The sequence below is a fragment of the Trichomycterus rosablanca genome, chromosome 17 (assembly GCF_030014385.1).
Source record: "Trichomycterus rosablanca isolate fTriRos1 chromosome 17, fTriRos1.hap1, whole genome shotgun sequence".
Lineage (NCBI taxonomy): Eukaryota > Metazoa > Chordata > Actinopteri > Siluriformes > Trichomycteridae > Trichomycterus > Trichomycterus rosablanca.
Window position 1 is genome coordinate 15,525,439 of NC_086004.1, and position 144,179 is coordinate 15,669,617.

The following is a 144,179-nucleotide window of genomic DNA, read 5'->3' on the forward strand; positions in this document are numbered from 1 at the left end:
AGTAGGATATACTCTGTCTATGTCACAATAACAATGACATACTATGTTTTACAATAACAGCCTATATGTACAACAATATTTGCAATGTGTTGCACTGTCAATATAACTTGGTATGTATTAAATTGACTTGCTCTTAGACGTTTTAAAGTCATGTACTATAAAACACTGGCATTTAATTAAATGCTAATTACTTAATTACTTAAGTAATACTTGTCTCTCTCTCGCTTAGATTTCATATACCTGGATTTCAGCTTGTAAATCTACGTGATTTAGTATTCAGCTGGGCAGCTATAGCACGGATGCTTTGTGTAAATGTGCGCGCATTATTTAATCACAGAAGAGAGTTGGGTCTCTTGGATTATGGCAGTCATACCTCAATATCAAACACAGATCTGGACAATCTCATTCTTGAAGTTCTTGCATTGACACCAAGTGCTGGTGAGACGTATATTGCAGGGAGTTTAAGAAGTCAACATCTAAGAGTGCAAAGGTGGCGAGTTCACGAAAGATTACGAATTTTAGATCCTGTTGGAAGAGCAGTGAGGAGGAGACAAGTGATTCGAAGGTATTTTTTATTGCTGTGCTTTTGATAAATAGTTCTAGATGACAATCTTTCAAATAACTAAACATACATGAGTTTACAAACCATAGCAGATTAGGAAGATGGACATTATAGACCCTTCTTCGAATCACCCATCTCCTCCTCACTGCTCTTCCAATAGCATCCGTGCTATAACTGCCCAGCTGAATCCTAAATCACGTAGATTTACAAGCTGAAATCCAGGTATATGAAATCTAAGTGAGATAGAGACAAGTATTACTTAAGTAATTAAGTAATTAGCATTTAATTGCCAGTGTTTTATAGTACATTACTTTAAAACGTCTAAGAGCAAGTCAATTTAATACATACTAAGTTATATTGACAGTGCAACACATAAATATTGTTGTACATTTAGGCTGTTATTGTAAAACATAGTATGTCATTGGTATAGACAGAGTATATCCTATTGTAAATACAGCAATACTCCCTATGCACAATAAAACTTTTTGTTGCTGTAAATACACAATATAAATACAATTATAAATACAATATAAATTACTGCTCTGTGTAATACATCTTATTGTTGTAAATACAGTAGTATGTTAATTTGATGTAAATAAATAGTCAGTTTGATTTTGACAATTTGATTTAATGTGTTGCTTGCCTTGGTCTTCCAGGGTACACTGAGGCTTGCGTTGTAGCTGCCATGCAGCTTTGTTGGGGTTGTCTATTCCACTCAAAAAATTCAAGTTGATTTGTGACATCATTTTGTCTTTTAGAATTCCACAAATGTTACTTAATAGATACATAACATTAACAAATGTTACATTCATGGGAGAAAAACTGTTCAAAGCTACCAAGAAGGCCATTAGCATTGTGACATGGTCTTCAAGATATCTTGACCTTTGTTCCAAAATATTCAAATCCATAGTCTGCTGTCCAGCTCGAACAAGAAAGTTATGCAGTTCCAAGAATTACTGCTCAATATGACCAGTCCATGTTTATTAAAGAAGAAATATGGTGCAGAAAAGTGGGTGGCTGTAAACAGTAACAGGAAATAACTTGAAAAGGCACAGGAAGTAGAATAATCTTCACAATGCTCTTTCTATATATCAAGTTGAATTTTATATACAGTGTATCACAAAAGTGAGTACACCCCTCACATTTCTGCAGATATTTAAGTATATCTTTTCATGGGACAACACTGACAACATGACACTTTGACACAATGAAAAGTAGTCTGTGTGCAGCTTATATAACAGTGTAAATTTATTCTTCCCTCAAAATAACTCAATATACAGCCATTAATGTCTAAACCACCGGCAACAAAAGTGAGTACACCCCTTAGTAAAAGTTCCTGAAGTGTCAATATTTTGTGTGGCCACCATTATTTCCCAGAACTGCCTTAACTCTCCTGGGCATGGAGTTTACCAGAGCTTCACAGGTTGCCACTGGAATGCTTTTCCACTCCTCCATGACGATATCACGGAGCTGGCGGATATTCGAGACTTTGCGCTCCTCCACCTTCCGCTTGAGGATGCCCCAAAGATGTTCTATTGGGTTTAGGTCTGGAGACATGTTTGGCCAGTCCATCACCTTTACCCTCAGCCTCTTCAATAAAGCAGTGGTCGTCTTAGAGGTGTGTTTGGAGTCATTATCATGCTGGAACACTGCCCTGCGACCCAGTTTCCGGAGGGAGGGGATCATGCTCTGCTTCAGTATTTCACAGTACATATTGGAGTTCATGTGTCCCTCAATGAAATGTAACTCCCCAACACCTGCTGCACTCATGCAGCCCCAGACCATGGCATTCCCACCACCATGCTTGACTGTAGGCATGACACACTTATCTTTGTACTCCTCACCTGATTGCCGCCACATATGCTTGAGACCATCTGAACCAAACAAATTAATCTTGGTCTCATCAGACCATAGGACATGGTTCCAGTAATCCATGTCCTTTGTTGACATGTCTTCAGCAAACTGTTTGCGGGCTTTCTTGTGTAGAGACTTCAGAAGAGGCTTCCTTCTGGGGTGACAGCCATGCAGATCAATTTGATGTAGTGTGCGGCGTATGGTCTGAGCACTGACAGGCTGACCCCCCACCTTTTCAATCTCTGCAGCAATGCTGACAGCACTCCTGCGCCTATCTTTCAAAGACAGCAGTTGGATGTGACGCTGAGCACGTGCACTCAGCTTCTTTGGACGACCAACGCGAGGTCTGTTCTGAGTGGACCCTGCTCTTTTAAAACGCTGGATGATCTTGGCCACTGTGCTGCAGCTCAGTTTCAGGGTGTTGGCAATCTTCTTGTAGCCTTGGCCATCTTCATGTAGCGCAACAATTCGTCTTTTAAGATCCTCAGAGAGTTCTTTGCCATGAGGTGCCATGTTGGAACTTTCAGTGACCAGTATGAGAGAGTGTGAGAGCTGTACTACTAAATTGAACACACCTGCTCCCTATGCACACCTGAGACCTAGTAACACTAACAAATCACATGACATTTTGGAGGGAAAATGACAAGCAGTGCTCAATTTGGACATTTAGGGGTGTAGTCTCTTAGGGGTGTACTCACTTTTGTTGCCGGTGGTTTAGACATTAATGGCTGTATATTGAGTTATTTTGAGGGAAGAATAAATTTACACTGTTATATAAGCTGCACACAGACTACTTTTCATTGTGTCCAAGTGTCATTTTGTCAGTGTTGTCCCATGAAAAGATATACCTAAATATCTGCAGAAATGTGAGGGGTGTACTCACTTTTGTGATACACTGTATATAGAGAGTTTCAATTTATATATATCAGGTTTCAATTTATATATATCCAGTTTCAATTTATATATATCAGGTTTCAATTTAAATATATCAGGTTTCAATTTATATATATATATCATGTTTCAATTTATATATGTATATCAAGTTGCAATTTATATATATCAGCGTTTGCTATATATTTCCTGTTTGGCTTGCCATAATATATATATATATATATACTGTATATATATATATATATATATACGTATATATATATATATATATATATATATATATATATATATATATATATATATTAGGGCTGTCGAAGTTAACGCGATAATAACGCGTTAACGCAATCTCAATTTAACGCGATTTTAAAAAATAGTGCCGTTAACGCAAATTCTATTTGGCCCTGCGAGTCATCCGTAGTTCATGTTGAGACTTGACCGTGCACCAACGTTTTAACGTCGGACTTGCCACCGTTTGTTTCATTTGCGGTTTGTTAACATAATGTAACCGAGCATTGTAGTGATGCACTTGCTTAATAAAGAAATAAATACACGGTATATTCACAAGTTGTCGGGAGCAGAACATTTTTACTTTATTACTTCTTCTGTTACGGTACTGAACAGCTAGAGTCATACTGTTAGCCAAGCATGCTATTCCATGCACTATGGAAGCCCCAAAGGGTCAAAACACACTCACAATGTTTGCTGATGGAGAAATTTTAACCTACAATCTGACATTTATACGAAGTCAAGGGTCTCTGCTGGATAGTATTACTGCCTAGTATGTGAGTGAATAAAACTCCCTTACAGTTTTCTCTTGTCCCAGCAGTTTTTAACATAAGTACATTTAGCATAAAATGTGTTCACCATTTTAATTGTAACATTTCACTTAAAAATCCTTGTTTTCTATAACATTTACACAGATTTTTTAAAAATGTGATTAATCGCGATTAACTATATGAAATTCTGAGATTAATCACGATTAAAATTTTTAATCGTTTGACAGCCCTAATATATACAGTATATGTATATATATATGAAATATATGAAATTTGTTGAGGGGGCCCCAAATTTCTTTTTGTACTGGGGCCCATGAGCTCCTAGTTACGCCACTGACCAGAAACAACAACTCATATTTCTCTATTATTTCCTTCTTTATTTCAACAGTGTTGTATTTTGTAGGTGTAATTGCATGAAAGAAAGAATACTTTATGAGTTCCTTCTTCTCTCACTCACTGTCCCCTCTGTCTGATACACAGTGACAGCTACTGGTAGGAGTAGTTATACAACAACAAATTTTAAAAGATTTTTTCATTTTCTCAACACTGCGCTTTCTTTGCACCTTCTTTGGGGACATTTTAGTATTGAATTTTACGGTTACGGTTCATAACTCAAGGGTCTACTGTATTTGTACATTTTCTCTTAGTGTCAGCTACCTGTCCATTGCAGCAATACAGTTTAGCCATTTGCTTGTGTCAGCTCCAAAACCTTTAGAAAAGGGACTCATACTTGATTTTGGTAATAAAGGGATTCACATATGTAGTTGCTTGTAGTATTTGAACTGGTCTCTTGATTCCGAACAGTTTCTTTGCCAGGTAGTTGGGTTTGGGCCAGGGTCTACTATTTTAAGTGATTATTTTAAGCTACCATTAATTCTTTATTTAACTGCATTAAGTCCCAATAATATACTTATGTAAGTAAATATATTGGCAAGTAAGAGTTTTTAAATCTTTGAATCTATGTTTCAATTAATGAATGAATTAATTATAAATTATTTTATAACTACAATAAAAGTTCTGTAGTTATGTGTCATGCTACCTCCAGTGTCTCTAACCAACCTGCATACTCCAACCCCCATGATTCAGCAGGGTCTGACCTCTTACATCATCTTCCACCAATCCCGACCCGTTTCCCCAGTGGTGTGCTTCAGTGGTTTTGACCTCTGTCTGTTCAACAGCTACTCTTCTGGTTTTCCTTTAGCCAAGACTTGCATTATAAAATGGGAACAACTTTAGGGCTTAGGAGGTCAAAATATGCTTAGTGACATTGTATTAAATATTTTCCTGATATGACTTGTATATTGGTGTTCAATTTTAAATGTTCTAAAAAATATAAACAGGTTGTATAAAGATATATGTGGTGTGGTTGTGAGGTTTTTTTTTTTTGCCTTTTTTTGTCAGATCTGATAGAGCAACAGTTTGTTGTTAGCAGGTAGCACAAAAGGAACATGTGATGTATTTTTCAGCCTTGATTCTGTGTAATCTCAGTATATTTACCTCATCTATTTCTAGTTCTTAAGTGTAGGTTGGCTTAAAGTAACAGAATAACCATGAGTACGTAAAATGCAGTAAGCCATCCTTGTAGAAAGTTTATTGAAAAGCAACAGCATGCAAGAAGACATACAAAAGAAGAAGCCCTTTCTCTGTGGGAGCAAGCATATTTATAGGTTTCTATATGTAAGATTAATACCAACTATGGTCTGTTCAGTAGCAGTAGTAGCCTGTTCTCAAAAATGGTTCCTTTTAACGTGTAAACATCTGCTAGACATAGGTTTTGCAGTTTGCAGCATACATGTGGGTGTTTTTATTAATAAGCATAGTTCATTGTGAGGACAAAAGGTCAAACGATAAAGAACAGCAAAAATGAATAAAAGATAAAATGTAATACAAAATCCCTTCACAGTTTACAATAAAAAAAAAACCCTGATGTCATTACCCTATGTGAGATTTAAAAGCACATTATGTAACTGCATATTGTGCTTGGCCATTTAAAGACATAACAGAAAAAAACTGAGTTGAAACAGGTGAATTAGTATTTTATAGCACTAATAACTTCATAATTTCAACAACTACTTTGTTGGTTTGGGCTAATAAACCTTTTTTTTAATTGGGTGATTTGTTAAGTATAATACATAATGCTGAAAGAGTTGGACACCTACAATTAGGATTATATAAAAACTAGAAAATTGCCAAGAATTGACATTACCATTTCATTACCCACTTAATAGCGGTCTATAATTTAAAGTGCTACCAATCTTGCAATGTTAATGATGATGATAAAAAATAAAAAAAAAATAAAGAAGAAGAAGAAACAGTACAAAACATTTTATTCCATCATGTAAGTTTTAATCGTTTAAATATCAGTTCAATGGTACTTTCAGAACAGTAAGATACATGTATCTTAATTGCTCTGGTCATTTTGGGTCATTCTGAGGATTTGTAGCAAAAGCATCTGTACCTCCTCATCCATGCGACCCTGTAAGAAATAGCGCAAATAGTTACATTTTATACACAAGCAGAACATGGACATTGGACTAAAGCTTTGTGAAAAACTTTGTGCAAATTACCCTTATATACTGCGTATTTCCTACCTGAGCTGCAGCAAGAAGATGAGACCGATATACAGCCACCACTGATTTGTGCTTGAGCTCCCAGTCCTTTTAAAAAAATGAAAGAGACTTTCATATAGTACTACAAAAATGAAAAAAAAAACCTGTTCTGCCATTTTCCAACCAAGTGTACTTTAAGAGTACTTGAAGATGAAAATAGATAATATTTCTTGCACAGAATCAGAATCAGAATCACTTTATTTTGCCAGGTATGTTGCACATACAATGAATTTGCTTTGGTGATACACACAATAATACACACAATAGTCCACATAGTAGTACAAACAATACACATAATAGTACAGATAATTACACATGTATGACATGTAACATATAACATATTTAACAGACCCGACTGCACACGGACTGTTAACCAGTATTTACCAACATTTGCCCAAGAGAACAACTTTGGTTAGAAAGTGTTACAGCTCTGGGGAAAAAGCTGTTAGCGTGTCTGGATGTGTTTGTTTTTATTGTCCTGAGTCTTCTGCCAGATGGAAGAGTTTGAAAAAGGTGATGTCCAGGATGAGAGGGGTCTGCTGTAATTTTGCCGGCACGCTTCAGCACTCAGCGCTGTTGTAAATGTCCTGAAGCGTTGGCAGACTACATCCAATGATCCTATCCGCTGTCTTGATTATATGCTGGAGTTTGGCTTGTTCATGTGATGTTGAGGAACCAAACCAAATGGTGATGGATGATGTAAGGATGGACTCCATCCTTACATCATCCATCACCATTTGGTTTGGTTCCTCAACATCACATGAACGAGCTGTGTAGAACTGGATCAGCAGACTCTGTGGCAGGTTGAATTTCCTCAGCTGTCTCAGGAAGAACATTCTCTGCTGAGCCCTCTTGGCGATGGAGAGTGTGTTCTTTTCCAACTTTAGGTCCCTGGATTAGGTGGTGCCCAGGAACTTAAGTGACTCCACCACTAAGACCATAGAGCCATTAATTGTGAGTGGAGGTGAGGGGGGATTGCGCCTGAAATCCACCACCATCTCTACAGTCTTTTGTGTGTTGATCAGCAGGTGGTTGTCAGAAATGTTCGTTTTTTTGGGGACTGGTATGATGGTATATGTTTTGATGCATGAAGGAACAGAGCAAAGTTCTAACGATCTGTTAAAAATGTGAGTGAAGGTAGGCGCCAGTTGATTGCTGCAGTGCTTCAGGGTGGATGGAGAGATTCGGTCTGGCCCAGGAGCTTTTCTCATCTTTTGTTTCTTAAAGAGTCTGTTAACATCGTGCTCGTTGATGGTTAAAGGAGCCAGGGACAGAGGTGAGAGAGCCAGGGTGGAGGAGGAGGATGAAGAATTAGCTGAGAAAGGCTGAGAATTGTCCTTAGTGAATTCAAATCTGCAGTAGAACTCGTTCAGGTCATTGGTGAGTTAACAGTCATTCAGGAGAAGGGGGGTCTTTCGCACCTTGTAGTTAGTGATCTCTTCGAGGCCTCTCCAGACTGAAGTTGGGTTGTTAGCAGCAATCTGGCTTTTCAGCTTTTCTGAGTATTCTTTTTTTGTATTATTACCTTTCTCCAGCTTGTATTTGGCCTCTTTGTAGAGAACTCTATCTCCACTCCTGAATGCTGCCTCGTTTTCCCTCCGAAGCTGTCTGAGTTCAACTGAGAACCATGGTTTATTGTTGCTGTATTTTACCCGTGTTGTAGTAGAAATACAGCTGTCCTCACAGAAACTGATGTATGATGCTAGTGTCGGTATATATTCATCCAAGCTGTCTGTCGCCTCCTCAAAGACAGACCAGTTTGTGGATTCAAAGCAGTCCTGTAGCTTTTCACTGCCTTCACTGGTCCACTTCTTCACTGTTGTAATGACAGGCTTATTAGTTTTGAGTCTCTGCCTGTATGTGGGAATGAGGTGAACGAGATTGTGGTCGGAATGTCCGAGAACCGCATGTGTGACGGAGCGATAGGCATTTTTAACAGAGGTGTAGCAATGATCCAAAATGTTTCCTTCTCTTGTGGCACAGGTGACATGTTGTTTGTATTTTGGCATTTCTTTCGTAAGATTTGCGCTGTTAAAGTCTCCCAGGATGATGAGCAGTGAGTCCGGGTTGTCCCTTTCTATTTTCATTATCTGATCGGCCAGCAGTTTCTGCGCATCTCTCTCTGCGAAAACTCTCTGGTAGAGTAGTACAGTCTACAGTTAACAAAAAGTGATTCTAGATGAGGAGTGCATGATTTTAACAGTACCGTTGCATCTTTACACCAGCGTTCATTGATGTAAAAGCACAGTCCTCCTCCTCTTGTTTTGCCGCTAAGCTCCGCGTCTCTGTCCGCTCGGTGCAGCTGAAAGCCGGGGACATGCAGCGCGTTATCCAGGGTCAGCTCCGAAAGCCAGGTCTCTGTAAAGCACAGCGCAGATGTGTTTGAAAAGTCCCTGTTAGTTTGGTTGAGCAGGAGTAGTTCTTCCAGTTTGTTGTGCAGAGATCGCAGATTGGAGAGGAAAAAAGATGGTAAAGGTGTTTGGACTCCACGTCGCCTCATCCGTACGAGCGCTCCGGCTCGTCTGCCTCTCCGCCGCTTTCTTGCCAGATTGAGTATAGCCAGCGCACCAGTTGTGAGAATTTCCGAAAACTCGGAAGGATTTTGAGAAAACTCCGGAATAAAAGTTGGTGAAACATTGTCTCTGAAGGTCAGTAACTGTTCTTTGCTCCAACTGACCGAGTTTGATGCACAATAAATAACATTAACAAACAAAAACCAACACAAAACATAGAGAGCTCTCACCTAGGCAATGTGGCGCCATCCTAATGCTCTGATCCTCAACTCAACTCAACTTTATCTATAGAGCACTTTAAAACAACAGCAGCTGTGACAAAGTGCTGTACATAGATAATTATAAAACATAAAACAAACGGTAGAAACAATAAGAAGATAAAAACAATAAAAACAATAAAAAGAAATAAATGAAACAAGTGAAACGGTAAAAACTAATAAGGCAAATAAAACAAAAGCAAAGTCTCATGCTGGATTGAAAGCCAAGGAATAAAAATGGGTTTTAAGACTAGTTTTAAAAATAGTCAGTGAAAAGGCCTGTCTAATATGGAGTGGTAGGTTGTTCCATAATTTAGGGGCAGCGATTGAAAAAGCTCTATCCCCTCTGAGCTTACGCTTTGACCTTGGCACCTCCAGGAGCAGCTGATCAGCTGACCTGAGGCACCGAGCGGAAGTGTGGGGATGGAGCAGCTCAGTGAGGTAAGGCGGGGCAAGTCCATTTAAAGATTTAAAAACAAATAACAGAATCTTAAAATGTACTCTGAAATGCACGGGCAGCCAATGGAGGGAGGCCAGAATGGGGGTTATATGCTCTCTCTTATGTGATCCCATTAAAAGTCGGGCCGCAGCATTTTGCACTAACTGAAGACGTTTGAGGGAGGACTGGCTGACTCCAAAATAAAGTGCATTACAGTAGTCCAGCCGAGATGTGATGAAGGCATGGATCACTGTTTGAAAGTGCCCATGTGAAAGGATTGACTTCACCTTTGCCAGCTGCCTCAAGTGAAGAAAGCTGGATTTGACTACTGCACCAATTTGACGGTCCAATTTAAAATCACTGTCCATCTTAAAACCCAAGTTAAAGATTGTATGCTTCACATACTGTGTCAAAGGGCCCAAATCAACAGGAGGGGCTTCACAAGAACCACTGGGACCAAACACCATCACTTCTGTTTTCTTTTCATTGAAATTCAGAAAATTTAAGGCCATCCAGGCTTTAATGTCATTAAGACATAACAGAAGTGGCTTAATAGAGAAAGCATCTTTCTTCTTCAGCGGGACATATATCTGACTGTCATCAGCGTAGCAATGAAATGAGATGCCATGCTTTCTCAAAATGGAACCCAGTGGAAGCAGATAAAGTGAGAAAAGGAGGGGTCCTAAAATTGAGCCCTGTGGAACCCCATACGGCAGGGGAGCTGAGGAAGAGTCTGCACCAGCAAAACTCACACACAAAGTTCTGTCCGTCAGATAGGACCTAAACCATTCCAAAGCACTACCACGGATGCCCGCTAGGTGCTGCAACCGGGAAACTAAAATCCACTGTGTCAAAAGCCGCAGTTAGATCCAACAGGACAAGGATCATATGGTCACCAGAATCATTTGCCAGGAGGATGTCGTTGAAGACCCTAAGCAATGCTGACTCTGTGCTATGCAGGGTTTTAAAACCAGACTGAAAGACCTCCAGGATATTATGCTCATCCAGAAAAACTTACAGCTGAGCATAAACAACTTTCTCCAAGATTTTTTAAATAAAGGGCAGCTTGGAAATAGGCCTATAATTAGCCAATACCGTGTGGTCAAGGCCAGGTTTCTTAAGCAGGGGTTGCACAACAGCATGTTTAAAACTCACAGGAACAATACCAGAGGATAGACTGCTGTTAATAATGGCCAAAACCTGTTGCCCTATACTATGAAAAACCTCTTTTAAAAAGTGAGGAGGCATATCATCACAGGGAGAACCAGAAGGCTTTAAATGGCCTACCACATCCTCCAAGTGCGACAGAGTCACCGGCTCAAAACTATCAAACACAGTTAGGCAAGGGACAGAGTCAGAGGGGTCAAAGGCAGGAGCTGTGGTAGGAGCTCTTGCTGTGACAATCTTGTCAATAAAAAAGTGCAGAAAGTTATCACACATTTCAGGGGATGCTTCTGAACAGACGGGCTGAGGGGCCTTAAGAACAGAGTCAATGGTTTTAAATAACACCCGTGGATTATGACAATTTGCCATGATAATATTTGACAAATATTCTCTTTTGGCTTCTTTGATAGTGTTCTGGTAAGAACGCCAGCAATCTTTTAAGATTTGAAATGAAACCTGCAGCTTGTCCTTCTTCCATTTGCGCTCAGCTTTGCGACACTCCCGCTTTGCTGCACGAGTTCTGTCATTAAGCAAGGGCTCGGGTTTAACTTTCGGCTGTATGGTTCTTAATGGAGCCCCTGAGTCCAGTATGGTTCGGCAAGAGACATCAAACCAGGAGCTGAGCTCCCCCGTATCAACAGAGGCTGAGTCAGGAGGGGGACAAAGCTGATCGAAAGCAGCAGAGAATTGACCAGCAGTGAAGGGGTTAACACTCCGAGAAAGCCGAGCAGGAGCGCAAGAGTTAACTGTAGCACAGGATAAAACAGGCATGTGATCAGAAAACCCACTGTCACAGATCTCTAAATTTGAAACAGACAAACCATGAGAAAGAACAAGGTCTAAGGTATGACCATGTTCATGTGTGGGACCGGACACATACTGCACTAAATTAAAAGAGTCAATGATGTTTAAAAATTCCCTCACCAGCGGTTTATCAGGACAACACACATGAATGTTAAAATCCCCGACAATAAGGATGCGATCATAATTTGGCATAAGTCCAGCCAGGAAATCAGAAAAGTCATTCACAAAGTCCTTATTGTATTTAGGGGGTCGGTAGATGACAGCGCACAGCACCGGGTCAGCGCGGCCCACCCATAGCTGGATTACTGACCGGGCCAGTGGGGCCAGCGCCCAGGGGCCCTTGAGGTCAGGGGGCCCCGGGGGGGCCCTGGCCCAAAACATTTTTGCGATGCCTATCAACATTTTTATATTTTTATTTTCGAGGACCCTCCATTTTAAGGATCCTCTGACTATTAGGGACTTTGACCCCAGGGCCTCTTGGGGGCCCTAGCCATGCTTTTGGGGCCCCTAGCCATGCTTTTGGGCCCCTTATGAAAATGGATGAGGCGTTGTGGCACTGCTCTGACTTCGACTTCTGGCTATTAGGGGTCCTAGGAAAGAGGGGGGCATATTTTTAGAGGGCCCTGGTTATGAGAGCCCCTACCAGGGGGCCCTAGAGAAGAGCAGGGTATACCATTAGAGGGCCCTTGATCACGAGGGCCCCTGCTATGGGGCCCTTGACTTCCATAGAAGTCGTTTACCATGGCTCCTTGACTTTCTAGGGACCTACAAATTGCCAGGCAAGCTACCATATTTCATAACAGACGTTTTGTTGCAAATATGCGATTCAGGCCCTTACTTAATGTTTCTGAATTTGTATTGTTTCAAAATTATTATGTTCAATTTCTCTTAAGCGCAGAGACACAAATTAATTTTGCAATTTTGCAATTATTTAAATTTAAGACAAGCAATTTGTCTGATGAATGCTATCTTTGACACCGAGTAAATTGAGTGAATTTGGCCAAGGGTGTGATTTCACTTATGTGAAAACAACAAGCCATTTGACTAGTTTCATGTTTCCCCTTTAATAAACAACAGTAAAGAGACCAGTGGTCACTCTAGCTCTAAAGGAATGCATGAAAGGAAAAGTGCCTTTTCATACAACAGAACTGCAAGCTAATTTTACTGAGTAGCACAATTTTGGTTTGGTGACAGATGATGAAACAGCAAGTGGTTTTGTTGTAGTAGCTGTGGCTGCGTATGCGTGTAACCCTGATATTTTGTTTGAGGATTATTTATTGGAAAACATATTTTATTCAGCTTGTTATTCAATGACTATTCAATGACAGTTTGACATGACTTGACATGTTTCAAGGCAGTGTGAAGGGGTCTCGACAATAATTAAACTTGATTTAATATCATTAACACAGCATTTTTAATATACTCAAAACCTTCCCCTGTCTCCCTCTCCATGCCTCTCTCTCTCACACACACACACACACACACACAAAACAGCATTTTTTGTAGTAGATAGTGGCTGCCCCTCCCCCACTCTCTCACTCAGTGGTGAAAAATTGTTACATTGCCCTAAATTCCCACGGGGGCTGAGCCAATGAGGTGTTGCGAGAACTTCCAAGTGAATATGCAAGATCTATATAAAACCCCCTGCCAGTATCAAAACTCATCACATTCAGACAGTTCAGCTTGCGAACTTGCTCTGTGCTTTTACTACAACTTTTACCTTGCTATTACCAGATCAGCAACCAACAGCCTTTTTAAAGGCTCATTGCCCTTTATACTGCATTATATTATTTTTTAATATATATAAATATTTTTATATTATATTATACTATACTATATTGCATATATTCTGTTACATTCTTTTCATAGTCTTTTCAAAGGCTTATATATTATATTATATTACATGATATAATATTATATCACTATATATAATATATTGAACTTTGAAAGGTTCACAGCCTTTTTCAAGGCTAGTGTAACGTTACTAACTAGCAACTCACAGCTTTTTTAAAAGCTTATTGTTATTTGCATATTACATTATTGATAATAGTAGAAGTGTAAGCTTTATAATATTAGTACATACATACAATACATTTACAATAACAACAATTTATAGCTAAATAGTTATAGGTCAGCCTTTTTTTATTACATATTGTATCTGGTTCTACAATTTTGTGATTGTATTTTTTTCCTGAACATACAACATAGAAACAACATAGTAAGTATTGGATAGGAATAGGAATTTGCAAGACAAGCTTCTATATTTGCATCTTAAGAAACACTTGCCATTAATAACATGGATCCCAAACAAAAAAGTGGTGCCTCAAAAAGAAAAGCAAAAAAGATTAAGGAAGCAAATCAGGCAGATTTCCTGAAAATCGTTCCTTTGATCTCAAACTTCTTTGAGAAACCGCTGGATATGAGTGAGACAAGTATTGCTAATGTTAGCAGTGATCAGAGTTCTAGCAATGAAGATGTGATCACCACTGGCTTAGTGTCACCTGTCAGTGACTATGTACCTTTGCAGACCCAGTCAGGTGCAGAGCAGGAATGCCAGCCCTGCCAGGCTACCACAGACCAGCAGCAGAAAGACCATGAAAGGAAAGTTGCAGGTGTGTCAGACCCACAATCAGACCAGCCAGCTGCATCATGTGAGTGTCGTTTTTCAAATGAGGAGGGCAAGGACCCCAACTCCTGGTGTGAAACGGTCAACGACCCTGCTTTATGGCCCAGTACCATTACCGACCAAGCCAAGTCGATTCTTGTTAGTAGAGGAGAAGATGCATTTCAAAACAGAAGTGCTAAGTACCCAGCCTCAGTCAGGGATAGAGGCATTGGGGGTACCAGTAGAAGTTTTACAAATGCTCTACTCAGTTGCTCTCTACCCAACGGGCAAACTGTGACTAGGCAGTGGCTACTTTACTCTCCTTCAACTGGCTGTGTGTATTGTTTTGCTTGCAAACTGTTTTCTAGTAAGCACAATACTTTTGTTCATGGATTTTCTGACTGGAAACATTCAGAGCGGATTGGTGAGCATGAGGGGAGTGTGGAGCATAGGGCTTGCATGCTAGCATTATATAATCGCTCCAGAGGCACAGCAACAATTGATTCTGATATTGTCAAACAAATTGATGCAGAAAGACAATACTGGCGGGAAGTTTTGAAAAGAGTTGTTGCAGTCATCCAGTTTTTGGGGGAGAGGGGACTTGCTTTCAGGGGAGATGATGAGCTATTAGGATCAGCCCACAATGGTAATTTTTTGGGCATCATAGAACTCTTAGCCAAATTTGACCCATTCCTAGCTGAGCACCTCCAAAGGTTTGGAGGTAAGGGAAAAGGTTCTGTGTCCTACTTATCATCGACAGTGTGTGAAGAATTTATCCATTTGATGGGACAGAGAACAAAGCAGGCAATTGTTAATGAGATCAAAGAATCAAAATACTTCTCTGTTATAGTTGACTCCACTCCAGACCTTGCTCATGTGGACCAACTTACTTTTATTTTCAGGTTTGTTAATAATGACGGACATGTAGTTGAGCGTTTTCTAGCTTTTGAGCCTATTGAAAACCATAGTGGGGACAGTTTGGCAGAGTGTGTCGTTGCTATGGTGGAGAATCTGGGCCTAGACTTATCCAACTGTAGGGGCCAGTCATATGATAATGCAAGTAACATGTCGGGAAAGTACAATGGAGTCCAAGCTCATCTTAAACAAAGAAACCCTTTGATTTGTTATGTCCCCTGTGCAGCACATTCACTGAATTTAGTTGGTGTCAATGCTGTTGACAGTAGCCCAGAAGCTGGACGTTTTTTTGACTTTGTACAGGCAATGTACTCATTTTGTGCATCATCTACACACAGGTGGGGAAAGGTTTTACATGATACTGATATCAAACTCACACTGAAATCACTGTCAGGTACTCGATGGAGCGCACGAGCTGAGTCAACTAAGGCTCTTTGGAAATATTATGCACAACTGAGAGAGGCATTGAATGAAATGTCTAAAGATATGGAGGAGAAATGTGTAACTCGAAGTGAAGCCTCTGCACTCTGTGACAAATTGGACACGTTGGAGATGGCCTTCATGGCATACTTCTGGGACACAATACTACAGAGGTTCCAAGCCACAAGCCTGCAGCTGCAGAAGCATGATATTGACATATGTACAGCTACACAACTTCTCTTGTCTTTACGAGACTTTGTGGCAACACAGAGAGATAACTTTGAGGTGTTTGAAGGGGCAGCTTTAAATGTCACCACTGCTGTCTCCCAAGAGTACAGGCATGACCTCCAGCGTACAAAGAAGTGCAAAATTATGTCTGATGATAGTGCAGAGCCAGGTGTAGCATTTAACGGAAAGGACAAGTTTCGGATCGAAACTTTCAATGTTGTCATTGACAAACTTGTGTCCTGTCTCAACCACCGTTTGAATGCATACACACACTGAGCTATTTGATGTTCTTTTCATGCCTGACAATATGTCCAACAGTGAGCTCACTTTAAAGGCTAACTCACTCGCTGCAGCATATCCTTCAGATCTGAACATGAGCCTGGCAGATGAATTGATACAATACAAATCATTCATAACAGAAAAAGAAAAATGTCCTAGTAAAATGCTCAAAACCATGATAGATTTGAATTTACAGTCAACCTTTCCAAATGTCTACATAGCACTTTTTTTGACTGTGCCTATCACAAATTGTGAAGGGGAGCGTTCATTCTCCAAACTGGCTCGTATTAAGAATGAACTCAGGATTAGGATGCGCCAAAACCGCCTGAACTGGGTTAGTTATTGACAGGTTGTTTAATGTATTAATTTATTTATGTTTTTGGAGGGGGGGGGGCGGGGGGGGGTTGATGCCCTGGCAACTCTTTGCCCAGGGGCCCAGACTATCCTTAATCCGTCCTTGGGCCTACCTCAAATAAGGTGACTTCAAAACTGAAAAATGAAGATGATACAGCGTGCTGTTTACATTTAAAGTCATTTTTAAACACAGCCGCCGTTCCTCCTCCCTGGCCTGACGTCCGCGGGGAATTAAAATAATTACAGCCAACAAGAACGCCGTACTCACCGGCACCAATCCAAGTCTCAGTCATACAGAGAAAATCCAGGCTTCGGAAACAGAAGAAATCCTTAGGATAAAAGTTTTATTTGCCAGTGATCTGGCATTCACCAAACTGATCCTGGCGGGAACTGGGGCCTGTGGTTTAGCGAATCTGGAAGCCCGGAGCAACGTCCTCAAATTACCTGGATTCACCCCACGCTGGCGGAGCCGAGGAGAGCAGGGGTGGCGGGGCCCGAAACCTTCATCCAAGCCGGAGACAGGTACCAGGGAGATGTCGATGGGCTCCAGAAAGCGCCGGGACACACTGAATGGAAAGGGTAATCCATGTCCTGTCCGGGAAATGGACGGAGAATTTGCCAGATAGACTTTCAGCTTCACTAACCGACCGGCACGTTTACCGCGGCTGCGACGGCGCGTCCGCCGGGGGATTAGAGCCAAGGCCCGGTACAGGTGAGTCGGAATATCCGATAGGAGCGGGGGCAGAGTGTTCTGTGTATCATAATTAAACGCATTTAGATAGCTGACATTATGTCTAAGATCCAGGAGAGATTGGCGATCATACACCAGTAGAGACTTAATATGTGAGATGCCAAAGCTTAGCAACATTAACAACGCTAACCAAAGCGAGAGTAACAGACGGCCAGCCACACACACCGGCGCCATCATCAGTGAAGAAACCAAGATGTATCCTAATGCAACAGTTAGTCTGACTTACCTATAGAAGCCTTATTAAGTTCTAAATACATTAAAAAAAAGCTTTTTGTTGCTTTTCTTTGACCTTTACCCTCCTATCTAGCTGTATCCAATTGCCTGATTTTTTCTTTTCAACAACCGACATCAGACCGACATCAGACAGACAGTCATGTAGGCACACAGGTAGGCCCATAGCATGGTTGAGATTTAAATTCAGATCTCAGCACTGCTGGGCTTAGTGCATTTGACACCCTTTTTATTTGTTTACGATGAAATAGGAGAAAAGGGAATGATGGTTAAATATTTGGGCAGTCAGTTAAGAGTTGGAAGGAATTTAAGCTATGTATTATTCATTTAAACTTAGTTATTTAACTTGACTTAAAGTTACTTAAATTTAGCTATGGCCCCCAAAGTAAACACTGTTAGCAAAACGGTTTAGAAGAAGAATGCATGTCACATATACACAAGTACAGTACAATTAAATGAGTTTTTCTGCATATTCCAGCTCATTTGGAAGCTATGGTCAGAATGCAGGGTCTGCCACTTGACGGTGCCCATGGAGCCAATAATTTTAAGGGGTTTTGTGGTACACATCATTGATGAAGAAATTGTAATTGTGAACCACATTTTCAAATAAGGCATTTGATTAGACAACAAGAGTAAGTGACTAATTAAAAACATTGTTTATTTCGAAGCAATTCATGGCATCTATAAGCAACCCTGTTCTGACCTGAATTTGCTGGATCAGTGCAAACACTCTGTTCTGCAGTGCCAACTGCTGTCCTGGTATTCCAGGAGAAAGAGTAGAGGTGGATTGATCCACTGGAGGACTAAGAGCTCCCAAAGCCTCCTTCAGACGAAACACATCTTTAGACAATTCTGTAATCTAGTGAAAACCAGAAAGAAAAAGAGAGATTACAAGCAATTGTTTAGTTTTTAACAAAGTAAATGTTTTTTGTGATGATTAGGTAAATTGTTTTTTTTACATGTTCAATACAGTACTAAATTTAAGCAAACTAACACCTGATACTAATCCAGTACTACCTTCAAATTGACTTTCTGCAAGCAAGTTCTGCAAAACAATACAGGCACAATGGCACTAGGTTTTCTTCTATGATCTACAGTGTGTCTGACAGAATAGTGCTTACATCAATATTAGCTACTATATAATTTCTGATCTGTTTCAGGCTTATAGAATCTAACCTAAAAGTTGGCACATGGTTGGGATACACCCTGGAAATAAGAACTGCTTTATTATAGAAAAGTACACACTTCTGGGAGGATAAGACCCAAGTTAGTAGGACCACATTACAGTGCTGTCTTTGCCACCACCCGATTTCTTCTGTCACATTTAAACAATTGTTAGTTAAGAGATAAAGACAACATGGGTAAACCCAAAAGCAGCTTTTAAATGATCATTGCATTTATTATGCAGGTTTTTAATACATCTTTATAATCCATGTAAAAAAGTAATTGACTCTGGTCATGCCAATCTTGGCAGTAACGACTGCAAACATACCTTGCAATAAGTCTGCTGTGGAAGCATTCTGGCCCACTGTCTATTGCAGTATTGTTTTAATTGAGATACACAAAATATTTTTGGTGGTCATCTAGAGGATTTTTGGCAAATGCAATACATCTGGATTTGTCTGGGTTTTTTGTGACCTACTGGATGAGTTGTTGGTGCATTCTTGGTGAAAATTTTAAAGGCTGGCTACTCCTGGAAAGCTTTACAACTGTTCCAAATTTTCTCCATTTTTGAATAATATCTTTTACTGTGGTTCGCTGAAGTCTGCTTTAGCCATGGCTTTGTAACCCTTTCCAGACTGGTAGATATTATTGAATTTATTTTGAATTTATTAGGTCATAAAAAAAAGGATTTTTTTTGTGGCATCTTGTGTTGAGACCTTCTAGCCTGCTTCACATTGTCAAACAGGTTCTGTTTAAGTAATGTTTAGATTTAATAGGTGTGGTTATTATGCCTGAAAGTGGTTTGTAAAATTGATTGGTTGGTTTATTAGCTCCATAATAAATTGATGAGTTGTTTTAAACTCTCTGCTGGTGGGTATTCTGGGAATGAAAAGTATACTACTATAGTAAGCCTGCTACACTCACCTTATGGTCTTTCTCTTTTATTAGTCCCTGTGAGTGCTGAATGTTTTGGTGCAGTTGTTGGATGTGGGTTGACTGGGCTTGCAGGTCTGCTAATTGCTGCTGAATGACGAGCAGCTGTGCCTCAGCTGCCTGACGCTCACTCTTATTAAAGAGAGCCTCCCGCTGCACTTGGAATACCTATAGAGGGAAACAAATACAATTAAAATAAGAGTTAGAGAATTGCATTATAAACGAAAATAAGGGTAGCCAACCTCTGTGCAAGTTTTCTCATGTTTGCGTGTCAGGTCTGCCAGACGGCCAGTCAAAGCATTGATCTCAGCCTGCAGTGAGAGCTGCTGGGCTTCATGATCCTCCTTAGACACCATGTCTAGTTTTATTGCTTTCTGAGAGAGCTCCTTCAGCTCCAAATCCTTTTCACTTATGGTCTTGTGAGCTGCTGCTACAGAAATTTGACAATCTTCTAGGCAACGCTGCAACTCAACCTGCAGGAGAAGACAAAGTGGAAACTTGGAATAGGTGAAAAAGACGAGTGTTAACAAGTGTACTGTAAAAAAAGTTCTACTTTACTCTCACCCTGATCTTCTCATGTTCCTCCTTGCTGATCATATCATGTTGTGAAGCCTGCAGCTCACTTTCCAGCTGGGCCATTTTAGCCTGTATGTGATCTTTAAGTGCTCTTTCAGCCTGCAGTTTTATCTCTGTCTGAGCTAGTTCTTCAGCTATTGTGGAAAGCTCCTTCTCATGTTTAGCCAGTGGTATTGCATTCCTCAGCTGAAGGACATTGTCACCAAAGCATTCTCTCTCAGAGCAAGAACAAATCAGAGCCCTCACTGCCTGTTGACTTGCCACTTCCAGGTGTTCCTGTGGTGCTGAAAAAGTCATTTTCTGGTAATGCCATTAATGTACACGCAATTTAGAAATAAAACAACAATCATACATGCAAAAATAAGAATGGTATTTGTAATATATAATAAGCAAATGTATTTACCTGATACAGAGGCTGGGTCAAAAACATCAAAGTGTTCCAACTTATTGTCATTTTCTTTTTCTTTTTCTGTGACAATTTCGGTTGAAGATCTAAACCTCTCCAAATCCATCAGGGTCTGACTGAGTTGCAAGACCACTTCATTCCGCTCATGAGTCAGCTTCTTGAGCTGCAGGTCTAGGTTTAGCTGCATCTTGTTAAACTCATCATAAGGAATGCTTTGTCTCAGCTCAGCCTCCAGCTCTGCAACCTGAGACTGCAATTTACTTATTGTATCTTCTTCACCTTCTGCTGAACACCTTTTTCCAGTAGTCTGCTCCATGATTTCCTCCAGCTCTCTAATCCTTTCTTTAAGCCCCTTAACCAACTTTCTTTCCACTTGGACCTCTTTTTCCTTCACCTGTAAAGTTTCCTCTTGCTCCTCAACCCTCTGTTTTAGGTGCCGAATTATGTTGGAGTTATGCTCATTCAGCCTGTTGGCCAGCTCTGGCCCCAGCTCTTTGACACTAGCAGTCAGCTCCTGGGTGTTTGAGTTCAACCAGTACTTTTCAGTTCCAGAATATTTGCTTGTCACTAATTCTGCAAACTCCATGGTGCCAGCACTGAGCTGTATCTGTTTTCTTAGCTCCTCCAACTCGGTATAGGCATTAGCTAGCTGCTCCTTTAGGCTTTTCTGCTTTATTGCATCCATCACTTCTTCTCCCTCTGAAACCTCCTCTTTGCTCTCAGCATAAACTGTTTTTTTAGGTTTATTTTCAGATCTAAGCAAGTTAATTAATGATAGAAAACATAGTGTAAAATTATTTATTATACAAGGCCTATAGAAAAAAATCCTTGCCTTTTGCCACATTATACCAGGGGTTTTTAACCTTTTTGAACATGTAAAACATGTAGCCTTCAGGGCGCCGATCTTGAACTTGCACATTACATCAAATTTGGCCTTAAAACTGTTGTGAAAGCTCTTGACAAGCTAAAATAAATAATAACTAAAAAAAATACATAATACTGTTTTAAATATTTACTTTAAAAAAGATAATACAAATATCCCTTGAAGAACTTTTTATCTGTAGCACACTACTCAACTCTAAAGCAAACACTGGGGAGCTACATCACAAACCATTGCCATTAGTCTGTTGTTTTATAATTATTGTTTGCTAGTACCTCTAAACATACTGTGTTCACCGTGAGTATCGTTCCTCATTTAGTATGATGCATGTAAATCCATAATTTATGTACCTTTCATCATAATTTCTGCGTTTTTATTTAACCAGGCCTTTGGAATTAACAACTACCTTTCTTTGTTGTGCTAGCCCTGCACTTAATGTTGATTGCATTGATGGCACATGGCCTTGCTTGTGTTTTACTCAGTTGAAAGAACAGAGTCATTGTTTTTGTCACTTAATTCAACCAATTCATCTTCACTGTTAGCCCTATTTTTAACTTTTGCTAGCCGCCAGTGTTTTTCAGACTAAGAGCTGGATAACATTAAACAAGTAGCATGCACGGTCAGCGAGACTAATGAGATATGCTCCTTGTGGGTGAAAAATGAATGGCTAAGGACTGACAGGACAGATTTACTGCAGTATTATGTTTTTCTTTTGAGTGTTCTATGTAAAAATATCTCCTCATCTCACACCCATATTGACAGGTACTCGCACTCGCAGGTTGAAAACCCCAGCATTATACATATTATATATATATATACAGTGTATCACAAAAGTGAGTACACCCCTCACATTTCTGCAGATATTTAAGTATATCTTTTCATGGGACAACACTGACAAAATGACACTTTGACACAATGAAAAGTAGTCTGTGTGCAGCTTATATAACAGTGTAAATTTATTCTTCCCTCAAAATAACTCAATATACAGCCATTAATGTCTAAACCACCGGCAACAAAAGTGAGTACACCCCTAAGAGACTACACCCCTAAATGTCCAAATTGAGCACTGCTTGTCATTTTCCCTCCAAAATGTCATGTGACTCGTTAGTGTTACTAGGTCTCAGGTGTGCATAGGGAGCAGGTGTGTTCAATTTAGTAGTACAGCTCTCACACTCTCTCATACTGGACACTGAAAGTTCCAACATGGCACCTCATGGCAAAGAACTCTCTGAGGATCTTAAAAGACGAATTGTTGCGCTACATGAAGATGGCCAAGACTACAAGAAGATTGCCAACACCCTGAAACTGAGCTGCAGCACAGTGGCCAAGATCATCCAGCGTTTTAAAAGAGCATGGTCCACTCAGAACAGACCTCGCGTTGGTCATCCGAAGAAGCTGAGTGCACGTGCTTAGCGTCACATCCAACTGCTGTCTTTGAAAGATAGGCGCAGGAGTGCTGTCAGCATTGCTGCAGAGATTGAAAAGGTGGGGGGTCAGCCTGTCAGTGCTCAGACCATACGCCGCACACTACATCAAATTGGTCTGCATGGCTGTCACCCCAGAAGGAAGCCTCTTCTGAAGTCTCTACACAAGAAAGCCCGCAAACAGTTTGCTGAAGACATGTCAACAAAGGACATGGATTACTGGAACCATGTCCTATGGTCTGATGAGACCAAGATTAATTTGTTTGGTTCAGATGGTCTCAAGCATGTGTGGCGGCAATCAGGTGAGGAGTACAAAGATAAGTGTGTCATGCCTACAGTCAAGCATGGTGGTGGGAATGCCATGGTCTGGGGCTGCATGAGTGCAGCAGGTGTTGGGGAGTTACATTTCATTGAGGGACACATGAACTCCAATATGTACTGTGAAATACTGAAGCAGAGCATGATCCCCTCCCTCCAGAAACTGGGTCGCAGGGCAGTGTTCCAGCATGATAATGACCCCAAACACGCCTCTAAGACGACCACTGCTTTATTGAAGAGGCTGAGGGTAAAGGTGATGGACTGGCCAAGCATGTCTCCAGACCTAAACCCAATAGAACATCTTTGGGGCATCCTCAAGCGGAAGGTGGAGGAGCGCAAAGTCTCGAATATCCGCTAGCTCCGTGATGTCGTCATGGAGGAGTGGAAAAGCATTCCAGTGGCAACCTGTGAAGCTCTGGTAAACTCCATGCCCAGGAGAGTTAAGGCAGTTCTGGGAAATAATGGTGGCCACACAAAATATTGACACTTCAGGAACTTTCACTTAGGGGTGTACTCACTTTTGTTGCCGGTGGTTTAGACATTAATGGCTGTATATTGAGTTATTTTGAGGGAAGAATAAATTTACACTGTTATATAAGCTGCACACAGACTACTTTTCATTGTGTCAAAGTGTCATTTTGTCAGTGTTGTCCCATGAAAAGATATACTTAAATATCTGCAGAAATGTGAGGGGTGTACTCACTTTTGTGATACACTGTATATATACAGTGTATCACAAAAGTGAGTACACCCCTCACATTTCTGCAAATATTTTATTATATCTTTTCATGGGACAACACTATAGACATGAAACTTGGATATAACTTAGAGTAGTCAGTGTACAGCTTGTATAGCAGTGTAGATTTACTGTCTTCTGAAAATAACTCAACACACAGCCATTAATGTCTAAATAGCTGCAACATAAGTGAGTACACCCCACAGTGAACATGTCCAAATTGTGCCCAAAGTGTCAATATTTTGTGTGACCACCATTATTATCCAGCACGGCCTTAACCCTCCTGGGCATGGAATTCACCAGAGCTGCACAGGTTGCTACTGGAATCCTCTTCCACTCCTCCATGATGACATCACGGAGCTGGTGGATGTTAGACACCTTGAACTCCTCCACCTTCCACTTGAGGATGCGCCACAGGTGATCAATTGGGTTTAGTCCATCACCTTTACCTTCAGCTTCCTCAGCAAGGCAGTTGTCATCTTGGAGGTTGTGTTTGGGGTCGTTATCCTGTTGGAAAACTGCCATGAGGCCCAGTTTTCGAAGGGAGGGGATCATGCTCTGTTTCAGAATGTCACAGTACATGTTGGAATTCATGTTTCCCTCAATGAACTGCAGCTCCCCAGTGCCAGCAACACTCATGCAGCCCAAGACCATGATGCTACCACCACCATGCTTGACTGTAGGCAAGATACAGTTGTCTCGGTACTTCTCACCAGGGCGCCGCCACACATGCTGGACACCATCTGAGCCAAACAAGTTTATCTTGGTCTCGTCAGACCACAGGGCATTCCAGTAATCCATGTTCTTGGACTGCTTGTCTTTAGCAAACTGTTTGCGGGCTTTCTTGTGCGTCAGCTTCCTTCTGGGATGACGACCATGCAGACCGAGTTGATGCAGTGTGCGGCGTATGGTCTGAGCACTGACAGGCTGACCTCCCACGTCTTCAACCTCTGCAGCAATGCTGGCAGCACTCATGTGTCTATTTTTAAAGCCAACCTCTGGATATGACGCCGAACACGTGGACTCAACTTCTTTGGTCGACCCTGGCGAAGCCTGTTCCGAGTGGAACCTGTCCTGGAAAACCGCTGTATGACCTTGGCCACCATGCTGTAGCTCAGTTTCAGGGTGTTAGCGATCTTCTTATAGCCCAGGCCATCTTTGTGGAGAGCAACAATTCTATTTCTCACATCCTCAGAGAGTTCTTTGCCATGAGGTGCCATGTTGAATATCCAGTGGCCAGTATGAGAGAATTGTACCCAAAACACCAAATTTAACAGCCCTGCTCCCCATTTACACCTGGGACCTTGACACATGACACCAGGGAGGGACAACGACACATTTGGGCACAATTTGGACATGTTCACTGTGGGGTGTACTCACTTATGTTGCCAGCCATTTAGACATTAATGGCTGTGTGTTGAGTTATTTTCAGAAGACAGTAAATCTACACTGCTATACAAGCTGTACACTGACTACTCTAAGTTATATCCAAGTTTCATGTCTATAGTGTTGTCCCATGAAAAGATATAATGAAATATTTGCAGAAATGTGAGGGGTGTACTCACTTTTGTGATACACTGTATATATATACAGTGTATCACAAAAGTGAGTACACCCCTCACATTTCTTCAGATATTTAAGTATATCTTTTCATGGGACAACACTGACAAAATGACACTTTGACACAATGAAAAGTAGTCTGTGTGCAGCTTATATAACAGTGTAAATTTATTCTTCCCTCAAAATAACTCAATTTACAGCCATTAATGTCTAAACCACCGGCAACAAAAGTGAGTACACCCCTAAGAGACTACACCCCTAAATGTCCAAATTGAGCACTGCTTGTCATTTTCCCTCAAAAATGTCATGTGATTTGTTAGTGTTACTAGGTCTCAGGTGTGCATAGGGAGCAGGTGTGTTCAATTTAGTAGTACAGCTCTCACACTCTCTTATACTGGTCACTGAAAGTTCCAACATGGCACCTCATGGCAAAGAACTCTCTGAGGATCTTAAAAGACGAATTGTTGCACTACATGAAGATGGCCAAGGCTACAAGAAGATTGCCAACACCCTGAAACTGAGCTGCAGCACAGTGGCCAAGATCATTCAGCGTTTTAAAAGAGCAGGGTCCACTCAGAAACGACCTCGCGTTGGTCGTCCAAAGAAGCTGAGTGCACGTGCTCAGCATCACATCCAACTGCTGTCTTTAAAAGATAGGCGCAGGAGTGCTGTCAGCATTGCTGCAGAGATTGAAAAGGTGGGGGGTCAGCCTGTCAGTGCTCAGACCATACGCCGCACACTACATCAAATTGGTCTGCATGGCTGTCACCCCAGAAGGAAGCCTCTTCTGAAGTCTCTACACAAGAAAGCCCGCAAACAGTTTGCTGAAGACATGTCAACAAAGGACATGGATTACTGGAACCATGTCCTATGGTCTGATGAGACCAAGATTAATTTGTTTGGTTCAGATGGTCTCAAGCATGTGTGGCGGCAATCAGGTGAGGAGTACAAAGATAAGTGTGTCATGCCTACAGTCAAGCATGGTGGTGGGAATGCCATGGTCTGGGGCTGCATGAGTGCAGCAGGTGTTGGGGAGTTACATTTCATTGAGGGACACATGAACTCCAATATGTACTGTGAAATACTGAAGCAGAGCATGATCCCCTCCCTCCGGAAACTGGGTCGCAGGGCAGTGTTCCAGCATGATAATGACCCCAAACACACCTCTAAGACGACCACTGCTTTATTGAAGAGGCTGAGGGTAAAGGTGATTGACTGGCCAAGCATGTCTCCAGACCTAAACCCAATAGAACATCTTTGGGGCATCCTTAAGCGAAAGGTGGAGGAGTGCAAAGTCTCGAATATCCGCCAGCTCCGTGATGTCATCATGGAGGAGTGGAAAAGCATTCCAGTGGCAACCTGTGAAGCTCTGGTAAACTCCATGCCCAGTAGAGTTAAGGCAGTTCTGGGAAATAATGGTGGCCACACAAAATATTGACACTTCAGGAACTTTCACTAAGGGGTGTACTCACTTTTGTTGCCGGTGGTTTAGACATTAATGGCTGTATATTGAGTTATTTTGAGGGAAGAATAAATTTACACTGTTATATAAGCTGCACACAGACTACTTTTCATTGTGTCAAAGTGTCATTTTGTCAGTGTTGTCCCATGAAAAGATATACTTAAATATCTGCAGAAATGTGAGGGGTGTACTCACTTTTGTGATACACTGTATATATACAGTATATATATATATATATATATATAAAAGATGTTCACAAGTCACAAAATACGAGTCAGAGTCGAGTCACGAATCTTTAGGCTAGAGTCCGAGTCTTTAGGCTAGAGTCCGAGTCAAGTCACGAGTCTTTAGGCTAGAGTCCGAGTCAAGTCACGAGTCAATATAATATACACAAAACATATATTGCAAGTGTAGTGTAGAAATAAATAATATGTAAGTTCAGATAAAAAACAACAACAGATTAGCAACTGTATTTTGCCATTTACTTTCCTATTTTTGTGCCTTTACTTTCCTAGGTACCAGTTAAAAGCTTAAACTGTTTTCATTGCAAATTACTGCACAGCGGCCAAAATCCCAAACACAGCAAAAAATCCATAATCCATAATACTGCTTACCTTACCTTGTTCCAGATGCTATTAAATTTATAACCATGTGTTGTCCCATTAGGAATATAATCCGTTATTTTGTGAATGTTATAACTAACATTTAGTTAGTTATAACTAAAAACTAAAAACCTTCAAACTTTTCCCGGTTGTGAAGTAAAACACAAAGTCGGATTGGTTCAGAAAGCGGTTCTTAAAATCATTATGGCCAATTCTGTAGGCAGGTTCCATTCACATTATCTGTTACTGTGAAGTGCACTACGTAGGGTATTCCACCATTTTAAGTAGGGAGCGACACTTCATCACTTCGTTGGAAGCTGGAACATTTACCCATTGCGTGCGTTGCGGGTTAAGACGGCCGGAGCGTTATTAGAGAGCAGAAAATGACACGATCAGAATGATGTCTGATCAAGGTTGGGGCCCAGAGCAAGACCCTTAGCCCACATTAACAAATGTAAGGCACTTTGGATAAAAGTGTCTGTTAAATGCCATAAATGTTCTCTTCTATATGGCCAGAGGTAGATGTGTCCAGATGAACTAGAAGAAGACTGTGGGATTCCTGTTCAAGCCCCACCACCACCTAGTTGCCCCTGAGCAAGGCCATTAACTCTCAACTGATTAGATTGTGTTCACATAAAATTGTAAGTCACTTTGAATAAAAATGTGTGCTAATGTGAATGTAAATACCCACAAAGTTAAATTAGTTTATCTAGACCAGGGGTTTTCAACCTTTTTGGACATACATTCCCCTTCGTGTGCAGACCTTGAACTTGCACCCTCCCCCCCATCAACCATCGCACAGAAAACATTGCGAAAGCTCTTGACAAGCTAAAATAATGTAATTAACGTTGTTAATCACATCATACATACGATGCAATATTGCAAATTAAAATATTGAAAGCTATATCCTTTTAAATGCGACGGCTGAACATATTCTTTGAGAACATTATAGAAATTCAACTAGTCGTAAATCATAACCGGTACTTGCTTTTGATGTAGATGAGAGCAGAAAACGTTACTTCAAGAGCCAAGTAGAAACAAAAGTACATTAATGCTAAGTTTGCTAGTTCAGGATAATCTGCTTTGACTGACAGAAAACTTAGGTGAGCTAACTTTTAGCTTCACGGACAGAACAAGTCTGACTTGGTTACCGCTCTGTGGTAACAGCCAGTTTAATTAAGGCTCCCACCTGAAAGCGAGTCACACAAAATGTTCTGTGTTAGCTGGTGTTTATTTAAAACCACAGCATTCATTAATAATAGTGAAAACGGTCAAAGAGATGAGGAGAAAAATTTGAACACGCTTCATGAATCGACTCCTGAATCACTTAAAGTGAACTTATTGAAAACAGAGCATCTCCCACAATACATCTCTCTTAAAGACACACACACACACAGAGCAGTCATTGCTTTTGTCACAGATTTATCTTCACTGTTAGCCCTATTTTTAAGTTTTGCTAGCCAACAGTCCTTTTTTCAGACTGAACTGGATAACATTAAACGTGCGTGTGTGCGTGGTCAGCGAGACTAATCAAATATGTCTCCTGAGGGTAAAAATAAATTGTTTTAGTTTTAGAAGTAAAAACAAAATCTCGTAATGTCGCGACCCCCCCCCCCCCATTTGTGGTTTTATTAAGTTTCTGTGTGTGCTGACAGCCTAAATATGAACTATTGTATTTACATATTCAAAATATTGAAGGAATTGTTTCATGTTTAACACAAGTGTATAAGAATGTAATGTTAAGTATAATTTGTTATAATAAGTTTGTGTCAAGTTTAGCTTATTTGACTGGACATTGTATAGGTGTATCCGATCATTTACTAATCAATACCTCTTTTTCTCTACCTGCTTCCAAATCTCGTCCTAAGACTGTAGTCTCTTATCGTACTGTAAAAGCTGTTGACTCTCTCTCTCTGTCTGCTTCTCTGGAGACTTTCAACCTTGCTCGCATTAACTCTATGCAATCTGTTGATGATGCAGTTTTATTTTACAACCGGACTCTCTGTGCTTGCCTTGACACCTTGGCACCAGTGAAAACTAGGTCTGTGCCCTCTACCCATAGGTCTCCCTGGTTTACGCCTGCTCTCCGTATTATGAAAACAGTTGGTAGACGTCTTGAACGTCTTTATAAGAAATCTGGGCTGCAGGTTCACTTTTTAGCATATACTGATCATCTGTCTAATTACAAGACTGCATTAAATATTGCTCGTTCTTCATATTATGCAGATGTACTTAGGAAAGCTGGACAGGATCCTAAGCTTCTGTTTTCAGCTGTGAACAAGCTCCTACGCCCTCCGTCTGAATCGCTGGCTGCCTCAACTGATTTATGTAATGCCTTCCTGAGTTTTTTCGATGACAAATTCCTCATTTATCAGGAATTGCTGAACTCTCCTGCTGACCACCACTGGTCCCTCTCTTCCTCTTTTTCCTCATCACTCTCACTCTCAACCTTCTCTCTGACTGCTTCAGCCAATATTGTCAAAATCATAACAAACTCGAAGTCTTCATCCTCTCAACTTGACCCTGTCCCCACCCATCTTCTTCAGTGCTGTGTTTTTGTCCTATCAGAACCTATCTGTCACCTAGTCAATCTTTCACTCTCCTCTGGCTACGTTCCTGTTCCACTAAAAACTGCTGCCGTTACTCCGATCATTAAGAAACCTGACCTGGACAGATCTGTTTTGAGCAATTTTAGGCCAATCTCAAATCTTCCTTACATTTCTTGACTTTATGAACTCAAGTGAACTTTTAGAAAAATTTCAATCTGGCTTTCATTCCCACCACAGCACCGAGACTGCTCTTCTGTGTGTCCTAAATAACCTCCTTTTATCTGCTGATACCGGTTGTGCGTCCATTCTATTGCTTCTGGACCTTATTGCTGCCTTTGATACAGTAAACCATAGCCTTCGTTTAACTCGGCTCACTGAGATTGGTCTATCAGGGACTGTACTGTCCTGGTTTAATTCGTATCTGACTGATAGGCATCAGTTTATCGCAATCAGGAATTATGTATCAGATACAGTGTCCATCAAGCAAGGTGTCCCTCAGGGTTCCATCCTTGGTTCCCTCCTTTTTATCATCTATATCCTCCCACTCGGCAAAATTTTTTGCAGGTACAAGTTAAATTTTCATTGTTACGCTGTTGACACTCAGGTTTATCTCAGTTTCAAACCGACCGATCCTTTTCCTCCCGTTCACCTATTTAGGTGCCTTAATGAACTAAACTCCTGGCTTCGGGCTAATTTTCTCTTACTGAATGCTCAGAAAACAGAGTTTCTAATTACTGGTACAAAGTCTACTGTCTACTCTCTTTCTAACCATGTTCTTTCTATAAATGACATCATAATCACACCCTCAGTCATTGTCCGCAATCTTGGTGTTCTGTTCGATCCCCTTCTGTGTTTTGAACCGCATATAAAATCTCTATCCAGGTCTGCATTCTTTCATCTCCGCAACATTGCTTGCATCCGCCCTCTACTGTACTCTACGGCAGCTGAGACACTGATCCATGCTTTTGTGACTTCTCGGCTGGATTATTGCAATTCTCTGCTCCATGGGCTTCCCTCCAAATCAATACGCCCGTTGCAAATAGTCCAGAATTCTGCTGCACGGATCTTAACCCATACAAAGAAGTCTGACCACATCACCCCAGTCCTGGAGGCTGGAGCAGCTTCACTGGCTGCCCATTACCATGCGCATACAGTACAAAATCATACTTATCACCTATAAGGCACTCTATGGTTTGGGTCCTGTTTATCTTTCAGACCTCCTAAAATTCTACAATCCCTCCTGTAACCTAAGGTCATCAGATGCTGGTCTCCTAGTGGTTCCCAGGTTCAGACTGAGCACCATGGGTAGCCGATCTTTCAGTGTTGCTGCCCCTTCGCTTTGGAACTTTCTTCCATCCTCGCTACGTTCTACTACTTCTCTATCTAAATTTAAAACTTTACTAAAAACCCATCTCTTTTCTCTGCACTTTTTCCTTTCCTCCCCTGCTAGTTCGGTGTGATTGTTATTTTTGTATGTAAAGCGACCTTGAGTTTTGTGAAAGGTGCTATATAAGTGTAACTTATTATTATTATTATTTGCTTAATAGGAAAGTGCTTATGTAAAAAGGTTGCTAGAACTAAATGAACACTTTTGAATAAGATGACCAGATAGAAACTGGATGGCCAAAGAGAGGTCCTGTTAAAGATTTAGATAGATTAGATGAATTTGGGGACATTGCGTGCAATCAACACCTATTAGGAGGCCGAGATAAATGAGGCCTACTTAGCCAAGCAACCAAGGCCTACCCAGGCAAGCAGCTGAGGCCTACTTAGCTGAGCAACCATTGCCTGAGGCCTACTATGCAAAGCAAATGACAGACTCCTTCCTACAGCCGCCCAGTAATTTTGTGTGTACAGATTTAAATAGGCAAAGAGCAGTGATCAGACTTTAAACTTTTGTGAAATTCTGGAAGTACCTGCTAATATTTCAATAAACCAACGCTCCTCCCCACCTAAGTATAACTTTGCCTATTTTGTGCTGCCTCACTTTGCACATGTGCCTTAACCTCCAGCCCCTCAGAACCCAAAGTCGCACCGGATAGAAAGAACAGAGGTCCAGAGAGAGAGAGAAACATGTAAGAAAGAGAGCCCACCCTCCTATACAAAGGTTGATAAGGACATATCCAATCAAACTGCTGACTGTAATTAAAGCAAAAGGTGGCTCTACAAGGTACTAAATCAGGGGACTGATCTTTCTTTCAACTCTTACATTTTTTTAATTAAAGGTTCCCTTTTTTCTCAGTATTTAAATTTTGTAAGGCAAAATGTGTAAATAAAGCTAAAAAAAACATTTTCAGAACTCATGTGAGTTCTGATTTCAGTCTGTAAAACAAAAAAAGTGACAATTCCAAAGGAATATAAAATTTTTATAGGCACTGTACATAAAGAGTTAAAAATCACCTTGTTAAGTGATTAGCAAATAATGACTACATTACCCAGGAAAATTCTTTGCAATGGCTAAGCCTTCAGTAGAATTCTGTGCACTGATGTATTTCTCCTGCAGCTGCTCAAACTCCCTCCTAAGAGAGTCATAAGTACTCATGGACACAAAGGCTAGGGTGGAGCTCTGCATGTCTGTGTCATCCTTTTCAAACAACTCCAGCATCTGAAAAGATAACCACATTAAAGAAAATTAATACAAAAACAATTAATGTAACGTAAATGCATCAACTCAGTCTGCATGGTCGTCATCCCAGAAGGAAGGTGACGCACAAGAAAGCCCGCAAACAGTTTGCTGAAGACAAGCAGTCCAAGAACATGGATTACTGAAATGCCCTGGGGTCTGACGAGACCAAGATAAACTTGTTTGGCTCAGATGGTGTCCAGCATGTGTGGCGGCGCCCTGGTGAGGAGTACCAAGACAACTGTCTCTTGCCTACAGTCAAGCATCATGGTCTTGGGCTGCATGAGTGCTGCCGGCACTGGGGAGCTGCGGTTCATTGAGGGAAGCATGAATTCCAACATGTACTGTGACATTCTGAAACAGAGCATGATCCCCTCCCTTCAGAAACTGGGCCGCATGGCAGTTTTCCAACACGATAACGACCCCAAACACACCTCCAAGATGACAACTGCCTTGCTGAGGAAGCTGAAGGTAACGGTGATGGACTAAACCCAATTGAGCACCTGTGGGGCATCCTCAAGTGGAAGGTGGAGGAGTTCAAGGTGTCTAACATCCACCAGCTCCGTGATGTCATCCTGTCAACCTGTGCAGCTCTGGTGAATTCCATGCCCAAGAGGGTTAAGGCAGTGCTAGATAATAATGGTGGTCACACAAAATATTGACACTTTGGGCACAATTTGGACATGTTCACTGTGGGGTGTACTCACTTATGTTGCCAGCTATTTAGACATTAATGGCTGTGTGTTGAGTTATTTTCAGAAGACAGTAAATCTACACTGCTATACAAGCTGTACACTGACTACTCTAAGTTATATCCAGGTTTCATTTCTATAGTGTTGTCCCATGAAAAGATATAATAAAATATTTGCAGAAATGTGAGGGGTGTACTCACTTTTGTGAGATACTGTATATCTATATACTGTATAGCACCTATATATAGCACCAAAAGGGTTCTGTTATTGTTACAGTGTAACAACTGGTTTCCATACTTTATTTGGCATTGTTTAACAAGGAAATAGTCAAGAACATGTATGAAAATTTTGATTATACACACATGCAAGACAGGATTAAAAGCAGCTCTATTCACAACACAAGGGAAACAAGATGCAGCATCAGCACAAAGTAGGTGGACACAATAGCGTAAGAGCTATCCTTTACTTAACTAATTACATTTTGAATTAATATTATAACTTTATTTGTGTGAATGTTGCATTCTAATGCTGTAGCTTTTTATTATTTAAGAACAATTGTACAATTTCTTAAAAAATAAAACAAACAAAAATAAAATGCTAAGGACAGAACAGCCTTGCCCACTGAATATCTACAAAATGGCAGTTAACCTACAATCTACTTCGGTTTTTACGTCACCTGTCATGGACTGAATGTTGTGTCTCCACCAGAGCTCCAAGAAGCCATGGTGCAGAGGCAGTCCTTGTAAAAGTTGGAAGGCGTCACAACACCTGACATCCCAGGAGAGTCTGGGATGTCAGGTGTTGTGACGCCTTCCAACTTCTACAAGGACTGCTTTGCTTCTCCAGCCTGCTCTCTAGACCTGCTGTAATTCCTGTCGCTGGTCCCAGCCAGCCCTTCAGCCCCAAATAGCCTTTCAGTCCTGTTGTTGGGCCCAGCCTGTACTCGATTTAACCCATTGGTGGTCCATGTTGGCCATTCAGTTCACTTGCCTGCCCCACTAGATCCACCAGTTCCACCATTGCTGGCCCTCTAGTCCAGCCGCTGATCCCATCACTTAATCAAGTTCCATTGCCAGTCCTGCCAGTCCCATTGGTCTTGGCTGGTTTTCATCCTGCTGCCAGTCTCGTTCCCAGTCCTCTTGCCAGTCCCGGCTGCTCCTTAATGTGTCTTTATTCTTGTCAAAGTATTTTATTAGTGCTAGACCAAGCCTTTATTTCTACATTCCTAGTCTTGTCTAAGTTTCCTGTTGAGGTTTTGCCATGTATTACCAGTGCCTAACTTTGATTTGCTAGTTCTTGGATTTTTATTTACTCATCAAAAAGTATTAGTGAGCCAAATTAATTTTTAAAGATTTATTATCAAATTAAACTTATGTCATTCTAAAATAATGCCATCAAAAGTTATGCTTGAATTTTTGCTTGTTTGTCACACCTAATTGTTTCAGATTGTTAAACAAACTTTAATTTCAAACAAAACCTAACAAACAAAACCTAAAGCACTCTATACACTCCACTAAAAGTAAAGTACTCTATACACTCCAAATCAGAAGAAAATGAGACAGTATAACATTTCCAAAACAAATAAAAAAATAAAAGAGGGTACTGGACTGGCTTAGTGAGTGTTAGGGCCTGGGCTAAAATTGCACTTAAAAATTTTATTTAAATATTGGGGTAAAGTTCCAAAGTGCCAAATTAAGACCAGAATGATGAAAATGAATAAAATATACCTACTAAAGGCTTAGTAAAGTTTCAGACCTTAACCCAATGAAGATACTTTGGCATGATCTGACAACAAATAATTTTACAACTATAAGGTTTGTTTTTTCCCTTCAAATGTTTAAATGTTTATTAGTATTTTTACTAGGGATGGCACCAATCCGATACTCTGTATCGATTTTGGCCCAAATTACTGGATCGGATACTGTTGCTTAATGTAAATAACTCTTAATGTAAATAAGGCCATTGTTTGTAAAGCAAATAACACACAAAGATACGTTCCAACAGCCGTAACAAGGTGAATCTTGATGACATCATTAACATGTGCCACTGATCTACAACTCATCTGCAGTAGCCATTCAGAAATTAAAACACACTGATCTAGTTAAACTTTTAGCATTTAAAAAAATCATCTACTACTGCCACATATAAAAACCGCTTTATAAATGATAAATCGCTCACCTGAGATCAAGAAAACCTATCTTGTTCCATTTGGAGATATTTCACATCCTCAATGAAATTTAATTCATTAGTGTTATGAAATAAAACAAACTACACCATTTTCCGTTTAGACACAGATGTCCACTTCAAAATCCAGCAGGGTTTTTTAATAAGCGCGCTTTGGTTTTTAATAATCTAAAAACATGACAGAACTTTAACAGAAAATCTCAACCAATCACTGCATCAATTCTAATTGGTCCATCGCATTTGAGTGACATCTACATCTTCCAATTTTGTTAAACAAGCCAAAAATACTGCTAAATGTTCTGTGTTTAAAAGTTAAAATAAAAACAGCAGTTTTGCATAAGTGTGATGTTGTAGGTTATGTATTTATTCCTTTAGAATATTTGTTTCACAGTCTGAGCATTGTTATTTAGATAGCTAGTTTAACCATGGTGCATTGAGACATATTATTACTGCTTAGTTGTTTGAGAGCAGAAATTACTGTATCAGATTGGTATCAGTATCGGCAGATACTCGATTTGCAGTATCGGTATCGGACATGAAAAAGTTGTATCGAGCCAGCCCTAATTTTTACAATACAAATCTGCAGATTTTTCATATATTTATAAATATAATGCAAACTTTCTCTCCCACATTATTTAATTTAGAAATTTATAAGATAATTGTGGTGTATATGTCCACACAAACATTTAATGTGAACAAATAAGACAAGTCCACATTTAACAATAGGTGTGTCTGTGCATTTGTGGGAAACCGCACCTGCACTTTGAGCAACAGTTCAGCATTCTGTGCAGTCAACTCCTCCACTTGCCTACATAGTCGCTCCATGCTGTTCAGCTGTCTAGCCTCTGTGTCTTCTGGCTGCCCCCAAGTCTCAGCTGTTAATGGAGATACAAAGAATGTACTTTATTAATCTAATTTATTTTAATAACAGGATTGGCATACACATCCATATTATCTAACAAACACTGGGATTTTGGTTTCTTTTTTTTTTACAACCCCAAATCAGAAAAAATTGGGACAGCATGGAAAAAGCAAATAATAAAAAAAAACACAGAGTTTCTTACATTTACTTTGACTTTTATTTGATTGCAGACAGGATGGACCTGAGATATTTCATGTTTTATTTGCTCAACTTCATTTAATTTATTAATAAACATCCATTCCTGTATTTCAGGTCTGCAACACATTCCAAAAAAAGTTGGGACGGTAAAGCATTTACCACTTTGTAATGTTGCCATTCCTTTTCCCCACACTTTAAAGACGTCTTGGCACCGAGGATACCAAGTGATTTAGTGTTTCAGCTTTTATTTTGTCTCATTCTTCCTGCACACATCTTAAGATTTACAACAGTACGGGGTCATCGTTGTCGCATTTTTCCTTTCAAAATTCTCTATTGGGGACAGGTCAGGACTGCAGGCAGGCCAGTCCAGTACCCGTACCCTCTTCTTTCGCAGCCATGCTTTTGTAATGTGTGCAGCATGTGGTTTTGCATTGTCTTGTTGAAAAATGCATGAACATCCCTGGAAAAGATTACATCTTTAAGGCAGCATATGTTGCTCTAACATCTCAATGTACTTTTCTACATTAATGCTGCCATCACAGAAGTGTTAATGACCTTTGCCAAGGGCACTGACACAACCCCATAGACCCTGGCTTTTGGACTTGTTGCTGATAACAGTCTGGATGGTCCTTTTTGTCTTTGGTCTGGAGCGCACGGCGTCCATTTTTTCAAAAAAAAGTCCTGGAATGCTGATTCATCTGACCACAATACACATTTCCACTGTGTGATGGTCCATCCTAGATGCCTCTGAGCCCCGAGAAGTCCCGCTTCTGGACATGGTTAACATAAGGCTTCTTTTTGCACAGTAAGGTTTTAAGTGGCATGTGTGCATGTAACTCCGTATTGTAGTGCTTGACAAAGGTTTGTCAAAGTAATCCCTTGCCCATGTGGTTAAATCAGCTATTGTTGAGTGGCGGTTCTTGATGCAGTGGCATTTGAGGGATCAAAGATCACGGGCATTCAGCTTAAGCTTGCGTTTTTGGCCTTTATGCACTGAAATTCCTCCTGATTCCTTGAATGGTTTAATGATATTATGCACTGTAGAGGGAGGAATATGCAAATCCCTTCCAATCTTTTTTAAGGTACATTGTTTGTAAACATTTCAATCATTTTCTCACACATTTGTTGACAAACTGGAGATCCTCTGGCCATCTATGCTCATCAAAGACTCAGCCTTTACTGGATGCTGCTTTTGTACCAAACCATGATTACAATCACCTGTTGACATCACCTGTTTAAAATCTCATCATTATTTAGTTTTTTCACCTCATTACTAGCCCTAAATTGCCCCTGTCCCAACTTCTTTTAGACTGTGTTGCAGGCCTGAAATGCAGGAATGGATGTTTATTAATAAATGAAATGAAGTTGAGCAGACAAAACATAAAATATCTTTGGTTCCTCCTGTCTGCAATCAAATAAAAGTCAAAGTAAATGTATTTTTATTTTATTTGCATTTTCCATACTGTCCCAACTTTTTCTGATTTGGGGTTGTATTTAACATATAAAAATTGGTTGACTCCTAAAATTAGCATACTTACCTGCAGAGCGGTTGCACATCAAGATTTAGATCTGTTAGATTGGGGCCAATGCAAATGAGAAGAACAACGCTTACCTGGGAGGTCAAGAGTATTATCACTTGTTTTCCTTAAATCGCAGGCTGCACCACAATGCTGAACTTTTAGTTCCTCTAACGCCAATTGCAGACAATCTCGCTCTGCCTCTGCCTCTATTAAATGCTGTCTCAGTGAGCTCACCTAAACCCAGTCCAGATCAAATTTCAAAGACAGCTTAGCCACAATTTATTACATTTTAATATATCCAACTGGATTTTTATAGTGTATATTATCACACACTGAGCATAAATAAGAAATGCAGTACCTCTTTCAGTGCAATAGTGGCACTGCTTTGTTGCTGTTCCAGAGCTTTGACCTTTTGTAGAAGACGTCCCCTCTCCAGCCGCAGCCTGCGAATCTCCTCGTACACTTCCTCATCCTCGGCCTCACACCAAAGAAAATAGACAAAAAACACAACATAAATACTGTCATGTACAAAAGAATAAAAAAATGTAATATAGCATATTATAATCATGTCTGAACAAAATCACCTTAATAATGATGATGACATATTTATGATATATACAGTAAATGCAAAACAGACTTATGAGGCTTTATGGACAAATAATAACTTATTTGCTGAGAGTTAAATGTGACATTATTTGCATTTGAGATGGATGCTAAGTGTTAAGAGCAGGAAAATAAGTGATTTTGTAATTAGGCTGTTGGTGTGTCCAGAATCAAAGCCTGGGCAAAAATGCATACTCTGTCCTCCAAAGCACAGCAACATTAATGAGAGCAATACTAGGTTGAATAAACAAAGTTTAAATTGCTTCTTATACCTGTTGGGGAGATTTTGGAGGAGCAGGTGCCTTTCTCTTGCGAGCTGTGCTCACCCCTGGTAGTGTAGAGGGCATCTGAAGGTGCAAATTAATCAGGGATAAACAGTAGTTTAGACTGAATCAAAGACAGCAATGCAGGAATCAACTTTGTTCGTCTTCACATATACTCTTTATGTGGTAAGAAAGCTTTATGCATGTTTAAATAAATGCCATGTCTTTTATAATAACATTTTTAAAATACCTTTTAAGGGTTTAAAATTTTAAGAGCTCTTTTATCTGCAGTATAGAATGCAACACTTGCCAACAACTTCACCGGCTTTGTCATGCACCATGCAAAGACTCAGAGGCATGATGAATTCAAGGTATGCATTTACAATGCAGAATTAAGCTGCAGCGCTAATGAGTGCTGCAGCCCCGAGGGTTGATAAATTGTTTGGATCCACTGTGCATTGACCTTCCTTCTGCTAGTAATTATCACAGGCCGACTTAATTGTTGTACATAATGTTAACGTAATGTATGACGTACAAAGCAGCTTTTGGTTAGACTTACCTCTTTACTTGTCTCCCCTGCAGCTATGAAAAAAAAACAAAAAACACTGAGACTCCTTGGAACATACTGTTCATATTTAGTGACAAGCAGTGACAAAATACATGCAGGTGCTAGTCTGTTTAAGATGTCTTAATCCAGATTTTGAAATGGTCTTTTACATTTAACATTATCTCAAAGCAACTTTACACAATATTATATTATATTAAACAAAAACCCACTGTTAAAAAATCAAGGGGCAAGGGAAAACTTCATAAAAATTACAAGAAAGAAATCTTAAAAAGCATAAAGAATTTGATTTAGAGTTCATCATCTTTCAGTCCAGTCTGTAGTAAAGTCTAATAGTTATGTCTGGACATATGGCAAATTCCCATCACATTCAGCAGGAACGGAACTGCCGGCATGGCAGCCACAAACTTGCAGGCTTCAACCTCAGATGGGTAAAAAGGTTAACATCAGAACCATCTTACAAAAACAAAAGTTGTAGTTTAAATGTGATATGAAGTCATTAACAGTGAGATGTCAATTTTACAGAGAGTACTATGAGACTTCTATGAGTACTATGAGCACATCAGCACCTACCTCCCCCACCTTTCTATATCTATAGTTGTGGTGGACAGTCCCGGTCCTGGGGTGAAACCCAGCGCAGACAGTCTAGCCAAAATATCATAACTGGGCCAGCAATAGTGAAAGAAGTTGAAAACACCAGACTGCCCAGACCCCAGGATAGGCAACCACACATCCCACACAGAAAAGTAAAGTAACATGATTTTTCTTATTATCAGGATTCATGTATATGTTTTTATTTCAAATGTTGTGTAATATCCACATATCTTAAGAATATATAAATATATATAAAAACAGCCTATTTCAGTGTAAACCCCCAGACTTTGCAACAACACTGTTGGTAAAAACTGATTCTGACTTTAAGCAATAAATACTTAAAAATATATTTAAAAATGCACCCAATAAAACACATTTGATGCTTCTAAATGTTTTTATTTCATTGACATATAATTTGCCTTGTAAACTAAACTCAACAAGCTCTACAAAATCTGCTACATTTCTAGACTTCAGAGCAATATTGATTTGAGTTGGCACGACTTATATTTGTTCAGTTTAAATTTGGGCAAAGATGCATGCTGCAACACAAGCACCAAAACCTTGTTTTGAGTTGAAAAGAAGTTGACTCTGTAGTATTAAAAGAGCATATTCAGGGCACTCAGGTGCAGCGAGATAATCCGCTAGCCCACCAACACCGAGTTTCTGAGCTCCCGGGTTTGAATCTCGGCTCTGCTACCTGTTGGATGGGCATCCTCTAGGGCTTAACTGCTTAACTTACAACTTGGAACCAGGGAGTCAGTAAATATTAATTAGCTTAAACACTTTTTTAATATAAAATGAGGATTAATTAGCTATGTTAGCAACTAGCATTTGTTTGTTTGTTTGTTTATTAGGATTTTAACATCATGTTTTACACTTTGATTACATTGATTACATTCATGATAGGAAATTGTAGTTACTCATTACACATAAGTTTCATCAGTTCACAAGGTTTTATCAAACACAGTCATGGACAGTTTAGTGTCTCCAATTCACCTCACTTGCATGTCTTTGGACTGTGGGAGGAAACTGGAGCATCCAGAGTTAACCCATGCAGACACGGGGAGAACATGCAAACTCCACACAGAAAGTCTATTTTAGAATCCCCACCTGGGGATTGAACCAGGGATCTTCTTGCTGTGAGGCAACAGTACTACCCACTTAGCCACCGTGCCACCCCAACTAGCATTTCAAATGAGTTAGTTATGTAAGTTATTTTTACAATAGGGCCTATGTCTTTGTCATAATTTGTTGCTACACCTTCACCACAACCACTAAAATTCGTTTTACTGTAACCAGGAAGAGATGCGTCATATAAACCTAAATACTCATTAGTACTAGTCCAGGTTTCAGTTTAATGTTTAGTAGTCCAAACTTTTATTTTTTTTTTTTTTTTTTTTTTTTTTTTTTTTTTTTATCTGGGTAGATAAAAACAATAAATAGATTTAGATTAATACTAGTTAGGTTATTAAAACATACCTTTTTAAGAATGTTATTGTTTGCAAATAACAGGGTAATAGTTTTTTAATAGTTTAATAGTTAATAGTTTAATAGTTTATTAAAACTATAAATAGTTTTAATAGTTTGGGTTCTAAAAGTTAACTCAATAACCACTATCTGTCACTACACTGACATAACCCTCTTCGCTATGCTACATGAAATAAGAACAGCACCCTCCCACAAGCAGTGGACACTGTTCTGCTTTAAAAGACCAGGCCTTTCTTCAAAGGTGGACCAGATATCTAAAGCAGAGTTGTTTTCTGAGAACTATTTACACATTTAGCAGTTCAGCAACACTAACCCGCTGTAGGTTTTGGGGTCATAGCATAGTACTGCCTAGGACATTGTGCTAGCTCACACAACTCTTTAACATTGCTCTTTATAACCATAAGGGTGATGGTTGTTGTTTGATGAAGCACCAAACTTTGTAAGTCAATGTGTCCAATGGGTATTCCCTATTTAGCAAAGGACCTGCTGAGAAACCTGTTAAGAAACCTGCAAAGTGCTCTGAGTCACAAAGTGTCATATGCATATAGCAAGTCAGATTTAACAGTTAGGGCTTGTGTGTGTGTGTGTGTGTGTTGTGATGTGCTTCTTAATCTGGTGGTTCTTCATTTCACACTCCTCGATGTAAGGAGGGTAAAGAGACCATGTTGTGGGTGGGTTGTGTCCTTTAGAATGTTGTGTGCTATTCTGATTACCCTGTTAGTAATAATTTTACAGAACACTTACTAAAAAGATAGTTCAGTGATTAGTGAGAGATATTTCACAAATGTTATTTGTGAAAAGCAAGACTGGTAATATACAGATATTCAACTATAACGGTCGAGTTACATGTTTTCTTTTCTTAGTTACTTCCTTTTTTTATTTATATTTCTTTTTTTCAATCGGTTTCCATGCTAGCAGTGGCAAAAACCTCATGCGCAATCTGACCAATCAGGCATTCAAACTCTTCCTAGGGTTGTCATATATGGCAGCTAAATAATTTGAAAGTTGTACTGTTAAGGAAATAAATAATGCAATAAAATTTCCTACCTGGAGAATCTAAAACATTGTTTTTCTGCAATACAAAAGACATTTAATCGGGCAGATACATAATTGTTTCTGGGATATTATATAAAACACCTGTTATTTTAGCCAACATCTATGCATTTAATTGGACCCTCCCCTTTTTAGATAGCCACTTTTTAGATGCCCAATGGTGGTTTCTACACCCCTTCACTAGACAATATCATGAATCACTCTTATTCCTCTATTGACTACTTCCTCACTGAACACTCCTGCTTATACAAAAGCATAACATTAAACCACCTCCCTCTGATAAGTGGAGATTTAATTTCCTTTTTCTCTCAGACAGGAACTTTATACAATCTATCACCAGCCAGACCAACATTTTTTTAAATCAATAACACTCCTTCAACTATCTGGGATTTTTTAAAGTTCAGATGCGGGACCAAGTTATATCCGTCCAAAATTGGCTTAGTATTTTAGTATTTTAACTGAACTACTGCAGTTTGATGAAGCCTATGCTACAACTCCCTATGCCAAAACTTGAAACCTTCTCTCTTCAATCAGAGTTCAAACTGATCTCCAAAAAATATGCTGAATAAGTCCTTATAAAAAAGTGTTGATCAGTCCTTTAATCAAAACGGCAGAAGTAACTTTAGACCCCACTCTGAAAGTCAGGAACCACAAACGTCTCCATAGATAGGTTTTTGACAATCTGATTATACCAAAAAACTACCTAAACTACAGTTGCGCTACACTTACCTATTTTAATGCACAGGGCTAAGACAGACAGGCATTCTCTGAGTGGGTCTTTCCGCCCAATAAGTCTCCTAAATGCAGACATAAAAATACTGGAGACAGTGTTCCTAGGAATAATTCACCCAGACCCAATATGCTTTGGTCTCTGGGTTCCAGCTTGGTGGCTATAAAACTTCTTTTATGCAATGATACCACAACTAAAGAAACTGGATAATATTCCGGATACAAAATCAGCTGTGGTAAAAGCATAAGATTTACATTTACATTTTCTGCATTTAGCAGACGCTCTTATCCAGAGCGACTTACAGAAGTGCTTCCATAGTGAACATTTCATTTCTCAAGTTTAAGTAAACAACAGTTGAAGAACACAAATCTGCTGAAACCTGTTAGAACCAAAGTGTTGGGTTTTTTTTTTTTGGAAATGGAAAAAAAATTTTTAGTAAATAAGTACAAGTCAGCTTAAGTACTTAAGTAAAAGGTGGGTTTTTAATAGTTTTTTAAAGACAGCAAGATACTCAGATGTTCGGACGGACAGAGGAAGTTCATTCCACCACTTGGGTGCTAGAACAGAGAAGAGCCTTGATGTGATGCTTGTCTTCCTTTAGTCCTGGGTGAAGGCTCAAGTCGAGCGAGACTAGAATCTCGGAGGTTGCGTGGTACAGAGCGGGGTTTGATTAGACCACGAAGGTAGCTTGGGGCTGGTCCATTTTTGGCTTTGTAGGCGAGCATCTGTGTTTTAAACTGAATGCGTGCAGCTACAGGAAGCCAGTGAAGAGAACGCAGTAGGGAGGTGATGTGGCAGTGTTTGGGCTGGTTAAAAACCAGATGGGCAGCTGCATTTTGAATGAGCTGCAAGGGTTTAATAGTGGACATGGGAGCTCCTGCCAGGAGGTAGTTGCAGTAGTCCAACCGTGAGATTACAAGTGATTGGACCAGGATCTGGGTAGCTTCCCTGGAGAGAAATGGTCGAATCTTCCTGATGTTGTAGAGGAGGAACCGGCACGATCTTGTCATGTTGGCTATATAAGGAGAGAAGTTCAGCTGGTTATCCAGGACAACACCAAGGCATCGTACCTTATCAGATGGTCTGATCTGGGAGTCATCAAGAGAAATGACTAGGTCCTGGGTTGGAGACTGATCTCCGGGAATGAGCAACATCTCTGTCTTGCTGGGATTAAGTTTTAGATGATGAGCTGACATCCATTGTGAGATATCTCGCAGACATGCTGAGATCTGAGCTGAGACTTGTGTGTCTGAAGGAGGAAATGACAGAACGAGCTGAGTGTCATCTGCATAGGAGTGGTAGGAGAAGGCTGCAGAGAGGTCAAGAAGAATAAGGACAGATGACAGTTTGGCTGCTTTGGCTGCATGAAGCTTCTCAGTAACAGCTACAAGTGCTGTTTCCGTAGAATGCGCTGCCTTGAAGCCAGACTGGTACGGATTGTGGAGGTCATTTTGAGTAAGAAAGGCAGATAGTTGGTTATAGACAGCACGTTCAAGAATTTTGGATAGAAAAGAGAGGAGTGAGACAGATCTGTAGTTGTTAATGTCTGTAGTGTCTAGTGTAGGTTTCTTAAGAAGGGGAATAACCTGAGCCTTCTTAAAAGCAGTAGGGACAACACCTGATGTCAGGGAGTTGTTGATGATGGGTGTGATGAAGGGGATTAGGTCCTGTGAGATGTCTTTGAGGATGGTGGATGGTATAGGGTCGAGTGTGAATGTAGTGGGATTGCTGGATGAGAGGAGCTGTGCAACCTCATCCATGGTGAGTGGGGGGAAGCTGGTGAGTGTGTTGGTGGGCTGAGGGTCAGTTGAAAGTGGGTCAGTCGGAGAGAAGGATTGATTGATTTTGTCAATCTTGTCCTGAAAGAATGTTGCAAAGTCAGTAGCAGTAAGAGAGGCAGATGGGGGAGGAGGAGGAGGGTTCAGAAGAGAGGAAAAGAAAGCATGAAGCTTACGTGGGTCAGCAGCAGATTGTTCAAGCTTGGCTTTGTAAAAAGATGTTTTTGCAGCAGTCACGTCGGATGAGAACCTGGACAGCAGATCGTGGTAGGAGTGGAGATCAACACCAAGCTTAGATTTCCTCCACTTTCTCTCAGCTGCCCTTAATTCTCTTCTGTTGCTGCGCAATGCATCTGAAAGCCAAGGAGCAGGGTGAGAACGTTTTCCTCGTTTGAGGGTAAGAGGACAGAGCTGATCGAGGGATGTTGAAAGAGAAGAGAGTAGAGTATTAGTTGCGGAGTTGAGTGGAAGGGTAGCAAGCATGTCAGGGTTCAGTAGTGAAGTTAGGATGTTGGAGATCAGCAGGGAGGAAGATAAAGAGTGAAGATTGGGGCGTGTTTTAAGGGTGTAAGTGTGGTTGGAGGTAGAAAGAGTTGGGAGATAGAGAGAGAAGGACACAAAGTGATGGTTGGAGAGGTGAAGTGGGGTGACGGTGAGGTCCAGAACAGAAGCTGGACGGCTGAAGACCAGGGCCAGAAGATTGCCTCCTTTGTGTGTCGGAGGAGATACAAATATTAATGGCAGAATACCACAAATGGCTAATAGTGGGTTTAAATGGCTAAAAGATTGTATTAAATATCTTGTTATATACATCCCCAAATTTGCACAAAGCCATAATAAGTTCAATCATAAGAAAATAGTTTGGTGTAAGAATAGTTTGGTTAGTAAGAAGTTGAACTAATGGTCCACACCTCCCCTCTCTCTACTAGACCATATTGAAAGCATGTTATAAATATTCTGCCCAGGCTGCTTTATTTGTTTCAGATGCCATCCGTCTACTTTTGATAGTCCCAAAGTCTACTTTTGATAATCTGGATAAATTATCAGTTTATATGTCAAGCGAGATATTCCGGTGGAACTCGAAACTCGGTGTTGCCACCGGTCAGCTGGGCGCCATCTAGCAGGCACAATTGGCAGTGCCTGCAGCAGATACTAATTGACCACCGTATCTGCAGGGTGGGGGCCGGACTATGTGTGGGTGGGTGGGTCTTCATACGCTGTGTAATGACCTTGATTGGCGGAAGAGACGTCTGGGCAGAATGCATGGGCGAGAAGAGGAGGGCTGTGCATGTGTCGGAAGATGCGTGTACAGTGACGTGCTCTCCTGGGATGCAATCTGGTATCTCTCAGCAGCGGAAGACAAAATTAGTGCGCTAAATCAGGAGGAAAATGGGGAGAAAATGCATTTAAAATTTTTTTATAGGGGGCTTAAACTTCCTTACTTAAGATATTACTTCTGGGCTGCATAGATAAAGCCCTTTCTATTATGGATCCAGAATAGTACATGTACGCTGGCTTAATTAAAAAAAAAAAGTGCCCGGAGCCCCTACAAATTCTGCTATTTCTGAATATCCCTGTAGTTATCTTAAAATATAAAGAAAAAACAATCAGCAATTTGGCTACCTAAACAGTCCCACTGCTAACAAGTCAAACTTCCTCCATAAACTTACAAACTTCCTTCTGAATTGGTTACAAAATATCAGTTGTGCACTGGTTTTCTGTGGAGATTGCACTGAAAGAACAGGGTGAGATCAGTGGGAGATCAGCCAGGCTTGAGCTGCTGGAGATCCAGGCTGATGAAGGTCCACTTGAGCTCACACCAAAGTCTCAGGAAGTTCTCCTTGGTCATCAAAATGGGATTGTTGGTGATTTATACTGTCCTGGATGGACCATCTAGTGCTTAACGTTTTTCAGGTTTTCCCCAGGTGATGATGAATTAGTTTCTCTGTCCCAGAGAAAGCAGTGGATGTTGACTGGTCAAGGAGTGTCCAGGGTTGTTCTGGGTGTAATGCCAACAATCCCACTTTTCACAAGTGTGAAAGGTAAGAAGAGGATGCAAAACTTTCAGATATTGCCCAAGGCAGATGGAGGCAATAATAGGTAATGCATCCATATTATAAATGTGGCATTGTGTAGACGTGTGTACACATGTTTTAAAGATCTCAGCATGACATTAGCATGCATATGAGATCAAACATTACATACACATTGTATTTCCTGAACATTTAGTAAAGCAGAAAAATTAGATAAATTTAATAAAGAAAATTGCTACAATCATATAAATGAGATTATAAAGTATAGGATCTTATGAATGTCCTGTGAAGTTCTTGGTGTATTATGTATGTATTATGTAAAATTTATTTTAGATGTCATTCCTTTTAGCACATTCCATTTGTTTTTTGCTATGATGTTTTGTTCTTCTTTCCAGAATGCAAAAATTCTCATCTTCACGACAGAACACAGTAAAGTACAGATGATCGTAAAATATAGGGCATCTCGATTAGTAAAACAGGTCTGGTGCATTTTCGTGTTGACCCATAGTTCCTACACTCGTACACTTTATCCATGCCTCTTTGAAACTCACATATTTCATTTCCACACTAAACTGTAATTGAAGGCAGACATTTATATCACCCTGCCAATAAGTCTGTAAAGCACTTTAAACTACTGCTGTATAAAAGGTGCAAGATAAAAAAAAGATTATGATGATGATGATGATATTATTATTATCATTATTACTATTATTATTATTATTATTATTATTATTATTTGTTTTTAGAATTTTAAACTGTGGTTTATCCTGCAACAACATGACATTCTTTTTCATTTTCAGAAAACCCAAAGAATGCTGGAGGACTCAAATTCATAGCAAAAAAACAACAGATTGTACATGGATTTGTCCCAGGTATGATAATCTGTGTGTTACCTGTGTGACTGGCATTGTGCCCCAGGTCATTACTGAGTTTGGGGTTGGCACCACTCTTCAGCAACACTTCAACAGTCTCCCAGCTGTCGTTCTCGTGTGCTAGCATAAGAGCAGATCTAAATAGAAGGCACAAAAATGTGAATGTAGCTCTTAGTTCAGTCTAAAACACCTCAAATGTTAATAGACTTGTTTCTCTAGTACCTTTTGATGCTCTTAACACATAGTAATAACCATCCAGCAGCATAGTCCAAAATTGCTCCAGAAGTCATTTAAGACTAATCAAAACTATTTAAAAATTGTTCTACCTTCCCTGGTTGTCTTGTATGTTGGGATCGGCACCTCTGTTTAATAAGAAGACACACACCTCATTCCAATTCATCTGGGCTGCAAGGATTAATGGGGTGGCCCCATCCTGAGCAAAAAGAAAAAATACAGTATCATTACAGAACTTTCTACAGGACCAAATTATTAATCGTATTAGTCATCACTATGTCTACCTGATCTTACTCCAACTTGCTCACTTAAAGATTTACTTTTTTAATTATTACAAAGCCACTGCTTACTATAACAAACATATTTGGCTTTGAATATGTAGTTAAATATTTTAAATATGTGGTTATTAAACCTTTAGTAAAGAAACATAGCATTATATGAAATCTTTGTTTTGCTTTACAAAGACTATTCATTTCAGTCAGGATTTAGGCCATTACAGTACTGGAAGTTAATTATTGAAATATGATATTCCACAGGGTTAGTACTGGGCCATTCATTTACACTTAACATGCTTGTGCAATAACTTTGATCTGAAAACATGGTACCAATTTCCACTGTTTGTGGACAACAAAGTGTTTTACATATGAGGTTTAATCATGAAAATATCTCCTTCAACACTGTTTAAACGGTTTGCTTAAGTCCCTCTAAACCTTGGATGTTTTTTTCTTTATGACTTTCATTTTATTGCTGATTATAAGGGTTTTTCACCCTTATTATTTCTTACTACCGTCTCTTAAAATGAAGAGCTGTTTTGCATACTGACATCATTTCCTTGAGCTCACATGATCTCTTTGGAGGGAGAACAACTGTGGAAGATGAGTGGCTAACTCCTCATTTTAATGTTGTTTTTCCCACATTTTTCCACATATCCTAAAAGCCTCATATGGTCAACCATAACATGTCCACCCTGTTATGGGATATATGAGAAAAAGCAATACGATTTGATAATTTAAAAAATAATCATACTAAAAAGCAGAGAATTCTTTGCCTGAATTCACTTTTATGTTAGCATGGTTTTGCTCACTCGCTAGCTAATGGCTAATTTTATGTCAGAATGTCCACCCTGTTATGGTCCAACCTAATACGTAACAGGGTGGACATCACAGTGTATATGAAATCCATGTGTGATTTATATAGCTTTATTACTTATTTTGGTTATAATAAAAAAATATTGATATTATGTGTGCATCCTTTAGAATGGCCTTAAGTGCAGCTGAAAGACAGAAACGCAACAGTTATGCATTTGTCCTTAACCCTTTGATGCACAAGCTAAGCAAACCCCTTCTAATGCACAACATGGGTCAAAAATGACCCATATTTATCCATTCAAGAATATTTTCATATGCACATTTGTCAGTTATTCATGTATTTGCTGTCTTAGCTAATAAAAGCTATCTATACTAGAATATGTAAACAGCTAGCAAGCAAATAGTATTGGACATATTCAAGATTCAAGAGCCTAATCTTTGGTTGTCTTTCAAAAGATCAGTAAATATGTTTTTGACTACAAACACTTACAAATGTCAGTAGTTTCTGTCAAATTCCATAGTAAATACATAAGGGTAATTTTTGACCCATGTTGTGCATTAGAAGGGTAGTGATACAAAAATGATTTTTATTAAAAAGTAAAAAATATAAAACTGAAATAAGGATTTGTGATTATCAAAAACAAGTGAATTGGAAAATTCATGGAAGCTTGAATGACGAAATTAATTTATTGCAAAGATATAGAAAATAAAAACTCAGTTGGGTCACTTTTGACCCAGGTTGTGCATCAAAGGGTTAACAGGGTGGACATCCTGGGTCAGAGACTGCATAAAAATGTTTTAATAAAACCTACAGTTTGTGTGCTTGAGCTTGACCAATATTAGTTTGGAAAAGTATAACATGTCTATAAAAACATAAGCATTTAAAAGATTTGAAACCTAAAATACTACTCTGCTAGGCCCAGGAACTTTCTCAATTCCTTTTTGGACTTTATACATGGACATGCTAAGCAGCCATCTATCTCCCAGTCTTTGGTAGATGGTTATAGGAAACGTCTAATTGAGGGTATTTCAGCCAAAGGGGTTTCCATTTTTGTTCATTACATTTTACAACTTGTGTTTAAAAGTATTTTTTTCAGTTTTATTTGTTTAGTTATATAAACACCATCTCAGTACTGTTCAGCCAAAAAAAAATATTTAGTGCAGGTAAAGTCACATTTCGAAAGGAGCTACTGTAAACACGTCCTATATCTTCCTCTCCCAACAGCTCCCCCCTCTCAATACTGTTCAAATGAAGCTCAAACATGTGTACATGTCAACATGTGGACTTTGCTACCAGGGGAGAAAACACACTAGACCAGGTGTACACAAACATCAAGCAGGCATTCAGGGCAACCCCCCACCCACACCTCGGTAATTCGGACCATCTCTCTGTTATGTTAATTCCTGCATACAGACCACTACTAACCAGAAGCAAGCCAACTGTGAAGCAGATAAGGACCTGGCCAAAGGGAGCAGTCTCAGCACTCCAGGATTGTTTTGAATGTACAGACTGGAATATATTCAGAGAGGCTGCCACAGCCAGCCAGCAAATCAATCTTGGGGAATATGCTGAGTCTGTGACAGGATATATAACAAAGTGTGTGGAAGACATGACTGTCATCAAGAACATCACCACACGTGCCAACCAAAAACCCTGGCTCACCAGCGAGGTGCATGCGCTTCTAAAATCACGTGATGCCGCCTTTAAATCTGGGGATAGAGATGCTCTTATTAATGCTAGAGCAAACCTGAACCGGGGCATGAAAGCAGCAAAGCGTGTTTATGGACAGAAAATCCACAGTCATTTCACCGACTCAAAAGAACCCAGGCGCTTGTGGCAAGGCATTCAGTCCATCACAGACTATAGGCCCACACCACCACCACTCAGCAATGACAACACCGAGTTCCTCAACACACTCAACATGTACTTCAGCCGGTTTGAGGAAATGAACACCACCACAACATCAAAAGCCCCTGTCAGTCTGGACAATGAAGTACTCTGTCTACACCTAGCTGATGTCCGGAAGACCTTATACAGAGTCAACCCAAGGAAAGCGCCAGGTCCTGACAACATATCAGGGTATGTACTTAGGGAATGTGCTGACCAGCTGGCACATGTATTTACAGACATGTATAACATCTCCCTGAGACAAGCTATCATGGCACCATGCTTCAAGGCCACCACTATTGTACCACTACCAAAGAAGTCACCAGCACTAACACTTAATGACTACCGCCCTATAGCACTCACTCCCATCATGATGAAGTGCTTTGAAAAGCTGGTAAAAGACCACATTACATCCAGACTCCCTGCAACATTCGACTAACTTCAATTTGCATACCGCCCTAACCGCTCCACTGATGACGCCATATCAGCAGCACTTCACCTGAGCCTGGCCCATCTGGAGAATAAGAACAGTTATGTGCGGATGCTCTTTATTGACTTCAGTTCAGCGTTCAATACAGTAATCCCCCAGCACCTGGTGAGAAAACTTGGACCACTAGGCATCGAAACCACACTGTGTAACTGGTTATTGGACTTCCTCACGGACAGACCCCAGACAGTAAAGGTTGGAAAAAACACCTCTCAAACTATCATCATGAGCACTGGGGTTCCCCAGGGCTGTGTCTTGTTTACCTTGTTTACTCCTCTGCTGTTTACCCTGATGACACATGACTGCTGTGCCAAATTCATCTCGAACCACATCTTAAAGTTCGCGGATGACACAACAGTGGTGGGCCTTATCAGCAACGACGATGACTCTGCCTACAGAGAGGAAGTAAACCAACTCGTTGTCTGGTGTGAAAATAACAGCTTGTCACTGAATGTACACATGGTACATGCACCGCTTACAATCCATGGAAACGCTGTGGAGTCAGTCAGAAGCACCAAGTTTCTGGAGGTGCACCTCACAGACGACCTGACATGGACTACGCACACCACCTCCCTTGTCAAGCGGGCACAACAACGTCTTCACTTCCTGTGACGGATGAGCAAACCTTCCCCCACCGATCCTCACAACTTTCTACAAAGGTGCTATAGAGAACATTCTCACCAACAACCTCCAAGTCTGGTATGGAAATTGTACAGCCTCAGACCAGAAATCCCTTCAGAGAGTAGTGAGGACAGCGGAGAAAATCATCGGAACCTCACTCCCTTCCATACAAGAATTATACCAGTCACGCTGCCTCAGAAGAGCCACCAAGATAGTTGGTGACCCCACACACCCGGCCTATGGACTGTTCAGCCTCTTGCCCTCTGGCAAATGCTACCGCAGCATGCGATGCAGCACTGCCAGACTCAGCAAGAGCTTTTTTCCACAAGCCACCAGATTACTCAACTCCCTATAACACCACACACAACATACCTGCTCACACTTACGGACTTTCTAAACACATTTATTTATTAAGATTTAAATACCTACAGTGTATCACAAAAGTGATAAAATTTGAACTCCTCCACCCAGGCAGCTGCAAGTGGCAGTTCTTGCGAGGTTAGTGCGGACAGCGGGAACAAACCTGGAACAGGGAGAGATGGAGGGATGCAAGGAGAGAGAGGGCATTCCTGCCAAAAAAGTAAAGACTGCATGTAAATATCTAGAGAAATGGGACATCGAATTTACCTTTCTAAAGAGGAGCAGGATAGGGCAAAGTTAGTCAAAGGTAGGCCTATCAGATTCTGATCATCTAATTGTAGTTTGTAAGTGGTTCACAGGTGGTTATTTTAGATTTCTTGTAAACCTGTCGTAAAATGTATGGGATACTGAATCTCGGTTGGGCTGGTGGGACGGCTCGAAGCGCGCGGCGGAAAATTTCCCTTATTTTTAAATCCAAAACTTGACAGGTATGAAAATATATGAACAACCTCTTGAGCTATTAAGTAAGGGCTATTAGATTTCTTGAAAGCTGGTTTGATGAAAAACTAACATGGTACATTCATTTGGATAAAGTACATTCATTTGGATTTGGACAGCATTTGGACAGTGTTGGGAAGCAAGTAGAACATCTTGCAAAATATTAATGGAACCATTTTCAATTATGGATGTGTAGCTGGTGGGTGGAAGGTTCTAAAAGGAGAGAGGAAAGTAACATCACACGTCTAAAACAGAGGGCAAAACATTATGACCTTTCACTGTCAGAACTCTTAGGAAAAGAGGTAGGTAGGATAAGTGTTACATTAACAAATTCTTAACCAAAACAGGTCTACTGGAAAGTATCTAGTAGATAATAATCTAGTATCAGGGTTTTTTTTTCCTTCTGTATAATCTCCTGTAAGCTGATTTGCCAACTGCCAATAAACACAAAGAAGAAGAAGAAGAAGAGAAAACAGAAGGAGCTTGAGATAACAGGTGCTAGTGGTTGCTGTATAGTGTTTTGGTTTGGGTAGTTGTAGTTTACACTCTTTCCTTGTGAAATAGTGATCTGCAGATTGTAAGTATTGTGTCACTTTTTCTGCGTAAATAATTATAAATATTAAATGTTGAACATATGTGCGCTTACAATTGAAATATCTTTTCTCCTGGTTTTGTGTTAATTAGGGAGTCAGGGTAGAGGCTTGTTTTTTTGTTTCCTTTCTTTTACTTTGTTTTTAGGTTAGGGACTCATCTAAACAATTGTTGGCTTGACTAATACAGTGAGAGACTTGTCTATTAATAAATGAGTGTGTGTAGCAAGTATGGGCTTTGCTATTGTATTAAGACCTTTCTTCTGTGTCTTTGTTCTCTCTGGTGGTCTTTTTTGTCTTGTGCATTGGTGGTGCAATACTTTTGTTTGGGGAGATGAGCGTAGTGTGTTTGGACTTAGGACATGGAGTTTGACTTGAAGAAATGTATTCGGTGTCCAGTGGTGGAGGCCTTGAGTAAATGTAGGAAGGCTGATTTATTTGAGGTAGTGATGTAGTAATACCTACATCATATGTTAGAGGTATATGATGTAGTAATACCACATGCTGCTCGTAAAACTGAGATAAGGGAGGTTGTGCTTGCTAAACTGTGTGAGGACCAATGGTTGCCAGTATCTCCTGATTCGAGAAGTGTTGTCGGAACTCAGCCTGCTGTTACATAGGGTGGATGATGCTTGTGTAACCTTAAGGGAACCTGGTATTTCTTCAGTGGCGGAGACCGCTGGCAGGTCACCAGGAACACCTTCTAGTATAAATCTATACACTTCTTCATCTGGGGAAAGTCTTAGTTAAACATGACTCTAAAGCTGAAAGAGCTGAGTCCAGCAATAAGACAACAGAAGAGGGAAACAGGGTTTCGGCTTTGGAGTTAGAGGCAAGTAGGCAACTACTTTGCATTGGCCTAGAGATGTGTGGCCTTTGCTGCTTCAGTTAAAACTGGTTGAAAAGGTTCAGAAAGTGTGTTCATCACTAAATGCTGAGTGTTGATTATGATATTATTAAGGCAGCTGTCCTAAGAGCCTTCTACATTATGGTATCATTATGGTCTGTGGACCAAAAATTTTTGGAGTTTGCACACTTATTTGAGAAGTGGTGTTTGGCTTCTAAGGTAAGTCAATTACAGAAGCTAATTTTATTAGAAGAGTTCAAAAACTCTGTTTATAAAGCTGTGGTGGTACATCTGAATGAACAAAAAGTTTTAACAGTTGGAGAGTCATCTTCACATACTGCTGTTAAAAAAAGGACAAGTCAAAAAGTGTAGCTTGTGTTTCTACCTAGGCTGTCCATGTTCAATATAGTGCTGCCTGTGGGTGAGAATAAGTTTTGCGGATCATTTGTAGTTGTGTATGGAATAGATTTAACTCCAGTTAGTGTACCATTGCATTATGTGTATAAGTATGTGTATACAGGATCTTGTGTATGGGCCTTTTTCAGGAAGGAGCACGCGGTAGTCTTCTTTTTTGACCTAGAAAAGGCGTACGATACCACCTGGATATATGGCATTCTAAGAGACCTCCACCAAGCTGGGCTCAGAGGCCGGCTACCGAACTTCATATCTGACTTCCTAACAGACAGACGTTTCAAAGTGAGAATTAACAACTGTCTATCAAGTGATCTTAAAATAAACAGCATAACAAAAGAAATTCCTCCAAACGTTTTCTGTAGCTTGTATGTTGATGACTTATTCATTGGATACAAAGGAAAACTTATGAATAACATCGAAAGACAACTACAACTATCAACAGAATCCATAAATGGTCAATCTACAATGAATTTAAGTTTTCGAATAACAAAACAACATGCATGCATTTTTGCCAAAAACGAGCATTACATCTGGATCCAGAAATCCATCTCAACGGAAACCCTATTTAAATAGTACAGTCGACTAAGTTTTTGGGACTAACATTTTTGGGACTAACATGAAGCTCTCCTTCATACCTCATATCACCCAGCTAAAAAAGAAATGTGCAAAAAAATTAAATATAATAAAGATACTGGCAAGTACTAAGTGGGGGGGTAAATTCTCATCACTCATTCATATCTACAGAACACTCATCAGAACAAAACTAGACTATGGATGCACTGTCTATGGATCAGCCAGGAAATCTTATTTAAAATCCCTAAATTCAATACACCACCAGGGTATTAGAATGGCGCTAGGTGCTTACCGAACCTCGCCGGTACAAAGCTTATATGTAGAGGCACGTGAACCATCCCTTGAGTACAGATATCTAAAACTAGCCCTCAAATACTCAATTAAACTAAAAAGCAACCCGAACAACCCTAACTATACCCAGACTTTTAATCCACCATACCCTAAATTGTACGACAGCAAACCAAATATTATCCCACCCTTCAGCTCCCGGATCAGACCTTATCTCAGCGCAATAAATCTGGAACTGAACAGCATAGCCCAGGCATGCCTTTGCTCCACCCCACCCTGGATAATACGAAGACCTGACATTATATTTGATCTTGCATATAACAAGAAAAGAGACTCCCATCCAGTTACATATCAACAAGAATTCATTATGATTAGACTGAAGTTTCCAATGCACCAAGCTATTTATACGGATGGATCGAAAACAGAGAATCAAGTATCAACGGCAGTTGTAGCTTACTCCAATAAAGTAAATCTCCCACAGAACAGCTCCTCCTTTACAGCTGAAGCTTATGCCCTCCTAATGGTTTTAGAATATATAGAAACTACTAAAACAAACAAAGCACTGATATTCACTGACTCTAAATCCTGTCTGCAAGTTCTGGAATCTCGTACCCTACTCCATCCAACCATCATAAACATTCTGGAAAAAACTCACAAACTAACAGAGCACAACTTTGAAATAAAATACTGCTGGATGCCCGGTCACTGCGGGATTACAGAAAATGAAAAAGTGGACCAATTAGCAAGAAGAAACACAAGCGAACAGATAACAGACCTCAAACTCCCACCCTCCGACCTCTTCACTCTAATAACAGTATACATACTAAACCAGTGGCAATCAGAATGGAACTCACAAACCAGTAATAAACTGCATGAAATCTGTCCTGATATAACGACTCATCAAACAACATTTCTGGAAAAACGGACAGAACAAACCTTATACACAAGATGCCGCATCGGACACACCCAACTCACACATTCATATTTGATAAGAAGAGAAGAGCCCCCTGTATGCAACCTATGTCAAGCCATCATTACTATAAAATACATTTTCATAAAATGTGTTAAATATAACAGAAAGAGAGAGACTGAAAACAACTGACTCTATAAGCAATGTCTTTACCAGAAACAATGCAAACATGATCATAAACTTTCTTAGAAATACAAACTTGAGGACTTTTTTATAAATGCAATAAATTACTGCCCCGAATAACCAGTCCTGCCTTGAAAATAACTCAACAGAGTAAACAAGGCAAATAAAAAACAAATAAACAAACAAACAAACTTGTGTATGGCTGGATATTACCACACTTTCTGTAAGAATTTCTCAGTGGTGGTATTCCCACTGACCAATCTGCTTAAAACTAATGTGGAGTATGTTTGGTAAAGGAGTGTCAGGAAGCTTTTGAAAGTGTGAAGGGTCTGTAACCCGGAAGCTGGTGCTGTCCTAATTTAAAAGGATAGTCAGGAAGTTGTTCACAAGGACGGATTAAGGATAGTCTGGGCCCCTGGGCAAAGAGTTGAAGAATCTATTTTATATAAGTTTCTTTCTACTCTTCTTTCTTGCAAAGTCATCCACTAATTCATCAAAATTAAGCTGTCTGACCAAATCTGATTCAATGGCCAGAAGTGACAGTGAGTTCAGGTGGTTTTGGCACATCCTAATCCTGAGTTCATTCTTAATACGAGCCAGTTTGGAGAATGAACGCTCCCCTTCACAATTTGTGATAGGCACAGTCAAAAAAAGTCTAAGTGCTATGTAGACATTTGGAAAGGTTGACTGTAAATTCAAATCTATCATGGTTTTGAGCATTTAACTAGGACATTTTTCTTTTTCTGTTATGAATGATTTGTATTGTATCAATTCATCTGCCAGGCTCATGTTCAGATCTGAAGGATATGCTGCAGCGAGTGAGTTAGCCTTTAAAGTGAGCTCACTGTTGGACATATTGTCAGGCATGAAAAGAACATCAAATAGCTCAGTTAAGTGTGTGTATGCATTCAAACGGTGGTTGAGACAGGACACAAGTTTGTCAATGACAACATTGAAAGTTTCGATCCGAAACTTGTCCTTTCCGTTAAATGCTACACCTGGCTCTGCACTATCATCAGACATAATTTTGCACTTCTTTGTACGCTGGAGGTCATGCCTGTACTCTTGGGAGACAGCAGTGGTGACATTTAAAGCTGCCCCTTCAAACACCTCAAAGTTATCTCTCTGTGCTGCCACAAAGTCTCATAAAGACAAGAGAAGTTGTGTAGCTGTACATATGTCAATATCATGCTTCTGCAGCTGCAGGCTTGTGGCTTGGAACCTCTGTAGTATTGTGTCCCAGAAGTATGCCATGAAGGCCATCTCCAACGTGTCCAATTTGTCACAGAGTGCAGAGGCTTCACTTCGAGTTACACATTTCTCCTCCATATCTTTAGACATTTCATTCAATGCCTCTCTCAGTTGTGCATAATATTTCCAAAGAGACTTAGTTGACTCAGCTCGTGCGCTCCATCGAGTACCTGACAGTGATTTCAGTGTGAGTTTGATATCAGTATCATGTAAAACCTTTCCCCACCTGTGTGTAGATGATGCACAAAATGAGTACATTGCCTGTACAAAGTCAAAAAAACGTCCAGCTTCTGGGCTACTGTCAACAGCATTGACACCAACTAAATTCAGTGAATGTGCTGCACAGGGGACATAACAAATCAAAGGGTTTCTTTGTTTAAGATGAGCTTGGACTCCATTGTACTTTCCCGACATGTTACTTGGCATTATCATATGACTGGCCCCTACAGTTGGATAAGTCTAGGCCCAGATTCTCCACCATAGCAACGACACACTCTGCCAAACTGTCCCCACTATGGTTTTCAATAGGCTCAAAAGCTAGAAAACGCTCAACTACATGTCCGTCATTATTAACAAACCTGAAAATAAAAGTAAGTTGGTCCACATGAGCAAGGTCTGGAGTGGAGTCAACTATAACAGAGAAGTATTTTGATTCTTTGATCTCATTAACAATTGCCTGCTTTGTTCTCTGTCCCATCAAATGGATAAATTCTTCACACACTGTCGATGATAAGTAGGACACAGAACCTTTTCCCTTACCTCCAAACCTTTGGAGGTGCTCAGCTAGGAATGGGTCAAATTTGGCTAAGAGTTCTATGATGCCCAAAAAATTACCATTGTGGGCTGATCCTAATAGCTCATCATCTCCCCTGAAAGCAAGTCCCCTCTCCCCCAAAAACTGGATGACTGCAACAACTCTTTTCAAAACTTCCCGCCAGTATTGTCTTTCTGCATCAATTTGTTTGACAATATCAGAATCAATTGTTGCTGTGCCTCTGGAGCGATTATATAATGCTAGCATGCAAGCCCTATGCTCCACACTCCCCTCATGCTCACCAATCCGCTCTGAATGTTTCCAGTCAGAAAATCCATGAACAAAAGTATTGTGCTTACTAGAAAACAGTTTGCAAGCAAAACAATACACACAGCCAGTTGAAGGAGAGTAAAGTAGCCACTGCCTAGTCACAGTTTGCCCGTTGGGTAGAGAGCAACTGAGTAGAGCATTTGTAAAACTCCTACTGGTACCCCCAATGCCTCTATCCCTGACTGAGGCTGGGTACTTAGCACTTCTGTTTTGAAATGCATCTTCTCCTCTACTAACAAGAATCGACTTGGCTTGGTCGGTAATGGTACTGGGCCATAAAGCAGGGTCGTTGACCGTTTCACACCAGGAGTTGGGGTCCTTGCCCTCCTCATTTGAAAAACGACACTCACATGATGCAGCTGGCTGGTCTGATTGTGGGTCTGACACACCTGCAACTTTCCTTTCATGGTCTTTCTGCTGCTGGTCTGTGGTAGCCTGGCAGGGCTGGCATTCCTGCTCTGCACCTGACTGGGTCTGCAAAGGTACATAGTCACTGACAGGTGACACTAAGCCAGTGGTGATCACATCTTCATTGCTAGAACTCTGATCACTGCTAACATTAGCAATACTTGTCTCACTCATATCCAGCGGTTTCTCAAAGAAGTTTGAGATCAAAGGAACGATTTTCAGGAAATCTGCCTGATTTGCTTCCTTAATCTTTTTTGCTTTTCTTTTTGAGGCACCACTTTTTTGTTTGGGATCCATGTTATTAATGGCAAGTGTTTCTTAAGATGCAAATATAGAAGCTTGTCTTGCAAATTCCTATTCCTATCCAATACTTACTATGTTGTTTCTATGTTGTATGTTCAGGAAAAAAATACAATCACAAAATTGTAGAACCAGATACAATATGTAATAAAAAAAGGCTGACCTATAACTATTTAGCTATAAATTGTTGTTATTGTAAATGTATTGTATGTATGTACTAATATTATAAAGCTTACACTTCTACTATTATCAATAATGTAATATGCAAATAACAATAAGCTTTTAAAAAAGCTGTGAGTTGCTAGTTAGTAACGTTACACTAGTCTTGAAAAAGGCTGTGAACCTTTCAAAGTTCAATATATTATATATAGTGATATAATATTATATCATGTAATATAATATAATATATAAGCCTTTGAAAAGACTATGAAAAGAATGTAACAGAATATATGCAATATAGTATAGTATAATATAATATAAAAATATTTATATATATTAAAAAATAATATAATGCAGTATAAAGGGCAATGAGCCTTTAAAAAGGCTGTTGGTTGCTGATCTGGTAATAGCAAGGTAAAAGTTGTAGTAAAAGCACAGAGCAAGTTCGCAAGCTGAACTGTCTGAATGTGATGAGTTTTGATACTGGCAGGGGGTTTTATATAGATCTTGCATATTCACTTGGAAGTTCTCGCAACACCTCATTGGCTCAGCCCCCGTGGGAATTTAGGGCAATGTAAAAAATTTTCACCACTGAGTGAGAGAGTGGGGGAGGGGCAGCCACCAACTACTACAAAAAATGCTGTTTTGTGTGTGTGTGTGTGTGTGTGAGAGAGAGAGGCATGGAGAGGGAGACAGGGGGAAGGTTTTGAGTATATTAAAAATGCTGTGTTAATGATATTAAATCAAGTTTAATTATTGTCGAGACCCCTTCACACTGCCTTGAAACATGTCAAGTCATGTCAAACTGTCATTGAATAGTCATTGAATAACAAGCTGAATAAAATATGTTTTCCAATAAATAATCCTCAAACAAAATATCAGGGTTACACGCATACGCAGCCACAGCTACTACAACAAAACCACTTGCTGTTTCATCATCTGTCACCAAACCAAAATTGTGCTACTCAGTAAAATTAGCTTGCAGTTCTGTTGTATGAAAAGGCACTTTTCCTTTCATGCATTCCTTTAGAGCTAGAGTGACCACTGGTCTCTTTACTGTTGTTTATTAAAGGGGAAACATGAAACTAGTCAAATGGCTTGTTGTTTTCACATAAGTAAAATCACACCCTTGGCCAAATTCACTCAATTTAATCGGTGTCAAAGATAGCATTCATCAGACAAATTGCTTGTCTTAAATTTAAATAATTGCAAAATTGCTAAATTAATTTGTGTCTCTGCGCTTAAGAGAAATTGAACATAATAATTTTGAAACAATACAAATTCAGAAACATTAAGTAAGGGCCTGAATCGCATATTTGCAACAAAACGTCTGTTATGAAATATGGTAGCTTGCCTGGCAATTTGTAGGTCCCTAGAAAGTCAAGGAGCCATGGTAAACGACTTCTTTGGAAGTCAAGGGCCCCATAGCAGGGGCCCTCGTGATCAAGGGCCCTCTAATGGTATGCCCTGCTCTTCTCTAGGGCCCCCTGGTAGGGGCTCTCATAACCAGGACCCTCTAAAAATATGCCCCCCTCTTTCCTAGGACCCCTAATAGCCAGAAGTCGAAGTCAGAGCAGTGCCACAACGCCTCATCCATTTTCATAAGGGGCCCAAAAGCATGGCTAGGGCCCAAAAGCATGGCTAGGGCCCCCAAGAGGCCCTGGGGTCAAAGTCCCTAATAGTCAGAGGATCTTTAAAATGGAGGGCCCTCAGAAATAAAAATATATTGTATCATAAATGTTGATAGGCATCGCAAAATGTTTTGGGCCAGGGCCCCCCCGGCGCCCCCTGACCTCAAGGGCCCCTGGGCGCTGGCCCACTGGCCCTGTCAGTAATCCAGCCATGGTGGTTCATCCTCTGTGTTTTTATAGTTACGACACAGCACTATTAAAAAAGAGACCTTGGCCTTGCATCCGGCTGTGTAGTCATGGTATGTCTTCTTTCTTGTGCCTCCCTGTCCCTGCGTGAAGCTATGGCAGAGAAGGAGTGCCTGATTGCCCTTTTTGCTGGGGGACTATAAAAAAGGATGGAAGATGGAGAAAAAAAAGGAAAAAGATGGAGAAGACAAAAAGACTGAGCGAACTGGTGCTAGTGATTGCTGCATAGCTTATTAATTTGGGTAGTTGTTGTTGTGCATTGATAAACTGCAGATTGTAAATATTGTCATGTGTAAAAAATGTAAATATTGGTTGTTGTATATGTGGGTTTACAATTGCTGGAAGAAGTGCCTTTTCCTACTGGTTCTGTTATAGGGTACATCAGGGTAGACGATTGTCTTTTGTTTTTATTTTTGTTGTTGGAAATCAGAATTGGGGTTTGGTTGTTATTTTGGCCCGGCTTACCCCTGGAGAGATGGCATGTTCAGATATCTATTTTTTTAAATTTTAAATAAAGTAAATACATTCTTTTTTGTGAGCTTGATATTTTGTGTGAATATTGGTGCATTCCCTTACACCTTCTTACCAACCCTAAAATACACTCATACGCTAGGCTGGCATCTAACACATGGTGACACTAAAGGATATTTTATGTGTAATATATACTGACAATTGTTCTATTTTTTGTAAAACTGCTGCTGGAGAAGTCAAATACAAGTAAACATGGATTTTAAAATAACATATTTCCTTGTATTATCCTTTAAATTATAAGCACATTTCTATTATTTAATACTGGAAAGAATTGTAATTGATTTTTTCTACATACTTTATCCTGAATATTCAGGTTCGCTTTGAAGTCCCATAAGATCTCAGCGCAAGACATGGATCCACTCAAAGCTAAAAATAATCAAGTGAAAAACAGAACATAATCAGGTGGAGAAAAACAACTACGAACTACTAAGTTCAACTTTAGGATGGCTTAGAAAGTACTGTATATATATTACCAGCAAAATGTAAACAAGTCCTGCCAAATCTGTCTGTGGAGTCAACATTCATCTGCTCCTATTGGAACAAACACATGCTTAATATTGTTTGGAAACATTTAATCTATATAATATGTAATACTAGCCTAATGTAACACATTTTCCTGCTGGAAGGTCCCATCTGTCCCAGAGAAGACCATCAGCATGTGTGGGTGTACGTGATCTGCAAGAATGGATTCATAACCAAATCACTTGAGAGTGCCTTCCACATGAATGCATGGGCCCAGAGAATGCCACGAAAACATTCCTCAGACCATAACACTGCCACCACCAGCATGTGTTCTTCCAGGGTTGCAGGGTGTTTGTTCTCTAATGTTTCTTGCCTGGCACGCTAAAGTCTATCCATTTGATGAAGCAGAAAACGTGACTCATCAGAGAAGGCAATCCTTTGCCAATCATCGGAGGTCCAATTCTGATACTGCAGTGAAAATTGAACCCTATTCTGCCGATGCAATTTCATTAGCAGAGGTGCAGTGACCATCCGTCTGCTTCTGAGTAGGGTATGCAGTAGGGTTTGTTGAACTGTTGTTTTAGACACACGTCTGGTAGCCCCCCGTTCATTTTGGCGGTAAGCTGCTTTTTGCCCTCACACACCTTCGTAGCCGACGTTCACCTCTCACATCAATGGCACATGGTCCGCAGTTTTCATGCCATTTATTCGCAGTGGTGCCATTTGTCCATTCACAATACACTTTACCGCAGCAGCACACGAACAATTCACAAATTATGCTGTTTCAGAAATACTGCCTCCCTTTTCGCAACTCTAATAAATCACCCTTTTTACCCATGACAGCAACAAGGGATTTGTCACACACCTTATATACCCACAAACCCAGCTCACGAAACGTGACTTTATTCATGAGCTACGTGCTGCGGCCGTCAAAAGTAGGAAGAGACAGTGTGTATAAATAACTCAATAAACTCGGTGCCTCTCGTCGAGAAATTTTAAACTCAATGTTTACCTTAAACTCAACATGTTCAGCTTTTTAAAAAAATGAATTCATTTAATTTAAAATTAACAACGAACAGCCACTTTGTTCAGTGCTTGGCTTGAGCAGTGCAGTAAGATGTCAATAAAGTGCGCATATGAGACGAATCTGCATTTGTGTGGCATAACTGTCAAATTTACTCTGAAAGCTTCTACATACGGTATATCTGTGTTTAGCTGGATTTTTCAACCTGTTTCACTTTTAAACTTGTGTTATAGCTGAGAGCTGGGTTCTGAGAAATTGTAAGAATCAGCTTTTCTGCCTAAAACGCTTATCGTTAACGACATAGAAACACTAAACACTAAATTATGCTCATAAGTTCTCTACACTAATGAAATTCCTCGCTCAATTTAGTACAAGAAGTCACGTTAAGCTTTGTGCACCAGCACACTCCATAGGAAATAACAGTTAGCGCAAAAACTTTTGTGCCGCTTCTCATGTGAATGTGCCTTTACTGAACGGAATACAGTATTCCAAGATCAACCATCTCCACGATTAAGAAGCATAAGGAAACAATAAAGAAGTAAAGGTAAAGTGCAGGTTTTATTGTATTTTTTATATATATATACAGTGTATCACAAAAGTGAGTACACCCCTCACATTTCTGCAGATATTTAAGTATATCTTTTCATGGGACAACACTGACAAAACGACACTTTGACACAATGAAAAGTAGTCTGTGTGCAGCTTATATAACAGTGTAAATTTATTCTTCCCTCAAAATAACTCAATATACAGCCATTAATGTCTAAACCACCGGCAACAAAAGTGAGTACACCCCTAAGAGACTACACCCCTAAATGTCCAAATTGAGCACTGCTTGTCATTTTTCCTCCAAAATGTCATGTGACTCGTTAGTGTTACTAGGTCTCAGGTGTGCATAGGGAGCAGGTGTGTTCAATTTAGTAGTACAGCTCTCACACTCTCTCATACTGGTCACTGAAAGTTCCAACATGGCACCTCAGGGCAAAGAACTCTCTGAGGATCTTAAAAGACGAATTGTTGCGCTACATGAAGATGGCCAAGGCTACAAGAAGATTGCCAACACCCTGAAACTGAGCTGCAGCACAGTGGCCAAGATCATCCAGCGTTTTAAAAGAGCAGGGTCCACTCAGAACAGACCTCGCGTTGGTCGTCCAAAGAAGCTGAGTGCACGTGCTCAGCGTCACATCCAACTGCTGTCTTTGAAAGATAGGCACAGGAGTGCTGTCAGCATTGCTGCAGAGATTGAAAAGGTGGGGGGTCAGCCTGTCAGTGCTCAGACCATACGCCGCACACTACATCAAATTGGTCTGCATGGCTGTCACCCCAGAAGGAAGCCTCTTCTGAAGTCTCTACACAAGAAAGCCCGCAAACAGTTTGCTGAAGACATGTCAACAAAGGACATGGATTACTGGAACCATGTCCTATGGTCTGATGAGACCAAGATTAATTTGTTTGGTTCAGATGGTCTCAAGCATGTGTGGCGGCAATCAGGTGAGGAGTACAAAGATAAGTGTGTCATGCCTACAGTCAAGCATGGTGGTGGGAATGCCATGGTCTGGGGCTGCATGAGTGCAGCAGGTGTTGGGGAGTTACATTTCATTGAGGGACACATGAACTCCAATATGTACTGTGAAATACTGAAGCAGAGCATGATCCCCTCCCTCCGGAAACTGGGTCGCAGGGCAGTGTTCCAGCATGATAATGACCCCAAACACACCTCTAAGACGACCACTGCTTTATTGAAGAGGCTGAGGGTAAAGGTGATGGACTGGCCAAGCATGTCTCCAGACCTAAACCCAATAGAACATCTTTGGGGCATCCTCAAGCGGAAGGTGGAGGAGCGCAAAGTCTCGAATATCCGCCAGCTCCGTGATGTCGTCATAGAGGAGTGGAAAAGCATTCCAGTGGCAACCTGTGAAGCTCTGGTAAACTCCATGCCCAGGAGAGTTAAGGCAGTTCTGGGAAATAATGGTGGCCACACAAAATATTGACACTTCAGGAACTTTCACTAAGGGGTGTACTCACTTTTGTTGCCGGTGGTTTAGACATTAATGGCTGTATATTGAGTTATTTTGAGGGAAGAATAAATTTACACTGTTATATAAGCTGCACACAGACTACTTTTCGTTGTGTCAAAGTGTCATTTTGTCAGTGTTGTCCCATGAAAAGATATACTTAAATATCTGCAGAAATGTAAGGGGTGTACTCACTTTTGTGATACACTATACAGTGTATCACAAAAGTGAGTACACCCCTCACATTTCTGCAGATATTTAAGTATATCTTTTCATGGGACAACACTGACAAAATGACACTTTGACACAATGAAAAGTAGTCTGTGTGCAGCTTATATAACAGTGTAAATTTATTCTTTCCTCAAAATAACTCAATATACAGCCATTAATGTCTAAACCACCTGCAACAAAAGTGAGTACACCCCTAAGAGACTACACCCCTAAATGTCCAAACTGAGCACTGCTTGTCATTTTCCCTCCAAAATGTCATGTGATTTGTTAGTGTTACTAGGTCTCAGGTGTGCATAGGGAGCAGGTGTGTTCAATTTAGTAGTACAGCTCTCACACTCTCTCATACTGGTCACTGAAAGTTCCAACATGGCACCTCATGGCAAAGAACTCTCTGAGGATCTTAAAAGACAAATTGTTGCGCTACATGAAGATGGCCAAGGCTACAAGAAGATTGCCAACACCCTGAAACTGAGCTGCAGCACAGTGGCCAAGATCATCCAGCGTTTTAAAAGAGCAGGGTCCACTCAGAACAGACCTCGCGTTGGTCGTCCAAAGAAGCTGAGTGCACGTGCTCAGCGTCACATCCAACTGCTGTCTTTGAAAGATAGGCGCAGGAGTGCTGTCAGCATTGCTGCAGAGATTGAAAAGGTGGGGGGTCAGCCTGTCAGTGCTCAGACCATACGCCGCACACTACATCAAATTGGTCTGCATGGCTGTCACCCCAGAAGGAAGCCTCTTCTGAAGTCTCTACACAAGAAAGCCCGCAAACAGTTTGCTGAAGACATGTCAACAAAGGACATGGATTACTGGAACCATGTCCTATGGTCTGATGAGACCAAGATTAATTTGTTTGGTTCAGATGGTCTCAAGCATGTGTGGCAGCAATCAGGTGAGGAGTACAAAGATAAGTGTGTCATGCCTACAGTCAAGCATGGTGGTGGGAATGCCATGGTCTGGGGCTGCATGAGTGCAGCAGGTGTTGGGGAGTTACATTTCATTGAGGGACACACGAACTCCAATATGTACTGTGAAATACTGAAGCAGAGCATGATCCCCTCCCTCCGGAAACTGGGTCGCAGGGCAGTGTTCCAACATGATAATGACCCCAAACACACCTCTAAGACGACCACTGCTTTATTGAAGAGGCTGAGGGTAAAGGTGATGGACTGGCCAAGCATGTCTCCAGACCTAAACCCAATAGAACATCTTTGGGGCATCCTCGAGCGGAAGGTGGAGGAGCGCAAAGTCTCGAATATCCGCCAGCTCCGTGATGTCGTCATGGAGGAGTGGAAAAGCATTCCAGTGGCAACCTGTGAAGCTCTGGTAAACTCCATGCCCAGGAGAGTTAAGGCAGTTCTGGGAAATAATGGTGGCCACACAAAATATTGACACTTCAGGAACTTTCACTAAGGGGTGTACTCAGAAATGTGAGGGGTGTACTCACTTTTGTGATACACTGTATATATATATATATATATATATATATATATATATATATATATATATATATATATATATACTGTATATATTTGTGTATAAGTCTAAAAATTTTTTAACTGTTTTTAATTGTATATCAGTGTTTTTTATATTTGTTATTATATATATTATGTATAATATAATATACATTAATAATTTATGTTATATACTGTATATATATATACAGTGTATCACAAAAGTGAGTACACCCCTCACATTTCTGCAAATATTTCATTATATCTTTTCATGGGACAACACTATAGACATAAAACTTGGATTTAACTTAGAGTAGTCAGTGTACAGCTTGTATAGCAGTGTAGATTTACTGTCTTCTGAAAATAACTCAACACACAGCCATTAATGTCTAAATAGCTGGCAACATAAGTGAGTACACCCCACAGTGAACATGTCCAAATTGTGCCCAAATGTGTCGTTGTCCCTCCCTGGTGTCATGTGTCAAGGTCCCAGGTGTAAATGGGGAGCAGGGCTGTTAAATTTGGTGTTTTGGGTACAATTCTCTCATACTGGCCACTGGATATTCAACATGGCACCTCATGGCAAAGAACTCTCTGAGGATGTGAGAAATAGAATTGTTGCTCTCCACAAAGATGGCCTGGGCTATAAGAAGATTGCTAACACCCTGAAACTGAGCTACAGAATGGTGGCCAAGGTCATACAGCGGTTTTCCAGGACAGGTTCCACTCGGAACAGGCTTCGCCAGGGTCGACCAAAGAAGTTGAGTCCACGTGTTCGGCGTCATATCCAGAGGTTGGCTTTAAAAAATAGACACATGAGTGCTGCCAGCATTGCTGCAGAGGTTGAAGACGTGGGAGGTCAGCCTGTCAGTGCTCAGACCATACGCCGCACACTGCATCAACTCGGTCTGCATGGTCGTCATCCCAGAAGGAAGCTGACGCACAAGAAAGCCCGCAAACAGTTTGCTGAAGACAAGCAGTCCAAGAACATGGATTACTGGAATGCCCTGTGGTCTGACGAGACCAAGATAAACTTGTTTGGCTCAGATGGTGTCCAGCATGTGTGGCGGCGCCCTGGTGAGAAGTACCAAGACAACTGTATCTTGCCTACAGTCAAGCATGGTAGCATCATGGTCTTGGGCTGCATGAGTGTTGCTGGCACTGGGGAGCTGCAGTTCATTGAGGGAAACATGAATTCCAACATGTACTGTGACATTCTGAAACAGAGCATGATCCCCTCCCTTCGAAAACTGGGCCTCATGGCAGTTTTCCAACAGGATAACGACCCCAAACACAACCTCCAAGATGACAACTGCCTTGCTGAGGAAGCTGAAGGTAAAGGTAATGGACTAAACCCAATTGAGCACCTGTGGCGCATCCTCAAGTGGAAGGTGGAGGAGTTCAAGGTGTCTAACATCCACCAGCTCCGTGATGTCATCATGGAGGAGTGGAAGAGGATTCCAGTAGCAACCTGTGCAGCTCTGGTGAATTCCATGCCCAGGAGGGTTAAGGCAGTGCTGGATAATAATGGTGGTCACACAAAATATTGACACTTTGGGCACAATTTGGACATGTTCACTGTGGGGTGTACTCACTTATGTTGCCAGCCATTTAGACATTAATGGCTGTGTGTTGAGTTATTTTCAGAAGACAGTAAATCTACACTGCTATACAAGTTGTACACTGACTACTCTAAGTTATATCCAAGTTTCATGTCTATAGTGTTGTCCCATGAAAAGATATAATGAAATATTTGCAGAAATGTGAGGGGTGTACTCACTTTTGTGATACACTGTATATATATATATATATACCTGTATATATACACACTGAGCCACTTGTACAGCAGGGACGGTATTGCAGCTTCCGGCCACCAGTGGGAGCTCACCACAGCACACTCGTACAGCACAGCAGGGACAGCGTACGGTCCAAACAAAAACTTTGCTAGGTCTTACTTTCGGGGGAGGCCTTATATTTAGCAATTCAGCAAAACCTCTACTAGGTCTTATTTTCAGGGGATGTCTTATTTTCAGGGGAAACACGGTATGTACCATTTTCGTGGCAATATTTACCAGATTTGTACTCCTGTTGTCTCAAATTCTGAAAGTCTAACTTTCGAGGCACATTTTGATCCTGTGGACATTTGTGCATCAAATTATGATGTGCAATATAATGAAGAGCTGCATGCTTTGCTTCAGCACAAATTAGCATCCCTGTTACTTCGGATGCAAACAGTTCTTCATATGTCTAATTCATCAACTCAAGAAATTGTAAACAAACTCTGGAATATCTGGTCAGTTGCTCAAGAATTTGCACCAAAATTAATTAAAAGTGTGCTGATTAAGCATCACTGTACAATAAGCAGTTCAATCACTGCTGCTGTAACAGAGATAGTCAGAAAAACAAATCCACTAGTATCACTGTCAAAGAACGGTCCTTTTGGCTCAGAATACAGAAGAACCACCTTTTACAAGAGAAATATTAAGGTAATCGAGCCTGTTGTGTATGTTTTAGATGCTTCTCCCAAAAGAAAAAATGTTTATGTTCCTATTTTGAACATTCTGTCAGAACTGTTAAATCGTAATTGTGTTCTGGAAAAAATTTTGAAGACAGAAGATTTTGAACAGTTGACTCATTATAAAACATACAGAGGCAGATTGTGCTGCAAAGAAAATCAGTTGTTGTCTTCAAAAATGTATGCATATCTCTGGGGTTATACATAGATGACTATGAAATTTGTAACACATTAGGCAATTCAAGACAGAAGCACAAGGTCTGTGCAGTTCATTGGGTGATTTCAAATTTACCAATAAAGTATAGGTCATCCGTGCAGTTAATCTATTTGGCTTGTCTCTGTTACAGCAGTGATGTGAAAAAGTATGGCTATGATGTTATTCTTCAGCATTTGGTGAAAGATTTGGAAGTACTTGAGCAGCAAGGTTTATATGTTCAGAAATTGGGAGCAAGTATTAAAGGTACTGTACTTTATGTGTCTGCAGACAATTTGGGTGCCCACTCGCTTGCTGGCTTGCAAGAAAGCTTTAACGTGGATAAATTCTATAGATTTTGCTTAGCCAGCCGCAAGGACATAAACGTTCATGAGGTAAGAGAAGTATTTCCCACTTCGAACAGTTGAAGCTCATGAACAAATCCTTTTGGCATTAAAAAAAAGAGTACACATTTGCTTACACTGGATGGTGTAAAGACAGACTGCATTCTTAACAGACTTTCTTATTTCCATTCAGTACATGGATTTCCTCCAGATTTTATGCATGATTTTATGCATGACCTGCTCGAAGGCGTAGTACCTATTGAGTTAAGCTTATGTCTAAAGTCTGATTTCCAAGCACTATTTTACGTTAGATTATCTTAATGCCATCATCCATTCTTTTCCATACAAGTTAACTAATAAAACCAATAGACCACAACAAATTCCGAAATTATTTGCATTGAAAGGTTCCACTGGTGGTAACTGTCATGAGAACTGGACTTTATTTTGATTACTGCCATTAGTGATTGGTAACAAAATACCAGAGAATGACAAAACTTGGCAGATTGTATTAGAATTGAAGGACATAGAACTCCTGGCTAGTGGGAATTTTTCAAATGACACCTTGTGCTACCTAGAGTCCAAAATCTCAGATCAAAGATGTTTATTAAAAAAGGTTTTTCCAGATTTCCATTAGCTGCCCAAACATCACTTCTTAAAACACTACCCTGAACTTATTTGTAGATCTGGACCACTAATTGATCTTTGGACTATTCGTTTTGAAGCGAAACGCAGCTTTTTTAAAAGAGTGGTGCATGATGTTAGGAATTTTAAAAATATCTTGCTCACTCTTGCTACAAAACACCAGTCAGGCAGGCCTGACTATCTGGACCTGCCAAGTCTCTTCAGACCTGAGCTGGAGGTAAAGCATGTTGCAGTTGTTTAAGTTGACACACTGGAGCACTCCATAAAGAAGGCTATAGAGCTCAAATATGCAAACATCACCACTGTATCTCTCGCAACGCATGCATGTCTCCATGGGACCCAGTATTTGGAAGGCATGTTTTTATCTGTGGGACACACCAGTGGCCCGCCTGACTTTGGCAAGTTGGTGAAAATTATTATTGTGTGAAGCAGCGTTTCATTCATCATTGAGCCCTTCACAGCGTGGTACACAGAACATTTGTGGAGTTATGAACTGATAAAAGACACAGCTGAACTAAAGATTGTGGAACCACATGAGCTAAATGGATTTCATCCTCTGTACCCATACATTCGAGAAGGCAAGTCGTAGTTGTTGAGCTAAAATATTTTAATGCATTTCTAATATTTACTTGCTTTACACTGCTTGCAGAAAATGCATCCTTATTGTACACGCAATGTAAAGAAAGTTGTTTTATTTGTAATGAATAGATTATCTACAATGTATTCTACTTTTGAGTATGTTGCATTCTACATTTCTAGCATGTTTACATTGTTTTTGGTCTTCTGTTTTAGATTGTATTAACAGCACTGATCTGCAAACAAGATGCTTTTTCGTGTGATCATCTCGCAAGTGGACATTCGTAAAATTAAGCTTGATTCTGTTCCTGATTCGGTTGATGGCCTCAAACTGATGCTAAGAAGCAAACTGCAGCTAACTGACTGTTTTGATCTTCAATATGAAGATGAAGACTTCAAAGACTTTTGCAACCTTACATGTGTAGCTGTAAGTGACATTAAAGGTCTTTTTTAACCCATCTACATATACGTTTTCAGACTCAAGTTTGGACACTGCAAGCTTATCTGTGTCGTCTCCAGCATCATCTTTAGAAAGTGACCTTCATCTTCAGTTCATTTACAGCTATGGCCATCTTGCTTTATCATTCCCACTTTCTCGTATGATGTTGAGCTGAGGCTAAGACAGGGCAATGAGGCTTATAGAAAAGATGGTGTGCTTTTAAACATTTCTAGAGACATAAAGTCTGAAATTCTAGACAAACTTGCTGAGGCAATATATTCATACAAAGCTTATCCTGAAACTAAGGAATTTAAAAGTGTAGCCATTGCTCTTGTTGAAACCCCCTCTTGTCTAAAAGAACCAGGTTCCATATGTGGGTGGTATGGGTGGAAACTCAGTCTAAAGTTTAAGTTGGGAAAGTTTAGACAAAAGCTTAGAGATGCAGGTTGTCAAGAACTGAAGGTGAATTCAGAGAAGAGAGGTCCTGGGAAGAACAGAAGAAAGTGAAACAAAGTTAGGAAGCCTAGACAGTCTGAAACAAACTTTCTTCCACACCTCCCACAAGGAAAAGACCAGGCAAGCCTGGCAGAGGAACAAGATCAAATCATCCAAGAAATTAAGAAAAAGGAATCCTGACTTGCCTTTTATAGATGCTAGAATGAACAGCACATATTCTTTGAGAAGACAGAAAATTGTGGAAGGAGAGCCTCCAGTGTCGGAACTGAAGGTCAGATGGCCGGCACTTTTCACAGAGAGACAGGTTTGTTTTTTGGTTTGGTTTGTGTCCAATATCCACAATATATCCAGAAAGGCCTTTTGTGAGGGAATATTTTACAAAAATAAATATTATAATTTTGCTTAGCTATAGTATGCAAAATTATAATGTTTTTGCATATGTGATCTCATCTTTCATGTAGATAAGCATGGAATTCTCCAGGCTTGTGGCGATGGACCTTAGGAAGTCCTTTTATGGTGGTCTTGATGGCCATCTCCTCAAGCTTCTTTAGTTGCATATTTATTGTTTGTACTTTGCAGCAGGCAGTAAGTAAGTAAGGTAGTAAGTTTCCTAAATACTAAACTCTTGATATACTGTACATAACCATTGTAGTTTTCCAATTACTACCACAAGGACCACCACAGAGCAGGTATTATTTGGGTGGTGGATGATTCTCAGCACTGCAGTGACACTGACATGGTGGTTGTGTGGTAGTGTGTGTTGTGCTGATATGAGTGGATAAGACACAGCAGCGCTACTGGAGTTTTTAAACACCTCACTGTCACTGCTGGACTGAGAATAGTCCACCAACCAAAAATATATCCAGCCAACAGTGCCCCGTAGGCAGCGTCCTGTGACCACTGATGAAGATCATAAAGATGACCAACTCAAACAGCAGCAATAGATGAGCGGTCATTTCTGACTTTACATCTACAAGGTGGACCAACTAGGTAGGAGTGTCTAATAGAGTGGACAGTGAGTGGACACGGTATTTTAAAACTGAGAATGATCCACCTAAATAATACCTGCTCTGTAGTGGTCCTGGGAGAGTCCTGACCATTGAAGAACAGCATGAAAGGGGCATGCAGAGAAACAGATGGACTACAGTCAGTAATTGTACAACTACAAAGTGCTCCTATATGGTAAGTGGAGCTGATAAAATGGACAGTGAGTGTAGAATCAAGGAGGTGGTTTTAATGTTATGGCTGATCGGTGTATATATATTTTAGCACTGGTGATTTTGTTTTGGTAAAGTCTTTGAATCCTATGGAGTTTGGTGATGCGGTGTATGGAAAACACACAACAATTTTGGCTGTTACGAGAAGTGGAGCTTTGACTGACATTCAGTCACAGTGAATCCACACATCACGCCTCAATAAATGCCCTACTAACTTGTCTACGTGCCCAACTCAGCCTGCGGGACAAGCTGCGCTTGCTGTTGAGAAACAAGACTGATGCACATGATGTTGATTTAAATATTGCTTTATTATTTTAAAAATGGTTTCAATATGTGTGTTTCTTTAGTGTAAAAAGTAAAACCAAATTATCCTTTATTAGTTAGAGGATTTTCACTGTGTGTTCTCAGCAAAATGGTGTGTTTGCTGGCCCTGGTTGCTTGTATGATTGTGGTCCTGTGCTTTTGGTTTGCTGACAAGCAACCTGTCTGTCATGGTCTGTGCTGAGACGTGCACGTGAAGATCTGAGTCACCTCCGGACTATAGTTATCTGCCTCGTGTTTTGTGTGCCATGCCTTTTCCCAATACTGGAAACCTATTTGGTTAAATTAGTCTTTTCTGAAGTTGTATCAGTCGCAATTTGACACCTGTCTGGTGCTAAAACTATGTACGCCATTTTTTAGGTCACACCTCATATGTAGTAAATGTTACAATCTCAGGCACAGATGCCTCTGGTATATTTACTTAAACTCTGCATGTAGAGGTAACCCTGGCATTCCTGATCTCAACAGCGATGTGGGACTGTGGAAACAATGTCTATCTGCAGCTTCCCACTAAAACCAGAGATTGTACTGTTTGGCACTTACAGTAACAGTAGTTATGCCTGGTGTCTCAGTATATCGTGCAGTTAAGGTTATCCTTCACGTCACTTATAAGATCAGGCAAGCCGTAGGCAATACTCAGCCAAATGATTTTAACGGCTACCGCCTCACCAAACCATGGACATCTCTTGGTGAGGGTATAGGCTTGTCAGTTATTTGTAATATAGGTGTAATTTAGTCAGTTTGGAAAAATAAAGTTTTTGCATTGCAAATATCGGCTTTGGCAACTCAAACTGAACAAGCTCTGAGTCTTATTAATGTGGAAATGTCCTCTATCAGACAAGCAGTCCTGTAAAATAGATTGGCTTTGCCTTTAGCTGAAAAAGGAGGTGTATGTAGGGTCCTTAATTCCTCCTGTTGCTTTCCGGTCCCTGATTACCATCAGAATAATTCTGACATAATCCAACATATGAGGAACACTATTTCTGTGCCAACTCCCGCTGATGACTCCAGTGGTTTGTCGATCTGCTTGGGGGCTGGGGACCATGGATTTTCTCATCCATTATCCCCTTTTTGCTTGTTGTCTTGTGTGTTCTGCTTTTTGGACCTAATAATTTTTGGTGCATATTACGTTGAGTACAGGATTCTGTGATTAATCTTGTCCCCAGATCCAGTGATTATTTTTTATTTAGGTCAGGCCTTTTTTGGCCTAAGAGGCAACTGTTAGATGTTAGTTATACTTATGTCCATACATTTATGGTATTAGGCCTAGTATTGTTCCACTTGGCACAGTTTAAGAGCTGAGAATGCAGTTCTGCACATTGTTTTGTTCCTGTTTAACAAAACTTGTCTTCTCTATGGAACTTTCTCATGTAGTTTAGCAATTTCATAAACACATACACACACATATACACACACACACACACACACACACACACACACGCAGACACACACACACTTTCCTGTTTATTAATCTTGCACATAAATCTGTATTTTTCCTCTTCACCACTTTCCAATTTTTCACAGAATTCTTTGGCATACCTTCTTTGGTTCGACAAGTTTCTTTTAATTTTTGTCCCTGATGGATGTTGTTCGAGGCATGAATTGTTTGGTGAACTTCTTCACTGACTGCAACATAGGTCTGCTGTTGCCTTTCTTTGCATTTTTTCCCAGCTCACTGTACAGTATAATGAATTCAGCTCATCTTGTTTAACTCTTCTAAACATCTTCTGAAATTTAATTAAAAGTTTTCTGTATTAATTAATTGGTTCATGCTTTGATCTTAGGCACTCAAAGGTGTCACTGTTCATCCAGTCCTTTCATTTGTTGCATTTCTATTGTTTTGTTTCCTTAGAAGCTTTCTGCATGACATTTTTCTTCTGCTGCCACAGTTTGTCTTGTGTGTGGTTCCTTAGGTCGCTGTAGCTTTTTAAATCTGTTGGCAATCTCCACTTAGTACTGCTGCTTCCTTTTGAATCTGATCAGTCACAGGACGTGTGTGCATTATTAACTGACTGTTTCCACTGCTGACTGATCAGGATGTAGTAAATAATACATAGTTCTGTGACTATCTGTTCTGTTTCTCTTTAACACTTGCCTTGAAATCACTGGTGATCACAAGTGAGTTCTGTCGGGGAGTCATTACATGTTCAATCACCTTGTGGAACAGCTGGTGTGTTACACTGGATAATAGACATATCTCTTAGAACTGTGGCACTCACTGGGTTGTAGGATGTTAGCATGTAGCAAGTTTTCTGTAATACCAGACAGCAACTCCATGACTGTTGCGGCAAACAATGTCTGTTCCACTGTCCTATCTTGACACAAAGTCTGAAGTTTAGTTTGTGTGTCTTTTTACTCTTTTACTCCACTCTCTCTGTTGCTCTGATTTATAGGTACACTTAAGCTTCTCTACCACTTCAAGGTAGCAATCCCAAGAGAAAAAAAAATTAGTATTCAGTGAAATAATCCCAATTTTCATAGCTTTAATGGTTCTTGACACTGGTGACTATGCCACTTCTGCCAAAACTTTTATTAGCTTGGCCGTGTTTGATGGCTTTAACAAGGGATGGTCCTCCATCCACATACTGATTGACTTGTCTGTTTGGCATGGAACATTGTTATGCTAGAAAAAAACGATCCTTAAGTTGTGGAACATGGTCAAAGCAAAAAGAAGCAAGTTTTCTTTCACAGTAACCTTTGAAGGCCAGGCCAATCGAGCCCTCTATGTCTATGAAGTAACATTGTTGTAGTTGGTTTCACTGACCTATATGAGGCCCAGAAGTCTGAGACCACAAAAGAAAATGCTTCTGAGTTGCAATCAGAAATATTAACACACCCAAAAAAAGGAAAAGCTTTGGTGGAAATGTAGCAGTTGCAGCACAAAAGCCATCAAACCACAATTAGCTGGACGGTTTTTGCATAAGAAAAATCTGATGCAGACACCACAAGAGAAATGCCAGAGGCATGCTAACAAGCATTTTCTTGTTAGCACTTACCAATTTAATTTATTAGTGGTTATCAAGGCAAAAGAATGTTCCACCAGATACTGAGGCTTAAATAATATGAACATTTGTCAAGTAAGCTTTTTATTTACATTTAAAATGTCAACTTATGCTATCAAAATTGCTTGTATGCATCAATAAATATTTTCTGTGTAAATTTTAATAAATTGTGATCACATTCAAAATATGCTTTCATCTATTTAATTGTTTACCTGTAGCAGTCTTTTCAAACACTGAACGTGTCCATTCTTGGCAGCAAGGTGAAGGGCACTGAAACCTATGGACATTAAGAAAATGTACCCAACATTCCCATCAGTTTATTTTTAAGCAAACAATGAATTACGCTTATGCATAAAGAAAAGGAAAAACTAGTGCAGAAAACAAAGAAAAGCTTTTTTATGGATAAAATATTTATGTATTAATCAATATCTGTTTAGTATGCCCCAGTATCAATAAGCAAGCAATGCGGTTACATAAATATACACACTCTTTATCTGATATTTTGTTGAAGCACCTATTAATTGTATGCCAGCATTCAGTCTTTTGGGTCTTTTTCTGACATACCTTTTAACAATTAAATTCGTTTCATGCTTTGTCAGCTCTTTGTAAATTATGGCTTTTGCTATAAAATGCAACTAGGTAAATTCTACTACAACTACTAGAACAGCTGAACTTGGGGTTAATCAGAGTCAGAATAATTGAGTTTAATTGATGGCAGGTGTGTACTGACTACAATTTAATATAAATGTGATTGGTTAATTCTAAACACAGCCACATTCTAAATTATAAGATTACTTATTCTGTAATTGGGCGGGTTGTGCCTTACTATTGAATTGCAAGCTGAAGCCCCACACCTGCAAGGATAGACAAGAACCCAGGTGCAAGATGTTTTAACCATGTTAGAGCAATACTGTGGCTAAAAAGCCACTACTTGAAAAGAGAATAATCATAAACAAATGAGGGCAAATTAATATAAACAAAGTAACTAAAAAAAAAACTAAATCACTGCTGCCTGCAAAAAAGAAAGTCGATTGCAAATGGACAGCAAAGAACTGAGAAGTGAATTACAGGCAGCTCCAGCAAACTCAGTTTTAATCAAAAAGAAAAGACAGAGGGAACTCTGTTCCAGCAATGCAAGAGCGGCACCCTGACCAACTGGTGGGCAGAGAAAAGGGCAGACAAAAGAACGCAACTCTCAGCATGACTTATTGCTAAATTTATTCAGAAGATAAGCCACATTACATATGCAACCACATTATATGATGGATATTTAGCAGAAACAAGATTTTCTAAGACATTTCTTCTTAATCCTATGAGACCCAAAGCCACATGCAAAAGAAAGAGCCATATCTTTGCTACCACAAAAGAGGTGAAGGACTTTACTGATATAATTAAAGAACAATGACTCCAACTAGCCATGCAACCAGGCCAGCTAGTTTGCTCATTTAACTTTTTACATAATCGGGTAACTCATAAGACATAATGTTTAATGTGAACTGTAATATTCAAAAGACTTTTTGATTGGATTAAATTACAAACTGTTCAGCAATACATATTTTCTGTACATAAAGAATACATAATTCTCTGCCCACCATTTAACTGTTTGCTTACAACATGTACAGTGTATCACAAAAGTGAGTACACCCCTCACATTTCTGCAGATATTTAAGTATATCTTTTCATGGGACAACACTGACAAAATGACACTTTGACACAATGAAAAGTAGTCTGTGTGCAGCTTATATAACAGTGTAAATTTATTCTTCCCTCAAAATAACCCAATATACAGCCATTAATGTCTAAACCACCGGCAACAAAAGTGAGTACACCCCTAAGAGACTACACCCCTAAATGTCCAAATTGAGCACTGCTTGTCATTTTCCCTCCAAAATGTCATGCGACTCGTTAGTGTTACTAGGTCTCAGGTGTGCATAGGGTGTGCAGGTGTGTTCAATTTAGTAGTACAGCTCTCACACTCTCTCATACTGGTCACTGAAAGTTCCAACATGGCACCTCATGGCAAAGAACTCTCTGAGGATCTTAAAAGACGAATTGTTGCGCTACATGAAGATGGCCAAGGCTACAAGAAGATTGCCAACAACCTGAAACTGAGCTGCAGCACAGTGGCCAAGATCATCCAGCGTTTTAAAAGAGCAGGGTCCACTCAGAACAGACCTCGCGTTGGTCGTCCAAAGAAGCTGAGTGCACGTGCTCAGCGTCACATCCAACTGCTGTCTTTGAAAGATAGGCGCAGGAGTGCTGTCAGCATTGCTGCAGAGATTGAAAAGGTGGGGGGTCAGCCTGTCAGTGCTCAGACCATACGCCGCACACTACATCAAATTGGTCTGCATGGCTGTCACCCCAGAAGGAAGCCTCTTCTGAAGTCTCTACACAAGAAAGCCCGCTAACAGTTTGCTGAAGACATGTCAACAAAGGACATGGATTACTGGAACCATGTCCTATGGTCTGATGAGACCAAGATTAATTTGTTTGGTTCAGATGGTCTCAAGCATGTGTGGCGGCAATCAGGTGAGGAGTACAAAGATAAGTGTGTCATGCCTACAGTCAAGCATGGTGGTGGGAATGCCATGGTCTGGGGCTGCATGAGTGCAGCAGGTGTTGGGGAGTTACATTTCATTGAGGGACACATGAACTCCAATATGTACTGTGAAATACTGAAGCAGAGCATGATCCCCTCCCTCCGGAAACTGGGTCGCAGGGCAGTGTTCCAGCATGATAATGACCCCAAACACACCTCTAAGACGACCACTGCTTTATTGAAGAGGCTGAGGGTAAAGGTGATGGACTGGCCAAGCATGTCTCCAGACCTAAACCCAACAGAACATCTTTGGGGCATCCTCAAGCGGAAGGTGGAGGAGCACAAAGTCTCGAATATCCGCCAGCTCCGTGATGTCGTCATGGAAGAGTGGAAAAGCATTCCAGTGGCAACCTGTGAAGCTCTGGTAAACTCCATGCCCAGGAGAGTTAAGCCAGTTCTGGGAAATAATGGTGGCCACACAAAATATTGACACTTCAGGAACTTTCACTAAGGGGTGTACTCACTTTTGTTGCCGGTGGTTTAGACATTAATGGCTGTATATTGAGTTATTTTGAGGGAAGAATAAATTTACACTGTTATATAAGCTGCACACAGACTACTTTTCATTGTGTCAAAGTGTCATTTTGTCAGTGTTGTCCCATGAAAAGATATACTTAAATATCTGCAGAAATGTGAGGGGTGTACTCACTTTTGTGATACACTGTATATATATATATATATACATGACACTGGTGTCATGTGTCAAGGTCCCAGGTGTAAATGGGGAGCAGGGCTGTTAAATTTGGTGTTTTGGGTACAATTCTCTCATACTGGCCACTGGATATTCAACATGGCACCTCATGGCAAAGAACTCTCTGAGGATGTGAGAAATAGAATTGTTGCTCTCCACAAAGATGGCCTGGGCTATAAGAAGATTGCTAACACCCTGAAACTGAGCTACAGCATGGTGGCCAAGGTCATACAGCGGTTTTCCAGGACAGGTTCCACTCGGAACAGGCTTCGCCAGGGTCGACCAAAGAAGTTGAGTCCACGTGTTCGGCGTCATATCCAGAGGTTGGCTTTAAAAAATAGACACATGAGTGCTGCCAGCATTGCTGCAGAGGTTGAAGACGTGGGAGGTCAGCCTGTCAGTGCTCAGACCATACGCCGCACACTGCATCAACTCGGTCTGCATGGTCGTCATCCCAGAAGGAAGCTGACGCACAAGAAAGCCCGCAAACAGTTTGCTGAAGACAAGCAGTCCAAGAACATGGATTACTGGAATGCCCTGTGGTCTGACGAGACCAAGATAAACTTGTTTGGCTCAGATGGTGTCCAGCATGTGTGGCGGCGCCCTGGTGAGAAGTACCAAGACAACTGTATCTTGCCTACAGTCAAGCATGGTGGTGGTAGCATCATGGTCTTGGGCTGCATGAGTGTTGCTGGCACTGGGGAGCTGCAGTTCATTGAGGGAAACATGAATTCCAACATGTACTGTGACATTCTGAAACAGAGCATGATCCCCTCCCTTCGAAAACTGGGCCTAATGGCAGTTTTCCAACAGGATAACGACCCCAAACACAACCTCCAAGATGACAACTGCCTTGCTGAGGAAGCTGAAGGTAAAGGTGATGGACTAAACCCAATTGAGCACCTGTGGTGCATCCTCAAGTGGAAGGTGGAGGAGTTCAAGGTGTCTAACATCCACCAGCTCCGTGATGTCATCATGGAGGAGTGGAAGAGGATTCCAGTAGCAACCTGTGCAGCTCTGGTGAATTCCATGCCCAGGAGGGTTAAGGCAGTGCTGGATAATAATGGTGGTCACACAAAATATTGACACTTTGGGCACAATTTGGACATGTTCACTGTGGGGTGTACTCACTTATGTTGCCAGCTATTTAGACATTAATGGCTGTGTGTTGAGTTATTTTCAGAAGACAGTAAATCTACACTGCTATACAAGTTGTACACTGACTACTCTAAGTTATATCCAAGTTTCATGTCTATAGTGTTGTCCCATGAAAAGATATAATAAAATATTAGCAGAAATGTGAGGGGTGTACTCACTTTTGTGATACACTGTATATATATATATATATACAGTGGGGCCAAAAAGTATTTAGTCAGCCACTGATTGTGCAAGTTCTCCTACTTAGAAAGATGAGAGAGGTCTGTAATTTTCATCATAGGTACACTGCAACAATGAGAGACAAAATGAGAAAAAAAAAATCCAGGAAATCACATTGTAGGATTTTTAAAGAATTTATTTGTAAATTATGGTGGAAAATAAGTATTTGGTCAATAACAAAAGTTCAACTCAATACTTTGTAACATAACCTTTGTTGGCAATGACAGAGGTCAAACGTTTCCTGTAAGTCTTCACCAGGTTTGCACACACTGTAGCTGGTATTTTGGCCCATTCCTCCATGCAGATCTCCTCTAGAGCAGTGATGTTTTGGGGCTGTCGCTGGGCAACACGGACTCCACAAATTTTCTATGGGGTTGAGGTCTGGAGACTGGCTAGGCCACTCCAGGACCTTGAAATGCTTTTTACGGAGCCACTCCTTCGTTGCCCGTGCGGTGTGTTTGGTATCATTGTCATGCTGGAAGACCCAGCCACGTTCCATCTTCAATGCTTTCACTGATGGAAGGAGGTTTTGGCTTAAAATCTCACGATACATGGCCCCGTTCATTCTTCCCTTAACACAGATCAGTCGTCCTGTCCCCTTTGCAGAAAAACAGCCCCAAAGCATGATGTTTCCACCACCATGCTTCACAGTAGGTATGGTGTTCTTGGGATGCAACTCAGCCTCCAAACACGACGAGTTGAGTTTTTACCAAAAAGTTCCATTTTGGTTTCATCTGACCACATGATATTCTCCCAATCCTCTTCTGGATCATCCATATGCTCTCTGGCAGATGGGCCTGGACATGTACTGGCTTAAGCAGGGGGACACGCCTGGCACTGCAGGATTTGAGTCCCTCTCGGCGTAGTGTGTTTACTGATGGTAGCCTTTGTTACTTTGGTCCCAGCTCTCTGCAGGTCATTCATCAGGTCCCTCCGTGTAGTTCTGGGATTTTTGCTCACCGTTCTCATGATCATTTTGACCCCAGGGGATGAGATCTTGACCCCAAGGGAGATTATCAATGGTCTTGTATGTCTTCCATTTTCTTACAATTGCTCCCACAGTTGATTTATTCACACCAACCTGCTTGCCTATTGTAGATTCACTCTTCCCAGCCTGGTGCAGGTCTACAATTTTCTTCCTGGTGTCCATCGACAGCTCTTTGGTCTTGGCCATGGTTGAGTTTGGAGTCTGACTGTTTGAGGCTGTGGACAGGTGTCTTTTATACAGGTAACGAGTGGAGGACAGAAAAGCTTCTTAAAGAAGAAGTTACAGGTCTGTGAGAGCCAGAAATCTTGCTTGTTTGTGGGTGACCAAATACTTATTTTCCACCATAATTTACAAATAAATTCTTTAAAAATCCTACAATATGATTTCCTGTATTTCTTTTTCTCATTTTGTCTCTCATAGTTGAAGTGTACCTATGATGAAAATTACAGACCTCTCATCTTTCTAAGTAGGAGAACTTGCACAATCAGTGGCTGACTAAATACTTTTTGGCCCCACTGTATATAGATCCGACATAATTCTGATCGTGTCATTTTCTGCTCTCTTATAACGCTCCGGCCGCTTTAAACCGCAGAAGAACATTTATTGGGGCAAGACCATCTGTTAGCTCTAAATCTAAAAAAAAGTTTCCTTTTTTTTACCATCAAGATATTAGCAATAAATTTAAAACCTTCTTCTCTACTCTTTATAGGTACAGAATTTCACTTGATGTGGGGACATATTACGGTTTTTGCAAGGTCTTGACTTGCCTATGGAGCTGAATTACACAGCACCCCTATTTCTTCAGAATAATTGAGAATGGCTCTAGTTAACATGAGGAGAACCAAATCCCTAGGATGGGATGAAATACCATCTTGCATTTTGGGATGAACTGGGGCCACCACTGTTGGTCATGTTTAACACAGCCATTGAAAGGTGTATTCAATGCAAGTACTAACACACATACACACATCGCACTACTTCCCAGGCAAAAAAGACTTGACTCAATGCTGTTATTATGGACGTCTCTCCCTCCTGAAAATGAATGTTCAGGGTACGCCAAAATGTCTGCAACTACATTAAAGACACATCTGATGAAAGGGGTACTGGGAAAAAACTTCACTTATTAATGTCCAAATTTATATGGAAAGGAAAGAGGCCTTGTTTAAAGCTCACAACTCAAAAACAAACTAAAAAACATGCATTATTAGCATGGAAAAATGTTCTGTCTGAGTATAAACATGGCTTTATTAAAGACAAATCCTTCTACCATTACTTAAAATATTTTTTGGCATCAAGGATACTACAACATGAAATGTTTCAGATGTTATTTTGTCCAAGTCTTACTACAAGCACATCTTTAAGTGTGCAACAGTACAGGCAGTATACTGCGTTTTCATTTATAAATTCTCCATGCATTCTTTCTGGCAGGCTAGTCCAGTACCTGTACCATATTCTTCTGCAGTCATGGCTTTGTAATGTGTGGCATGCAAGCTTGCCCTTTACACATTAAAATCTCTTCAGATTCCTTGGATTGTTGATTAACATTATGCACTGTAAAGGGAGAGATTTGCTCATTTCTTCCCATCTTTTTTGAGGAACATTGTTTTTCTGTAATTTCCTCATGCATTTGTTGACAAACTGGAGATCCTCTAACCACCTTTGCTCTTTCCAAACAAGCTGAGATACACGAAAAAATAATTTGTTGTACTGTCCACCTCTATATGTATACAGTGCCTTGCAAAAGTATTCGGCCCCCTTGAACTTTTCAACCTTTTGCCACATTTCAGGCTTCAAACATAACGATATGAAATTTTAATTTTTTGTGAAGAATCAACAACAAGTGGGACACAATCGTGAAGTGGAACGAAATTTATTGGATATTTTAAACTTTTTTTAGAAATAAAAAACTGAAAAGTGGGGCGTGCAATATTATTCGGCCCCCTTGCGTTAATACTTTGTAGCGCCACCTTTTGCTGCGATTACAGCTGCAAGTCGCTTGGGGTATGTCTCTATCAGTTTTGCATATCGAGAGACAGAAATTTTTGCCCATTCTTCCTTGCAAAACAGCTCGAGCTCAGTGAGGTTGGATGGAGAGCGTTTGTGAACAGCAGTTTTCAGCTCTTTCCGCAGATTCTCGATGGGATTCAGGTCTGGACTTTGACTTGGCCATTCTAACACCTGGATACGTTTATTTGTGAACCATTCCATTGTAGATTTTGCTTTATGTTTTGGTTCATTGTCTTGTTGGAAGATAAATCTCCGTCCCAGTCTCAGGTCTTTTGCAGACTGCAACAGGTTTTCTTCCAGAATGGTCCTGTATTTGGCTCCATCCATCTTCCCATCAATTTTAACCATCTTCCCTGTCCCTGCTGAAGAAAAGCAGGCCCAAACCATGATGCTGCCACCACCATGTTTGACAGTGGGGATGGTGTGTTCAGGGTGATGAGCTGTGTTGCTTTTACGCCAAACATAACATTTTGCATTGTGGCCAAAAAGTTCGATTTTGGTTTCATCTGACCAGAGCACCTTCTTCCACATGTTTGGTGTGTCTCCCAGGTGACTTTTTATGGATATTTTTGAGAAATGGCTATCTTCTTGCCACTCTTCCATAAAGGCCAGATTTGTGCAGTGTACGACTGATTGTGTCCTATGGACAGAGTCTCCCACCTCAGCTGTAGATCTCTGCAGTTCATTCAGAGTGATCATGGGCCTCTTGGCTGCATCTCTGATCAGTCTTCTCCTTGTTTGAGCTGAAAGTTTAGAGGGACGGCCGGGTCTTGGTAGATTTGCAGTGGTCTGATACTCCTTCCATTTCAGTATGATCGCTTGCACAGTGCTCCTTGAGATGTTTAAAGCTTGGAAAATCTTTTTGTATCCAAATCCGGCTTTAAACTTCTCCACAACAGTATCTCGGACCTGCCTGGTGTGTTCCTTGGCCTTCATGATGCTCTCTGCACTTTAAACAGAACTCTGAGACTATCACAGAGCAGGTGCATTTATACGGAGACTTGATTACACACAGGTGGATTCTATTTATCACCATCAGTCATTTAGGTCAACATTGGATCATTCAGAGATCCTCACTGAACTTCTGGAGTGAGTTTGCTGCACTGAAAGTAAAGGGTCCGAATAATATTGCACGCCCCACTTTTTAGTTTTTTATTTCTAAAAAAAGTTTAAAATATCCAATAAATTTCGTTCCACTTCACGATTGTGTCCCACTTGTTGTTGATTCTTCACAAAAAATTAAAATTTCATATCGTTATGTTTGAAGCCTGAAATGTGGCAAAAGGTTGAAAAGTTCAAGGGGGCCGAATACTTTTGCAAGGCACTGTATATGACAAAGGCATTCAATTTTATTTTGTTCTATAAAGTGAGGAGAAGGAGATGTTAGAACCTTCAACCACTGCTGAAGTACAGACAAGCAATGATGCATCATACTGTACGTGTTGTCCCTTGAGGGTATTCCACCAGTTAAACAATTGATACTTTCATTTAGGAGCTCAAAGAATAGAGAATATATTACAGGCTGAGGATAACCTTTATTAATTTTATTCTAAATATGAGGGTGTCTCTCAACTTAATGTAAAAGTGTGGATGACTAAAATCAACACAATATAGCCAAATAAAATGATCTACTTCATATTCATGTCATATTATTATTATTATGTAGTTTTGTCAGGGCGACTATATGAATAGTTTATCTCTAGAACATACTGTCATCTATTTGGATCTTGAGTTTATTGTTCCAGTATTCATCCATTTTGTTGCTGGTTGTCCTCCTCCATTTGTCTGGGAGTAGGAGGTTGGGTTTAACTTGGCCAAGGATCCATTTGTTTTGGCTCTTCTTTGCCATCCACACTTATTTATTGCTCAGCTTTTAAACTCAAAACCACAGAGAAGACCATAGTGTGTACAATTCTGATATTTGCTTGGAGAGACAAGTCTTTACATCTTTTTCCAGTTCCTTCATTCTTATTCTGCCAGGTGCCTTTTGATATGTTCTCGATCGTTGGTATTTTAACATCATGTTTTACAAACTTTGGTTACATTCATGACAGGACAGGTTACTGGTTACACACTTCACCATTGAAAAAAGAGTTTACTCAGAGCATTAACTTTGGGAAACAGCAGTTCAATTTCACTTCTTCTGTACTCAAATACAGCAAGAAAAATGCATGAAGGGTTTGCTTTTGGGAAAAAAAATACTTGTCTTGTTTTAAGAAAAATTACTGAACTATAGTTACAACTAACACATTTGTTGGCTATAACTTCGTTGAAATAAAGTAAGGTGATGCTATTTGAGACTGTATGTGTACATGTACCATCCTATCCTGTTTTGTCAGTTTGTCCACCATTTATGTCATCATCTATACAGTTAAATTCACTGTTGCAGCAGCAATGAGGTGAATTTCTATACGGTCTTCAATCACTTAGACATGTCTGGCCTGACTCAGATTTCCATGATGATGAGATAACACATTAGACTTTTACACCAGCCTAAAATATGTTACTGAAAAACATTCTTTTTTCATGTACTTATTTTCCTAATACAATCTGGCAATCTCAAAGAGAAGCGTGTTCCATGCCGCATCTTTACCCTGACCAGCATCATCTTAAGATGGACCAGCTGGCACTCGACTAGATATTAGGAGTCATTGTTGCAGCAGCAAGAAGGTTATACTCATAAAGCTCCAGAAATCCTGAAACTCCAGAATTTGCAACAGATACTACAGAGTTGTCAGACACTAAACTGGTAGTAAGTCCAACACCAAAACTGAGTAGACCACAGAAACTGGCTGCCTTCAGCTTATTTTAGTGATTATCTTGTTGGCATTCTATGCATTACACTCTATGTTGTAGACAGCATAATGTTAGCACACCTCTACATCAAACAGTGGTCTATAGCTTCTTAATCTCTCTGCAACAGCAGATTACTGCATCCATACAAACTGCAGTTACTGAGCATGAAGAGGACATTATTTTTTCAACTTTAGTGATGCTCATTACACGGGTGCTGGTCATTTAGGAAATTTACCACAGTTTCACTGACCACTGTTTCTGACTATAGTAGCTGCTTTACAGCCAAAAAACAGAGAGCTCCCACAGAAATGTATAGGTCAGAGAGAATGTGGTTCAGATTGATTTTGGAATAGGGAAAGTAGAGGTCTGAGACTACAGACTTAATTCTGTTTACTGGTTCTACTGCTAGATGAGCATTCTCTGTATCTATGTGCACCCTGGTGCATAGGTTCTAAGAGTTTCAACACTAAAGTTCCAATGAAAGTGCTTAAAAGTATTGCAAAATTATGTTAATTGAAAACTGTGTATGTTAAAGAAATATGTTTGTTAACAGTATTTTGATACTTTATATTTTATTTATGTATGTATGGATGCATCAGCACTGCAAATAAGTACAAGTATTAAGTACATTTTAAATTTATTTTAAAGCAAGGAGAGTAGAGGTCTGATAGCCTGCACAGTTCCAGCTACCTTCTTAGCCTTAATTCTGTCTACTGATTCTCTATCTTGACTTGTGGCGTGTCCAGCCTGCTATGTGCTGATGATTACTGGATTTGACAGGGCGTCAGAAAGGCCTATCTGTCCTTAAATCAACCAAAATTACAAAAGTTCTGGACTACGTTCTCATTTTATATATACAGTGTATCACAAAAGTAAGTACACCCCTCACATTTCTGCAAATATTTTATTATATCTTTTCATGGGACAACACTATAGAAATAAAACTTGGATATAACTTAGAGTAGTCAGTGTACAACTTGTATAGCAGTGTAGATTTACTGTCTTCTGAAAATAACTCAACACACAGCCATTAATGTGTAAATGGCTGGCAACATAAGTGAGTACACCCCACAGTGAACATGTCCAAATTGTGCCCAAAGTGTCAATATTTTGTGTGACCACCATTATTATCCAGCACTGCCTTAACCCTCCTGGGCATGGAATTCACCAGAGCTGCACAGGTGCTACTGGAATCCTCTTCCACTCCTCCATGATGACATCACGGAGCTGGTGGATGTAGGACACCTTGAACTCCTCCACCTTCCACTTGAGGATGCGCCACAGGTGCTCAATTGGGTTTAGTCCATCACCTTTACCTTCAGCTTCCTCAGCAAGGCAGTTGTCATCTTGGAGGTTGTGTTTGGGGTCGTTATCCTGTTGGAAAACTGCCATGAGGCCCAGTTTTCGAAGGGAGGGGATCATGCTCTGTTTCAGAATGTCACAGTACATGTTGGAATTCATGTTTCCCTCAATGAACTGCAGCTCCCCAGTGCCAGCAACACTCATGCAGCCCAAGACCATGATGCTACCACCACCATGCTTGACTGTAGGCAAGATACAGTTGTCTTGGTACTTCTCACCAGGGCGCCGCCACACATGCTGGACACCATCTGAGCCAAACAAGTTTATCTTGGTCTCGTCAGACCACAGGGCATTCCAGTAATCCATGTTCTTGGACTGCTTGTCTTCAGCAAACTGTTTGTGGGCTTTCCTTCTGGGATGACGACCATGCAGACCGAGTTGATGCAGTGTGCGGCGTATGGTCTGAGCACTGACAGGCTGACCTCCCACATCTTCAACCTCTGCAGCAATGCTGGCAGCACTCATGTGTCTATTTTTTAAAGCCAACCTCTGGATATGACGCCGAACACGTGGACTCAACTTCTTTGGTCGACCCTGGCGAAGCCTGTTCCGAGTGGAACCTGTCCTGGAAAACCGCTGTATGACCTTGGCCACCATGCTGTAGCTCAGTTTCAGGGTGTTAGCAATCTTCTTATAGCCCCGGCCATCTTTGTGGAGAGCAACAATTCTATTTCTCACATCCTCAGAGAGTTCTTTGCCATGAGGTGCCATGTTGAATATCCAGTGGCCAGTATGAGAGAATTGTACCCAAAACACCAAATTTAACAGCCCTGCTCCCCATTTACACCTGGGACCTTGACACATGACACCAGGGAGGGACAACGACACATTTGGGCACAATTTGGACATGTTCACTGTGGGGTGTACTCACTTATGTTGCCAGCTATTTAGACATTAATGGCTGTGTGTTGAGTTATTTTCAGAAGACTAAATCTACACTGCTATACAAGCTGTACACTGACTACTCTAAGTTATATCCAAGTTTCATGTCTATAGTGTTGTCCCATGAAAAGATATAATGAAATATTTGCAGAAATGTGAGGGGTGTACTCACTTTTGTGATACACTGTATATATATATATATATATCTTATATATGGAGTAAGCATTCACTGACTGATTTTATCTTTGGAGTAAGCCTTCACTGACTGTTTTTAATGTTTAATGTCTGGTTAAAGTTGCTTAAATGTCATCTTACAGCCACATAAAAACCACACTGGTTAAAGTTGCACAAATGTCACCACTGAACACCACAAGCATACTAATGCAACATGCTGTCTACAGTCAGTTATCTCTTTTTCTTACCCAAAATGACTTGCACAATCAGTATAAGTCTAGCCATAAGGCAGCACACTAGGAACAGCCCTTGTGGCTGTCAGCGAAAAGCTTAATGATGCCAAAGTCAAAGTTTCATTGGTCCTTATCCTCCTCGACCTATAGCTGCAGCCTTCAAAACAATAAATCACATCATTTTCCATCTCATATCTAGGAATAACTGGCTCAGCAAAGTAAAAGATGGCATGGGTGTCATGGAGGAGGATCTGCATGTGCAATCTTTCAACTGGAGTCCCACACAGTTCTGTATCTGGTTTTCTTCTTTTTTCCATATACACCTGTTCTCTTGGTAATGTCATCTCCTTCCATAGTGAAATTCCCCACTGTGGGACTAATAAAGGATTATCTTATCTTATCTTATCTCACTTGAATTTAAACCTTATGTTCTTTAACAAGGCATTTCCACCTGCAGAACTGACGCTTACTGGAGCTTTTTTCCCACCATTTTGTGTAAATTCTAAAAACTGTTGTGATTGAACAGCCAAGATAACATGACTCAAATAAGCTTTAATGACAGTATGCTTCACAAAAAATAAATCAAAGCAGAGAGAATGATAATAACTACAACTGCATGACAACTGTATAATGACTACTCCAAAGCATACATTTAAATGCCAACAGAACTGGCACTCATTAATTGTCTTTTTTTGGTTAGTGTTTAGCACTTTCTGACATTCTGAAATCAGTGTGTTTGGCACCAAGAACTATGACATGGTGATTAAGATTACATATTACACTAATATTTAATATATGTGAAATATGTATATATATTAATATTTAATGTGAAATTAAACTTTATGCCATGTGCTGCAGTTTTAAGAGTTATGATGAGAATAGATGAGGACACTCACCTTTACTATCTTTGAGGCTAATGTCGACACCGTGGGAGAGAATAACCTCCAAGCAGTCCACATGTCCCCGTGATACAGAAACATGAAATCTTGTGAAACATAAAATTAGGGTAAGTTGCAGTAAAATTTGATTTAAATGGTAAATGTAAATTAATAATTAAAGATTGAGCACCTGTAGATTTAAATTCCCATATTCTCCCATTTTCTCCCAATTTAGTGTAGTCAGTTTGTCTTCCGCTGCTGGGGATCCCCGATTTTTTGCAGTTGAGGAGGATATATTGCTGCTCACGCCTCCTCCAACCCATGCACTCTGCACAGGCGCCTCTATCCATCAATCAGTGTCCTTACACAGCGTTTGAAGACCCCGCCTACATAGTCCGGTTATCCCTCCCTGCAAGCACTGCCAATTATGTCCGCTAGATAGCGCCCAGCCGACAGACTCATTGTGCTGCATCTCGCACTCACTCTGCCAGTTGTCCTTGTTTGTAATTCCTTTTCATGGCTTCCAGTGATTTCCTAGTGTTTTCTAGCACTTAAATTTCTAATGGTTATATGTTGGATTTTCTGTTTCCTTTGTTTGGCATTTGGCTTAGTACTTATTCTAGTTCTTTATGTTCTATATCCATTGGCTTTTTTTGTAGTATTAGCATTAGTATTCATTATTAGCATTAGCTTTAGCATTGGTTTTTAGACTTATCAGAAAAAGTTGGGACAGCATGGAAAATGCAAATAATAAAAAAAACTGATTTTCTTACATTTACTTTGACTTTTATTTAATTGCAGTATATATTTCACATTCTGTCTGGTCAACTTTACTTCATTTATTAATAAACATCCATTCCCGCACTTCAGGCCTGCAACACATTCCAAAAAAAGTTGGGACAGTAAAACATTTACCACTTTGTAATGTTGCCATTCCTTTTCACCACACCTCACCGAGGATACCAAGAGATTTAGTTTTTCAGGTTTTATTTTGTCCCATTTCTTCTGCAAACAAGTCTTAAAATGTGCAACAGTACATGTACCCTCTTCTTCCACAGCCATGCCTTTGTAATGTGTGCAGCATGTGGTTTTGCATTGTCCTGTTGAAATATGCATGGACGTCCCTGGAAAAGAAGTCTTGAAGGCAGCATATGTTGCTCTAAGATCTCTATTTACTTTTCTGCATTAAGCCTGCCATCACAGAAGTGTAAATTTGATTGTTTTAAAATTTCAATAATTTTCTCACGCATCCCCTGGCCATCTTTGTTTATCAAAGACTCAGTCTTTCCTGGATGCTGCATTTGTACCACACCATGATTATAATCACCTGTTGACATCACCTGTTTGGAATCACATCATTATTTAGTTTTTTCACCTCATTACTAGCCCTAAATTGCCCCTGTCCTAACTTTTTTGCAATGTGTTGCAGGCCTGAAACGCAGGAATGGAGGTATATTAACAAATTAAATGAAGTTGAGCAGGCAAAACATGAAATATCTTGGGGGTCAGACTGTCTGCAATCAAATAAAAGTCAAAGTAAATGTAAGGAACACTGCATTTTTGTAGTGGGGACCATTACAACTCACTAATGTAAGTGAGGTGAAGCCCCACACCTGAAGAACTGAAAATTAACCCAAATGCAGGATGATTAACCAAGGTACAACAACACTGTGGCTAAAAGCCACAAACAAAAAGGGGATACCACAGATACATATGTTGGCCAAAATAACAAAAACCAAAGAACAATTAAAAGACACCAAAACACCCGCTACTGAGAAAATAGATAGGATAGTGCACAACTAAAAACTGGTTGTCACAATCCAGCCATCTGTGACAATGCATTTCTTGGAGGAAAAATTAAAAAAAACTCAGAATAAATCAGGGACAGCAATGAACGAGTGACACATCAACCCCACCAACATAACATGGACTTACAGACATGGTCCACTACAAAAAAAGAGCAATGCTCTCCCAGAGGCAATGCACTCTCCCAGGGCAGTTCTGTCATAACACTCCAATACACCACAACCCTGACCAGGTTCCCATAATAAGATTAAGTATCAAGATCTAGAAAAAACTAAAAACTAGGAACATTTCTGAAAACAAACATCTGTTATTTCTGAAAATAAGATAATTGGGGATTCAATTGACAACAGCACACATTTCCACTGTCTTTCAGTCCATTACTTAATAGCTTTTTACATAGATTTATAAATTTTATGTTGCATTTCCTGATGCAGCAGTGGACTGTGTTAAGTAACAATGGTTTCCCAAAGTACTTTCGAACCCATGTGGATATATTTAGCACAGCAAGATTTCTCAAGGATTGTCATCCGAGGATTCAAGGGTTATACATTTTGACAGATGACAGATGATGAAAAACTTCATTTAAATAATTTAAATAAAGATTTAAAGAACTAACAAATACGTTTAATCACATTTTACAAAATGCCCCAACCTTTTTGGAAATTTGGTTTGTATTATTTAACTAATAATATTAAAGCCAATTCTTTATATTTTTCTTTTTTGATAAAGAATAGTAAGAATGATCCTAGATTGGTGCCACATTGCCCTACTAAGCAGCAATACACAATACAGCAGCACAGCATGAGTGCTGAAAGCAGCTAATCTCCCAAATTGAGCAAACTAATTGATTCAGTCAACAAAGTCCATATCATGTCCAGTTGGCCCTATTCCAACATGATTAAACAATTACTTCCTGCCATAGTAGAAAAGTTTTATTTAAAAAAACAACAACCCTTAGCCTTGAATATAAAGACTAAGGAGACTGATATGAAATGTGTGGTCATTATACCCCTGATTAAGAAACCTAATCTTGTTCCAGATGTGCTACTTAATTATAGGCCAATACGTGTACCAGACTGATCTGTTTTGGTGACCCCTAAAAAAACAGGAGCAGCCAAAAAAATTAAAAACTAAAAAATGTAATTTTTTCTTTAGTCTCCAAGACTCTAGAAAAGTCAGTTTCCCAACAGTTATGCTCTTATCTGCACAGACGCATCGTTCATGAAACATTTCAATCATGATTCAGACCCAACCACATTAGTGAAACTACATTAATTAGGGTAATAATTTATTAATTTACTCTGATAATGAATGTATCGCTTTTTTTGTTGTTAGATCTTATTGCAGTGTTTGGTACTATAGATGGGTCTTGGTTTAAATCCTATCTGACTCAGAGATGGGGACGTCGCACGTAAGTCGCACACAGCGACTTCAGACTCGACTCGGACTCGTTTCAAATGACTGACTCGTCTTATGACTCGCAAAAAATGACTCGTAAACAACAAGAGTCGTCAGCATGTGTTAACATTAATTATGTGACAATTGAGAATTGGAGCTAATGGTTGAAAGACCGCTTTCTGAACCAATCAGACCTTCTGATTTTAATTTTTAGTAAGAAATGCTGTTAATTTGCTTTTATTCAGTTTGAGTCACACAGATGATGTGTCAATGAAACGCTTGATTGGCTTTCTAACGAGTTAGTGTTTTACTTCACAACTGGGAAAAGTTTGGAGGTTTTTAATTATAAGCACACATTTACAAAATAACGGATTATATTCATAATGGGACAACACACGGTTATAAATTTAATAGCATCTGGAAGAACATAAGCTAAGGTAAGCAATGGTTATGATTTTTTTTGCTGTGTTTTGGATTTTGCCCACTTTTGTTTTTTTCGCGCACTTTTGTTTTGCAATGAAAACAAAACATGTCAGTTTACATTTTCAGCATTTAGCAGACGCTTTTATCCAATGCGACTTACACAATGAGCAATTGAGGGTTAAGGGCCTTGCTTAGGGACCCAACAGTGGCAACTTGGTGGTGTCAGGACTTGAACCGGCAACCTTCTGATTACTAGTCCAGTACCTTAACCACTGGCTCTTTAAGTTTTAACTGGTACCTTTTTGTTACGGAAATTACATTCATTTGCACAATAACTAGGAAAGTAAAGGCACTAAGTAAAACGGCAAAATACAGTTGCTAATCTGCTGTTTTTTATCTTAACTTACATATTATTTATTTCTACGCTACATTTCCAATATATGTTTTGTGTGTATTATATTGACTCATGACTTGACTTAGACTTGTGAACATTTCTGATCTGCCTGAGCAAACTCCGCTCCAGTTAACTATTATTTCTTCGTTTAATTCCTGTTGCAATCCTTTTATTTAAGTGGTTCTCCAACTAACGTAAAGGTAATATGTCGGCACACAAGAAGTACAAGACCTCAATGAAGTACCAAAAAAAGATCGCTGACCAAGAACAGGCCACGCCGCAACCTACAGTTTCTAGCGTATTTTGTGTAGCGTTGTATTTTCTCTTTCATATTTTGTCTTACAGACATTAGAGAGGGAGCTATTTGCTTGTTCATTTGTTTTGAGAAATATCTGATTTAATGCTGACAGGACACTGTGACTAATCAGATTGTAGGGTGCCTCGCTTATCGGAATCAGGGCTAGGGTGGGGGAGGGAGGGTTGTTATTACTGTTCCCAGTTCTACGATGTAAACTTAAAAGCACGTCAGGTTTGCAATGTTGTTCAAATACATCTCCGTAAGTGCATACTTGCAATAGGTATGATATGTTTTTATATACATGAATAGCTCTCTTAAATTCATTACTTGGAATGTAAAGGGTTTGAGACACTTGATTAAAAGGAAAAAAAATTTAAGATAGCTTTTCTTCAAGAGACACATTTGTCAAGACAAGAACATCTCAAACTTAGTGGGGGTTGGGTTGGACAAGTATATTTATCTTCATATAGGCTTAGCACTAGAAGGAGAGGGACAGCTATTTTAATTAATAAAAATCTACCATTTACTCTGGAGCACCAGATGGTGGATACTGAGGGCAGATTTATCCATTTATCAATGGCCATCTCTATGGGCATCACATTACAATGCTTAATGTCTATGCCCCAAACGATGATAACCCTCATCCACAAGACTGTTCATCCTATAGACCTATAAGTCTGCTTAATGCAGACTGTAAGATATTTAGAAGTACTAGCTAGAAGATTAGAAAATGTTCTACCCTAAATCATCAACCCTGATCAGTGTTTACTTATAATCCTTTACTTATAGTTTCACTAGATGCTAAAAAAGGCATTCGATAGTTGAATGGCCCTTTTTATTTACTGTCCTTAGAAGGTATCATTTAGGGGATAAGTCTTTTTGTCTTTCCAAGTCTTTTTGAGTATAATGCTACAAGCTCTGGAGCGCTCTGGAGCAGGTTATCATCAAGAGTGTCTCTGTACATTGTTGCAGTCATCTTTCCCTCAACCCTGACTAGTCTCCCAGTTCCTGTAAGATATTTTACTCTGGAGTACCTGCTGCTGAACAACATCCTCACAGCATAATGCTGTCACCACCATGCTTCACTGTAGGAATGGTATTGGCTAGGTGATGAGCAGTGCCTGGTTTCCTCCAGACATGACGCTTGGCATTCAGGCCAAAGAGTTCAATCTTGTTTCATCAGACCAGAGAATTTTGTTTCTCATGGTCTGACAGTCCTTCAGGTGCCTTTGGCAAACTCCAGCTGTCATGTGCCTTTTACTGAAAAGTGGCTTCTGTCTGGGCACTCTACCATACAGGCCTGATTGGTGGAGTGCTGCAGAAATGGTTGTCCTTTTGGAAGTGTCTCTTCTCTCCACAGAGCAATGCTGAAGCTCTGTGAGAGTGACCATTGGGTTCTTGGTCACCTCCCTGACTAAGACCCCGATCTCTCAGACTGGCCGGGCAGCCAGCTCTAGGAAGAGTCCTGGTGGTTCCAAAATTCTTCCATTTACGGATGATGGAGGCCACTGTGCTCACTGTACTGGGACCTTCAATGCTGCAGAAATTTTTCTGTACCCCAGATCTGTGCCTCAATACAATACTGTCTCTGAGGTCTACAGACAATTCCTTGGATTTCATGGCTTGGTTTGTGCTCTGACATGCACTGTCTACTATGGGACCATATATAAACAGGTGTGTGCCTTTCCAAATCATGTCCAATCAACTGAATTTACCACAAGTGGACTCCAATCAAGTTGTAGAAACATCTGAAGGATGATCAGTGAAAACAGGATGCACCTGAGCTCAATTTTGAGTGTCATGGCAAAGGCTGTAAACTTATGTACATGTTATATTTTTAATAAATTTGCAAAACTTTCAAACGAACTTATTTTGCTTTGTCATCATGGGGTAGTGTGTGTAGAATTTTGAGGAAAACATTAATTTAATCCATTTTAGAATAAGTCTGTAACATAACAAAATGTGGAAAAGGTGAAGTGATGTGAATACTTTCCGGATGCACTGTACATGTCCAAGCCAACCCAATCAATTTCTGCCCTGGTAAAATGCCTCATACAATATGTAATTTCTCTGGATATAAAATAAAAATGTCCAAATCCTCAGCAATGCCCCTAAATATTGACACAAGTAACTCTTCTCTTATTGTCCCTTTTCATTTGTACAAAATTGTTTTAAATATCTCCGTATATTTACCAATTCATTATTAAAAGATCTTTATGGCAAAAATTACATACCTCTCATAAACACAATTAAAATAGAGCTAAATAATTGGTGCTCTCTTCCAATAACATTTTTGGTCGGATAAATGTATTGAGAATAAATATCCTTCCACATCCATTGCTATCTGGATGCTTCTTTTTTGCAAACCTCAATAAGGTATTTTCTAGATTTATTTGGAATTACAAAAGACCCAGGATGTAACTCTAATGAAACCTAGGGATAGAGGTGGTGCCGGTGTATTTAATTTTCAATTATATTACTGGCCAGTGCAGATATGGCTACTTAGGGTAACAAGAGGCTAAATATAGAGCCTACAATTTGCTCACCCTTACCAGTCAAACTACTGCCATTTATACATAGTTTCCATAAGATGACACACCTTTCTGATAATTTGAAGTATTTAACACACTTCAAGCATGGAAAGATGCTAAGTCATATCTTAAAATTCCCTCGTATTTATCACTGAAATCTCCAATCGCTTATAACTCTGATATCCCCTATCAACTGTTAAATACAGGACATTCTAGGCGGAGTTCTGCAGAAATTTTACAAATATTACATTTGTTTTCAGGTGATGTTCTGAAGTCCTTCTCACAGATTCAGGAAGAATTTGGGTTTTATAAACAAGTATTTGCAAATACGTCATTGTATCAAACTTTTACATGGGAGGGATAAATTAAGAATAAAACTGACTGAGATAGAGGAACTTTTACACAGTCATTGCAATCTAAAAGGACTTGTATAGCGTATATATAACTTACTGTCTAATGTTTGTATCTCTTCACTACCTCACTTGAAGAGGGACCTTGGAAAAGATATAAGTGATGATACTTGGAAAACTATATGGCAGGGCATATATCCTAAACTATGCTAACTATCAACCCATGAAATTAACTAAAAAATGTATTAATAAGATGTACCTCACACCAATTTGCCTCCAAAATATTTCCCCTGATTATTCTGGTCTCTGTTTCAAATGTAAACGGGAAAAAGGGACATGTTTACATATTTTTGGTTATGTGACAAGATACATTCTTTTTGGAAGGGGCTGCTACGTGAACTTGAAAAAATACTGAAGGTTCAATTAACCTTTTCTCCTGCTCTTTTTTTTTTACTTTGATACAGCCTCTGTGCTTAATTGTAAAACAAAACATTTATTTTTTATTTTAGTATCTCTGGCTGAGAAATGTATTCTACTTTTATGGTCAACCCCTCAAGTTCCATCTGTTAATCTACTTCTTCTAGCGTATGTGAAGAGTTTTTAAACTTTTTTGTGGAAAAAACTGAAACAATTAGGTCTGGCATTACTTACTTGGGTATAGATTCTCCACTTCCACCGCCGTGCCCAGGTATGTTTGAAAAGTTTGAGGCTGTTTCAATCTCCGAATTAACAGATTTGGTGCTGAAAACAAAGCCAACAACCTCCCCACTTGATGTGATGCCCCCACAGATAGTTAGGGAGACATTTGATATATTAGGACCTTTTGTCCTGGATATCATTAATACTTCCCTTGCCACTGGTACTGTTCCAGCATGCTTTAAACATGCTGTAGTTACACCTCTGCTCAAAAAGCATAATCTTGATGCTACAGTGGTTAGTAACTATAGGCCGATTTCTAAATTACCATTCTTGGCTAAATTGCTGGAAAAGGTTGTATATTCTCAGCTTTTACCATTTTTGAGTAGAGATGGTATTTTTGAGATTTTTCAATCTGGCTTTAAGTCTATGCACAGCACTGAATCTGCTCTTCTGAAGGTGACAAATGACTTGCTACTTACTGTTGATGAGGGAAATTGTGCCATCCTCATTTTATTGGACCTTAGTTCTGCTTTTGATACTGTTGACCATGACATACTTGTTGGTCGCCTGGAAAAGTGGGTGGGGTTACAGGGAGAGGCCCTGAATTGGTTCATATCTTATTTTAAGAATAGAACCTTTTCAGTGAATATTAGCAGCTATTTCTCTTCTTCTGCTGATGTCTCTTGTGGTGTTCCACAAGGGTCCATACTAGGGCCCCTCCTTTTTTCTCTCTATATGCTGCCATTGGGTCAAATAATTAGGAAGCACAATGTCAGCTTTCACCTGTATGCTGATGACATACAGCTTTATCTTCCCATTAGACCGAATGACAATGGCTCGTTAACATCTCTTAGCAGTTGTCTTGAGGACATAAAGAGGTGGATGGCTGACAATTTTCTTCAGCTGAATGAAAGCAAGTCAGAGGTTATCGTTTTTGGGGGTCCTCATCACATCAATAGTGTCTCCAATAACCTTGGTCACTTGTCTACATGTGTCAAAACATCTGTGAGAAATCTTGGTGTTATCTTTGACTCTGACCTCCGATTTGATAAACAAATCAACTCTGTGGTAAGGAATAGCTTCTTCCAGCTCAGAAATATTGCGAAGATTAAGCCTTTTCTCTGCTATTCTGACCTGGAAAAAGTTATTCATGCATTCATTTCTGCAAGAATTGACTACTGTAATTCTCTGTATATTGGGATTAGTCAGTCTCTGTTGCGGCGCTTGCAGGTAGTCCAGAATGCAGCAGCAAGGTTACTGACTAATACCAAGAAAAGAAACCATATTACACCAGTCCTTGCCTCACTACATTGGCTGCCTGTTCAGCACAGGATTCATTTTAAAGTGCTTTTATTTGTTTTTAAAGCGCTTAATGGTCAAGCCCCGGCTTATCTCAGTGGTATGCTTTCTCCCGCAACCGCACAGCGATCTTTAAGATCAGCCACTCAGAATTTGTTGACTGTTCCTAGGGCTCGTTTGAAGCTAAAAGGTGATCGTGCATTTGCAGTTTATGCTCCGAGGCTATGGAACACTCTACCTCCTAATATTCGACAAGCACCTTCGGCCGCTGTTTTTAAATCACTCCTAAAAACATACCTTTATAAGCTGGCATTTGAACAGTGAGGAGCTGTGTTAATTTTAATTGTTTAGTCTATTTGTATTTGTTTTATTTTGTCTCTTACTCTGTATTTTTATTTGGTTCTTACTTTTTTAATATAATGTTGTGTTATGTATGCTTATTCGATGTACAGCACTTTGGTCAACGTAAGTTGTTTTAAGAGTGCTTTATAAATAAAATTTACTTACTTACTTACTTACTTAATTTCTGGCTAAACCAGGTTACAACAGTGCTTCCATTGAAGCAATTGACATATAACTTGCATCAGAAAATGTATAGACTCTTGCAAATATGGCAGTTGTTGATATATTTTCTTGAAGAACAGTCTTAAACTGCTAATCTTATTTATCCATTCTTTTATTTATCAATTTGTTGTTGTTTTTTTTTTTTTTTTTTTGCTGTGTCATTTTATTGGTAATTATCAGTCTGTATGTCCAAAGATAACTGTACTTGTGAACCTGACTTTATGTGCAAATAAGATAAAAAAATGTTAAAAAACAAACAAAAAAAAACAGGTATTTCTTGTCAGAGCCAAGGCTGCACAAGTCGTCAAACCTAGTGCTAAACCTTAATGCTTTCTCTGTGACTCCCAGCTCAGTAAAAACATGGTTATTACAATGGATTTAGACCCCTAATTTAATGCACATACTAGTTTTTGTTCTTTTTTTCATCTGCGTAACATTGCCAAAGAACAGGAACTTCCTGCTGATAACACAAAAAAACTGATCTATGTGTTTATGACTTCAAGGTTAGATTAATGAAATGCCCTTCTCACTGGATGCTTTGGAAGATCCATAAAAACAAGCTCCAGTTGGTTTAAAATGCAGCACCTCAAACTAAACTGCTAACTAAAACTAGAAAGTTTGATCAAATTAATCATTATATTTTATCATCTCTGCACTGGCTGGCAATGAAATTCTGGATTAATTACAAAATACTTTTACTAACATATAAAGTGCTAAATGGCCTGCACTACAGCCCAGCATGTTTACTTCATTCTCAAGCTGCAAGGCTATTTTTGGTTCCCCCTGCCTTTGTTCAGGGGTCATACACACTTCATTCTTAAATAAAGTTGAAAACACAATTATTTACTCAGGCTTTTAGTTAGTCTTTATAAATCAGGGATGTGTGGCTATAGTTTTGGGGATCTGGACAATCTGCTGGCCAAGTTCCTTATGATATGTTAGGTAATCTGGCTGTGCTGAGACCGGCCCTTTACAACAGAGACTGTCCACCTCAGCTTTAGACAAAGGGTAGAGAGCTTGGGGTTCATAGTCATAGAGATTTGTGGTAATCAGAGATGTTGGGTTGCTGTTATTCTGCCACTCATACACGATAGTGATAACTCGGGATTGTTGACTGTGGGGGATGTGAAAGGTGATGTCCCAAAAGAGCCTTCATGGGTGTTCCTAGTTCTCATTAATTTACTTATGTTGTAATAATTAGGGATGCCAGTGTCTCATGCATGTTATTAATGATTTTGTTCATATCATATTTTGCACAAATAGTGTACACCAATCTGCTAAGTTAACTTATAAAGTGGTACATGACCAGTCTACAAAGTATTTAAGTGAAATTATTCAGCACTTCAACTCAGCATGTTTACTTTATTCACAAGCAGCAAGACCTGCCTCTGTTCGGAGTTCAAACTGTCTTAATTCTCAAGTCCAAATTAAAAAGTGAATTATTTACTCTGGCACACTGCACAAATAACGTACAGCAATATGCTAACTTACAAAGTGCTACATGGCCTGGCCTATTTAAGTAAAAATGTTAGAATATGCTGTATATGAATATGTTACTCACGCTGACTTTCCTTCAGAATCTAGTTTAGAGGGACAAAGGCCTTTCTTCATCAACAGGGCTGCCACCTTTTCTGGTTCATCCTGCTCCACAGCTTGCAGCAGCCTTTCATCCCTCTTATTCCAGGACTGTTTTTGACAACAAACCAACACAACAACTGTTTAGTTAATTTTTTTTTATTTCAATTTTTTTACTTACCTTGTATTCAGTAACAACTGTAAGTCTCTTTGGATAAAAGCTCCAGGAAAATGTAAAACCCCAAATCAGAAAATGTTGTGATAGTATGGAAAATGCTTAAGTTAACTTTTTTAAACACTTTTTAAAAAGTGTTTTTCTTACATTTACTTTTATTTCATTACAATATGAATTTGGATTCATATTGTAATGAAATAAAAGTTAAAGTAAATGCTAAGTCCAGTACCTTAACCACTGAGCTATCATTGGCCCCTATGTCCCAAGACATAGGGGCCAATGATAGCTCAGTGGTTAAGGTACTGGACTAGTAAACAGAAGGTTGCTGGTTCAAGCCCCGCCACCACCAAGTTGCCACTGTTGGGTCCCTGAGCAAGGCCCTTAACCCTCAATTGCTCATTGTGTTCCGCTCACTGTGTAAGTCGCTTTGGATAAAAGCATCTGCTAAATGCTGTAAATGTAAAGACATTTCATGTTTTGTTTGGTCAACTCCATTTTATTTGTCAATTTACATTAATTCCTGCATTTCAGGCCTTTAACACATTGCAAAAAAAGTTAGGACAGAGCAATTTAGAGCTATTAGTGAGAAAAAATAATAAATAAAATAATAAAATAAACGATGATGTGATTTCAAATAGGTGAGGTCAACAGGTGATTGTAATCATGATTTGGTACAAAAGCACTATTCACAAAAAGCTAAATCTCTGATGAGCAAAGAGGGGCAGAGGATCTCCAGGTGGTCCACAAATGCATGAGAAAATTATTGACATTTTTAAAAACAATGAAAGAAAGCTTGGAAGAGATTTGCATACTTCTCCCTGCACACTGCATAATACCATTAAACGATTTAAGGAATCTGTAGGAATTTCAGTGTTTAAAGGGCAAGTGCGCACAGACAGCACACAGATCACACAGACAGCACTGCTGTTCAGTGCTGTGTTTAAGCCCATTGCAGTTGACTAAAATAAATGTCTTGTCCTGTGTGGTTGAAAAAGAGAGTCAACAAAAAAGAAACTAGAAGATGACTAAAGTACTAAATTCAGGGGTGCAACTACTTGTAATAAAGTGTTTTGGTTTTGTTGTTGTGATGAATTAAAAGTAGTTTTTTCTCTTATGGTCTGTGTTTCATGTTTTTACTAATTTGTCACGTTTTTACCCATCTTTAACAAGAACTTTGATAGTGCTTCCATCACCAAGTGTCCTTCTTTATGTAATATATAAAGTTTAAATGTAACGCCAGATAACATGATACAACTACTATATAGTAGCAAGCATTCCGTGTGTGCCTGTTTTTAAATAATTAAACACATTGAAAGAGATCTCAGATTACGACTGAGGCCATATGTGAGATGAAACCGCCACCATATAGCCCATGAAACCCATTAAATTAAGAAAATCTAAATTATCATGCTAAGAAACAATAAACATTGTCTTACCTCCGACGTACTGAACTTTGCTTTTAAGGTCTTCATTATCACGTAACGTTAAAGTGTGTGTACTGCTAAAACAAACATAACCAAAACAGGAAATATAAATCCGCAAACTCATTATTTACGGTAAATGTAAACAGATAAAAACATTAAATGATAAATATGACCCTTCTTTTAAGAGACCGTAAACTTAAAATGTGTGGTAAACGGGTATGACATTTAAACAGTAATAAACCAAGGTGGTCTTGCCTTACTTCGCACGAAACCTAACCGGTCAGCTGAAAGAAAGCGGTTACATTACGTTACGGTTCGATTACAAATGCGCTAAATGTACCCGTATCGACGCTTCTTCTAAGTAGCTGTCAATAAAATGAAACCACGCCTACACGACAAATCCTAAACATGTGCTGGTAACTGCAAACATGACTCTCGGCTCTGCTGTGTCATCAACCTGGAGAGAAACAGTTGGAGATTTTAGTGGGAGAGTACCGGGGTAAGGACACGTTTTCTTTCACACCTGTCCACTATTTATGCACATTGGGGTTGGACTTCCTGTCGGTTCACATGTCAATATGGATCCGCTACACGCGCCTATTTGAACAGATGCTTGTAGTCGAACCAGTGCTGACAAACCTGGAGGGAGGTAACACGCAGGTGTGTGGGGGTAAACCGGGTGAACCCACACGAAAATGAAATATATGACGTACAGTATATGCCCTATATCAATAATGGTTTTTACATATATGTTACCTGTAAGGCGATATATTATTATAACATATATGTATTCTCTGGATATTTGTAGATATACGTTTATAACAAACACTGATCAGCCATAACATTAAAACCACCTCCTTGTTCCACACTCTGTTCCTTTTATCAGCTCCACTTACCACATAGGAGCACTTTGTAGTTCTACAATTACTGACTGTAGTCCATCTGTTTCTCTAAATACTTCTTTTAGCCTGCTTTCACCCTGTTCTTCAATGGTCAGGACCACCACAGAGCAGGTGTTATTTGGGTAGTGAATGATTCTCAGCATTGCAGTGACAATAGCGTTGCTGGTTTTTTTAAAATACCGTGTCCATTCACTGTCCACTCTATTAGACACCCCTACCTAGTTGGTCCACCTTGTAGATGTAAAGTCAGAGACGATCCCTCATCTATTGCTGCTGTTTGAGTTGGTCATCTTCTAGACCTTCATCAGTTGTCACAGGACGCTGCCCACGGGGCGCTGTTGGCTGGATATTTTGGTTGGTGGACTATTCTCAGTCCAGCAGTGACCGTGAGGTGTTTAAAAACTCTAGCAGCGCTGCTGTGTCTTAACCACTCATACCAGCACAACACACACTAACACTGTCACTGCAGTGCTTAGAATCATCCACCACCCAAATAATACCTGCTCTGTGGTCATTCCAGCTGCAAACATATATTAAGTTATATTAAGTTTATATATATATACAGTGTATCACAAAAGTGAGTACACCCCTCACATTTCTGCAAATATTTCATTATATCTTTTCATGGGACAACACTATAGACATGAAACTTGGATATAACTTAGAGTAGTCAGTGTACAACTTGTATAGCAGTGTAGATTTACTGTCTTCTGAAAATAACTCAACACACAGCCATTAATGTCTAAATGGCTGGCAACATAAGTGAGTACACCCCACAGTGAACATGTCCAAATTGTGCCCAAAGTGTCAATATTTTGTGTGACCACCATTATTATCCAGCACTGCCTTAACCCTCCTGGGCATGGAATTCACCAGAGCTGCACAGGTTGCTACTGGAATCCACTTCCACTCCTCCATGATGACATCATGGAGCTGGTGGATGTTAGACACCTTGAACTCCTCCACCTTCCACTTGAGGATGCGCCACAGGTGCTCAATTGGGTTTAGTCCATCACCTTTACCTTCAGCTTCCTCAGCAAGGCAGTTGTCATCTTGGAGGTTGTGTTTGGGGTCGTTATCCTGTTGGAAAACTGCCATGAGGCCCAGTTTTCGAAGGGAGGGGATCATGCTCTGTTTCAGAATGTCACAGTACATGTTGGAATTCATGTTTCCCTCAATGAACTGCAGCTCCCCAGTGCCAGCAACACTCATGCAGCCCAAGACCATGATGCTACCACCACCATGCTTGACTGTAGGCAAGATACAGTTGTCTTGGTACTTCTCACCAGGGCGCCGCCACACATGCTGGACACCATCTGAGCCAAACAAGTTTATCTTGGTCTCGTCAGACCACAGGGCGTTCCAGTAATCCATGTTCTTGGACTGCTTGTTTTCAGCAAACTGTTTGCGGGCTTTCTTGTGCGTCAGCTTCCTTCTGGGATGACGACCATGCAGACCGAGTTGATGCAGTGTGCGGCGTATGGTCTGAGCACTGACAGGCTGACCTCCCACGTCTTCAACCTCTGCAGCAATGCTGGCAGCACTCATGTGTCTATTTTTTAAAGCCAACCTCTGGATATGACGCCGAACACGTGGACTCAACTTCTTTGGTCGACCCTGGCGAAGCCTGTTCCGAGTGGAACCTGTCCTGGAAAACCGCTGTATGACCTTGGCCACCATGCTGTAGCTCAGTTTCAGGGTGTTAGCAATCTTCTTATAGCCCAGGCCATCTTTGTGAAGAGCAACAATAATAATAATAATAATAATACATTTTATTTATATAGCGCTTTTCAAGATACTCAAAGACGCTTTACATAAGACAAATAATCAAAACAAATACGTACATACACCATACAAATCATAGTACAAAATCAAAATAGTACATCAACATCAAGAATAATTAAGATAAAAACAAAGAGAGCAGCATAAGACAGTTCATTAAAAATTAGCTAAATTATGAGAGAGAACAACAAATATAGAACAATTTCTTAAAATTAGACAGAAACAGGACAGATTTACATGCAATCAGGAAACTGAAAACTTTACAAGTTTTAGGATCTAGGACTTCACATTTCTGTCGTGATCTAAGTATAAAAACTATTAAAAAGAATAGCAAAAATAAAAGCATTTATTTCGTGTTGTTACAAGTTAAATGCCATATTGAATAGATGAGTTTTGAGAAGTGACTTGAATTTGGACAGGTCAGGACAATCTCGTAGGTGTTTGGGGAGAGCATTCCATAAAGATGGAGCAGCTATGGAAAAGGCCCTGTCACCCCAGGTCCGGTGCTTGGTCCTAGAGGGTATGGACAGTAGGTTAGCCTCAGAAGAGCGAAGGCTACGGGAGGGAATGTGCTGATGGAGCAGGTCGGTGAGGTAGGATGGGGCCTGATTATGGAGAGCTTTGTGAGTGAATAGAAGAATTTTGAATTGAATGCGTTGAGCAACGGGAAGCCAATGAAGTTTTTGTAGAACAGGTGTAATATGATCACGGGAGCGAGTATGAGTAAGGAGGCGAGCAGCTGAATTCTGGATATACTGAAGTTTTTTTAGGATTTTGTTAGATGTACCATAAAGGATGCTATTGCAATAATCAATTCTGGATGTAATAAAAGCATGAATCAAGGTTTCGGCGGCAGAAAAGGAGAGTGATGGACGTAGACGTGCTATGTTTTTTAGATGAAAGAAAGCAGTTTTGGTGATGTGATTTACATGGAGGTCAAAAGAGAGGTTGCTATCAAAAATTACACCAAGATTTCGGATGTTAGAAGACGGAGACAAAGTGTCATTATCAATGGTAATTTGAAATTTTTTTGTGGTTTTTGCCAGGGTTGTAGGACCTACGATGATCATATCTGATTTTTCACAGTTTAATTTGAGGAAATTAGCTTTCATCCACAATTTCATTTCAGTGATGCAATTTGTCAGAGTGGAGTGAAGTTCAGTATTAATGGATTTGGAGGAGATGTAAAGCTGAATATCATCAGCATAGCAGTGGAAATGTAAACCATGCCGACGTATGATGTCACCAAGGGGGAGCATATAAAGAATAAACAAAAGGGGACCTAACACTGAGCCTTGGGGAACGCCTTGGGACAGTGGAGCAATGGCAGAACTACAATTGTTGATATTAACAAACTGTTGTCTGTTTACGAGATATGACCTTAACCACAAAAGGGCAGTACCAGTGATGTTGACAGAGGATTCAAGGCGGGACAGAAGAATGGAGTGATTAATGGTGTCAAAAGCTGCAGTAAGATCAAGGAGGACGAGAATATTAATTTGTCCAGAGTCTGAGGAAAGAAGAAGGTCATTTGTGACTTTGAGGAGGGCTGACTCAGTGCTGTGCTGGGGGCGGAAACCAGACTGAAATGATTCAAATAGATTATTGGAATTTAGGTGATCTTTGAGCTGTGAGGCAACAACACGTTCCAGTATTTTCGACAGAAATGGAAGATTGGAAATGGGCCGAAAGTTACTCATAATGTTAGAGTCAAGTCCAGGTTTTTTAAGTATGGGAGTAACAGCAGCCAATTTGAGTGATTGAGGGACTGAGCCAGAACTAAGAGAGGAATTGATTATCTCTGTGATAAGTGATGAGATAACTGGAAAACAACCCTTAACAAGTTTTGATGGAGCAGGATCCAAAACACAAGTGGAGCTTCGCATCCCTGTTAAGATCTCAGATAGGTCCAAATGAGACACAGGTGAGAACTGAGACAGAGGCTGGGTAATAAATTGAGATGAGATAGGCGGAGAAACAGAGATGACAGGGGAAACTGTCAGAAAATTGTGGATATTCTCAACTTTTGTTTGAAAAAATGAGAGGTAAGAGTTACACTTGTCAACTGTAAAGGAATTGGTAGTATTGTCAACTGGTTTGAGAAGTTTATTTATTGTGGAAAAGAGAGTCTTAGGATTTGTTGATCCAGCATGTATGAGTTCGGAATAGTAAGTGGATCGGGCTGCCGTAAGAGCGTCTTTGTAATGTTGAAGATAATCAGAATAAATCTGATAATGTACTGTTAGACCGGTTTTCTTATAAAGTCTTTCAAGCTGGCGTTTACGGGATTTCATTTGGTGAAGCTCAATTGTGTACCATGGTGCAGAATGACTAAATGAAACAAATTTGGTTCTCAAAGGAGCCAGCTCATCAAGACATGAGGCGAGTATGTCATTATAGTAATTGACAAGGTCAGATGAATTACTAGACAGTACAGGACAGACAGACATCTTTTTAACAAGAGAATCTGAGAAAGCAGAGGGAGAGATATATTGAAGATTCCTGAAGGATATTTTACGTTTAGCTCTAGTGATGGGCCTAGTGACCTCAATGTCCATGATGATTGTCAAATGATCAGAGACAGTAAGGTCATGGCTGGACGGCTGATGAACTAGGACACCAGTAGAGCAGACAAGGTCAAGAGTATGACCTTTTTTATGAGTTGGAAAATGTATATGTTGTGTGAAATTAAAACACTGTAACAATTCCAAAAATTCCCTGGCAAATTTACAGTTGTTGTCATCAATATGGATGTTAAAATCACCCATAAGCAGTACAGAGGATGAGAGGGCACTAAGCTGGGTTAAAAAATCTGAAAAGTCAGAGAGAAAGGAAGCGTTTGGCTTTGGCGGACGATAAACTACAGCAGTGACCAGAGGAGTAGGCCCTGACAACTTGAAAGCCAGGTGTTCAAAAGAAAGAGCAGCAGGAAAAGACAAAGTGGTTATTTTAATATCATCCCTATAGACTGCAGCAACACCACCACCTCGCCCTTCCATACGAGGTTCATCAATATACGAGTATCCCATTGGCGTGGTCTGATTTAACGTAAAATAATCCAAGGGTTTATGCCAAGTTTCAGTGAGACAGAAAAAGTCTAGTTCACTGTCAGATATAAATTCACTAAGTACAGTACTTTTTGTGTTGAGTGAACGAACATTAAGCAATGCCATTTTCAAGTGGTATTGTTGTGTAGTTGGCTGTGAGGAACGAGGAAGAGAACGGAGATTTGCTAAGTCCACTCCGCGTTTCCCATCCCACTCCGTGGACAGCGTTGTCATGGAGACTACACCGCTACTGGTGTGCAAGGCAGCAGCGCTCTGATGACGTGTTTGCGGAGCGACAGTGCGCACGGCTGACCAGAAGGATGGAATAGCGTTACCGTTTCGAAGATAAACAAGCTTTCTCCGGGAGCCCCTGTGAATATAACGAGGCCGGCGAAGGAGTCCAAGCTGTTTGATGACTGAAATACACGATGGAGTAGTGCAGTTGTTGAACTTCCTCAGCTGGTCAACGGAATAGTTCAACATCGTGCCGATCCCAGGAAAACTCATCCACCGTTCACCACCGGCCGCAGACGCGATGTACAGTAGAAAGAACAAAAAGTATCAAAAGCACAAATAAAAGTATCAAAAGTAACATAAAAGAAATAGATCCACAAGGTGTGTAAAAAGATGAAAACGAAAAACGATAAAAATACAATAAAATACGGTAAAATACGGTAACGGTAGCGGCAGCCAAATGCGCCAGCGTCCACCATCACCATGGCAACAATTCTATTTCTCACATCCTCAGAGAGTTCTTTGCCATGAGGTGCCATGTTGAATATCCAGTGGCCAGTATGAGAGAATTGTACCCAAAACACCAAATTTAACAGCCCTGCTCCCCATTTACACCTGGGACCTTGACACATGACACCAGGGAGGGACAACGACACATTTGGGCACAATTTGGACACAATTTAGACATGTTCACTGTGGGGTGTACTCACTTATGTTGCCAGCTATTTAGACATTAATGGCTGTGTGTTGAGTTATTTTCAGAAGACAGTAAATCTACACTGCTATACAAGCTGTACACTGACTACTCTAAGTTATATCCAAGTTTCATGTCTATAGTGTTGTCCCATGAAAAGATATAATGAAATATTTGCAGAAATGTGAGGGGTGTACTCACTTTTGTGATACACTGTATATATACAGTATACAGTATATATATATATATATATATATATATATATATATATATATATACTAAAAAAGTTAGTGACTCTGCCCACTTGCAAAAAATGACCTTTCAAGTGTCCTTTTGTTGGCTATCATCCACAACATCCACTATGTAGGTATGTGGGATAAGAGCTTGTTGTATTTTTCTGGTACTGTGGCCCAACAATGGCATTTGACGGTATGCTGTTATCCCGCCATTGTCATGCCAAAACTGTGTATACATTATAAATCCCATTACTAATCATAGACCTCGGCGTAGCGAGAGGAGTGTACCAGGCAAGTTTAATATATATGTTTTAGCTTACCCATGTACCTCACCAGCTGGTAACTTAGATTGGTCTCTGTTCTTGGGAGCAGGGACAACCACAGCCTTAAACAAGATTACTGTTCTGGTCTGGTCTATCCTGAAGCTGTCTAACGACACTTCTGATGCTTTGTCTATGGTTAATAAAGAAATGCAATCAATAGGTGAAGACGTCATTCAGAATCCCTTTAGATATCTTGATGGCTGAGAAAGGCGGCGTATGCAAAGTACTTAATTCTTCATGTTGTTTCTACATTTCTGATGATTACAACAATATATCTGATATTATATCAGATATGAGAAAGGCCATCAATACACAACCAAAGGTCAATACATTCTGGTTCTCCTGGTTTAGAAACCTAGGTGGAGGTTGGTTTCACTGGCTCATTTCCATTATATGTCTACTTCTATTGGCTCTAATTCTAATTTGTTTATGTTGTCCCTGTCTATTGCAGTTGTTACAGGGAATGATCTGGGCTAGTAAAGCAAATTATTAGTACATCATGTTCATTGCTATCAATGACCCTGCTGGACATCATACACTTTTGTGAAAATTCTATGTTTATTACAGGGGCATAAAAGGTGGTCTGACGCTGTTACAGACACATTACCCTAATCAACTACACACATATACAACTACATACACATAACATTTTTCATTTCACAGTCATGATTTTGATGATCACAGTGATGATCAGATCATTTACAACTAACTTTAACAAAATTTGCTGCTACTATTTGCGAATTTGAATATACCTTTGAGTTTTATTTTTGTGTTCATGCCCTACTTCTATTCTGATGTACACTGTGAATACAGTCTAGAGTATGTTCTTTTAACATCTAAGTAGTTACGCAACTATCGTTTATCTTCTAGGAGTTTAATCTATGACATACACATTACTGGCAAGCCGAAAGTTTTTATCTCTGTCAATTGGTTTAAATTGGGGTCTGCCTGGGTCCGATACCCTGAAGGAATTGCATTGTATTAGAAAAAAGGGCGGCATGGTGGCTCAGTGCTTAGCACTGTCGCCTTACAGCAAGAAGGTCCTGGGTTTAATTCCCAAGTGGAGCGGTCTGGGTCCTTTCTCTGTGGAGTTTGCATGTTCTCCCCGTGTCTGTGTGGGTTTCCTCCGGGAGCTCCGGTTACCTCCCACAGGCCAAAGACATTCAGTCAGGTAAATTGGAGATACAAACTTGTCCATGACTGTGTTTGACATTGAACTGTGTAACAAGTAATTACCTGTCCTGTCATGAATGTAACCAAAATGTGTAAAACATGACATTAAAATCTTAATAAATAATAAATAAATATTCAAAAAAGTTGTGTATTTTTTCTGAAAGAAATATAAAATTTTATGCTATCCTCTCAGGATAAAATGGGGCATTGTTGGAATACATTTTATATTGATTTTGTGATTCTTTATTTTATATCCTTTATAAACAATAATTTTTTACTCTGTGATCAGTCTCGCCATTTCTACGGCTATTGTACCTTTACTTACTTACATTTTCTTGGACGCGAGAACATGAAGTCACATGAATCTTACTTCCATTTTTTAGTAATTGTTGTGATAGATTGCAGGAATAAATCTGCATCAATCACAGTAGTGTAAAAAGTGTAATCGTTTGATGATTGTGACAGTGATTCACAGTGATCCCCGTGAATCAGATTAGACAGGACACTCTCTGGGTTTGAAAGATATTGCAATTTGTAAATATTAATACTGATAATGATCCCGCTTTTTCTTTGTTAAATTGTGAAAATATGTTACTATAAATCTTGTCGATTTTAGTTACTTGGGATTTTTAGTGCAGTCTTGGGATTTTTGGGAATTCTTAAAATGGAGAGTGGCAACACTGGTCAGGTGTACCACGTGAAATACAAATTTAGTGTAAGTTTTCAGTTATTTCATTTTCAGACATGAGTCTGCCAAAGTATGCTCTTGTGTACTTCTTTGAAGATAAAATTCAGAGCTCAATGAAGGACATAAGAATCTGACGCATAAGATCTTGTCGACAGATAACTGCTGTAGTCAACTGGAAAGTGAGAATTGGAAAAAAGATGTTCGTCAAGCAGTGCCCTGCTAAGCCACTGAAGTTAGATGGTAAGTCATAAACTTAAAACGTTTATAATAATAAACAGAAATATCCATATTTTCCCTGAAATGTTATTAAAATGAGTGGCCATTTTAGTCGAAAATAACCCAGGTCTCAGCATGATATGTCTTCAAATTAGTTACTTGGGACTTTAGCTAAATGTTAACATTATCATTAACGGTCTGTTAGCTGACGTTTGTTGATTCTTACTGTGCTTTTTAAATGCTCAGTAATTCTTGCAAACACGTTAAGACTGGTGTGATTACTTAGTTTATAGTGCTGTTAAAGTGCTGAACTGCACTATAATTAACTTATCACTTTTAATGATTTTAAGTTTACAGATAATATTACTTAGAAATGAACATAGAAAAGTTTGTGAATGCACAATTCACCTTTGATGTCACTACACATTAATTAAATGTGGACGTTAACCTGCAAGTTGCACTTAGAATACTGGAGGTCCAAATTTTTCTTTCGAATGAGAAGTAATATGTGTGCTTTAAATTGTTGCAATGAAACCGAGTCAGTTGATCAAAGTTAGTATGATTTATTCCTATTTTGATAAGTCTTGGGCACACCATCTAAGCCCAGTGACCACAGTGACCACACCACCTGCAAATTCTGCATTTGCGCCATTGTGTTTTAACTATTGTAGCATTCTGTTAACTACAGATTTAAAATATGAAAGTAAAAACAGTATTTTTTTCTTCCAGGAAAATGGCCACATGTTAAGGAGGACTGTTGAGGATGAGAGACTCTCAGTGTCTGACATAGAAGACACTATTAGTGTAGGTATTTGCTTTTATTCACATCAGCACAAAAGGATGGGTTAACAACAGATGACTACATATCATAAAACATTTCATTCTAGGACTGCTGTGAAAGAGAAAATTACAAGGAGGCCTGAATCTTGGAAAACTGAAGTAAGTGCTAGCTGACATTTGTGTTAAAATATATTGTGTTTAAAAAATATGTATTAAAATATATTGTGGAACAACTTGCTTCTTTACAGTTTTGGTGCTGACAGTATCTATTCATCTATCCATCCACCTTTGTGCCCACCCGCCCATCTATGTATGCTTAAAGCCCTGAATGTTTTCAACTTCTGCTGGGTGTGTTACTACAGTGAAAATCCAAACTGTGTACTGATTGCATTGCTGCAGACATTCATTCATTGTTTGATTCTTTTTTCAGTAGTCTATTAGTGAAGCCGAAGATTCTGATGATTTAAATGGTCTATGCCAATCCACTTTAAGCCAGTCTGAGCAACTTCGCAAAATAAATGTACTGCAGCATAAAATAAAAAATTAAAGAGAGAGAACATCTTTCTGTGCCAGTGCATTAGTGCAGATGAAGATCGTCATATCGTCATATCCAGAGGTTGGCTTTAAAAAATAGACACATGAGTGCTGCCAGCATTGCTGCAGAGGTTGAAGACGTGGGAGGTCAGCCTGTCAGTGCTCAGACCATACGCCGCACACTGCATCAACTCGGTCTGCATGGTCGTCATCCCAGAAGGAAGCTGACGCACAAGAAAACCCGCAAACAGTTTGCTGAAGACAAGCAGTCCAAGAACATGGATTACTGGAATGCCCTGTGGTCTGACGAGACCAAGATATACTTGTTTGGCTCAGATGGTGTCCAGCATGTGTGGCGGCGCCCTGGTGAGAAGTACCAAGACAACTGTATCTTGCCTACAGTCAAGCATGGTGGTGGTAGCATCATGGTCTTGGGCTGCATGAGTGTTGCTGGCACTGGGGAGCTGCAGTTCATTGAGGGAAACATGAATTCCAACATGTACTGTGACATTCTGAAACAGAGCATGATCCCCTCCCTTCGAAAACTGGGCCTCATGGCAGTTTTCCAACAGGATAACGACCCCAAACACAACCTCCAAGATGACAACTGCCTTGCTGAGGAAGCTGAAGGTAAAGGTGATGGACTAAACCCAATTGAGCACCTGTGGCGCATCCTCATGTGGAAGGTGGAGGAGTTCAAGGTGTCTAACATCCACCAGCTCCATGATGTCATCATGGAGGAGTGGAAGAGGATTCCAGTAGCAACCTGTGCAGCTCTGGTGAATTCCATGCCCAGGAGGGTTAAGGCAGTGCTGGATAATAATGGTGGTCACACAAAATATTGACACTTTGGGCACAATTTGGACATGTTCACTGTGGGGTGTACTCACTTATGTTGCCAGCTATTTAGACATTAATGGCTGTGTGGTGAGTTATTTTCAGAAGACAGTAAATCTACACTGCTATACAAGTTGTACACTGACTACTCTAAGTTATATCCAAGTTTTATTTCTATAGTGTTGTCCCATGAAAAGATATAATAAAATATTTGCAGAAATGTGAGGGGTGTACTCACTTTTGTGATACACTGTATATCTCTTGTCATACCGACCACGCAAACAACACATTATATTTTAAAATGAACTACACTGTACTCTGTCTCTGTCACTTTATCTTCTGCTTAAGATCAATCAATCTTTTTGCATAATGTTTAGTCTATGTCTTATGACACATCAGATGTAATGCATTGCTGTGTAGCTTAAGGTGATTTTTTTTTTCCATTTCCAGAGGTGGCTGAGCAGCTTTTCCCCAGGAAGAAGGTCCAAAAAGTGTACTTCACCAACAGATTCAACAATGTGGACAAGCTAGGAGGAAAAGAGGTGTAATTCATGTCACAAATCACCCCCTACACACACACTGTACTGGCATAAATAAATGCAGAGTGAATTTGATAATGAATTATATTTTTTCATAATGTAAGTGTAAAATTCATATATATAATTATACCATGATACATTATATAATTGCACATTTTATTACTGCATAATAAAAATTATATAATAACATTGTAAAATAGATTAATACATGTAATATAATTGTTATTTTATAACAAATACTATCAATTATTATTATTATTGCCTATTATTACTATTATTATTATACATGCAACATTACAATATAGAATGCCAAGTTGGTAAATGTGTTATTAATTTACCATTTAGAATGTATCCTTACCTGTTGTTTTTGTGCCTGTGTTTGAAATCGTACCGCTGCTCAATAAATGACAAAGAGCCAAATATACAATTCTGATTTCTCTTAATGATAATTCTAGTGTTTTATATGAAGTTTTTTAAGTTTATTTTATACAGTTAATTTAGGGTTTGTTTTTGGGGCATTCAAAAGCAATAGAACTAGTATGTTCACAGTTAAAAAGAGATTAAGAGTAAAACTATGAATATAAAGTATAAACTGATGAACTCACAGTCAAAGTAAACTGTAAAGGTCCTCGTAAAACTGTTTAAAAAGTTTACAGGTGAATGAGGTTGTAAATGAAATTTTACAGTAAATTTTTATAGTAGAACTGTGAAATAATTCATGGTCAAACTGTGAAAGTTCATAGCAGAACTGTCAACTAGATTACTATGAAATTTCACAGTAGAATGCTAGGTGGCCAAATTACCATCAAAAATACATAGTAGAACTGTAAAAGAAGTCACAGTATAACTATAAAATTTTACAGTACATTATTTCCTAGGAAATAATAGGAATGTACAAAATCACTAAAATACTGCAGAACTGTGCTTAAAACCAATTATTGCTCGAATAGTGGTTTTTGGCAGTTCTGGAGTGTTCAAGTGATTTTTCTACATCGTCTGATGCTTAGTGATTTTTACATCATCTAATGCTTAAAATGCAATTTAAAATGTCAATATTAACTTAGTAATAAGAATGTGCAAAACAGTAAAACAATCTAGAATCGCATTTAAAACTCTTATTTGAGCCTGTCTGACGATCAAAATGCAAAATGTTACTATGACTAAAGTAAAAGGGAAAAAATTAAAAACAGAAGAAATAACTAATGATAAAACATAAGAGACTAAATCACAAGAAATAGTCAAAACAATCACAGAAACAAAACAAACACGAAGGTAGAAACAAAACAGAGTAGAAGCAAAACACACACACAAAACAAGCAATCACCTCGACAACACATTCCCTAAAAGCATTTGGTCAATTCTATTTATAACCACTAGGAATGCACTGAGTAGATCCTACCCAAAATTAAATGGGTGGGAACAACATACCTAATTGGGATGGAGAAGCTGTAATGCTACGCGTGCTTAAAACGCTAAATTGAGCTTGGCTGATGCTCAAAGTGCATTTTGCAATGTTGCTTGTTTTGTACGTTCCCAATTCTTTAGTGAAAATGACATTGGCAAATGCAGTTTAAGCTTCAGACAAGCTCAAATAAGCATTTAAGCACCAGTACTAGTTTTTGTATATTTCCATTACTTCAGTGATAATGACTTCAGTGACATTGGCACATAATGAAAGTCAGACAAGCATATGTTTTAGTGTGGAATACTGATTAAGTGTGCTTTAACCTGGAGTGATTTAGTGTTTTGTACATTTCCTTTTCTTTAGAGATAGTGACATTGGCACATGCATTTTAAGCATTAGACAAGCTCAACTAAGCATTTTAATCACAGTTGCAAAGAGTTTTAGTGTTATCGTACATATAATTTTAATGACAGCCACATTTTCAAATGCATTTTCAAATGTCAATGCCAAGCTCAAATCAGCGTTTTAAGTGTCATGTAGTGTTGTGGTGTTTTTGAACTGTTTGATTACTTTAGTGAAAGTTATTTCGGCAAATGTTTTTAAACATCAGACAAGCTAAAAAAAAAAGCGTTTTAAACAATATTATGAAGAGTTTTGGTGTTTTTGTCAATTTTGTACATTTCCTTTTTAATGAAAGTTACTTCAGCAAATGCATTTTGATCTAACAAGCTCACCCACACGGAAATGTAATATATGACATACAGTATATGCCCCATATCAATAATGTTTTTTTCATATTTGTTACCTGTAAGGCGATATATTATTATAAAATATGTGTATTCTCTGGCTATATGTAGAGATATGTATATCTATAAATATATTTAATATACTGTATATACATACACACATTTTATACTGGGTATTTCATATATGGTATAAACCATAATATACAGTATATAAAATAGGCTTAATTTTTATATGGTATTATATGTTGTATATTTAATTTATATATGCAATTTTATTAAACAAAACATATATAAAAAGGCTGTATGCCAACATGATTTTTCTTATTTCTTATTTTACGTATTATTTTATGGATTCAGGATTTATGTATATGTTTTATTTTTAAATGTTGTGTAATATTCTGTTGATTGTCATGGTGATGGTGGACGCTGGCGCATTTGGCTGCCGCTACCGTTACCGTATTTTATTGTATTTTTATAGTTTTTGTCTTTCATTTTCATCTTTTTACACACTCATGTGGCTCTATTTCTTTTTATGTTACTTTTGATACTTTTATTTGTTCTTTTGATACTTTTTGTTCTTTCTACTGTGCATTGCTTCTGAGGCTGGTGGCGAACGGTGGATGAGTTTTCCTGGGATCGGCACAATGTTGAACTATTCCGTTGACCAGCTGATGAAGTTCAACAATTGCACTACTCCATCGTGTATTCTAGTCATCAAACAGCTTGGACTCCTTCGCCGGCCTCGTTATATTCACAGGGGCTCCCGGAGAAAGCTTGTTTATTTTCGAAACGGTAACGCTACGCTCCGCAAACACGTCATCAGAGCGCTGCTGCCTTGCACACTAGTAGCGGTGTAGTCTCCATGACAACGCTGTCCACGGAGTGGGATGGGAAACGCGGAGTGGATTTTCATCTGCTTCGACCGATACCGAGATTCACTGCATCATCTAATCTCAAAATTGAACTGTTTAATGTACAATCATTAACAAACAAATCTCATTTCATACACGACCATATCCTGGACAAATATCTGGATTTAATGTGTCTCACAGAAACCTGGCATCAACCAGAGGTTTTTTTCTGTTTTAAATGAGACGTGTCCTCCTGGCTATTGTTATCTTCAGAAAGCCTGTAGCACTGGTCATGGTGGTGGCCTGGCTGTTATCTACCGGAGTGATTTGGATCTGTTTACTTTGCCTCTACCCGAGCTGTCTTCTTTTGAATGTTTGGCATTCAGATTTAAACCCCCTTTCCCTGTGACAATTTTGCTCATTTATCGACCTCCTAAATATAACCATTCTTTCTTCTCTGAGATGTACAACCTTCTCTCATTATTCTGCACTTCTTCTGCCAACATTATAATACTAGGGGACTTTAACATTCATGTTGACACACCCTCCTGTTGCTCAGTAGTTGGATTTCTGCAAACAATTGACTGTTTTAATCTCGAGCAGCTTGTTAATGTCCCCACGCATACTAGAGGGCACACTCTTGATTTAGTTATTACTGGTTCCACCACTGTCAGCAGACTATCTGTTTTTGATCTGGGTGTGTCCGATCATAAGGTGGTGTCTATGGATCTGCCATTTCTTTCACCTCTCCTTAGGCCCAAACGGCAAATTTGTTTTAGGAATTTGAAAAATATTAACCAAGAAACCATGACAGCTGATCTACGGCATCTTCTTCATTCAAATCCTCCTGGAAACTTTACATCAGTCAGTGATGCAGTGGATTTCTATAATAGCACACTAAGCAACATTTTGGATCTCCATGCCCCTGTTAAAACCAAGACAGTCACCTTCTCCGGCTCAGCCCCCTGGTTCACTAATGAACTACGGAAAATGAAGACAGCTGGGCGTGCCCTCGAGCGCTGCTACAAAGCCTCCGGTCTCACCGTCCACAAGTTGGCCTATCGGGAACATCAGAAGGCATACTCAAGGTCCCTTAGAGAGGCTCGCTCACAATTTTATTCAAGCATCATTAACAACAGTCCAGGGAATTCTAAACAGTTATTCTCCACTATCAATCATCTCCTCAACCCACAGGTCCCCTCAATTACTACAGCTACAGAAGAGCGCTGTAATAACTTTATGACTTATTTCAAAACAAAAATTGACTCAATCCGCTCTGATCTCTCTAGCACCAACTCTCTACAAGTGCAGACTCTTTTTTATACACAGGCAGAGGTTTCCCAGCCCCTTAACTGTTTCCCAGAAGTCTCACAACAACAGATTGAAGACATTATCAGGAAGATGAAATCCTCCACCTGTGCCCTGGACCCCTTTCCTACTGCTCTAGTAAAAGTGCACACCGTTACTATAAGTCCTCTGATTACAACTGTAGTAAATTACTCCCTCCAAGCTGGCTATGTTCCACCTTCTCTAAAAACTGCCATAATTAGACCACTTCTAAAAAAAAACAGCACTTGATCCTGAAGTTTTGGCAAATTATAGGCCTATCTCCAATCTTCCTTTTTTCTCTAAGGTATTGGAAAAAGTAGTTGACACTTATCTCCAGGATCACCTTAAACACAACAACCTTTTTGAAAAATTTCTGTCTGGTTTCCGCTCTGCTCATAGCACAGAAACGGCCTTGGTTAAAGTTACCAATGACCTTCTGATGATGGCTGACGCTGGCTCACCTTCTCTGCTTGTCCTACTTGATTTATTGGCAGCATTTGACACCATTGACCATGGTATGCTCTTACGCCGGTTATACCACACCATTGGACTCACTGATGCTGCTCTGGCTTGGTTTCAGTCCTATCTTACCGACAGAACAGAGTACATCTCTGTTGGAAATGCAAGGTCCCAGTCATATGCTGTGACATGCGGAGTCCCCCAGGGGGCCCTTTGGGGGGCGCAGAAGCATGAAGCACGTTTGGGGGGCGCAGAAGCACGTCTGACTGAAATTAAGCGCGAAACCAATGTTCTAACATCGGATTTCTTTTTACGGCGGACGATAAACAAACCGTGTTTTCAGGTGTGTCAGGATTCATTCTGACAGAGTCTAGATCGGGGAGTCCAATACATCAAACGCTCAGTACACGCTGGGATAGTTTGTCATTCAAACAGATCAGCGGGACTGACATGACACGTGGCCACTGTTTGCTTAATTTGCGGTTTGTTACCATGACTACGCATCAGTCCGCATAAAGCATTCATATGAAGTCGAGGGCCTCTGCTGGACAATTTGGAACTTCCACATGATTGACAGCTGTTTCGGCTCAACCTACATGCGTGAATCAGCCTTTTCCCTAAATATGGGTCCATCCTTACTGATAAACACCTGAAATACTGCTTGAGCATCAGCAGCTCCTGTCCAGAGACATAAACCTGACCGATACTGTTTAGAGCAAATCATCAGAATAATGTCAGTGTGATTTTTCAGTCACTTGCCCTGTAAATCTGAACTGAAGTGCATTTAAAAAAGCTTCAAAGCTTTTTTGAAAAATGATGAGGGGACTGTAAAAAGTAGATGGTGATGACCTGTAGACTGAAACAGTAGATCTCAAGCCATGAAAGTGTGGGCACTCCTGGTCTAGATGTACAGAATGGAGAGGTATTTGACAGGGATAAAAAGAAAAACAGCCACTAATACACTGATAAGACTTAAACTCTCACAAATTGGCACAGATTGAACTTCATCTTTTTTTGCAAAGTGTTTTTAATTTTTGAAATAGCAGACTAATTGAGGGAGCAGTTCAGTGATGTCAAAAAGTAATTTTATAAAGTCAAGTACAACAGAAATGACTGATATAAAGGTTTGTTTCTCAACAAAGTTAAAATTGGCCTTTTTTTGTCAGCATTTTGTTGGGAGGGGGGTGGGCTGGGGGTACTGGGGGGGGGCGCGTGACAGATTTTCATCTTTCGAAGGGGGGCGTGACAGAAAAAGTTTGGGAACCACTGCATGGGTGATCGGGCTTTCTGTTCTGCTGCTCCTCGTCTATGGAATGCCCTTCCTGACCATCTGAGGGCACCAAAGATGATTGAGAGTTTTAAAAAGGATCTAAAAACGTTTCTTTTTAACAGACGTTATGACTGTTAGATAACCGCTGATTTTATGATGTATGTCTCATAATGAATGCTATGTTTATATTTGTTTTATACTTGATGTTTTTTTATTTTTATTTATGCGTTATAAATAAAATGTATTATTATTATTATTATATTGAGGATACATAAATGAAAACAGCCTATTTCAGTGTAAACCCCCAGACCAACGCTGTTGGTAAAAGCTGATTCTGACTCAAAGCAATATATAGTAATAAAACATATTTAATGCTTCTAAATGTATAACGTATAATTTGTCTGTAAACTAAGCTTTTCAAAATCTGCTAGATTTTTCTAGACTTCAGAGCAATATCTATTGAGTTGGCACGACTTATATTTGTTTAGTTTAAATTTGGGCAAAGAGGCATGCTGAAGAACAAGCACCAAAAACTTGTTTTTGAGTTAAAAAGACGTTGACTTTGTAGTATTAAAAGAGCGTATTTAGAGTACTCAGGTGGTGCAGTGGCACAATCCGCTCGCACACCACTATCGAGATTCTGAGTTCTCGGGATCGAATCTCGGTGCTGCTGCCGGTCGGCTCAGTGTCCTCTAGCTCAGGGGTCACCGAGACCGAGAAATACTTAGCTTTTTTATTAAATTTTAGCACATTTGTGTTGTCTTTTAGTGTTGAAATGTGTGAAGTGTGTGAAAAGCTCAAAGAATTGCGTTAGGCACAGTTCTGGAGTGTTTTTGTACATTTTAATTACTTTTGATAGTGACATTAGACATTTTTAGCACCAGACAAGATGAAAGAAGCAGTCCAAGTACAGTTCTGTAGTGTTTTAGTGATTTTATACATTCCTATTACTTTATTGATAATGACATTGAACAATGCATTTCGTCAAACAAGCTCAAAGAAGCGTTTTTTTCACGGCTCTGTGGTGTTTTAATGCCTTGTATATTCTTATTACTTTGTTTATAGTGACAAAGCATTTTCACCCTCAGAAAATTTCAAAGAAGCAGGTTAAGCAAAGCTGTGGTGTGTTTTTGTACAACCCCAAATCAGAAAAGTTGGGACGGCATGGAAAAAGCAAATAATAAAAAAACACAGACTTTCTTACATTTACTTTGACTTTTATTTGATTGCAGACAAGATGAACCTGAGATATTTCATGTTTTATCTGCTCAACTTCATTTCATTTATTAATAAACCTTCATTCCTGCATTTCAGGTCTGCAACACATTCGAAACAAAGTTGGGACGGTAAAGCATTTACCATTTTGCAATGTTGCTATTCCTTTTTACCACACTTAAAAGACGTTTTGGCACTGAGGATACCAAGCGATTTGGTGTTTCAGCTTTTATTTTGTCTCATTCTTCCTGCAAACACGTCTTAAGATGTGCAACAGTACGGTGTTATCGTCGTCACATTTTTCCTTTCAAAATTCTTCTGCAGCCATGCAGCCATGTAATGTGTGCAGCATGTGGTTTTGCATTGTCTTGTTGAAAAATGCATGAACATCCCTGGAAAAGATGACGTCTTGAAGGCAGCATATGTTGCTCTAAGCTTTCAATGTACTTTTCTGCATTAATGCTGCCATCACAGAAGTGTTAATGACCTTTGGCAATGGCACTGACACAACCCCATACCATGACCCTGGCCTTTGGCAATGGCACTGACACAACCCCATACCATGACCCTGGTTTTTGGACTTGTTGCTAATAACAGTCTGGATGGTCCTTTTCATCTTTGGTCCGGAGCACACGTCCATTTTTTCCAAAAAAGACCTGGAATGCTGATTCATCTGACCACAATACACATTTCCACTGTGGGATGGTCCGTCCTAAATGCCCTGAGCCCAGAGAAGTCAACGACGCTTCTGGACATGGTTAACATAAGGCTTCTTTTTTGCACAGTAATGTTTTAAGTTGCATTTGGGCATGTAATTCTGTATTGTAGTGCTTGACAAAGGTTTGCCAAAGTAATCCCTTGCTCATGTGGTTATATCAGCTATTGTTGAGTGGCGGTTCTTGATGCAGTGCTGTCTGAGTGATCAAAGATCACAGGCGTTCAGCTTCAGCTTGCGCCTTTGGCCTTTACGCACTGAAATTCCTCCTGATTCCTTGAATGGTTTAATGATATTATGCACTGTAGAGGGAGAAATATGCAAATCCCTTCCAATCTTTCTGTGAGGTACACGGTTTGTAAACATTTCAATCATTTTCTCACACAATTGTTGACAAACTGGAGATCCTCTGATCATCTTTGCTCATTAAAGACTCAGCCTTTCCTGGATGCTGCTTTTGCACCTAACCATGATTACAATCACCTGTTAACATCACCTGTTTAAAACTGCATCATTATTTAGTTTTTTCACCTCATTACTAGCCCTAAATTGCCCCTGTCCCAACTTTTTTTTAAATGAGTTGCAGGCCTGAAATGCAGGAATAAAGGTTTATTAATAAATGAAATGAAGTTGACCAGATGAAACATGAAATATCTCAGGTTCATCTTTTCTGCAATCAAATTAAAGTCAGAGTAAATGTAAGAGACACTGCATTTTTTTTTTATTTGCATTTTCCATACTGTCCCAACTTTTTCTGATTTGGGATTGTAAATTAATATTACTTTGCTTTTAGTGTCATTACAAAATGCATCAGACAGGCTCTAAAAGCCCTTAATGCACAGTTCTGAAGTGTTTTACTGTTTTGTACATTTTTATTCGTTTTTACATTTTACTTTGTTGATAGTGACTTTGAACAACGAATTTGTAGTGTCAGAATGGCTCAAAGAAGCACTTTAGTTTTTTAGTGATTTTGTACATTTTAATTACTTTGTTAATAGGGACATCTGAAAAAGCATTTTCAGTATTTTCAGACAAGCTCAAAAATCGCTTTAGTCTTCGTTCTGTAGTGTTTTAGAGATTTTGTACATCCCTTTACTTTGTTGATAGTGACATTGAACAATACATTTTCAGAATTGCCATGGCTCAAAGAAGCGCTGTCAACTCAGCTATAGAGTCTAATGGTGTTTTTGTACATTCCTATTACTTTGTTGATAGTGACATAACAAAATGCATTTTTAGCATCAGACAAGCTCAAAAAAAGCACTTTAAGCACATCTCTGTTTAGTGTTTTTGTACATTCTTTTAACTTTGTTGAAAGTGACTTTAAACAATGAATTTTTAAGCGTCAGACAAACTTGTTTATAGTGACATTACAAACAGCATTTTCAGTATTAGACAAGCTTAAATAGGCGCTGTTACGACCTGGTCTAGGTCAGATTGTAACATAAATCAGTTCCCCTCAACTCGCACATACAACGAGCTTTGCAATACTCACATTTTTATTTTTATTTTTCAATAGTTCAGGGATTTAGACAAAAACATGTCTTTGGAATAACAATAGGGGAGAGAAGGAAAGAAAATAATTAACAAAACAAACTCTCCTCCTCAAAAGTGAAGGTATACAGGATTTTTCTTATTTATCAATCACTTTAGTTCAGTCCTTAAAGATCCTCTATTCACAAATAAATTACCCTTAGAGATCACAATAACATGAAGCCACACAACTCCAAATCACATAAAGCTCTATTGTTTGCATTTATTCAAACATGTTGGGGATAACAGGAAACTCAACGGAAAACACGTCACAAGCAAAGCATCCTCCTCCATTTTCCCAGACGTCTCCTTTTCATTGACGTCTCTGGTGGTAGCTTTGCGCATCTTCGTGCATGTTCCACAAATCTGTAAAACGGGGAAAACCATACTACACAAAACACATTATGATTCAGACGGTCGTAACAGGTGCTTTAAGCACAATTCTGTACTGTTTTAGTGATTATGTACATTCCTATTACTTTGTTGATAGTGACATTGAACAATGCATTTTCAGCGAAGGACAATTTTTTTGTTTATAGTAACATTACAAAAACATTTTAGCAGCATTCAAATTTAATTAAACGTTTTACACAAAGTTCTGTAGTGTTTAATTGTTTTGTACATTCGTATAACTTTGTTGATATAGACATTGCAAAATGCATTTTCATAGTCAGACGAGTTCAAATAAGCGCTTAATTCATAGTTATGTAGTGTATTAGTGTTTTGTACTTTTTAATTACTTTATAGTTATTTTAAACAATTAATTTTTAGCGATCGACAAGCTCAAAGAATCGGTTTAAACATAGGTCTGGGGTGTTTTTGTACATTTTAATTACTTTGTTGACAGTTTAATTACAAAATTGTTCTTGAGAGTCAGACAAGCTCAAAGAAGCACATTTCTTGTGTGTTTTGGTGATTTTGTACATCCCTTTTACTTTGTTAAGAGTGAAATTAAACCGTGCATTTTCAGCAAAGAATCGCTTTAAGCACAGGTAAAGAGTGTAGTAGTGTGTTTTTGCATTTTCATTATTTTGTTAAAAGTGACATAAAAAAAGCATTTTTAGCATCAGACAAGCTTAAGGAAGCGCTTTAAAAGCACATTTAAGTTGTATTTTAAAGTTTTAATACATCTCTATTACTTTGTTGATTGGGACATTACCAAGTGCATATTTAGCTCCAACCAAGCTCAAAGAAGCGCTTTTAGCACATTTATGTAGTGTTTTAGGTTTTTCAGCGTCAGACAAGATCAAGAATTGCTTTAAGCATAGTTCTGGAGTGTTTTTGCGTTTTTGTACATTTGAAATACTTTGTTGATAACGACTTAAAACATTGAATTTTCATTGACAGACAAGCTCAGTAAAGCAATTTTTAACAGCGCTGAAGTATTGTAATGTCTTGTATATTTTTATTACTTTGTTAATAGTGATAAAGCATTTTCAAAGAAGCGTGGTAAGCAAAGTTCTGGTTTGTTTTTGTTTTCTTAATTAAAATGACTGTGTTTAGTGACATTAAAAATGCTTCAGACAGGTCCTTAAAGCACAGTTTTGTACATTTTATTACTTTTTTTATAGTGACTTTGAACAACGATTTTTTTAGCGTCGGAATGGCTCAAAGAAACGCTTAAAACCCAGCTAGGGAGTCAATTAATGTTTTTGTATATTGCACTTTTAGCATCAGACAACCTCAAAGCGCTTTAAGCACAGAGCTCTAGTTTTTCAGTGATTTTGTACATTTTAATTACTTGTTGATAGGGAAATTTAAAGAAGCTTTTTCAGTATCAGACAAACTCGAAAAATAGCTTTAAGCACAAGTTCTGTAGTGTTTAAGTGAGTTTGTACATTCCTTTTACTTTGTTGATAGTGACATTGAACAATGCATTTTCAGCGTCGAACTGGCTCAAAGAAGCGCTTTAAACCCAGCTGTGGAGTCTAGTGGTGTTTTTGTACATTCCAATTACTATGTTGATAGTGACATAACAAAATGTATTTTTAGCATTAGACAAGCTCAAAGAAGCGCTTTAAGCACATATATGTGGTGTTGTAGTGTTTTTGTACATTACTCTTACTTTGATGAAAGTGACTTGGAACAATGAATTTTTAAGCGTCAGACACAATATTGTTGACAGTGACATTACATAAAGCATTTTCAGTTTCAGACAAGCTCAAAGAAGCTGTTTAAACGCAGCTCTGTAGTGTTTTGGTGTTTATTACTTTGTTGATGTCGACATTTTTAGCATCAGACAAGCTCACAGAAGCGCTTTAAGCACATCTCTGTATAGTGTTTTTGTTCATCCTTATCACTTTGTTAATAGTGACTTTTAAAGCATCAACCACAAACTTGTTTATGGTATCAGACAAGCTCAAAGAAGCGCTTTAATTACAGGTCTGGCGTGTTCTTGATTTTTTTGCACATTTTAATTTTTTGTTATTAATGACATTGAAGTTCTGTTTTGTTTTTTTTGTTTTTTGTTTTTTGTTTTTTACATTAAAATGACTTTGCTTTTAGTGACATTAAAAAATGCATCAGACAGGCCCTCAAAGCACAGTTCTTGAGTCTTTTACAGTTTTGAACATTTTATTACTTTTATTTTATTACTTTTACTATTAAAGCATTTTCAGTTTCAAACGAGCACAAAGAAGCGCTTTTTTTTTTTTTTTTTTTTCTCCGAATTTTCTCCCCAAGTTTTCGCGCTTCCAATCTGTCTTCCGCTGCTAACAGGCACACCAGACCTGCATCCAAGGAGAGCACGCCGCTGCCCCACGCCTTCTTTACACGTGTACAGCCCTCCTCTTCTCGTCCGTGCATTCTGCACGGGCGTCTCTTCTGCAAATCAGGGTCCTTACACAGCGCATGAAGACCCACCCACATACATATAGTTCATAGTGACATTGAACAACGCATTTTCAGCATCGGACAGGATCAGAGAAGCGATTTAAACCCAACTATGGAGTCTAGTGTTTTTGTACATTCCTATTACTTTGGTTATTAATTTCTGTATATTTTAATTACTTTGTATATAGTGACATTGAACAATGCATTGTCATTGATCAGAGCGCTTTAAACCCAGCTATGGAGTGTTTTTGTACGTTACTATTTAATGAATTTGTAAGCGTCAGACACAATATTGTTGATAGTGACATTACAAAAAGCATTTTCGATTTCAAGCTCTAATAAGCCCTTTAAACACAGGTCTGAAGTGTTTTACTGATTTTGTACATTTTAAATGCTTTGTGGTTTGGAAAATTTTCCAAACCACAAAGCATCTTGTTCTTAAATAGCTTCTTTGAGCTTGTCTGATGATAAAAATGCATTATGTCAATATAAACAGTAAGAAAGTACAAAATCATTTAAACACTACAGAACTGTGCATAAAGCGATTTTTGGAGTTTGTCTGTACATTCCTATTATTTTATTCATAAATTCTTGTTTATTGCAATTACTTTGTTCATTGTGACAACAAACAACGCATTTTCAGCATAGTACTGGATCAGAGAATCGCTTTTAACCCAGCTATTGGTCTAGTGGTGTTTTTGTTCAGTATTATTACCTTTTTGATAGTGACATTACAAAAAGCATTTTCAATATCAAACACGCTCAGAGAAGTGCAGTGGCAACTTGGTGGTGGCGGGGCTTGAACCGGCAACCTTCTGTTTACTAGTCCAGTACCTTAACCACTGAGCTATCACTGCCCTTTATTCACATTTTTAACATCAGACAAGCTCAAAGAAGCGCTTTAAGCACATCATGTTTTAGTAATAGAAATGTATTAACGCTTAAAATTAATTGTTCAAAGTCACTATCAACAAAGTAATAGAAATGTTTAAAAATCTGTCAACAAAGTGATAAGAATGTAAGGAAACAATAAACCACTAAAAAATTGTAAAATAAGCGCTTCTTTGAGCTCGTCTGATACTGAAAATGTTTTTGTAATGTCACAATTAATACAAGTAATAGAATTGTATAAAAACACCACTAAACTCTGGGTTAAACGCTCTTTTCTGATCCAGTACGACGCTGAAAATATGTTGTTCAATCTCATTATGAACAAAGTAATTAAAATGTACAAAAACTTATAAACAAAGTAATAGGAATATACAAAAACAAAACAGAGCTTAAAGGGCTTCTCTGAGTTTATCTGATGCTAAAAAAAAAAGCACTGGGTCTATACACCGCAACATCACCTTTATAAAAATATTAACTATCATGAAATATATATATATTGAATTACTTTATACTTGAATTGTGCTTACCTAATATATATATATATATATATATATATATATATATATATATATATATATATATATACAAACACACACACACACACACTGATCAGCCATAACATTAAAACCACCTCCTTGTTTCTACACTTACTGTCCATTTTATCAGCTCCACTTACCAGAAGCACTTTGTAGTTCTACAATTACTGACTGTAGTCCATCTGTTTCTCTGCATGCTTTGTAAGCCCCCTTTCATGCTGTTCTTCAATGGTCAGGACCCCCACAGAGTAGTTATTATTTAGGTGGTGGATCATTCTCAGCACTGCAGAGGCACTGACATGGTGGTGGTGTGTTAGTGTGTGTTGTGCTGGTATGAGTGGATGAAACACAGCAACACAAGTATCGTGCCCACTCACTGTCCACTCTATTAGACACTTCTAGTTGGTCCACCTTGTAGATGTAAAGTCAGAGACAATTGCTCATCTATTGCTGCTGTTCGGTCATCTTCTAGACCTTCATCAGTGGTCACAGGACGCTGCCCATGGGGCGCCGTTGGCTGGATATTTTTGGTCGGTGGACGATTCTCAGTCCAGAAGTGACAGTGAGGTGTTTAAAAACCCCATTTGCACTGCTGTGTCTGATCCACTCGTACCAGCACAACACACACTAACTGGTTTTAATGTTATGGCTGCTCAGTATGTATATATATATATATATATATATAGGTCATTAATTCAAATTTGACTATAAAATATGCACTGTTATATTTCAATGTTTAAATCATTTTATTATTTTTATAACTGGCAAAGAAACAGATGGCACTGGTTAGCTATAATTCTGCCATTGAAAGCTGCTTGGCCATGAAGTCATGTTGATCAGGTAAAGCTATTTGACTGGACTGTGCAGAGGAAAGCCCAGGAGATGACCCAGGACTGCTGCAAAGTGAAGGCTGCACAGGAGATGTGGTAGCTATTCCTTCAGTGGCTGTTGGACCTAGTATTCTCAGTGTTGCTTCCTCTTCCACATTAAGGTCTGTTGACCTACACCTGTGTTAGCCCTCTCCTCTCTTTCCTAAATTATGCCCCCGTTTGCGCTGTAGACTTGGCATGCTTTTCTGGATTGATGCATGAAAGGTTAATTGTGTGCCTATTTATAGGCTTGATATGCAACAGATAGCGATTGCAAATGTAATGTTTTTATACCAGTAATTTAAATATCTATTGGTTAGTAGTTTATAAAAAAAGGTTTCCTTGATGAATTATTTGCTTTTTGTGATGTAATAATGAGAAAGGCGGTGCCTTTTCAGGGGCGGAGCAAACAAAGAACCACTTACACCTCGTTCTTAGTTTCGGAGACTTGTGAGGACTTTTGGGAAACACTCGCAAAATTGGCGTTCTTAAAGTTACGTTGTTCGTAAATCGCTAAGATCAATGGTTATCTGGAAACGCACCCCAGACCTGTGTTTAAAGCGCTTATTTTAGCCTGTCTGAAACTAATAATGCTTTATGTAATGTCACCATCAACAATATTGTGTCTGACGCTTAAAAATTGTCAATATCAACAAAGTAAGAGCAATGTACAAAATCACTAAAACACTACAGAACTGTCCTTAAAGCGATTTTTTGAGCTTGTCTAATACTAAAAACTTTCTTAATTTCAATATCAACAAAGTATTTAATATGTACAAAATCACTAAAACACCTCAGACGTTTACATTTTTACATTTTAAATTTTCTGCATTTAGCAGACGCTCTTATCCTCAGCGACTTACTGTATACAGCAGTGCTTCCATAGTAAACATTTCTCAAGTTTCTCAAGTCTAAGACCTGTGTAACGGTTAGTGGGCAGACGGACAGGAGGGGCGGACACAAACGCGGAGATGTGTGATAAACTATATTTAATAATAATGAAGACAAGACAGGGTAGAACAAGACAAGGGTACACAAAACCAAACACACAACCTATGCTAAGCTAACTAAAGCTAAACAGAAATAACAGACTAATAGGACTACACAGACCAACAGGACTAAACAAACTAACAGGACTAAACAGACTAACAGGGCTAAACAGACTGAACAGGACTAAACAGACTAACAGGGCTTAAACAGACTGAACAGGACTAAACAGACTAACAGGACTAACGGAAAGAGCAAAAAGAGCAAACAGAGCAAACAGTAGTGATGTGACATTTGAAGCGAGGCTTCGGAGCCTGTGTCGAGCAAAAAGGGGCGTGTCAAATGAAGCCCCGGTTCGAGGCGTGTATTGTGACGTAAAAAATCACGTGACTGATGACAAACGAGGCCTCGGATTCAGTGGGACACGTCATCGTTTCATTTTGCGTGCCGCTACCGTAGCGGCACGCAACCGCATAAAGAGGGTTTGAACCGCAAGGCACTTTGTGGGTTTTGAGTTGGCGTTGTTTGGTGTGGTTGCGAGGCGATTGGAGTGTGCGTTACAGTTAGTTTGTAAAGTTTAGTAATAACATTATACTGTAGATTATATCAGTTATAATTATTATAGTAATATTATCAGTTATTAATATAATTATATCTAATATTTATATTATTAGGTTAGGGTTTAGTAGACTAGTTAGTTGAGTAGTTTAGTGTTTTATATATATATATATATATATATATATATATATATATATATATATATATACAGTGTATCACAAAAGTGAGTACACCCCTCACATTTCTGCAAATATTTTATTATATCTTTTCATGGGACAACACTATAGAAATAAAACTTGGATATAACTTAGAGTAGTCAGTGTACAACTTGTATAGCAGTGTAGATTTACTGTCTTCTGAAAATAACTCAACACACAGTCATTAATGTCTAAATAGCTGGCAACATAAGTGAGTACACCCCACAGTGAACATGTCCAAATTGTGCCCAAAGTGTCAATATTTTGTGTGACCACCATTATTATCCAGCACTGCCTTAACCCTCCTGGGCATGGAATTCACCAGAGCTGCACAGGTTGCTACTGGAATCCTCTTCCACTCCTCCATGATGACATCACGGAGCTGGTGGATGTTAGACACCTTGAACTCCTCCACCTTCCACTTGAGGATGCGCCACAGGTGCTCAATTGGGTTTAGTCCATCACCTTTACCTTCAGCTTCCTCAGCAAGGCAGTTGTCATCTTGGAGGTTGTGTTTGGGGTCGTTATCCTGTTGGAAAACTGCTATGAGGCCCAGTTTTCGAAGGGAGGGGATCATGCTCTGTTTCAGAATGTCACAGTACATGTTGGAATTCATGTTTCCCTCAATGAACTGCAGCTCCCCAGTGCCAGCAACACTCATGCAGCCCAAGACCATGATGCTACCACCACCATGCTTGACTGTAGGCAAGATACAGTTGTCTTGGTACTTCTCACCAGGGCGCCGCCACACATGCTGGACACCATCTGAGCCAAACAAGTTTATCTTGGTCTTATCAGACCACAGGGCATTCCAGTAATCCATGTTCTTGGACTGCTTGTCTTCAGCAAACTGTTTGCGGGCTTTCTTGTGCGTCAGCTTCCTTCTGGGATGACGACCGAGTTGATGCAGTGTGCGGCGTATGGTCTGAGCACTGACAGGCTGACCTCCCACGTCTTCAACCTCTGCAGCAATGCTGGCAGCACTCATGTGTCTATTTTTTAAAGCCAGCCTCTGGATATGACGCCGAACACGTGGACTCAACTTCTTTGGTCGACCCTGGCGAAGCCTGTTCCGAGTGGAACCTGTCCTGGAAAACCGCTGTATGACCTTGGCCACCATGCTGTAGCTCAGTTTCAGGGTGTTAGCAATCTTCTTATAGCCCAGGCCATCTTTGTGGAGAGCAACAATTCTATTTCTCACATCCTCAGAGAGTTCTTTGCCATGAGGTGCCATGTTGAATATCCAGTGGCCAGTATGAGAGAATTGTACCCAAAACACCAAATTTAACAGCCCTGCTCCCCATTTACACCTGGGACCTTGACACATGACACCAGGGAGGGACAACGACACATTTGGGCACAATTTGGACATGTTCACTGTGGGGTGTACTCACTTATGTTGCCAGCTATTTAGACATTAATGGCTGTGTGTTGAGTTATTTTCAGAAGACAGTAAATCTACACTGCTATACAAGCTGTACACTGACTACTCTAAGTTAAATCCAAGTTTTATGTCTATAGTGTTGTCCCATGAAAAGATATAATAAAATATTTGCAGAAATGTGAGGGGTGTACTCACTTTTGTGATACACTGTATATATATATATATATAGTATTATATATCTTAATTACCTATATTATTATTAATATACATCTGTATTATCATTTATATACATCTATATTATCTACATACATCTATATTGATGCAACCATTGAAGTTGACAGATACTTATCTGAAGTAAACCTGCCCAGACAAGAATATCCACTCATGTACTGGAGCAAACATAAATATATATATCCACATTTATATAAGTTGGCACAAACGTTTTTATGCATTCCAGCCTCCTCAGTGCCATGTGAAAGGGTATTCTCTAAGGCTGGGGAGATTGTATCCAAAAAAAGGAATCGCCTAAACCCCAACACTGTTAAAAAGCTTATGTTTTTAAATAAAAATCAATAAGTTGAATTTGTCCCTTCTCCATACTTCTTTGTCGTAGTTTACTGTCCTTCACTCAAAGTTCAGTAAACACATCATTCATAAAGCACTCTTGCACTCCCAGTTTAATAAGCACATTTACATTCAGTGTCAGTGTCATCATTGTTGTATTTATTTTAAGTGTTTATCATCACTTAATACCTAATAATATTTCCTAGCAAACAACCTTTTATATTCATTGATACAGATTGGCAAAGATGGTTGATTTCCTATATAGACATTCAAAGATACTCTGGCTCAGATTACTGTAGATTGTCATATTTCTCTTTTAACAGCAGGTGTCACTAGTGAGAACAGTTCATGAGGCTTCGAGTAATGAACCTTTTGGCGAATCTTTGGACTGGAAAGCCCCATTGGTTCATGAGGCTTCATTTTGCCATCACTAGCAAACAGAGCAAACAGAGCAAACAGAGCAAACAGAGCAAACAGAGCAAACAGAGCAAACAGAGCAAACAGAGCAAACAGAGCAAGAACGGACAGAGTACCAGGAGCAGAGATCCAAGACGCAAACAGAGTTACCATGAAAATAGTCTCCAACCAGCCTTTCCCTGAGCCTCTCCTAAATAGTAGCAGCTGGGGCTAATTAGCCCCAGCTAACCAATCAGGAGAGGGAGGTTGGCTGGAGACTGGGGAGAGAAGGGCGTGGCACACTGGAGCACAGGATCACACTGAGGCTCCAAGCGTGACAACCTGTTTTTAAAGCACTTCTCTGAGCTTCTTTAAAACTCAAAATGCTTTTTGTAATATCCCTATCAACAGTATTGTGTCTGAGGCGTAAAAATCATTGTTCAAAGTAACTTTCAACAAAGTAAGAGGAATGTACAAAAACACTAAAACACTACAGAACTGTGCTTAAAGCGCTTTTTTGAACTTGTCTGATGCTAAAAATGCATTTTGTTATGTCACTATCAAAAAGGTAATTGGATTGTACAAAAACACTAACATACTGCAGAATTGTGCTTAAAGCGCTTCACTGAGCTTGATTGATACAGAAATGTTTTTTTGTAATGTTACTATCAACAAGTATTTATTTGACGCTTAAAAAGGAATTGTTCAAAGTTCCAATCAAGAAAGTAATAAAAAAGCTTAAAAACCTATCAACAAATTAATAGAAATGAACAATAACTTGAAAGGATTTAGAATAAAACGCTTCTTTGAGCTTGTCTTATACTGAAAATGTTTTTTGTAATGTCACTATTTACAAAGTAATAGAAATGTACAAAAACACTAGACTACATAGATCAGTTTAAAGCGCTTATTTGAGCTTGTCTGAAACTAAAAATGTATTTTGTTATGTCACTATACACAGTATTGTTCATTGTTCAAAATCACTTTCAACAAAGTTATTGGAATGTACTAATATAACATGATGTGCTTAAATCGCGTCACTGAGCTTGTCTGATGCTAAAATGCATTTTGTAATGTCACTATGAACAAAGTAATAAAAATGTGCAAAAACACTTCAGACCTGTGTTTACAGGGCAGCTTTGAGCTTGTATGATGCTTTAAAAATTCATTGTTTAAAGTCACTTACTATCAACAAAGTAATAGGAATGAACAAAATCACTACAAAGATTCACTTAAAGCGCTTCTGTGAGCTTGTCGGATGCTACAAGTGCATTTTCTTTTGTCAATATAAACTAATAAGAATGTACAAAAAAACTAAAACAGTGCAGAAATGTGCTTCACACGCTTCAATAAGCATGTCTGATACAGATTATGCTTTTTATATTGTTACTATCAAATGTACATTTAAACAAATGTACAGCGTCACTTTCAACAAAGTATGTACAAAATGTACAATATGTACAAAAACATTATAACACTAGTGTCATGTGCTTTAAGCGCTTCTTTAAGCTTGTCTGGTGCTTAAAATGTGTTTTATTATGTCACTGTCAACAAAGTAAGTGGAATGTACAAAAACACTAAAACACTGCAGAAATTATCATAAAGCGCTTCACCAAGCTTGACTTTCACACAAAAAAAATGCTTTTTGTATTGTCACTATTAACAATATTGTGTCTGACGCTTAAAATTATTTGTTCAATGTCACTATCAATAAAAAAGTAGTTGAACTGTACAAAAACACTAAAATACTGCAGAAATGTGCTTTACGCGTTTCAGTAAGCTTGTGTGAAACAGAAAATGCTTTTTGTAATGTCACTATCAACAAATTTGTGCCTGACGCTTAAAAATTAATTGTTCAATGTCACTATCTCAACAAAGTTTAAAATAAAATGTCTAAAAATCTACCAACAATGTGATAAGAACGTACAAAAACACGAATGAACAGTGAAAAAGGTGCTTCTTTGAGCTTGTCTGATATTGAAAATGCTTTTTGTAATGTCTTTATCAATAAAGTATTAGTAATGTACAATAACACCACTAGATTCCATAGCTGGCTTTAAAGCGCCTCTCTGTCCGATGCTGAAAATGCAATGTTAAATGTAAATATGAACAAAGTCATTAAAATGTACAGAAACTTAGAGACTTCAGACCTGTGTTAAAAGCGTTTCTATGAGCTTGTCTGATGATAAAAATGCATTTTATGTCACTATCAACAAAGTAAATGGACTGTACAAAAACACTAAAACACTGCAGAAATGTTCACTCTCTGTCCACTCAATGTTCACTGCTGTCCGAATGTGCGCTCACTGTATATGGAGAGAGAGAGAGACGGTCGGAGGCAACTTGTTCGTGACGTCACGTGTTTCGCGAATTTCGGTTCGTAATCCGAAATTAGTTCGTACGTTAAATTGAAAAAGATTGCTCGTAACCCGAAATGTATGGTAATGTTGTGTATGACGCTTAAAAATTCATTGTTCAGTCACTTTCAACAAAAGAATTGGAATATACAAAATAGATAACACACTTCAGAAATGTGCTTAAAGCGCTTCACTAAGTTTTTCTGATACAGAAAATGCTTTCTGTAATTTTACAATCAACAAAATGTACAAAACCACTAAAGCACTTCAGATCTGTGTTTAATGCGCTTCTTTGAGCTTGTCTGAAAATGAAAATGCTTTTTGTCACAATCAACAATATTTTGTCTGACGTTAAAAAGTCATTGGTCAGAGTCACTTTCAACAAAGTAAGAGACATGTACAAAAACAATTAAAAAATACTACAGATAAGTGATTAAAGCACTTCTTTGAGCTTGTCTGACGCTACAAATGCATTTTGCTATGTCACTATCAAAAAAGTAATTGAAATGTAGAAAAACACTAAAACACTAAAGAAACACCAACACATAGCATATTTGTGCTTAAAGAGTTTCACTGAGCTTGTCTGATAAAGAAAATGCTTTTTGTAATTTCACTATCGACAATTTTTTGTGCCTGACGCTTAAAAATTAATTGTTTAAAAATTAATTGTCACTATCGACAAAGTTATACAAATTTTTAAAAACCTACCAACAATGTAATAGGAATATACAAAAACAACACGAATGAACTGTGAATTAGAGGCTTCTTTGAGCATAGTAATATCCAGCAAAAAAACAACACTAGACTACATATCTATAGGTTTAAAGCGCTTCTCTGATCCAGTAAGATGCTAATAAAGGGTCACTATGAACAAAGTAAAAAAAAATAAACAAAAAAAAGAAAAATACTTCAGACTTTTATTTAAAGCCTTCTTTGAGCTTGTCTGAAACTAAAAAGGCTTTTTGTAATATCACTATCAACAAAATATTTAAAATTTACAAAATTAACAATTCAGACAGTTTAAAGCGATTCTTTGAGCTTGTCTTAAACTTAAAATGCACTATCGATAAAGTAATAGTAATGTACAAAAAAAACAATAGATTCCGTATCTGGCTTTCAGTGCTTCTCTGATCCAGTCCGATGCTGAAAAAGCCTTGTTCAATTTCAGTATTAACAAAATCATTAAAATGTACAAAAACACAAAGGGACTTCAGAACTGTTTTTAAAGAGCTTCTTTGAGCTTGTCTGAGAATGAAAATGCTTTTTGTGTTATGTCACTATCCACAAAATCATTGGAATGTACAAAAACACTAAAGAACTGCGCTTCAAGCGCTTCTTTGAGCTTGTCTGATGCTAAAAATGCATGATATACGACTATTAACAAATTAATAGGAATGCAATAAAAACATCCTTTCACTACATGGCTAGGTTTTAAGCACTTCTCTCATCCAGTACGAAGCTAAAAATGTCACTTTTTACCAAGTAAATTAAATGTACAAGACAAACAAAAAAACTTTAGCCCTGTGTTTAAAGCGTTCTTTGAGCTTGTTCGAAAGTGAAAATGCATGTCGTAATGTACATAATCAGTAAAATTCTTCAGAACTGTGTTTAAAACGCTTGGTTGAGCTTGTCTGGTGCTATAAATTAATTTTGTTATAAGACTTAACAAAGTAATTGGAATGCAAAAGAACACTAGACTACATATCTGGGTTTTAAGCGAATTTTTGATCCAGTAATATGCTGAAACAAATGAAATGTACAAAAAAAATCAGACCTGTGTTTATAGTGCTGGTCTTAAACTGAAATGCTTTTTTAAATGTCACTATCAACAAAGTAATTAAAATGCACAAAATCATTAAAATACTTCAGATCTGTGTTTAAAGCGATTGTTTGAGCTTGTCAAATGCTTTTTGTAATGTCACTATCAATAAAGTAATATTATTGAACAAAAACACCACTAGATTCCATAGCTGGCGTTTAAGTGCTTCTCTGATCCAGTTCCATGCTGAAAATGCGTTGTTAAATGTCACTACTAACAAAGTAAATAAAATGTACAAAAACACAAAAACATTTCAGTTCTTTTTTTAAAGCGCTTCTTTGAGCTTGTCTAATGCTAAAAATGCATTTTGTTTTGTCAGTATTAAAAAAGCCACTGAAATGTACAAAAACACTAAAACACTACAGAGATGTGTTTCAAGTGCTTCCTTGATCTTGTCTGATGCTAAAAATGTATTTTCTTATGTTACTATTAAAATAATTGGAATGTACGAAAACACAGAGACTTTAGACCTGCATTATATACCGATTCTGCACTTCCGAGCCAACTGCATTAGGACCACTAATGAATCAATCGATTCAGTTTTTCGATTCGTTTAAACAGATGATTTAAAAGAACCGATTCAGTAAAACGAACTGAGCTAAACTAAGCTAAAACAAATGTTAAAATGAGATTTAACTTAAATAATGTTACTCAATCGCTGTAATCACATAGTCAGTTAAGTAAATTACCTTGAGAAAACGAAAAACAGAGTGTTGCTGAGGTAATTTTATCCACAGTCAGTCTGTTTTGGTGCCATTTTGAGCAAACTAAAAGTCCAATTAACAGTTAGCCAGTTGGCTAACGATAAATAATACCAATAAAAAGAAAGACTAGTCAGGTTTAACAGAACATTCATTGCTCAATAGGAACAGAAAAGCAAACTTAGGTTTATATTAATGTAATTCGGTGCCTCCTTTTTTACTTAACTAAGTCAATTGTCAATTAAAGTCGATTGTTAAAACAGGTCACAGGGTTAAAACCTACGTTTTATAGCTTTGCTTGACTTCATAAAACACACAACAAAACACTGATAAACATGATCTACATAAACATTAATAAAACAAAATCAATACTAGTTCCTTTTGCAACTTACCAATAAGGGTATAAGGACGGGTCCTGCTGCCTTTCCTTGCATGGTCCAAAAAGACGGAATCAACCATGAAACACAGATATACTTGATAGGAGAAATGTGATTGGTTAACGCATATTTTTATTTATAAATTTTTTTTAAATCTTACATGTGAAATAATCTATGTTTTTAGTCATAAATGCCATTATTTTATCCAACAAATTTAAGTAAAATTAAATAAATATATATTTTTAAACAATGTATTTTCTCACAGTTCTACACATAAATGTGTAGACTAACTATTGGAGTTACTTTACACGTGTCTGTGTAAAAAGGGGCCAGAGATGACACAAAACGTGTTACTGACTGCAGGACTCAGTAGCTGTGTAGAAAAAATGACACATCACTTCTTAGAGTGTAGTAGAATCCAGAAGCGCATCTCTGATCCAGTCCGATGCTGAAAAAGCCTTGTTAAATTTCAATATTAACAAAATCATTAAAATGTACAAAAACACAAAGCGACTTCAGACCTGTTTTTAAAGCGCTTCTTTGAGCTTGTCTGACAATGAAAATGCTTTTTGTTATGTCACTATCCACAAAGTAATATTATTGAACAAAAACACCACTAGATTTCATAGCTGGCGTTTAAGTGCTTCTCTGATCCAGCCCCATGCTATAGATGTGTTGTTAAATGTCACTATTAACAAACTAAATAAAATGTACAAAAACACAAAAACATTTCAGTCCTGTTTTTAAAGCGCTTCTTTGAGCTTGTCTAATGCTAAAAATGCATTTTGTTTTGTCAGTATTAAAAAAGCAACTGAAATGTACAAAAACACTAAAACACTACAGAGATGTGTTTCAAGTGCTTCTTTGATCTTGTCTGATGCTAAAAATGTATTTTCTTATGTTACTATTAAAATAATTGGAATGTACGAAATTACAGAGACTTCAGACCTGCATTTTATGCGCGTTATTGAGCTTGTCTTAAAATGCATTTTGGTATAAGACTAATAACAAAGTAAAAAGAATGCAAAAAAAAAAAAAAAACCACTAGACTACATTGCTGGGTTTAAAGCTTTTCTCTGATCCAAATCCATAATGCAAATGTCACTATGATTAAAGTATTTTAAAAGTACCTAATAGCTAAACACTTCAGAAATGTGATTAAAGCGCTTCAATGAGTTGTTTTTTTTGGGATACAAAAACGCTTTCTGTAATTTTACAAACAACAAAGTATTTAAAATGTTCAAAGTCACAAAAACACTTCAGACCTAGGTTAAAAGCGCTTCCTTAAGCTTGTCTGATAATAAAAATGCTTTTTGTAATGTCACAATCAACAATATTGTGTCTGACGTTTAAAAAAGTCATTGTTGAAAGTCACATTCATCAAGGTAAGAAGAATGTACAAAAACACTAAAAGACTACAGAGATGTTCTTAAAGCGCTTCTTTGAGCTTGTATGATGCTAAAAATGCATTTTGTAATGTTTTTAATAAACAAATAAATTAGTTATGTACAATAACACCACTAGATTCCATAGATGGCTTTAAAGCGCCTCTCTGCTCCAGTCCGATGTTGAAAATGCGTTGTTAAATGTCAACAGTGTGATAGGAATGTACAAAAACACGAATGAACTGTGAAAAAAGCGCTTCTTTGAGCTTGTCTGATACTGAAAATGCTTTTTTTAATGTCTTTATCAACAAAGTAATAGTAATTTACAATTACACTACTAGATTCCAGAAGCGCCTCTCTGATCCAGTCCGATGCCGAAAAAGCCTTGTTAAGTTTCAGTATTAACAAAATCATTAAAATGTACAAAAACACAAAGGGACTTCAGACCTGTGTTTAAAGCGCTTCTTTGAGCTTGTCTGACAATGAAAATGCTTTTTGTTATGTCACTATCAACAAAGTATTTAAAATGTACATAATCACAAAAATTCTTCAGAACTGTGTTTAAAACGCTTGGTTGAGCTTGTCTGGTGCTATAAATGAATTTTGTTATAAGACTATTAACAAAGTAATTGGAATGCAAAAGAACACTAGACTACATGTCTGAGTTTTAAGCGAATTTTTGATCCAGTAATATGCTGAAAATGTTACTATTTACGAAGTAAAAAAAAATGTACAAAAAAAATCAAATACATTTCAGACCTGTGTTTATAGCGCTGGTCTTAAACTGAAATGCTTTTTTAAATGTCACTATCAACAAAGTAATTAAAATTCACAAAATCATTAAAATACTTCAGACCTGTGTTTAAAGCGATTGTTTGAGCTTTTCTTAAACTGAAAATGCTTTTTGTAATGTCACTATCAATAAAGTATTTAAAATGTACATAATCACTAAACTTCTTCAGAACTGTGTTTGAAACGCTTGGTTGAGCTTGTCTGGTGCTATAAATGAATTTTGTTATAAGACTATTAACAAAGTAATTGGAATGCAAAACAACACTAGACTACATATCTGGGTTTTAAGTGAATTTTGATCCAGTAATGTGCTGAAAATGTTACTATTTACGAAGTGAATAAAATGTACAAAACAAAAATCAAATACATTTCAGACCTGTGTTTATAGCGCTGTTTTTAAAACGAAATGCTTTTTTAAATGTCACTATCAACAAAGTAATTAAAATGCACAAAATCATTAAAGTACTTTAGATCTGTGTTTAAAGCGATTGTTTGACCTTGTCTTAAACTGAAAATGCTTTTTGTAATGTCACTATCAATGAAGTAATATTATTGAACAAAAACACCACTATTCCATAGCTGGCGTTTAAGTGCTTCTCTGATCCAGCACCATGCTGAAAATGCGTTGTTAAATGTCACTATTAACAAACTAAATAAAATGTACAAAAACACGAAGAGATTTCAGACCTGTTTTTAAAGCGCTTCTTTGAGCTTGTCTGTGAATGAAAATGCTTTTTGTTATGTCACTATCCACAAAGTCATTGGAATGTACAAAAACATTACAGAACTGTGCTTCAGGCGCTTCTTTGAGCTTGTCTAATGCTAAAAATGCATGATATACGACAATTAACAAATTAATAGGAATGCAATAAAAACATCATTTCACTACATGGCTAGGTTTTAAGCGCTTCTCTGATCCAGTACGAAGCTGAAAATGTCCCTTTTTACCAAGTAAATTAAATGTACAAGACAAACAAAAAAACTTCAGACCTGTGTTTAAAGCGTTTTTTGAGCTTGTTCTAAAGTTAAAATGCATGTCGTAATGTCACTATCAACAAAGTATTTAAAATGTACATAATCACTAAAATTCTTCAGAACTGTGTTTAAAACGCTTGGTTGAGCTTGTCTGGTGCTATAAATGAATTTTGTTACAAGACAATTAACAAATTAATAGGAATGCAATAGAAACATCCTTTCACTACATGGCTAGGTTTTAAGCGCTTCTCTGATCCAGTAGGAAGCTTAAAATGTCTTTTAAACCAAGTAAATTAAATGTACAAGACAAACAAAAAAACTTCAGATCTGTGTTTAAAGCGATTGTTTGAGCTTGTCAATAAGTAATAATATTGAACAAAAACACCACT

At 39.0% G+C, this 144,179-nt stretch overlaps 1 protein-coding gene across 1 annotated transcript; it reads right to left on the bottom strand.

Moving 5' to 3' along the window:
* Positions 1 to 6,420: 6,420 nt before the first annotated feature.
* Positions 6,421 to 104,946, bottom strand: ankrd24 (ankyrin repeat domain 24). The gene is made up of 22 exons (XM_063013411.1): positions 104,923 to 104,946; positions 104,675 to 104,739; positions 103,050 to 103,174; positions 91,805 to 91,893; positions 78,012 to 78,076; positions 63,385 to 63,442; positions 63,207 to 63,277; positions 48,647 to 48,753; positions 48,342 to 48,457; positions 39,767 to 39,789; positions 39,217 to 39,291; positions 38,700 to 38,819; positions 38,434 to 38,575; positions 36,518 to 36,636; positions 32,698 to 32,867; positions 20,678 to 21,486; positions 20,314 to 20,609; positions 19,992 to 20,222; positions 19,741 to 19,917; positions 18,356 to 18,511; positions 6,675 to 6,740; positions 6,421 to 6,559 (listed from the first exon to the last, which is right to left on the bottom strand). The coding sequence occupies exons 2-22, from the start codon at positions 104,708 to 104,710 to the stop codon at positions 6,485 to 6,487; spliced, it is 3,126 nt and encodes a 1,041-aa protein (XP_062869481.1). The 5' UTR covers positions 104,711 to 104,739; positions 104,923 to 104,946; the 3' UTR covers positions 6,421 to 6,484.
* Positions 104,947 to 144,179: the final 39,233 nt, after the last annotated feature.

Bases quoted from the DNA above. Each gene is read 5' to 3' on its own strand.
- ankrd24 (XM_063013411.1), bottom strand. From the start codon at position 104,710: ATGAAGACCTTAAAAGCAAAGTTCAGTACGTCGGAG. The intron at 78,077-91,804 runs GTGAGTGTCCTC...TAATGTCCATAG, and splicing joins TAGCCTCAAAGATAGTAAAG to GTTTCAGTGCCCTTCACCTT. The intron at 21,487-32,697 runs GTAATGTAGTCA...TAACTTGCTTAG, and splicing joins ATTGCAAAGAATTTTCCTGG to ATCTGAAAATAAACCTAAAA.